General features: G+C 53.5%; 3 protein-coding genes across 3 annotated transcripts; 2 read left to right on the top strand and 1 right to left on the bottom strand.

The window, feature by feature from the left end:
* The first annotated feature begins 1,885 nt into the window (after positions 1-1,885).
* LTBP2 (latent transforming growth factor beta binding protein 2) lies at positions 1,886-75,840 on the top strand. Its single transcript, XM_037395434.1, has 35 exons — positions 1,886-2,598; positions 10,809-10,879; positions 16,667-16,910; positions 35,863-36,044; positions 37,323-37,493; positions 39,085-39,285; positions 39,640-39,908; positions 41,588-41,690; positions 50,510-50,584; positions 54,527-54,649; positions 55,053-55,217; positions 56,052-56,282; positions 56,854-56,876; positions 58,327-58,366; positions 58,740-58,832; positions 59,895-60,020; positions 60,204-60,332; positions 60,661-60,780; positions 61,713-61,832; positions 62,041-62,163; positions 62,362-62,487; positions 64,929-65,051; positions 65,363-65,488; positions 65,594-65,716; positions 65,950-66,081; positions 67,252-67,377; positions 68,164-68,307; positions 68,561-68,752; positions 68,876-68,956; positions 69,588-69,716; positions 69,957-70,097; positions 70,341-70,508; positions 71,038-71,313; positions 71,544-71,693; positions 74,944-75,840. The coding sequence occupies exons 1-35, from the start codon at positions 2,153-2,155 to the stop codon at positions 75,108-75,110; spliced, it is 5,259 nt and encodes a 1,752-aa protein (XP_037251331.1). The 5' UTR covers positions 1,886-2,152; the 3' UTR covers positions 75,111-75,840.
* A 689-nt stretch (positions 75,841-76,529) lies between these two features.
* On the bottom strand, positions 76,530-78,714 carry NPC2 (NPC intracellular cholesterol transporter 2). Its single transcript, XM_037395433.1, has 4 exons — positions 78,567-78,714; positions 78,376-78,483; positions 77,962-78,134; positions 76,530-77,329 (listed from the first exon to the last, which is right to left on the bottom strand). The coding sequence occupies exons 1-4, from the start codon at positions 78,643-78,645 to the stop codon at positions 77,243-77,245; spliced, it is 447 nt and encodes a 148-aa protein (XP_037251330.1). The 5' UTR covers positions 78,646-78,714; the 3' UTR covers positions 76,530-77,242.
* Positions 78,715-83,087: 4,373 nt separating this feature from the next.
* On the top strand, positions 83,088-84,866 carry ISCA2 (iron-sulfur cluster assembly 2). Its single transcript, XM_037395584.1, has 4 exons — positions 83,088-83,204; positions 83,372-83,540; positions 83,676-83,791; positions 83,969-84,866. Exons 1-4 carry the CDS (start codon positions 83,146-83,148, stop codon positions 84,141-84,143), a joined length of 519 nt encoding a protein of 172 aa, XP_037251481.1. The 5' UTR covers positions 83,088-83,145; the 3' UTR covers positions 84,144-84,866.
* Positions 84,867-116,059: the final 31,193 nt, after the last annotated feature.

Raw genomic sequence — 116,059 nt, 5'->3', positions numbered from 1 at the left:
GGGTGGGCTGGTGAGCTGGTGGCGTCCCAGGAAGTGCCAAAGCACCCGCTGGTATTTCCTCTGACATCGCTGCCCTGTAAAGCCAGCTGCCAGCGCCAAGGTCAGAACGCGAATGCACTCAGCCCTATCGCTTCTGTTGCGCTTGCTCACCTGCCAAGTTACCTCGCCTCTCTCTCTCTTGCAGGACCCCAGCCAGAGGGGATGTGATCCATCTGGAACTCCGGTCCAGAGCCAGTGTGCTTTTGGGGGACTCATTCCCTGTGCTTCTACTCCTTTCCTGGCTTCTGTGTGCCCTGGAGGGCAGGCAGCAATGCCCTCATCCCGAGGAGGTGGGATGGCTGCACTCCGAGAGGGCCTAAAAGTCAAGGGGCGATGGGAAGAAGGGAGCTGAAGCCACTGGTTTCAAGTGGGAGAGGCTTTAGGAGTGCAACTGCTGAAGGCCAGGGCGGAGGCAGGAGGTGCTGGGGGAGCTGGACATCTCTGCCACAAAGTCTTTGGGAAGCAGATGGCTTGGTGGGGGCTAGGGGAGGCAGCACCAGCAGTGGAAGAGGCTGGAGGAAAAGGAGCATCAGTGGGACTGGGTGCTGTAAGGGGCTGGGGGTGCAGTGGGCAGGGGGCAACAGCTGGTGCTGGTATGACCATTTCCCTTTTAAACCTGGTGACTAAGCTGCAGCATCTGGCTGAAGGAGCCCCTACCCCGTGGGCTGCTGAAAGACGTGAAGGGTACACCTAAAGCATCACTCAGTGCGCACGCAGAGTTCCTCATGTTCTCCTGCAGGCATCCAGACACAGCACTCAAGGTTGGGACATCAGGTGAGCTGCACCATTTGTCTGCCTGAGCTTGGCATGGGTTGGTAAGTGTTACTGGCCACAAGACCCTCTGCAGGGACACAGGCCCAGTGAGCATCTCCTTTCTGTGAGCACCTGCGTTGCCCTCTGCCTCCTTGTGTGCAGAGATGCAGTGAGAGGTCTTTACCCACCCATCAAGCTCATAGATCCTGCTGCTGTGGGCCAGAATGAGCCTACTCCAAACAGACAGAGCCTGCACTCCTCTGGGAGGACTTGCTCCCTGCCCGAGGTGGCCAAGGGCAGAAGAGAGCGGCAGAGATGTGGCAGAGGACAAGGCCAAGCTCATGTCTGTGGCTGAAATGGGATGTGTGCCCCTGCCTTCGCCCTCTTCCTACCCTTCCCTCAGCCTTTCTCAGTGCCTATAAAGTAGTCATTTGAAGTCATCCCTCAACTTCCAGGTGCCCACGCAGGGGGAGGGATGGACTTCTACTCTAAACTGGCTGGATATGTCTCCTGAAAGATCTCTCTTAGCTGAAGGGCCTGGGGCTTCTAGGTGGGTCCTTGTCTAGCCTGCACCTACACAAGGAAGAGCATAAAGCCCGGAGTTGGCTTGAGGGGATCTGAGAGCTGTGTAGTCAGGGCAGGATGGCAAATAAGGCTCTTCCCATTGCCGTGGCTTTCTCCTGTGAGATGCCATCAAGCGCAGCAAGAGGGCTAGCGGTGCTGATGCGGCTCCAGAAATCCCCGCTGCGGGGGGCAGCGGCGTATCCCCCCAGCCAGCACTCCTACTGCGGCGCCAGCCGGCGGCTCGCTGCGGGCCGAGCGCCGGGGGGGCTCCGGGGGCGCACGCCGACTGCCGGGCAGGCAGCGGCCGGGTCTCCCCGGCCAGGCAGGCAGGGGTTAAGGCTTCTCTGTTGTAGTTTGTTTCCCTTTGCCAAAGTGGGTGTTGCTGGAATGTCTCCTCTCCTAAGGAGGGGGGCCGAGCCGTGTCCTCTGGAGAGGGGGGATGTCAGCATCAAAAAGACACAAAAGGGGGAGGTTTCCAAAAATAAAACCCTCCATCCCCTCCAGGCGCTGCCAGTGCCAGAGGCAGGCGCGAAGGTGCTCGGAGCTGCCTGCGGAGCGCGGGAGCTCGCTGGCAGCCGGGCGAGCTTCCTCCTCCTCCTCCTCTCCCTCCTCCTGCGGGGGCCGCCCGGCAGCCCCGCGCCCCCGGCCCCGGTGGGCGGCGGGTCCCGGCGAGCCCCGGCGCGGGATGGGGCGCTGAGCGCGGGGCGAGAGCCGGCGGTGCCCGCGGCCCCGCACCATGCCCGCCGGGCGCTGAGCGCCCCGCGCCGCCCGTCCGCCCCCGCCGCCGGCTGACACCATGCGGGGCGCCGCCGCCAGCCTGCTCCCGCTCACCTTCGCCGTCCTCCTGGGCTTCGCCGGCTGCCGGCCGGACTCCGCGGCCAGGCTGGAGCCGGGCACCGGGGGCGCGGCGCGGCCTCGGGGCCGGGGGACTGCCCCGGCGGCGACGGGCACGGCGCAGCGCCTGTCCCCGGCGCCCGGACCCCCCCCGCCGGTACGGCCCCTCCCCGCCGCCCTCCACGTGGACCGCGGCTCCGCGGCCGCCGCGGGGAGCCCGAGCGGTGGCGAGGGCCGGCGGCAGCGTCCCGAGGGCGGGCTGCCAGCGCCCCGCGGCCAGGCGGGTGATGCCGGGCTCGGGGGGCAGAGGAGCCGGCCGGACGCCCCCCGCCAGCGGCAGGGCAACGGGCTGAAAGCCCGGGTCGTGGCCCGGGCGAAGGAGCCAAGCGGCAGAGGGAGGATGGCAGGGTAAGTGCTGCGGCCGGGGGTGGGGACTCTGCTGGGGGTGCGTGGCCTGAGCCCCGGTGGTCCCGGCGCCGGGGAGCCCCGGGTGAAGGGGCCGGCTGCCCGTCCTGAGTCCCGTGCTGCGTCTCGCTGCATCCCACCTTTCCATCCTCACGAGAGCTGCCCCACTGCCTGTGCCGGGACAGATGCAGGGGTGATGCGTGGGGGGCTTGGGCCATGCTGCCCCTCGGCTGGCTCCAGCCCCGGGCTGTGGAGGGGAGCAGGACCCCCCTCGGTGCTCGTTCCTGTGCCGCGCATCTGTCCCGCACGTGTGGTGCACGATCCGTCGGGCGCATGTGTATCCGTGTGCGGGCGCGTGTGGGTGGGTGTGATGCTACGCTGCCGGCTGCCTGTCGCATGGGGATGTGTGGCTGACAAGCGTGTTGGATGTGATGCCCTTGCGCTGACCATCAGGACTTCGGCAAGTCGGGCCGCGGTGGGGTGTCGGTCTGCTGCTCTCTGGGGCTGCCCACTGCCATCCCGGGAAGTGTGTGGGATGGGGGCTGCCAGGGTAGGGAAGCGGGTTGGCCATCGTATGCGTGTGGAGAGGCTGGAGGTGCTCGCTTGGCTCTGCAGGATGGAGCCTGGTTGCTGCCGCTCTTGCTGCAGGTACCTGGCCTCTTGGCTCCTGCCTCCCGTAATGGGCCCCTTGTAAGCACTCCGCGCGGCAGCTTCCCATGGCTTCAGCTGGCTCAGCCGGGGGAGGCTTCCTATGACTTGCCTGGCAGGGCCGCTTCCAGCTCCAGTCTCTGGCTACGGCCCTGTGGAGGTGGAGGGGAGATCATATGGCAAGGCCAGCTGCTCTGCTGCGAGGGGAGCTGCGAGCGGGACGTTTGGCGCAGTGCTGATGTACCCTTGGGCCCTGGGGGCCCCCTCCTCTGCAGTTCCCTCTCTGCTCCCCCGTGGCTGATGCCCCTCATGATGAGCTGCTCGGCCAGCTGGGAAGGGCTACCGAAGCTGTCACGCAGGCAGTTTGGCCAAACCATGCGGCAGCATGTGTCTGCTTTCTGCGTAAGCCCTGCCAGGGGGATGCCGAGGGCCAGATCTGAACATGGGCTGAAATGTCTTCTGCTAACATCAGGTGCGGAGCTTCGCTACAGTACAAAAGGCGGCTCCATCTCTGATGTTTTTCTCTCCCTTATACACTTCCTTGAAAAATTTCAAGAGATGTTCTCTGTGCCACTCTGTGTGCTTTACTTCAACAAATCCACAGAAGCACCAAACTTGCTCTACTTCCATTACGTTTGATCCCTAAAGTATTTATTGCTAATAGCTAGTCAATGGCAGGTAGGCACTGAGCAGATTTTGGCTTACCCAGTCCATTAGCCTTGGTTTGTCGGCCACCCAGAACAAGAGTCTTGGGAACAGTCAGTCCTGCTCAGTCAGGTTTGGGTTTTTTTGGGCTCAGAAAAATTTTGTAGTCGGAGTGTTGTCAGCATTGCTTTGGGGTCATGTGGCAATTCAGTTAGATTTGAGTCATCTGAGATGTAGCCTGTTTCTTTTCAATGACTACCCTGAACTGTCTCCACCAGGTTTTCAGGCTGCAGCTGCCTCTGGTGACAACAGCTGGCCCGCGCTGCTATGGGGAGCAGGCGGGCAGCCCCACGGTGCAAGCTATGCTTGAAAGAGTGCTGGACCTCTTTGCAAGTAGCCTGTTTTCATCCCTTAATCAAGGGTGTAAACGGGGATGGTTGATCCAGCACTCACACGCTGCTGACCTGTTACCAGCTAGATTTGGCTTCCTGGGGTATCAGAGGGTGCTGCTGCCTCCAACTTAGGGGAAGGAAGAGCTGTGCCTTGGTGCTGTGCTCCCCACGCAGGCTGTGCTGTGCTGTCTGCCGCTGCTCTTCCCTGGAAGATGAGGGCTGGGGATGCGGGGCTTGCTCCCATCCCCAGGAACCTGAACTCTGGAAAGCGCATATAATGGTTTGTCATCAGTAGCTTTCCATCTCCTCTGGAGTCCAAATCGGCACTTTTTAAACTTCTCTATGACCTACTGTCTTTGGAGCTTATGAGAAAGTCTAGCTGAAATAATTGTCCGTGAGTAACCACATGGCGTTACTCCTCATGGAAAGCTAACTGCTGCTGCCTCCAGCCATTTGGTGAGACTCTGTCCTTCCACCTCATCCATCTTATTACGCCCCATGCTGCACCGGACACGTTTCCATCCAGGAAATTCAGGGCCCCTAAAAAACTTCATTTCATGATGTTTCATTTTTTTGCCAGGTGGGATATTTTCTGTTCTGCTATTTACACTGAACTCTTACTACTCTCTAGTATGACAACCTTCATTTTCCCTTACTCAGGTAGCTTTGCAGGCTGCACTAAACCCTGGTGCTATTTATTTATACAGTTACTTTGGCTTAAAATCTCAACTTCTGCGTGGGTTGCTTTTCCTGATTCCCCAGTCAGAGTTCTCTGCTGGTACCTCCAGGGGCCTTTCACAGTCCTATGGTTAAAAAACCCATTTATTAGCACTATATCCTTTTCTGGATAATTATTTTCTCACTTTGTTTGATAGCGGAATACCCAAAATAGAGTTTCTTTCCTGGGGACCATTTGGATGTGTCTGCCACCCTGCTCGCAGCTGACCTTGTTGCAGGTGGGACCGCTCACACCCTTTCATGAGTGCGTCCAACTGCAAGCCGTGCAACAACCGGATTTTAGTATTTGCTCCTGGAGGTTCGTTGTGAGGTGACTCCTGACACCACAGCAAATACTGCAAAAAACGACCATTTTCTAATACTGAGTGAGGAAATCAATCCAGCCCCAAAAGCATCTCTGCTTTGCTGTGCTCTGCTTAACTTGCCTGTTTCCCCAGCCAGGAAAGATTTTCCTTGTGAGTGTGATGGGGTAGGGAGCTCCCAAGCCCTGCCGCGTGCCAGCTATGGTTTTACTCGCGTGCTGGATGCATCCCTGATTTGGGCTGTCCAGTCCTGCTGGGAGGATGCTGTAGGGATCTCCCTCCGCCTCTGTGTCTCCCAGGATGTGACCCACCTCATTCCTCTGCCCCGTGGCTGGAAGGGTGGGTCCCGGTGATCATCCTCAGGTGATGTACACAACATCAGGAAGGTGGGTAAATGGGGGAGTGGTTTGGGGAAGTCTCTGCTTCTGGTGCCTGGGTGGACAATTTTCAGGGGCGTGTGAGGCTCCCCAGGTAACAGGCTGGGAGTCCCATACTCTCTCCTTCTCCCTCCCGCTTTCTAATTATGCATTCGGCACCCCAGTTCTTTGCTTAATTGCTGTTGTAGACACCATCTGTGGCTATATAGTCCTGCTTTACCCAGGCTTCGTAGGACATAGGTTCTGGCTGCAGTGTGTGTATAGGACTTCTCAGGAGTGGAAGCAGTTAATGCTGATGTGGACTTGGCAGAAAATTTTCAGTGGTTCATCGATGCCAGCAGCCTTTTGCTAATGTTCTTCATTGGGTCTGACTGCAAATATTTCATATGTAGTTGGATGAAGTTCACTGTCCTGCAGTAGAAAGGCAGACCTGATGATCTAATGGTCCCCCTGGCCTTCTGTGAGGGTGCTGTAAGTGACCTGAATGGAGTCAGTGTATCTGGCAACACTGCCGCGTGAAGTTGGAAGATGATGCATGGGTTGCTGTTAAAATAAGTGGTGAAAAAAAAATGGTTGTACTGAATGCTTCAGAAATAGTATGTGATCATCGCTGGGGCTGTGCACATGCTGAAACTATGTGAAGCCATGATCTTACTACTGTTTTCTTGTTTTCCATCCCCCTAGTGCTTGTTACAGTTGCTTGGCTCTGGTTTTGGATAACACTTGCAGACTCGAAAATCGTGCAGATTGTTCTCATCTTGGGTACCACTTTGCACAGCGGGGGCCTGATCCTGAAGGTGGCCTCTGGCCGCTGTAACAAAGCAGGTGGTGAAGGACTGGCTTGCTGCAGCTCCTTTGCTCAGCTGCAGGTGGTACAGGCACACCCAGTCAGGGCCATGAACGGTACATCGGGATGTAGGGAGGCTTCACGGCGCTGGCTTCAGCTCTGCAAGGAGTGTCAGGGAGATGTCTGTCCCAGCAAAGGAACAGGCCAGTGAGTACTGCCTGACACCTCCTGCGCACCAAGCTCTCACGACCTGCTGGGGACTATACCTGGGCACGGATGGTGCGTGCTAGCTGTGGAGTGAGGTGCAAGATTGGTTTGCTGTTGCTTACTGCCCGTGCTGTTTGGAGACCTCAGGGCATACCTGGCACTTGAAACAGGGGCTGAGATGTGGATCCAGTGCCTCACCCTGCATTTTGTCAGAAAGGCAAACCTGAAGGCCCATGCCTGCACTAGTGAGCTATACCTTAGGGCTTTCTCTGGCACTGTGGCTATTCAGCTGGCTGAGCTGTTCAGCCCCCTTTCTCTCCAAAAGGGGAAACTGGCTGTTGGAAATGGTCTCTCTCTGCGCTGGTCTGAGCTGGGCTGGGCACTATTTTGGAAGGTGCTAAGTGGCCCATGAGCTTCATAGCAGTCCAGTGTTACAGGCAATCAAGTCCCAGCACCTGGGAACTTCCTCAGCAATGTTTGTTTCATTTCCTAGGAAAGAGGGTGTGCTAGCTGACCTGGCCCTTGGGAAGGTAAATACGTTAATTAACCCATTCCACTTGTAAGGAGACAGAGATAGGAAAGACAGACAGTTTGCCCAAGGCTTGTTCTGGCATGAGTGGCAGCGCTGGGAACAGGGCATCCCCGTGCAGCATGACATAGTGTGAGTGTTCAGTGTGACTTCAGCTTGGGAGACCTGTGTGAGGACTTGTCTTCTGCTCTGCTCTGATCTGGGGCTGTGTTGAGCTTCTTTCCACCAGGAAGAGCTGCTGACCCCTCTATGTGCCCACCCAACCTTTGGTCCCTCTGCACCCCAGGCTGCCTAGGATGAGGGCAAGGGTCCTGTTCCCCTCTCCCTGCTGCTGTGCTGCCAGTCTCGAGAGCTAGGTAAGCAGGAGGCAGCCTGGGTGCTCAGCCTTGCACAGCTGCTACTGCTTCGAAGTTACGAGCATGGCTTTGGCTTGGTGCATTATGGCACCCAGCAGGTCCCCTTGCTGGGAAGCTCTGCCTGCTGCCTTGGAAAGCCCTGTGTGATGGGAGGTGGCCACCGGCTGTCCGGTGTGTACAGGTAGCTCCCCAGCAGCCACCCCTGGGATGGTGACACCAGACCTGTAGGGACCCTGCTGCTTGTTTTGTTCTCCACAAGTGGCACTGGATGGAGAGCCCCAGGGCTGGATGTGCCCCACAGGTGGCTCACACCTGAGCTGCGTTTTTGCCTGAAGTGTTGGTGATGGCACTGCAGCAGGACAGATGCAATTGCAGGCTGCCGCTCTCTGGGGCACTGTCCCTCCGTGCTGTAAAGGTGCCATGCTCCTTAAAACTCCTGAGATTAGTTCTGAATTCTTTGTAAGGAAGTGAAAGCCACATGGTGTTTGAGACATGTAAATGTCAACTAAAGGCTTTAAGTAGAACCACATGTGCTCAGGACTGGGTCCTACGCGGCAAAGCCCCCATAGCTCTTTTCCCACTTCTGATGCTCTTGCTTACCTGAGACCCCATGCTCGGTGAGGTCCTGCTTACTGGGCTTTCATCAGGAAACAGTTGTGGTCCTTCTCTGCCTTCCACTCCTACCTACATGTTGCTCCTCCCAAGTGCTCGTGCCCAGTTCTGGGGGTCCTCCCTGCCTTCATCTCTGCCCACCCTCTCATCCAGAAGGTTATGGAAGGAAGAGACATTCCCATCCAGGCACTCCCTCTGCCCCTGCCTCTGAGGGCACCCCTGCCAAGCTGCTCCCCTCTGCCCATGCTGGGCTGTCCTCGTTCAAGAAGCATCGCCCTGGTGCTGGCATCTCCCTTCACCTGGGGGTTGGCATCTCATGCCTGGAGCTGGCAGTGACACAGAGTGACTCTGTAAATGAGAGGTTTGTGCCAAACCCAACAGGGTTTTCATGCCTTCAGGAGTGATCCTATCCAGGCTTGGGCCCCTCTCTCTTTTAGTCTCATACCTTTCTTCCCATAACCTCTGGCTTGCTGTTGGCATTGAGAGCAGCTAGCAGCATGCTCCCTCCAGCATGCATGTGAAAGATGTAGATAAAACTTGATGTTTAATCCCATGAAGAACTAATAGCGTGATTCAAGGCCAAAACAGCTTCTCTGGAGAAGGCAGTTATTTTGCCTTACAAGAAACAACCTCTGATTATGGGAGTAAGTTGAGGTGGGAAAGGGCAAGGGCTTTGCTCTTTGAACAGACTGGCTGAATATGATTTGCAAGGTGTGTTTCAGCCATGCCGAGGAAAGAATGGGAGCTGAGACAGTCTAAGCAAAGATGCTTATGCTGCTGCTTGGAGTGGAGTCCCTCAGCAGACCTTAATTACTTAAAGACCTATTCCAGCTCAGTGGTTTTCTCTCTTTACTGATCTGGACATCTTTGAAAAGTTTAAGGTCTTTGGTGGGCTCTTACGCAGTAAGTGAAGGAAAGTTTGCTTTCCTTGGGTAGTTTCTGGGGATGTATTATAGAAGAGACCCATAGATCTCTTTGGGCTGATGGACAAAAAGCTGGAAATTGCTGCTGTAGCCCAGCCAGAGCAAATGTGAGTGGATGCAAGAATTACTTTGGCTTGTTCTGTTTGCAGGAAGTCACTCTGAGGGATTTTAAGTGCTTTCTCCCTATAAAAATCTACCCAGGTTAATAAAATGTTGATCCTGAAGGCTGGATAATGCTTTAGGAATGATGTGGCTTCTCAGACCACTTCCCCTTCCCACATGGAGAGATTGTATCTCTGCAGGCAGCTTCATTCACGAACACCAGAATAATCCTTGGCAAACTTGCTACACACCATCTTTGGCTCTCCTAAAACGTGAGCCCCACAGCTTGAGCTCTGGCATTTATGGAGTCTCATCTCATGCCATGTGGATTCAGAAGTCACAAGGATGCTGGTTCAGAGCAGGATCGTCTTCTGACCCTGCTGTGCTCATGTTAAAGTCAATCCAGAAGACAAATGTGCATGTTTCCATGGTTCCTGTAAATTCTGTCAGCAGCTCTGTCTGCCTTGTCCAGCGTTAGAAATAAACCATACTCCCCACTTGGTTTCCAGAGGCTTTCCAGAGTGTTCAGGCTGCCTGTTTCTAACTTATTATCTTCTGATGACTGTACTCTCCCATCTACTTAGAAATGTGAAAGTTACATATTCCCAAAACCTTCCCTCCATGACGAGTAAAGATGCTTGGAGAGCAACCTGCAACTTGTTATTCCTTCTTGTTAGAGACATATAAATATGAGGTGTGACCAGAGGAAGGTTTAGCTTAGCTGCCTGCTTGGGCATTGCAGAGCCCCTCTTGGAGGCACAGCACTGTCTCCAATAGCTATATGTTGGCAGTGATCGCCACCTGAAAACACGTAATATGGGAGAGGTGAGGAGGACGTCATTTATGTAAAGGCAGTCAAAAAGTTGCTGCAGCAAAATGCTGGAATTAACAGCCATGGAAATTATTTGAGCATCCTGGAATTAGTGTAGCACTGTGCGTGTTGGGTAGACACAAATTTTACAGCATCGGAGAGTCCCCAGCCCTGGGGTCGCTGCACCAGAGGCAGGTAACGACTGTGGGACTGGAGTGTTCGCAAAGGGAGAGCAAGTTGGCGAGCGGCCGGTGCGGCTGCTGGCGTGCCATCCCTCCTGGGGTAGGGCTGTGCAATTAACAGCAACAGGCGGCAGCAGTTAGGTGGAGAGTGAAGCATTGTCTTCGGCCAGAGCAGCTCGGGACATTTGCGGAGGCGAGATGCTATGACCAGGGTTGGAATTGGGCCAAACTTACACCCCAATACCACAAAGTGCCATGAGATCTTTAGGAATTGCAGGCTGCCAGCTTCCAGTTGCCCTCAGGAGGAAAATGGCTCCTCTGAGTGCGGTGCCAGGAACCCAGCCTAATGACAGTTCAAAAGGGAGATACTCCCTGAGGGATCGCTCACACTGCAGCATTCACATCGTCCTTAGGGTTTTCTTTTCCAAGCACTTAAACAACTCAGCCCTTGTCCCATTGGTTTTGATCTCAGCTGCTGGTCCATCTGGAAGGAAATATCAGATGCTGCAGGAAATAATTTTACGGGTGACTCAGAGGTGCTGGCTGCAGAAAGACCTCGGCTTCCCCTTCTCTTAACCACACTGCTTTGTCTCTCTGCTTAGGCCAAATGTCTGCGGCAGACAGTGTTGCCCAGGATGGACCACGGCTCCCGGCACAAACCGCTGCATCAAACGTGAGTATGACAGTCTCAGCTGGTGCAGGTCTTGCAGTGCACCCCTAAAAAGCGCTCAAGTATTGCTGTGATCCCGCACACATCCCTTGCACCACGGCAGGAGATGGACTGTGGGGTCCCCAGGGACAGGGCTGCAGCCTCCCCATGGGGTGCTGGGCTGTGGGTCAGCAGTCGTCACCTGCTGGCAAAGTCTGAGCATGCTGAATAATTATGGCTTTACTTTATTATCATTATTAGTGTCCATCCCAAGCAGGGTCTTGTTGAGGCAGGGCATTGCAACGGCATGTTTGCGGGTGAGTTTCGAGCCCTGGGGTCTCATCGTCTTGCTTGGAGCAAAAGGCAGGTCTGTGAAAATCCCAGGAGGTGGGAACAAGCAGAATAGGGCTGTGCTCATGTGGGTGAGTGTGGCTCATGCTGAGGGGGAAATCAGGGCTGCAAGTTACGAAAGTGCTATTAAGGAAAGCAATTAACGGGCTTGGCACAGCGGCTGGGACAGGTGGGGCTGGAGCATGGTGCAGCATGTGGGATGTGTACAATGGCAGGGGGCTGTGGGGAGCTCCTGCAGTGCAGAAACTGCGCGGCCAGGGCCCTCCTGCCTGCCCACGGAGGGGTTAATAAGGGATCTGCTCCTTCAGACAGCTTTGCGACAGCCCTGGGGACTGAGATCATTTTGGGCTCCCTGACACAGCACTGGAAAGGAAGGGGTTTGGGCAGGCACCAGTGTGACACACGCCAAGGGCAGCTGCACTGTCATCTCCATCCCCAAGTGCTCCAAAACCACAGCCCTGTCCTTAAAACCATACCTGCCTTTAAACATCGGGGTTACACCGCCCAGCCCACCCGTGGGCATTCTGGGGGCGGCTGCTTGCCCCGTGCACCTGCCCGGTCGCAGCCCGGGATGCTCGGAGGGCAGGGAGCGCGCAGGCTATCCGGGTGGGAATGCCCTGCCCAGAATAGCCGAGAGCATCTGCCTTCACTCGAGTGGCAGCAGCTGCCCAGATGTTCAGCGGGGAAAGAGGCTCAGCTTTGTTTGCTGCAGGATCTCCCAGTGCTTTGGCCGTGCTGGGATAATTGCATTAGCGATCGCTGTTCGGGAGCAAGGGGCCAAGGGCTGACTCACCTCCCTTCGCCCGCTCCCCCCCGCCGACAGAAGCCAAACGGTAGAGAGCATGCTGTGCTGCCAGACAGCGTTCGTAAACAGCGCGGGGCCAGCCATGGCAGCATCTTTCTCTCATTAGGGGTTTTCATAGGAGTGGTAGATCTGGGCTCGCAGCCGCGCAGGCTGCCTAGCCGTGGCTCAGGTGCTGGGCTTTGCTCCCAAGAGTTCGTTAAAAGGACGCTGTCAACATGGTCAGGCCTGACAGTGTCCCCCCGACAGGGGATGGTAAATCTCCTGCAGGACTTAGACGGAGGCTGGGGACGTGTAGCCATGGTTTCATACCCAGCTACCTCCCTTGCCTGGCTTTTCTGCTGGAGTTGAAGCTGCTGCAGACGTTTGGCTGTTTAAAGCTGCCAAGGCAAGCTGGCCCATCCCAGTTAGTTTCAGCACCATAACGCTGTTTAGTGCCTGATCCCATGGTCTTTGATATGAGGCGTATCAGGGCAGTTAGTGGGGTAGAAATGCAGCCAGAGGGAGCCTTTTAGCATGATGAAGCAGGGAAGAAGCTGGCATTTGGATCTCGAGCAGGACCTTGGTTTTCATGGATTTGAGCCTGGGTACAGGAGAGAGGCCAAATTGTTGCTGTAATCTACTTCCCATCACCTACCGAGCGTGGTGATTTCTTCCATCCATGCTTTTCCAGGACTGTCCTCTTGCAACATCTCTGCATATGACTGAAATCAAGCCATGGACAGGTGTCTCTAGCCTTTTCGTCTGTTCCAGCTTCTAGGACTTAAGTGCAGTGAGGACCTGGGGAGTTTTCAGAGAGTCAGTGACTGGGAAGATGAAAAGAAGAAATCCGTCTATTTGGGACAATGACGTTTCCTGGGAAAATGGGAGTGAGCTAAGGGAGTTTAGGAGGAAGACCTTGCCTGCTTGCAGTGGGCTTGGCTTCTACCCACATGCTACCTGGTCATCACACCAAACTGCGTACAGGGGATCCTGTGGGGCTCTGGAGGTCTTCCCACAGGAGGGGACATTAGGGATAAGGAGCTACATCTGAACTTGGGCCCAGAAGTGCATCCAACCTCCTGCGTGTTTACCTTCATCCTGGGGTGGCAGGCCTTTATGTCCTGGGTTTGGTGGAGAAGAAATACGTATACACAGGCTGGCCAGAAGCCCCCTTGCACTGCCCATATTTCGGGGGCTGCAAGGGGCTGCAGTGTGATAACTTAGCTTATATATATATATATATATATATATATATATATATATATATAAAATATATAACTGCCTATTGGCTCATCATCCTTCCCCTCTGCTTAAGAGCAAGGGAATCCTCTTGCTCAGCCTCCTGATGTTAGTTTGTCAACCTCCACTTTCACCAGCATTATTCACTACGGTTCTTTGCTGCTTCCCAAGATAGCAGCCTGGGCTGGGCTGGTAATGCAGGGTGAGCTTTTTTTCTGACATGGATATTTTAAAGTTTAAAAGAAACACTTTTAATCAGCATGTTGGGAAGGGCTAAATAAATTCATGCACTTTCTAATCTCATACAGATGGTCTTGCGGTTAAGATACTGGATGAAGGCACAGGGATTCCAGGATGAGTCGCTGACTCTGCTGTGGTCTCACAGTGTGGCTTCAGACAGTCACATTAGCACCTGGGGCTTTTCCACATCTGCAAAATGGAGATGACATTCACATGCTCTCTCCTTTTGTCTTTCCTCTGTGCATTGACTGTAGGGTTTTTTGAGTCCAGACTGTTTTCTATTGAAGTTCTGCTTTCCTTCTCTGTTATTCCCGCATTGCTGTTGATCTCCCTGCCTGTTAGCCTGCACGGATCTCTCACTTGTGTTTAATTATCCATCCCTTTTGGGTGTGCTAACACAGTCAAAGCTTTAAGTTAGAACTGAGATTACATATCGCTCCGCACCAATAAACAAACTTTTCCATGAGAAAGTGGAGTAAATCACCCCAGTGGTACAAGTCCTTCAGCATCTTCCCAGTTTTCCTGTCAATACCTAGCTGGATGGACAGGTTCCCCCTCATTTAAACGGAACTGAGCAGGAGCTGCTTACACTGAAGATCTACATCACTGCCCTAGACCAAGAGCACATGCAGGGCAGCGGGGACACAGTAACTGGATGTCACCATGCAGTGTCATTGCTCAGTCCTGGGCTGGATGAGCCTGCAAAGTGATGGGAGGCTGGACTTGGTGGCCTTCCCCTCTGACAGCCCTGCCTGCCTGGGCTAGGTGAGTGGTCACAGTCATGCCACCGTCATCCCTGCAGCATGACCTTGCAGGGAAGACTCGCCTCATGCACTGAAGACTAGACAGTACCAAACGTGATCTGTGAGGGCACTGCCAGATGCTTTTGAACAAACTAGCATTGCTACTAACTACTTCATATAGTGTTCCATATCTTATCCTTTTATGAAGAGTTTTGAGATGACCCTTTTTGCTTTCCCTAAACCCAAGCTCCTGGAGCAGGTGATTACATGAGACTATAGTTGGAAGAAGACAGTGGCTGTCTTCCTAACAGAAACTGTTCATAACCCCCACAGCTGGGAAGTGATGTCTCAGAGTAGCCCCTGGGCTCAGAAAGCAAAAAGAAAGGTTCCAAATGTATATATATATATTTAACCATCTTGTTTCTTCTGGTAACGCTATGGTTTTTGGGGGTCTGACTTGTGCTTTCACACACTTGGCACTGGCAGTACTTCCACGAACGATCTGCTCTCCCCACATCGCATAGCTGGACTAGGTGAAAACCAGTGACTTTTTAAAGCTCTTTCAAGCTCTTCCTGAAACTGCAAAGGCAACTGGGAGGGGGATTAATCCTAGAGCTGGAATACTTCAGCTAGAGCTGTTCCCCACCCATCCTGCATGGAGGGACCAGAAGACTAATCCCATTCCCTTCCTCTTCTCTGTATCAGCTGCCTTAGGGGCTTTTTAGAATGCCTGGTCACTTATCGCTGCTTTCCTGCTGAAGAGCACAGTCTAACATGACTACAAACATAGCTGGTGGGTGAGGCTGTGAGAACTGCTGTGGTCCCAGGTCTCAGCATCATGGCTCTGCAGTATTTCAGCACGTGAAGCGGTTGTTTTCAATGGCAGCCTTCCTGGTCTGGTGGTGTGTGTTAAAACAGGCATTTATTAAGAGATAACGGTAGGGACTGGCAGTCTATTTAAATCACAGCTGAGTTTTGTATTATAAATCACATCAACTTTTGGAGTGCCAGACTTCCCAGAGACGGTTAATTCCTGCCTGACTAGGACCCTGTCTCTGTTCCAGGGTCTGCAGTGGTGGCTGATTTATTTTACTGGGGGATTTCATCAAAACCTCTGGCTTTAACCTATACAGCCATACGTGACTTGGGTTTTCCCTTTACTTGAGATCTCCCTCTCTTCCTGAGTGTTAACATGGTAATAAAGGTCAAATGAAGCATCCCAACCAACATATCCCTGATCTAGTTAGGAAAAGGCTGATGGCAGTCCAGTTTTGGGGTGAGGGAAGGGTTGTGCGGGCTATGCTGCTGTGGAAGGACCTCAGAGTCTGCACAAGGACTTCTTGTCCTGCTTGGTGACAGCAGGATGACGTGTTGATGGCACTCGAGGAGAAAACTCTCTGTATGTTTGTTGCCCAGAAGCAGCGTTTCTCACAGGCGTGCTTGGATCTCATGGGGACGGAGAGCCCAGCCAGAGAGGGAAGGATGTGCTTGTGAAAGCCCAGCAGCTGTATGCAAAGGTGGTGGGATGTTAGATGCTCTGCAGCCTCCCTGGGGCAGTCCTGGGGAATGGGCCCTCAGCAGGAGCGGTGGCTGCATGTTTCAACCCATCCACAGGGTTCCCACGTGGCTGGAGGTTAATGTCCACCTTGTGTTGTACAATGAGGTTTCATTACCTTTCAGCCAGCTGGCCCTTTCCTGCTTTGAAGGACGACACTGTTTTCTGGTGCCTTTTCAATTACTCTTGCTCAGAACAACAAGCCTGGTCCTACCAGAGCGAGCTGTGGTTTCCTGGCTCTCGCTGGCTGGGTTATAAACCCAATTTGGCATCTGTTGACTTGGGAAGTGTTAGGGTCCGGCATATAATTAATAGCACTTTCCTCCTAGGGTGCAAACTGAAGCTGATGTGCTGTAATTAGGAACACACACAGGCTCAGAGGGTGATTTGGGCATAAAGTTAATGAACTGTAAGTCCCCATAGCTGCACCCATCACTGCAGAGGAATTTGAGAGCAGAGACTCCAAAATCATCTGTAGAGGGAGAGCTGGAAAGCTCTGCAGGGGACAGACAGGGGGGGGACCATGCAAATCAGACCCCAAAATGGACTAAAGGTAACAGGCAATCCTTTGCTTTGGGATTGAGGTCCTATTCAAGCCCAGAGCGCTATGGGCAGTGCTGGAGGCCATATGCTCTCTGCAGACCATGCTGCTCATTTCTGAGCTTTCTGAAGTGAGTGTTGTTGGGGAAGAGCTCTGCAGCGGGGAGAAGTGGGAACAGAAACAAGTCTCTGGTGGTCACCTTGCATTAGGGACCCGCAGCAGCAGTAACACCGAGACTTTGAAGGTCACCTGTCTGCAGAGAGGAGATGGGACCGCTCCAGTTGTGCTGCCCCAGCTGGGTGCCACCACCATGGGACTAAGCTTCGTGTCCACTAACCACCTTTCTGTGTCTCCACAGCTGTTTGTGACCCACCGTGCCAGAACAAGGGCTCCTGCAGCCGCCCCCAGGTCTGTACCTGTCGCTCGGGCTTCCAGGGTTCCCGGTGTGAAGAAGTCGTTCCCGAGCAGGAGTACCACCCGCCTGGTGCTACTGCTGCCTTCCAGACCCCAACAAGCTCCCTGCGGAGGAGGACCAGCATGGCAGGGCGGGATGCCTCCCTGCGAGGGGCTCAGGTGCCTGTCCTGCGGCACGTCCCAGCTGTGTAAGTCAAACCTGGTTCCCGACAGGATGCTCCCCCAAACCCACAGGCAGCTAATGCCATGCTCAGTCAGGCCACAGCCTCTGCTTCATGAGACCAGGCGCCTTGGCTCCCGGTGGAGGCTTCTCCCTGGGCTCTGGGAGCTTGTAAGCGGGTCAGGTCCTGCTGTCCCTCCAAGGGACTCAGTTTGTCCCCAGCACTGTGCCATGGTCCCTAGGCACATGCAGGAACAGGACAACCTAGTGATGGTCCTGTGGGGAAGGAGGACTGGGAAGCTCAGCAGTTTGCCCTTGTCCAGCTGTTGAACAGCCTTTGTGGTAGCAGCAGGGTGGATGGAGGAGCGGGTGTTAAACTTCTTTCCCAAGAAGATGTGTTTAGTGCAGTATGTCCATGTAGTACCCACAGAAGAGTACATAGATCTGAGGTGTGCTATTAAGTGCTGGTATGAGCAAAGCGATGATACTCAGAGATGTCTGCTGGCAGACTCTAGTTGTTACTGAGCCATTTGTTCCATATTTTTGTGTCACCTTGCTGTGGTATTGGCCATTTTAGTACCCAGCCAGGTGCCTGCTTATTGGGTACGGAAGCAAAGATGCAGCTGTTGGAGCTCACAGAGGCTCCGTGAGTACATGTTAAACTCAGGGTGACAGCTGTGGCATCATCTGGTCCTTTTGGATGAGGAAAAGCTTATGGCTTCAGCCAACCTGCCTCAGGTCGGTGCTGAGGTGCTCTTGTACTCAAGGTGCAACTCCTCCACACTTTGTGTTTTGCAAAGCCCCACCGGGGTTTTTCTGCTGAAGGAGGTGGTGAAGGTGGGAAGGGTGGCTTTCCCGGGCAAGCACCGCTACTGTGCTGGCAGCTTGATGGGGATAGAGATGAGAATGATGCTTGCTGCTTTACAACAACCTACACATGTTATTTTTCTTAAAAATCACCTCTGCTTTCCTGTAAAGGTCCATGGATGCAGGAGCGAAGTGGCAGGCTGCACCACCCCTAAAAGTCCATGTCTTTCTTGCTGCTACTCACTCAGTTGCTGGGCCAGGTAGACTGGCTTTGTTGGTAGGCACCACAGCAGACAATTTGCATGTGGCTTCCAGCAGAAGTCCCTCAGTCATAGTCAGTAAGTCATTACAGGGGAAAAAAAAATGTTAGGTGTCTAACCAGGAGGTAACTTCAGTTTCTTCTTTTCTCCTCAGAGCTGTTTTGAATTTTTCTGACAGCATCACTTTGAACTGCCTGAGAGGGCAGTTCAGCCTTTGTTTTTCTGTACTCCTGCAAGTTGCTTTTAACGTGCCTGTTGCACCTAAAGTAGCTGTTGCCTTTCTGCCTCTTCTGAAGCAGAGGCAATGCATGGGCTGGAGACATTTCTAGACACTTACTCTCAGCCATCTACAATTTTGGAGGGGTTCAGATGACTGACGAGGAATTGACTGACACGAAGCAGTTCACTGAAGCCAGCATATCTTGATGCCCAAATGAAAGACTATCTGATGGGAACCAAATTCAGGCAAGGCAGAGGTGATGCTGGCAGGGAGAGGTGGCTGAGCCTCTGTCATTGCTGCCCGGAGAGAGGCTTGGTGCCTGAGCGAACATGCAGCCCTTGCATGTGCCTGCAATCCTGGTCATTGCTGACGAGTTTCCCTGCAGCAATGCCACCTCTCTGTGTGGAGGGACTGGAGGGAGGGAGAGCAGTGCCCTTGGAGATACAGCACCTGTTGAAGGCTTTCCCAGTAAGGAACATGACCTCAGGCTCTGCACAGAGGACAGGGGGCTGTGCAGGCACTGGCAGAGCATTCCTGTCCAGAGAGTCAGACACAGCGTCTAGCGATCGCTGAGCTGGGATTGCTGAATGCCCAGCTGCCTGCTGTACCTTAAACCCTCTGGCACTGTCCCAGGGAAATAGGACTCCATTAAGGACCATGCCGTGCCCTTCCTCCTTCTCTCCCCATGGAGGCCATAGGATGTCACCTTATCCCATGTTTCAATGAGAGCATTTGATGTTTGTCCTTTGCAATAGCTGCAGGTAGAACCCTGGGACGTGTCGACCCCTGACTGCCTTCTGGAGCCATCCTCAGATTTGCCGAGACCGCTGTGCATGTCTCCAGGAGTGAGCTTTCACTGCCCCTCTGGGTGCTGTGCTGCGGGGTGCTGCCTTTCCTGCCCAGGCAATGCTTTGCAGGCAGGTCTGGGGCTGCCTGCACCCTGGCACTGGTCTGCATTGAAATGCCTCACTTTAGCCCCTGGACATTTTCCCGTACAATTCAGTTGCTTGGGTTTTGCCCACGGACCATATAACATATGGCGTGCAACTGGCATGACCTAAAAGTCTTGCTGCTGTTGGATGGGTTGTTTCCAAAATACTGTTGAGTGGCCGCTTCAGCCTGCCAACTTCTGGGCTAGCTGTGGAGCCTGCTGGAGTGAGCATCCTCAGCCGGAGGTGTGCTCTTGCTGCCTTTGCACCTGGGCGTGCCTTCCCGCTGCTTCCCTTGCACTGGTGTTAGTCTTCGTTTGGCCCCCCGGGTAAGTTGGCTCGGTTTAATAAACCAGCAAAAAAATTAACACAGCAAAATGAAGGATAATTTTTTTACCCTTCACTTCAGTGGGCTAAATTGGCTTTTTGAAAGGTGGTGAGGACCAGGAAAATTGGCTGGAATCACAAGGCTCGTGGTGGAGGGAAGGAAAGGAGTGGGCTCCCTTTTGGGGGGAAGCCTCTTATTAGGTTGGTCATTTGTCTAATTAAGCCATACGCTCAGACTTGTCTGAACTTGGAGCCTGACTCTTGCAGTTACAACATCATCTCTTTCTGTGCTACCGCTAAAGTACTCTCTGTGCTTCTGCATCGGGCTTTCTCTGTACAGCTGGGCTGTAGCAGCAAAAGCAAGGAGCAGATTTGTCTTCCCAGAGCTACGTAGGTCTTGCTTATACTTGCAAGTATGAGGATCTGTTTAGGCAATGCAACCTCAGGGTCACCTTCACTGGAGTTCAGTTTGCTGCCAAATCTGAGAGGAACACCTTGGGCTTTCCAGTCCTTGGTCTTCTCCTGGATAAGGATGGGTTGTGCTGGTGAGACACTGACTTTTTCTAGTCAGCCCACCACGATCTCACAGCGGCTGGCTTGCTTGTCTGATTTGTCAGTAAGGAAGAGGTAGAAGAAATTCTTGGTGGCTCGGTGGACAGAGGACATTGGGTGGTTCCAGGTCAGTGGTTGTGAGAAGACTATGAGATCCAGGACAAACAACCAGTCCCTGATTTCCCTGCACATTCGCATTGCTAACAAGGAGGAGTTGCACAAGAGCGGGAGCTTATAGACCTCTAAACCTCATCTTGCTGTGCCAAGACAGGAAATCAGTTCTCACATGAGTGAATTTGCTTTCTCCTTTTGTTTACTTGTGTGTATATTGGCTTTATTTGTGTTTGTTTGTACGGAGGTAGCAATCAGGAGCTCTGAAGTCATGCACTACAACAGTGCTGTATTAGATGCCGTATAAACATGCAACAAAACCCATGAATCCTCCCTGGAGATCTGCTCTCTAAGCAGAGATGCCTTTGGTCTCAAAGTGTTTTGAACTGAGTCTTCACAGAGAGTTAGGAGAGCAGCCTCCCAGGTTATTCAGGAATTGCCCGGACCAAAATATCCCCCACTTGCCTGAGTGATGGGTCTGCTTTAGAATTATTTATCTGCAGCTAGATGGACTTACTTATAATGACTGCCCTTTCACCATGGAGAGTAGCCTGGTCTGGGGGTAGGAAGTCTTTAGAAGTCTGGAGGAGCCTATAAAGCCTTGGTGAAGGGCATGACCAGGCAGCTGCCTGTTTTCATGGCCCCATCTCTGGTACATATGCTCAGGCTCTCCAGAGCTCACGCCTGGAAACAGAAGCAGCGATGCCTTCTGTGGTTTCCCTGCCAGGAGAGCCCGGGAAGAGCAACTGTGACAGCAGGAGATAAGTTACTGTCTTCTGCCCTCTGCCTTGGTGAGAAGTAGCAGCTTCTTGACCAAGGGTTGTACCAGTCATACACAATTGGTTGTACGGGCTGATTTGTATTTGCAGCTGGTGGATGTGAAGGTTAGCAAATGGAAATGTGGGCATTCCCAGTGTAGCTGTCATAGATGCTTTTCCAGGCATGCAGGCAGTCCTGGGAAGATGTGGACGTGGACATCAGCCTGAGTGTAGTGCTAGGCACAGATATCTGTAGTGCTGCAATGTTACACGTAGTCATCAATGGCTCTGTTTGGAGAGGTACTGGGGAAGAATTACTGCATCCTTGGCTTGCCTATATGGTGCACACTATCTCTTCTTCCTGGGACTAAAGAAAAAAACTTGCCCAGCCTTACCTGAGCTCAGCACTTTCCCAGGGGTAGACATGGCTAGGAGAAGGGCAGCTCCAGGTTTACTTTGCTGACACCAGAGCTGGTGACGCTCCAGCCCTCATCCCTTCAAATACAGGCTGAGCAATGAGTACCACTTCCCGAGCCCCTTCAGCAGGCCATGGCGCAGCAGAGGTTTCAACTCGGGTGTCTGAGGGAGCCTGCGGGGACTTGTTAGCTGCTGCAGAAGCCGGGAGGCCCTCATGCTGTGCTGCTTGGAACAGGGAGTGCTCTGGAGAGCAGAATCCTGGGGGTGTTAGAGGCCCTCCCAGCATGGACTAGCTGCAAATCCTCCCTCTTCTTGATCTCAGCCTGAATCTCTGCCCGGAGAAGCAAAGCCCCGACAACGGATGATTGTGCGGGTGGAGCTGCACCTCAGCCCAGAAGCCGAGCTAAATGAAAACAGCTTTGTTTTCCTAAGGCTGGAGTATCAGCAGAATTCCTGTTTATTTAGCAGGGAGTGGAAAGGGCTTGCACCCCTGCCCTTCACCGTCAGGATGGACAGCCTCTGACCCCAGGCAGCATGTGAGGAGGGTTCTGCTGCTGCCACCTGAGCAGGTCCCTCCTGCAGGAGTGCCAGGCATAAACCTGCAACCAGCGTCTATGCAAGGGAGCCGTGCTGCCCAGATGGGATGTGTGCACTGGATGGGGGCAGCCTGGGGAGCAAGGCATCCTTCCTCTTCACAGAAAAGAAGAGATGACTGGGACCTGCAAAGCATTTTCCCAGCATCCCAGGCAAGGGAAAAGGACATAGCTGTGGTATAAGGTGCTGAGACACTGTGAAGGCAGCTTAATGTGGCTAAGCTCTTGAGGGCAGGGAGCTTCCTCTGAGAGGGCTCTGTTTAGGCGGGGCAGTTGCTGGGAGTTGCCTGGTGTTTTCGGGATGGAAAAGGAAGAAGGCTGAGTTGTGACATGCCCACCCCACTGACTCCTATCTCAGAGCCTCCTCTCCAGCACCCTGGAGGAAACATCTCCTCCCTTCCTGATGAGAGGAAGGGCTATATGCAGCCCTCAAGGAGTTGTGGCAAGCACTCCTGGCCTGGGGACACTGGGAACCTCATGCCAGCAGGGAGGTTCTGCCAAAATCGCTATTCTCTCTCCTGGAAGCAAAGGATGAGGAACAGCAGAAAGCAAGCAGAAGGCAGGATCTTGGGTGTGCAGCAGAGGTTGCTGGATGAAGTATATTTCTTCCCTTTTGAATATTGGCTGAAACCAGCTCCTGTTCTGATGTCAGCCAAGTATCTAGCATGGTCCTTTGCAGAGGAGAGCAGGGCCCATGGCTGGATGTAAACCTCTCCACCCTCGGGTGGCCATACAAAACATGGTGTTGAGAACTGTGGCTTAGCAAAATCAGCTTGATTAGCTTGTTGTCATTGAGGACTAGCAGATAAAATGAAAGTTCATTGCAAGATCACTTGCTTTTTAAAGATGCTGCTCCAAACAGAGACAGATTTGTCTGAATTGTTAAAGCAGGATCTGGGGCCTCTTGTCTTGCCAGCTTTGAACTTTCCACATTTATGAGAAAAAGGGGAGCTTTCTTACTGGCTTACTTGGGTTGCTGCCAAATGTCCGGGACTGTTTGCCCACAATATATGTAGTACTAGAGGGAGGTCTATACTAGCCACATACTTCCTGAACACACCTCTGTACACTTCTGCTGGCTTTACATTTATGAGGGGTACAATTTATTGATACCCAAACAGCAGAGAAACTAAAAGCTGACCCTGGCTGAGAAGCTCCCCTCGTGTAGGTGCATCCTCATGGCACGGGCTGTGCCAGGTTTCCTACTTTGCTTGGGATGGGTCCAGCCCAGGAGATCCATAGTGTGTGATGTTGAATTCCTTGGGTAAAACACTGGTACCAGCCTTGCCTTCTGCCACTGCGGTATCTATATGCCCATTACTTGAATGACATATTTTCCTAGTGCGGATAAGCCCTAACTGCAGCTTTCTACCTTTGACAATATATTTTTCACAGGATGGCCAAGCGTTTACATTCCTTGATCCAGAGCGAACTTTGAGTAGATATCCAACACCTTGTTAAAAAATTGAAACTAAAAAGCTGGTGCCAGTCTGTGTGAGAATATGTGAGAAGAAATTCCACTCAGGGCAATGAGATCGCCATAAGCTCTAGACCTCGGCCCCCCTCCTGCTTTGACATAGTTGAAAGCCCTTGGCAAGCTGGCTGGGAAGCCTAAAGGAAACACTCAAGCTACCCAAGAGGAGCATAAATGTAATTTTTCTTATATAAAAATACTTCTATTTTTAAATTACATGATACACCTTCTCTAGCCTGGCACCAGCTACAGTTGCTCTACTTTCTAGTGTTTTAAAGCTGTCAGCACCATTCTGGTTTATGTGTTTTATGTATTTACTTTCTAGGGGGTTGCGTACGCTTCAGAGCAGCAGGAGGATAGCTGGCTTTTCAGGCTCCTTTTAAAACTCCAAATATGGGCTTTATATTAGGCCTGTTCATCTGCACCTCCTTGGGAGCCATTCCTATAGCTTAATTCAGGCTCTAGGCTTTGCGAGAAAACGGTCAAATGCACTTTTCCTTCTAACTGAAAGAAAAGTCCTGCTACTGTCAGCTTAGCTTGAGAGTACATGCAAGAGAGCAGGGTGCAGAGCAAATGCATTGTATGTGTGGTGGGTGAGGTAGTACAGAAAATCCAGTTTATAGCCTATTTTATATACTATACATATAGCATTTGGGACCTTTATGACAATACCATTTATAAAGCAGTTGTATAAAAAAGAAAGATGTTAGAAGAGCGCTAACACCACACGATCAAATGCTGGAGAGCTTTTCCCCAATGCCTGAATTAGGATTGTCGTCCAGCTTGCTTTTAGCTCCCTTGTGCACATGAATTACGCTGCACTTTCCCATACCTGACTGTGTGCTGCCTTATTTGGTTTAAGCTGGTACTTAAGCAAAATCAAAGCTGTTCTCTTTGGTTTCAAGTGCTTTCCACAAATCACCAAGTGCTGGCAGGACACAAGGGATGAATTGAAGTTGATCTGGTACAAGGAGCGGTTGAAATGCAGGTGTAGAATTCTCCATGTAAAATATGCTCGCTTTCTTCTTTAGTCAGAAGCATCCTGAGAAATGCTTCCCTGAGCGCTTGGTGCTGGATGGGATTGGTATCCAGTTCTCCGCACCACCTCATTATTGTCTCACTTGCGTGGGGACTCTCTTCGGGGACATACAGAACCTAAACATATAGGCAGGCATTAAGAAGAGATTCAGACTGGAAAAATATTATCTGTTACAGCTGAAGGAAAAAAATTCTCCATGGGAGGAAGAAATATGGAAGAAGGAGAGGCTGAGATTTTGCAGAGTAGGATTGAACAGCAAATTAGGCAGCAGAGAGTAATGCGTTGCGGCTGCATGCTGGAGGCCGGTGGTGCTTAGGACTTTGGAGGCAAAAGCCCTGAGTCTCATGGGTTTTTTTCCTGTGTACCCTGGGGTCCTGCACTGAGTCAAGGTATTCTTTGTCGCTAGAAAAGATCTTGACAAATTGGAAGGAATTCTGAGAACTACAAAAGGAGGGAGGGAGGGAGCTGAGGGGAATGGTTAACAGACCCACATCTGCAAAACTGAGGCAAACGCTGGCCTTGGAGGATGGGGAGCATACTTGGAGGCTGAGGCTATCTAGAGGGGGCAGGTAGGGTGTATTAGGTTGCCTGTGGCCTTGGCAGGGTGGCCATGCTAACTTTTCAGCTACGAGGCTTTCTGCGACAGCGAAGTGCCAAACTTTTCCAGGGATGTAATGACAGGTTGATAACGACACTGGAGCTTTGCCTTCTCCATCGCTTTGGAGCTGTGCTGCTGAGGAGCTGGAGCCCCAGCACTGCCAAGGCAGGCGCAGCCCTTCTGCCTGCTCCAGATCCCTTCCCACTGGGGATGCCATAAAGCCTGCTCCTTCCTGCTGGTCCTTGGTGTGGCTACTGAAGGCCACGAGGGAGAGGTGTGAGAGCAGATTTGTGGTCACGGTACTCTGGAAGCACTGGCTTTGCTACCAGGCATCATGCACACGTGGCCAGGAGCACTCCTGGTCCCCAGCCAGGCTCTGACTGGTGAGCAACTGGAGAGATGGAGCCAGTGCAGAACAGTACAGAATAAAAATCACCAGGATGGTCGTTCCCCGTTCCCTGGCAGGGCTAAGACTTCAAGAGTGGGCGGCAAAGTGTCACATCCCAGCACAGCTCTCATGGCTGGAGGGCTTCAGGTGAGGGAATCCTATGTGTGGCTGGGGATGGAGAGATGTGAGGGGACCTAACTACATTGAGCTAATAGATCCGAAGGCCAGGGTGTCCTGATGGCTGTTCAACCATTGTTTTAGCTTAAAATATGTCTCAGATCCGCAGCGTTCCCAGGGTGAGTGGGAGGCTTCCCAGCACCTCCTGCTGCAGGTGGAAAACCTCCGCTTCTCCAGATGAGAGGACTACACACATCTCTTCTCCACCCTGTTGCTCTCATGCCCTCTGTGTGTGTGTGCAGCCACCAGCTCTTCACCCCCCTCACACGCCTGCGATGAGAGGCTTTGCCTGCCCTCTCCATGTCCCGTGTAACGCAGGGGGCAGGCAGCTGGCTCCCCTTGCTCCCCGGGGTACGTGTGGGCATGAGGATGAATAGGATAAAGTGTTTCTTAGGGCTTTGAAGCTGGCAGCCCAGTGGAGGGGGTGAGTGTTTCTAGTCGACAAGATGGAAATGAAACTCAAGTGCTTGTTTGCTCCCTGCTGTAGGGGGGAGGCGAGTGACCTCCCCGCAGCTGGCGGGCGGCTTTTCTCTGGCTGATGTCTCTGCAGCAGGTTTCATTAGATGGAGCCTGGTCCTCAGCTCGCAGCTGTTGTGTCTTGTGGAGACAGAGGGCCTTTTGGGCTGGAGACCTCAGTGTGCTTGTGGGCACAAGGGCAGGTTGATTTGTTGCCCTCTCCTCTTGCATGCCTCTGCTCTAAACACAGCTCCCTCCCTTGCCAGGCAGGACCCTGCTGCTCACTGTGCTGGAGAGCACAGGGAGGAGCAGAGGGGCAGCGAGGGCATTGCTGTGGCCAGTGCTGGTGGCTGAATCCTCTGTGGGGTGGTCACGTCGCACAGCAGACAACTCAACTCTCCAACTGTGCCAGCATCTTACGCCCAGTTTTGTAATGGTGCAAAAGCTGTGGCTGTGGGGTGATGCCTGCAGTAAGATGGTGCCACTGATGGAGACCTTCATCTGATGGCAGTTGTTAGGACAATCCTGGATGGGTCTCTTCTCACCATGGTGTGAGAGCGGCTATGCGACTGCCTCTGGCAGCAGTGCTGTGCCTGTTGATCACGGTGCCGAACACCAGCTGCTGCAGGCAGGCAGGGGAGCCAACTGGAGCAGCTTTCTCGCTGTTTCAGCCCGAAGGAGTGTGCGGCTGAGCTGAGGAGAGCAGGGCTGCACAGCCGCCCGTCTCGCCTGCCACTCACCGCACACGCCGCGGGCCAGCCTGGGTGGTTCTGCCAGAGGGGTGGTAGCTCGCCTGGCCTCCCTCCCTGCTTTAGTCTATGGAGTGTGCAAGGTTTGGCCCAGACGTGGCATTTGTAATCAAGTAGCCTGGCCTGGTTCCTCTGCTGGCTCCACTTGAAACTCAAGAGTGGTTGCAGGCTGCATTTTGATTTTTCTGGGAGGCATTGGCCCGCACTTCAGCTCCGGAGACGGGAAGATTGCAAACAGCTCTTCATCGTGCTTGGTATTTGGAAATCACAGTTCTGGTGATTTTATGGGTCAGCGCTAAGGTCTGATGGATCCAACCAGGGGTGCGATCTGCCACTCCTAGTGACTGCCTGGTGCCGTGCCCTTGCTCAGGGCATGTTCCTGCAGCCTTGCTGGGCCAGGCAGATGCTGTTCCCATGCTTGGAGAGCTGGACTTCTTCCAGGGAGTCAGTTGCTCACTCCCTAATACATGAGAGCAAAGAAAAGCACTCACAAAGTGGTGGGTGGCATGTGTGGCACGTGTGGCAGGGGAAGGGCATTTAATGTCAGCAGAGAGCAGTGTGGAGATGTGTGAGCAGCCACTTTGGCTAAGGAGAAAATTAGACCCCCAGAGACTGGTTAAAAAGAACCTGTTAGCTGTCTGTGTGCTTAGAGAGGTTCACTTATGTGGTGTCTGGCAACTCCTGAGCAGATAAAAATAGAATTCACAACCCATCTCCTTCTCCCTATGTGTTCTCATGCACTACATGGTGGGCTGGGAGCTGGCTCGGGTGGCCCTAGAGCACTGGCACTGCTCTGGGGGCCAGAGGAAGGAAGATGCCAGGGTGACGGTGGTGGAAAGACTGAACTTGGTAGCATGGGACAGACACCTGGTGACTTCACTGTCTCACAGACTTGCACATCTGTTGCTGCGATTTGTAGTGAGAGATCCAGAGAGATATCAGCCAGCTACTGGCACATATATCAAGCAGAGCAGGGAACTGGAGTTGCCACTGCAAGGTGGCACAAGAGACAGCCCAGAACGAGAGCCATGTGGGCTCTGGGGGAGCCCCTTGCTAGCCATGGTGAGGGATAGTGGTGGCATCCAGCTGCTGGAATGACATGGCTCCTGGGCTCGTGCCAGCAGCATTGAGTGTGCATGTGGGGCAGGGAGTCTGACATGTGTTCCTGCCTGTGCAAGCCCCGCTTTAACAGTGCTCTTTGTGCCCAAGGCAAAGGGTGTTGTCATTGGCATGTCTGTCCACAGGAGCTCTGGAGGCATCCCAGGGGAGGGAGGATTTCCATGACTTCCTGCTTGCCTGATGACCTGACTGTGTGTGAGTTGTGCCTGTGGCACTACAAGGTGTCAGGTGAACATTCCAGGGGACACCTTGGCAACTGAGATCTGTTGTGGTAAGCAGTAGGGTTGCCACTGGCTTGCATGTCCCCGTGAGGGTCCATACGCCTGTGTCTGGTGTCCCATCTGGTATGAGATCTGGTTGCAGGTAACTGTGAATCGGGCACGAAGGTGCCTGGATGGTCATTGCTGTGGCCTTCATGGTACACAGGTCCTGCGTGGCTCAGCCAGGAAGGTCTCCTGCCTGGGCGAGGCTGGTGGCAGCTTCTCCTGGGCAGGAGACCTTCCTTTGCCTTCCACCAAACCCTGGGGAACAGGGGGCATCGGATGCCGGTGTCTCCCTCACTTGTATGGGGGGTACCGGGGCTGAAGGCAGCCGCAGGAGAGATGGTGGGAAGCCTGAAGCGGGCAGGTTTCAGAGCTATCTCTGCTGCTCCTGGGGAGGATAATAAACTGAGCCAGGATTTATGGACATAATGTGGGTGGGCTTGAAGTCAGGTGTCTTGTATGGTGTGGTTTCCCTGCTCCTCCCTGAGCCCTAACAGAGCTGTCTTCCTTGTCAGCATGTTTGTGAGCTAATTGATAATAAACTTGAGTGGTCTCTAAGCAATGCCTCTCCTGTGCTCTGGGGCCTGCAGGCTGAGCCATGAATCCCATCTGCCTGCTGGGGAACCTGTTTGGAGTCCAAGAAATGGGAAGTTTCTGGTCTGTGGTCAATTTGCTGCTTTCCAAGGCTGGCTGCTTCTCTCTCCCCCTGTAGACACAGACGCTGGTGTTGAGGCTGCCCATTCTTCTGCGATGCTTTAGTGGAAAATCAGCAACTGCCGAGCATTACAAAGGGGGAAGTGAATCACTGATTTTGGTCCCTGTGGCCCCAAGCAGGGAGGGCGTCTAGCCAAAGGGACAGGCGGATGGACAAGACAGACACCGAGTATATTGTTCGACATTTTAAAACCAGAGGAGAACTCGCCTGTTGTCCTGGCAGGTTATCAGGGGCTGAGCATGACTCAGCCCCCGTCCTGGCTGAGCCCTCTCGCCTTGGAGCCGTGTGTGCAGGCTGCGGGCTGGAGGAGCTGGGGTGGGCTTACCAGTGCCACAGCGGTTTGCCTCCGGGGGACCCTGGTCCCAGCCCCGCAGGCACATGCTGCCTCGCTGGGTGGTTAGAGGCAGCAGCTGCATCCCAGGCAGCAGGCTGGTTGTGTCTGGAGAGATGGAGCTTGCTAAGCTCCAGCCCTGGGGTGGGCATTTCTGGACCCTGGGAAGATGGTTTCTTCTCTGAGGTCTGCTTATCTGCAGCTTTGCTTCAGCTAGTGCTGCCCCACTCCATTGTTGCCCTCCTGGGAATTGCTGTATGGTCTCTGACATCTCTCCCTGGTGCTTAGCAAGGTGTGGGTTTGTTTCCAGCTGGGAGGGTGACTTTCCAATCCCCATCTGGCCAGTCCTTGCCTTGTCTGGGGTTAGCACCCCTCCCCGCTGACTGCCCCGTCCAGGATTCACGTTCTCCGCAGCGCCTCGGGCCGTCCACCCCGCCATGGTCAGTCAGGCTTTGGCTGGGGAGAGGGCGAGGCAGGCTGGATGAAAAACCAGTAATACCCCTGTGGCACTTGGCTCTGCGTTTCCTTTACGCAAACGCGGAAAAAACACCATTTCCCAGCTCACGAGCGATCTGGCCAAAGTCAACAGTTGGATGCAGAGCAGCCGATAGAAACTAAATCCAGGAAAGACTGAGGTGTTGCTGCTGGGGAGAGGGAAGTGCTTTGAAGACTTTGCCACCTTTGCCTCCAGTCCCAGGGAGGACGGCTGGCCTCAGGTCACTAAGAGAAGCCACAGCTGTGTACCCACCTGGATTCCCTGTGGTTTTTGCTTACCCAGAGAACCACAGTCACCAAAAGAGTTCAGAGGTTTGAAAAATGCTTTCCATATACAGTGGGTTAGAAAAACTGTATTGTCTTCCGGAGCCTGTGGTCTCAGTGACTTTGTTATTGTGATTCTGTGTACTTAGTCTTGAAATGGCAGGCTTTTTTTAAAAAATGGATGATTCAGAAAACAGTGGTCCTCATGTTGACCTGTGTGGTTGCCAGGAGCCTGCTAGCTCGGTCTTCTGCTTGCTGTCCTCAGTGGGGTGAGAGATACCTCTCATCTCCTCTGGGCAGGGAACAGGCATCTTGCAAGTTCATCTGGGGGAATACAACATTTTTGTAACTGTCTCAGTGGTGCCCAGTGACAGGACAAGGGGCAACGGGCACAAACTGCAGCACAGGTGGCTCCACCTGAATATGAGGAAAACTTCCTTGCTTTGAGGGTGACCAAGCCCTGGGACAGGCTGCCCAGAGAGGCTGTGGGGTCTCCTCTGGAGATGTTCAAAACCCACCTGGATGTGACTCTGTGCAGCCTGCTCTGGGTACACCTGCTTTAGCAGCGGGTTAGACTAGATGATCTCCAGAATTCCCTTCCGATCCTGACCGTTCCGTGATTCTGTGTTTCCTCTAGCCTGCTGTCCCTAAAGCAAATACAGTGCAGAGTGCAACTGATAACAAAACCTATTTAAAACAGAACCTTTATACACAGACAAAGGTGCAGTGGCAGGTGTGCAGATCCCTTGCTGGATGTCATACAGGTGTTATTTGGATCCTGCAGGAATGTGTAGCACTAGAATGTAAGGAACCAGGTCTCCCTCAGTTCTCCTAACTTCTGGCATGTGTCCTCAGGAGCTTATGGGGAGTCCAGGTCCTTGACCTGCATCTCAGAAGAGAGCAGCTACGAGTGCTTTATTGAGTAGTTTTGAACGGCTGCAGGTGTGGGTCAGCCTGCTTGCACAGCTGCCTTCCAGCCCAAATCTTTTTAAATTTTAATTAATGCCTAATACCTATAGGAGTGAAACTTTCCACATGCTGGTGACTGAGGTCTCTCAGCCAGTGACCTTTCAGCTGTCAGCCCGCTAGAGATCAGCAGGAGCACACACATTCATGCACCTGGAAGGAGATCACTGCTCCCTCTACCTTCCCTCCTTGACCTGTGTTTTCCCCTGGACCGCTGCTGCTGTTAGCTGGACACCACAGAGGTGGGTGCCCCAGGACAGCTCAGAAGGAGAGGTGTCCTAGGAGTCTGCACACTGTTTCTGCCCCACAGGCTGTGCCTGACACGGAGAAAGCTGTCAGCAGCTCTGACAGATGAAGAGCAGGGAAACCAGCTGCTTGGCAGGCGGTCGCCCGTAAAGGAAGAGACCACTGCCTCTTTGCAGAGATCTGTGCTGGCCATGTGCCTGGCTGGAAGAGTGGAAGTGAGTAATACCATGCTGAGGGAGGCTGTAAGACTGAATGAATGTGAAGCCCTGGGACTATTAAGTGTCTCAGAACATAGTGCTTGAGGTGTCAACCTCCTCTGCCTCCTCCCCGAGCAGGTGGAGGCATGGAGAGTGGTAGCACAAGCTTCCCACTCTGCTGGTTTGGAGCTGCCCCGTCTGTTTCCCATCCTCGCTGTTACCCCTAGGACAGCCACACCAGTCAGAGAACTTGTGCTAATGCGGATCCCTGGGAACTGGACAAGCTCCAGACAAATATAAAGATCCACCAAATGGTATGGGATTGCTAATGCCTTCTGGCCAGGTCTGTACTGATGTGGTGCGCTCAGGTTCGTTTCCCAAGACCCTTCAAGCAAGCCAGTCCCCATATGCCCGGCGTGGACTGACTGTGAAGGTTTGGAGAGGAAAAGCTCTGGTTTGCATTCCCTGACCATAAGCCAGCTGCTTGGCGTGACTTGGAGATGGATTGGGACTGACAAACTGAGATGGAAAGATGCCTTTTGCCATTGATTTCTGTGGCCCGGGGTTGGATGGTGTTACTCAACACAGTCCACAAATCCCAGAGCTCATCCGCCTAGAATAGAACCAAATAAACAAATTAATTCAAAGCAAATCTGCTTCCCCCTGCTGTGACACACACTAGAAAGCTTTGCCAACAGGATCCCAGTAGGATGGCTTTTCCTCAAGTGTTGCAATCTATGGAGTAATGTTCTTCCTCCATTTTTCCTTTGGGAAGTTGGCACTGCCCCTCATAGCAAGCACACATAATCCACTTTTCTTTGTAACTGAAATGCTAATGATTGTTTTATTTAAAGCTGTTTATATGTTGGGTTTTTTTGAAACAAAATCTGATGATCCTGGGAATGACAGGAGTTGTCCCTAAAGCCAAAGGGTGGAATTCCTTCAGGCAGGCAATGGGTAGCATCCAGCCGAGCCCTGATACTTGCATGTAGCATGCTGCCATCCTCAAGGATAGATACGATGTACTTTCAAGCACAAGAGCTGCTATTTCCCTGTCTTATGCCACCAGTCACTTCCACCCAGTGACTCTTCAGAACTCGGGGCTGAAGTTGCCCTCAAGTGACCAGCACTAGGACAGTGAGCATTGCTGGACTGGGGAACTCTCACTTTTTTCCCTTGGGGTGCTTCCATCTATGCAGTAAAAGGCCTTGGAACCCCAGCCACGTTGGGGTCTGTCAGCAGGCATCAAAGAACAAATGTGCCTGAGCTTCCAGGGTTTCATAGCTCTCACCTAGCCTCCCTAGAGCTCCACACGGCTTTTCCTTTGTCACTAACAAAACCAGCAGTAGCGCACCAGGCAACAAAGCAGTAGGCAACAGGCACCAGAAGTTCCTTCACTGGCAGCAGGGCTGAATTAGTAGCTCAGAAATGTGTGAGCAGGTCATGCCTGACCCCCATGGCCATCAGGGGCAGGTGGTACTCCTGCAGAATCTCAGGAGACCTTCTGAAAGAGGCTGGCAGGGACTGAGGTAGGACTGAAACAAAGTTCACTTTTCTGCAATTATTCTGGTTAGCTTTGCAGATTACTGAAAAACAAGCAATGTTTGCTGCCCTCATCTCAGTTTAGAGCTTGATTTTAACAAGACAACAAACACTTTTATCAGCAGGCATCTGTGCTCTTTGGCCAATCCCACTTGCTCAGTCTCCATCCCTGAATGACCAGACTCCAAACAGCATACGAACCTCCAGCCTGCCAAGCTGGGTGTCTGCCCAGCAGCAGGGGTTACCTGTGCTGCTGCTTCTCAGAACTCCCACTCGTGCCCCCTCCCAGCAGCTCAGCCCTCATTTTCAGGGTTTTCCTTCATTAGAAACAATTAGGTAATGCATGTCCAGACCGGGGACCTCTGTCTCTGAAATAAAACTGTTCATTCTTGGATTCCTACAGCTCAAGGCCAGAAATGATCAATAGATCAATACATAACCTGAAATTGCCTTCAGGACAGCACAGATTATGCATCTTTATCTAGTTATATTTGCCCTGTTCCAGTGATGTCTCATCGCCCAGCAGTATGCTTTCCTCTCCTGAAGCAATGATATGGGGAGCTGGGGAATCCACTGCTGGGGTGTTTTTTGCAGAAGGAAAACAGCTACGGTGCTGCATGTGGGTGTGAATTCTAGTAGGGAATCATTTGGCTTTGGTTTGCAGATGTTGTTATATGACTTGCCTTTCTCGGTTAGATTACAAGGCTCTTTACACCCAGCATTTTGTTCCTGTGGAGAAACCTGTGCCCTGTAATCAGAGCACCTCTTCATCTTCTTTTTGCTAAATTGAAGAGATGGAATACTTTAGGTTTCTTGCAGAAAGGCATTTTCACCAACCCTCAAATTACTTTTGTCATGTTTTTTCCCATATCCTCTCCGGTTTTTCAACAACCCTTAGAAGATGTGACATACTTAGTTCAGATCAGCACTAGATGTGATATTTTAGCATATATACACCCTGCTGAGATGAGGATGTGTAGGGAGGCAAAAATACCTCCCTGTTCCTGCAGTGTTTCACTGCCCTTATATCAGGGCATTGAATTGACAGTTCATATTTAATAGCTTGTCATTACCCCCCAAAATCGTTTCAGAATTGCTGTTTGCCAGGATTGCCTCCTTCTATCTGCAGCTGCTGCCTGCATTCCTTCTTCCTTGAAGTGCAATTCTGCATTTGGCTCTATTAAAATCCCATATTGCTTGGATGGATTTGCCCTCCGCAGTGATCCAAACTTCTCTGTGCGATTGCTCTGTTCTCATCACGATACACCACATTGCAAATTTTTGTGTCAGCAGCACACATTATCAATGTCGTTTGTATGTTTATTTCAAAATGAAAATATTTATTTCCAGATGAAATCCTTGAATCTTGCCAGGCCTCGTACAGATCACCCTGGAACCCATCTAACTCCCTCCCCGGTGACAACTGCTTCTTGTGTTCTGTCACACAGCCAGTTTGTTATTCATTTCACATGTGCCTGATTGACATCGTACTGCCCTGTTTATTTTTTTATCGGAATAGCATGTCTCTCAGCCTGCCGGTGTGCATGCATGTATGTAATTCTATTGAATTATGAAAATGGACTCCTTTGACAAGTGGTTCTCCATAGACCCCACTGACTAGACCTCACTTCTGTGTGCCTTTCCTTTAGTTCCCAATTAATTGACCCGTGTGTCATCTTTTCCATTCTGTTGTTCAGAGCTGATTTTGGGCTCACTGGCTTACAGCTACCTTGTGTGTTGTGCTTGACCTCTTTGAATACCGGCACAGCATTAGATCCCTTTCCATCTCCCCAAATTTTACTGTTATTCCAAGCTATCCAAGCCAGGAATGTCAGTGAGCCAGAGCTGCTGTAGCCAACTCTCGTTGGATCATCCAATCTTGTTGGGTTTAGAAATCTGTGTTCCCTGTAGACACTGTAACACCTCCGCTGTGCCCACTGTGACAGGGAAGTTTATAAAAACCATAAAATGGGATGGACCTCTCTGGGCACTTTGGTGGGACAGGGCTAGCCTCTTTGCCCCAGCCATTCCGTCAGAGATGGAAGTGTTGGATAGGGTATGCAGAAGACCTGTTGGTGTAGTTTGGTTTCAGAGGCATCCAACGCTGGGACTTTCAAAGAAACTCAAGGGGTGTACAGGCAGCCAACCTATTTTGGCCCATGGTGTAGTAAAGCCTTTTTCCTTGAGTGAGGAAGACATTTGCTGGTAAGTGCAAAGCATCTTCTTGGAGGTTTAGTGCTGCCAGTCAGTGAAAGGGAATGGGAGCAAGTGCAATGGAGCACAATGTGCTCTTCTGATGGTTTGATTCAAAGAGCTCTGCCTAGCAGTCTACATGGCTTTATGAAAGAGTGTAAGAAGTGTGATCCTGTGAGCTGTTTTCCCCAGAAAACACCAAAAGCCATAAAAGCAGTTACTGCAGAAAATTGTACTCTGCACTTACAGGGCTGAGTTCTTCGTCATTCTCTCATTTGTGACTCTCATGGGCCAAGTTTTGTTTATTTGCTTGGCCTGACTTCTCTTCTGAGTGCCTCACTGGTTCTTCAGTGTTCATTTGGGACTGGGAAGGCAGGCCCTGAGAAAGATCCCACCGCAAGAACAAGTGTATTTGGAGCTGCTTGTGTTTGCTGGAGAAGGGATGTGGTGGGGCAAGGAGCAGCCCTTGAGCGTGATGGGCAGGTGGAGGTTCTTCAAGGCAGCCCGAGTGTCCCTGTGGTGGGGCAGCCTGATGTGTCAGTACAGGGAGGGTATCTTGGTGAGTACTATGCTCTGCCAGGTTCAGGGCATGGGGCATGGTCCTTAGAGTGAAATGGTGCCATTGTGATGACCGTAAGCAGGTGAGGAGTGGGACCCTGCTCAGGCAGGCAGAGGGCTGTGTCCAGCTGGTGGCTCAGGCAGTGAAGGCTGATGCAGGGTATCCTGGTGGATAGGCACTGTGGGTCAGCACAGTTACTTGTGAGGAGTATCAGTTCATTTTTTCTCTTCCACAGGACTCAGAGCAGAATTGGCTCTCCTGTCTCCCCCCAGCACACAGGGCTGTCACGGACTGTCCGGCGCTACCCAGCCAGCAATGGCCAACTCACCTCTAATGCACTTCCCAGCGGGAATGGACATGAGCAGAGCAGCTCTGGGCCACACATGGTTTCTCAGGAGCATACCTTGTCTGCAAGGGGTAAGACCTCCAGGGCTGTTTTGGGGCTTCTTCTTGGGGTGCCATGGCAAAGGGCAATGATGTGACTGGGGATCTTCAAAAAACCCTGGACTCCCAGGACTGTGCCACTGGGTGGGATGGAAAGGGCGGGTCAGCGTGGGCATTGCTGGGGTTAGTGAAGAAAGAGACCCTACCGAAGGAGGACAGATCAGTGGAGCAAAATGCTGGCAGCAGGGGAGAGGATCTAGAGGGATGTGGCAGATGCCTCCCAGAGGTGTTGAACATCACCCCAGCATGCTGCCCTGAAGGAGGATTGCCTCAGTCTGTAGGGACAGTGTTTCCCAGCTTCCTTCTCGGTCTGAGCAGCCCTCGAGGTCAGATTGTGCAACCAGTGTCTAGTTGTTCCCTTTGGCTGCTCCCTTGGCGCCTTCTGACATGAGCGGGGATCAGGCCAGGCTGCTGGGACATGCAGTTGCTGATCCTCAGTGCCTCCCCAGCTAGGACAGATGCAAGTTGTCTTCTGCAGCTTGGCTCCCCCTGAAGCTGCGAGTCCCCAAGGAGGCACCATGTGGCATCTCAGCCCTTATGAGTAGGGCTTTGAGCCTGACTGAAGCTGTAATCTCAAAGTGGGGGTTGAAATGAGGAGAAGAGAGGCTGAGCACAGCAAGGGGGCTGTCTTGGTGGGCCGGGGTGGAAGGCTTTGGTGTCGAGCCAGCTGGTTCATGGTTACACAATAGTTCTACCTGTTGTCCATTTTCCACAAGCCCCCAAGAGCTCTGAGTGTGATTTCCCCCCGTATCTAATGTGAGGGTGGTGGGGGACCAGCAGGGGACTGCAGGTAACTGTAGGAGGTCAGGGGGTGCTTGTAGGGAGACACTGGTTTTCTCAAGCCCTGATGTCCTCTTTGATGGATACCAGCGTGTCTGTTCTTGTGGAAAGCCTTCCAGTGGTTTAAGGGCAGCCAGTCTCCCGGCTACTGATGTGGCTGGAGAAGAAATATTGTCTAAAGCAGAAAAACGCCCTTTATACTGGAGTTAGTGTGTGTTCACAGCGAGTTATGCCACTCTGACTGGGCAGGCAGAGCACGCTGCTTGCTGTTTTTCATGTGTTGACAAACCTTTACCAATGCTGGTGCAGAGGACAGGCTGGAGCAAGCAAGGGGCAAGGAGAGGCACTACCCCGGGGAGGGACACGGACCCCTCCTTGTTCTGGGAATGCTTCAGAGCTTGACCTGTGAATTACTGGCCCCCTGGCCTGGAGATGCTGCTTCCACTTTGCACTATCCTTGTTTTTTTATAGGGGCCAACCTGACAGAGAAGATTAGGAAGATAAAAATTGTCTTCACACCCACCATCTGCAAACAGACGTGCCGGAGCGGACGCTGCTACAACAGCTGCGAGAAAGGAGACACCACCACTCTCTACAGCCAAGGGGGGCATGACCACGATCCCAAGTCCGGCTTCCGCATCTGTGAGCACCCTGAGGCCCCCAGCCCACCTTCCCGCCTGCTCCCTCACTCTCCTCCTTCTGCCTTTCCTGCCTTTACAGACTGATGGCTTGGGCTCCTGTAGGGATGGGAGGAGATGGCCTCTCTCAGTGCCTTGGAAGACATCTCCTGGGGTCTTTGGGGCTTACTCCATCTCTGTCTCTGGGGGAGGAAGACAGACCGTGCCTCATTGCTCTTTCCTGGGCAAGCAACTTCTGTTTCCATCCCACCCCAGGTAGAGGGGACGCGTGTGTTTGAGTCAGGCCTGCGGCCAAGCCTCACCACCCCCTCCTTCTCAGAGCCAGCTCACTGCTTTCATTGGCATCCAGTCTTGGGGCTGACTTTCATCACCTAATTTCCTCCTGTTCTCTTCTTTCACTCACGTGGCAGCCAGGAGAGCTGGCTGCAGGTTGCACGCTGTTCTTATAAACAGGGCTGCTGAAACCTCTGCTCTCCTTTCAGAGCTTCTGGGATTGCTCCTCAGGTCACTGGGATACCGAGCTTTGGGTTGGGCACGTCCTCTTGGAGCCGGTTGGTGGGAGCAGCCTGCAGGACCTGGTGGGACTTGTCCTCTGAAAGCCTCTGTAACTCTCAAATTCTTCTAATGCTGAGAGAGTGCAAAGTCCGGCTATTGTGGACACTGACTGATGGAGGGTTCATGGGAATTTCTGCCTAGATCCCAGTCCAAAGATGCATCTCCTGCCCCCAAAACTGGTTGCTGGACTTGAGCAAATGAACTTGGAGCAGAGTGGGAGCTCATCCCCTGGTATGAACCTAACAAGCCATCCAGGGATGTGCAGCAACAGCGTCTCATCTCACACTGAAATGAGTCAGGATGATCTGTCAGGGAATCCCGTGCCTTGCCCAACTGTTGCTTACACTGAGAGACGCTCTGGGTTGCTCCAAGCATCTGATGAGGCCAGAAAAGACGTGACTTCGGTTTCATCTGTGGATGCTTTTTCAGAGCCTGGGCAGATGAATTGCTCCTGGTTCTTTTGTCCCACTCCACACTTCTCCCACTTGAGCTGCTGGCAGGGCCAAGGCTGGCCAGGAGACAGGCTCTGAGGACGTGGCTCTCTGCCCGTTCTCTCCTTCTGCCTCTCCCATCCCCGCTGAGTTCCCTTCTGGGCTGGGAGTACAAACCCTGCCAAGCGGGGAGGGGGCGATGCAGAAGAGAAGGAATTGTGCTGACTCAGCCACATGCAGCTGCCATAGCTCCCGCCCCACTCTGAGGGATCCTGCTGTGCCAGCAACACCACCTTGGCCCTGGGGGGCTGCCCTGCAGGGCCTGGGACCCCCAGGCTGGCTGTGGCCCCAGAGCCCACGGGAGGGCTCATCATCTTCAACCCATGACTCCGGTCCTGAGCAGAGCTTGGGGAAAATGGTGGTGCACAGCAGGGACCTCAGGCTGCCTCCAGGCTGCAAGTGCTGACCGTAGCCCAGTGCTGGGCCTGGTCCTTGGGCCACGCGGCTACTGCTGGCCCAGATCCAGGTGCCTGGGCTCCCACGGCCGCCCCTTTGGCTAGAGCCAGCGTCTCAGCTTCTCTGCTAAGCAAACCTCTCTTTGCCTTGCAGACTTCTGCCAGATCCCCTGCCTGAACGGTGGGCGCTGCGTGGGCCGGGATGAGTGCTGGTGCCCCTCCAACTCCACAGGGAAGTTTTGCCACCTGCCGGCTCCCTCTCTGGAAAAGAAGCAAGGAGGGAGAGCCCCCAAGACCCCGGCCAGCAGCTCCATGAAGCACTCCACCTACACCCTGCCCTTGTCCAACCAGCTGGGTGAGCGTGGCCGGCAGCTCCCGACCCCACATTTTCCTCCTGCTTGGGTGCTCCTCAGATCTTCATTAAGAGACCCGAGGAGGCCACTACATCCTTATGCTTGCCTTTTCAGGCCAGGTGGTTAGAAAAGTGGTTCCTCTGGTTTCTGAAGGGCTCAGGTTGCTGGGGAAAGTTTTTGATGGGTTTGTCCTGGTTCTGGACTAAGTATTTTCCCTTAGATGCAGTTTTCCTCTAGATTTGCTCCTGGAGTTAGTCTACCCCTCCTCCCTTGTGACTTTGTGGATGACAACGATGCTCCTCGGGTGCCAAATTGCTGCCAGATTGTCACAACTGTGGTATAAATTAATCTTTCAGCTTCCCTAAACCCTTCCCTGGTGAATGTCCATATCAACCACCCTCCAGAAGCCACCGTGCAGATTCACCAGGTGGCCAGGGTACGGGGTGATGCAGAGGTGTCGGAGGAGAACAGCGTGGAGGCGGTCCTGGTGCCTCAGCTGGCCGCCGTGCCCTGGTACACCTATGCCAATGGGAATGGCAACAGCATCGCCACAGAGGGTGGCCAGCAGCAGCAGCGAGCCCCAGGGTTGCTGGGGAGGTGCTTTCGGGAGGCTCTCCATGGGCAGGTAAGGGGTCACCTGTGTGTAGATACCTTTCTTCTTCTGGGGTACACATGCAGTGGCTTATGGGCCAGGGAGTGTGGCCTTTCATTGTGTGAAGCTGTTCAGCATCAGCATGGGCATGGGCATCACCCAGGTGCCATGGGCATCACCCAAGTGCCATGGGCATGGGCATCACCCAGGCGCCATGGGCATCACTCAGGTGCCACGGGCATGGACATCACCCAGGTGCCGTGGGCACGGGCAGCAGTGTGTTAGTACTTGGGGGAAAAATCCCTTTTTTTGGCCCAACAGGGAGACCTCGCTGCCTTGCCCTGACCAGGCTGTGCCCTGGGGCAGTGCAGCTCAGACTTGATGGCTTTCACACACAGTCTCATTTGAAAAGGGTGCCCTATTTATAGCAACATTTACAGCCACGCTCTGCGATTATTGTAGGAAGCGTATAAAACATAGGAAAATTCCTTTCCCTCTCAGACGATAAATGAAAGTCTGATTTCCATGGAACGACGCCTTCCTGGGCAGCTCGGTTGGGGCTTGGGAAGCAAACGCACGTGAGGGGCTTTCTCATTCCTGTCCCACAGTCATCGTAATTTCTTATTTTGTCTTTCCCCATATGTTTCTCTTGCGTCACTGGAAAAGCATTGGAGGTTTTTGGCACCCACTGGAACACCTGTGAGCTCCCTTGGAGCAGCTTGTGCTGAGCGAGAACCCCTGGCTGGGCAGCCTGGGACTGAGTCCCCTCCCCACCGCTCCCCAGCCCTTTCTGGGGGGCTGATCCCGGTTCCCATCCCGTCCTTCAGTCACTCCCATCCAAGCCGTTTCTAGCGGGATAAGTTCTCAGCTATTCCCTAGTGCAAAAATAAATGAGATCAACCCCTGGGGCTGGAAAAACCCCGCTTCTATGTGGGGAGACAGCATCCTTTGACCCTGGGAAGGGATGATGATGCACGGAGATGCTCGTGGATGCCCAGACAGGCTGTGGGAGATGCTTTGGTAGGGGCGAAGTGGGTAGCAGGGGGTACCCTTGGTGTGCTTGCACCTCACACAGCTGGGGTGATGCCGTGCCCGGGAAAGCGAGGAGCCCGGCGGGGAGCACTTGCCTCTCCTCGCTCAGCCGCCGCCGAGCCGATCGGTATGTGAGCGCTGGGCAGGCGGCCACGCGCGCCTGGACTGGGGCCAGCTCCGGCCTGTGGGCTGCAGCAGCTCCGCTCTAATGGGGAAGCCTGTAATCCAGAGGGCCTTGCCAGGGGGGGCGAGGGGGCCGGGAAAGAGAGACTCATTAAGCAGAGGAAAGTGCCTGACCGCAAGCTCCCCGCCGGGCTGGAGTGGTGCACCCATTTTGCTGGCTAATCAGCCAGCCACGGGGCTGATCCCAGGGCTTTGCTGGGTGATATCATCTCTGGTTCATCTCCTGCTCTGTTTGATGTCCCCTTCCCCCTCCGAGGGGTGCAGTCGAGGGAGCCTCATGTTTTTCTGTCTGCACAACTGTTTACTGTCTTAATCTGCGTCTCTGGTCCCACCACATCCCAGTGGGGAGCTGTGCCAAGGGGGCCGTGCCAGCCTCTGACCCCAAACCATCATCCCCAGTGCTGGCTCTGCCACAGCCGTGCCAGCTGGCCGCAGTGCCGGCCATGCATCCCCTCCCCATGCCACAGAAGCCTCACCCTCTGCTCCTCTCTCCACAGTGCACCAACCCCCTGCCAGGGCTGACCAAGCTGGAGGACTGCTGCGGCAGCGTGGGGCTCTTCTGGGGTGCAGACCACTGCCTGGCCTGCCCGCCCCGGCCAGGTGAGTACCGCCACTGCCCAGCATGGCGTGAGGGATGGCCCGCACACTTGGCAAGCCAAAGTGTGGCTGAGGAGACATGGAGCATAGCAGCCGACCCCCTGCTGTGTGACTCTCCTTTGCCCAAAGCCCCTGTGGACAGGTCATGCAGCCCTGCTGCAGCCCATGCACCGACAAGCAGCATCCTGCTTTGGTGCTGGGTGCAGGCTCAGCGCTTTCTGCCTAAGCTGCCACTGTGAAACCCCAGTGCGGCCGGTGGCTCCCAGCGTGCTAGCCCCACTTGCAGGGAAAAGTGGTAAAAGAGAGCCGTGGTTTTAGGAGGTGCAGTCCTAGAGCGGTGGCGGAGGCTGCAGACTCGGCCCTATAGAGTTACGGGCTTGCTCTGGGCCCGACACGGGCTTGGCAGGGTCTCTGGAAATAACACTACATCAAACAATTGGCAGGAGTGCACCCGGGGTCCGTTCCAGGGGCACGGGCGTCCAGCTCCGTTTCTGCTGTGCTTGGGAGCTGCACAGACTGATCCAGCAGGAGACGGGGATTCCTCGGCCGCTTTGCTCGGGGTGCTCTGTGATGGGCACTGCCCCTTGCACTGCGGCCCCATGCCGTGTTGTGGTGGAGAGGCTGTGCTGAGGGCCTCCTGGCTGGGGGGAGGCAGCCTCGCAGTCACGGTGGCTCTGGCAGCTGGTGCTGGCCGAGTCTGGTGCAGGGCAAGGTGCCCATGTCCAACACAACGCGGGCAGGGGGCTGCTCACCTCTCTGCTGCCTGCCTGCCCCCTTTTGTCACTGCCTGGCTGCTCGTTCACTTGCTTTTAGACCCCATGGTCCAGGAGATTTTGACCCCTGAGGAGAGTGGAGATGTCCAAGGCGGCAGGTTTTGTGCAAGAAGTGTGGTGTCGGTGCCTTCTAGCTCTGCCCAGAGGCTGCCCCGCTTGCTCCCACACATGTTCCCAAGAGCTGTTTGCATCTCGTTATCCTCCCTCAATTCAGTTCCTCCTCAGCCAGGGGTAAGGCTGGCTGGAGCCAAATTCCTCACAATCACAGACGAGGTTGTCAGCATCCTGGAACCCAGCGCAGATCTGGGGAGCTTTGATTGCTGTCATTTTCCTGCTCTGCATGGCTCTGCTGTGGCCCCAGGCCACACTGCTCCTTGCTTGCCCTTATCCACATGCCAGCCCCAAGGGAGCCTTGGGCACATGTGGTATGGGGGTGACCATGGGGTCTCCAGGTTCAGCACAAACAAGGAAATGCCCCACACAGGTCTCAGCCCCCGCCTGTTCATCCCCAACCTTTGCATCCCCAGTCATGGCTTTTTCTTCCCCACCCTGCAGCAGTCTCCCTGTTTCTCACCTTGTCTCTGTGCTCCCCCCACTAGGAAGCAGGGGGGCTGCTTAACACTTTGGTTAGGCTACAGATGGCTGCAAAACCTCTGCACCTCCTTTCTCTTTCTCTGTACCAGGATGCTAGGTATCACTCAGTGGCTAGAGCTGCAGCAGTCATTTGCTCTGCTGGACTTAGATCTTCAGGCTTCACAATGTGTCTCTATCACAGGCTTCCAAGACATGAAAATAAGCATTAAATACTCCCGTGTGGTCCTTGCAATCAGCCAGCCAGTAGAGCATATGCACTTAAGAAATGCCTCCTAGCTGCCAGCAGGTCCCATTTCCACAGCTCAGCATGTCCTGTGTCCCAGCAGCAGCTGAAACTCAAGTGAGGTTGTCACTGCTGGTCTTCATTGAGTGGACATATGCTTGTCTGGCTTTTTTTCAGATTAATTCCATGGAGATATGAAAAACGTATCCCCATGGATCTTCTGTCTTCCTGTGCCACAAGAAAATCCCATTCTCAGTCCCTCTGGCTTTGGGCAATAAAGGTCCCCCTTGGAGACCAAATGGCTCTTGTTGATTTTGGCAGGAATTCAGGCTAGTTGAAGGGGCCGTTTTCATTCTCTTTAATCGTGTACAAGTATCTTCCTCCTTTGGCTATCTCTGATTGACTGCCCTGTAACCAGCCCCACATGCTGGAGACCACACAGTGCAAGTGAAAGGAGCTGTAAAGCAGACACTTGATGGAGGCAGCCTAAGAGAGCCCGGCTGTTGCGGAGTAAGAAGCCCAGATGGCTGGCATGCTTTCCTCTGGCACGCTGTTTTCACGCACTAAAGATCTCACCCCAGAATAGAGTAAGGGAAACAGTCCTTTCTCCATGATCTTACTGCTCTAATGGAGCCATTGAGCACTGTGACCCCTCATCACCCTGTGCCACCTCTGCCAGGGCTTCCAGGTCCATGCCTGTCCAATGTGAAGGCATCCCTCCACGTTGTTCCTGCCTGTAGACCACATCCCACACTCACATTCCTTCTGTCTCCTGGTCTTGCTGGCTTGTGTTGCGCTCACTTAGAGTCACTGGGCTGTAGTTCAGTGAACTGGTGTCTCGTGCACAGAGATAACATGTCCAGTGGATGTTTCCAGCTTTCTTCTTGGCACTGTGGTCTTCGGAGACAACTTCTCCTTGCACTCGTGTGTCCCGGGGAGGCATGCACCCGAGTAGACTTGACAGTGCTGGGAGTTTAATTCCAGCAACCAGAGACAGAAATGGCAGAAGCTAGTTCAGTGTAAACACTTACAAATGTACAGAAGTGCAGCCAGGCAAGAGCTAGACAAATGGAGAACTTGTTTGGATTGACTGTCTGCCCGAGACACTGATTGTTAGTAGAGTCTGGATATGTCCGGATGTCTCCATCGACTGCAGCTTTCATGTTTGGGACGTGTTTGTGTGCGGAAAGACATCAGAGAAGAAGAAGAATCGGAGGCAGGCATCTGTCCGAGAAAACCTGCCATGACCAATCCCTGCTACTATTTGTGTTTTGCCCAGCGTCAGAAAAGCCAAGGCACTCGAATGCTTTCTCTGCATCCTGAGACCATGTTAAAAGCTGAGTTCAGAATTAAGGTAAGGTGGGTGTTGACCTGGCCAGGACTCTCTGTAGTGGGTGTTACATTAGTCTCAGAGGCTTCCTTAGGCTCTGCTCAGGCTTTTGGCTGTCTGGTTTGCTGCTGGGAGGGTGTATATTGTTAAGCCCCTTCAGAGAACCGGGCATGGATATGGGTGTTTGAGCAGGGTACAGCAGAAGTCATTGGGAGTTTGCTGATGCTGATGTGAGAGCTGAAGATGGGACGCTACGATATGTCAGAGACAGCTCCGGAAGAAGGGGAGAGCTGAGACCTTGCTCTGTGAGCTGTTGGGATGAAGGCTGTCACCAAATCACGGAGAGATGACCCAGAGACAGGGCCCTGGACAGTGGCAGGACACCTGTATGCTGTTGTGTGGCTGCAGTCCTTCAGCTCCAGACAGAGACGGCTGGTTGAAATGTGCTGCACTGCAAGATAGGATAAATCAGGTGGAGACATCCAATGACCCTCCTGCACCTTTAGTACTCCGAGAATGCAGTGGAGCACTTACTGAGAGGCTAGAACAGAGAGGTAGGAGCATATGGGAGCTGGAAGGTAAAACCTGGAGAAGACTGATAGTGGGAAAAGGCAATTGGAGGCTGAGGAAGCAGCTGAAGTAAAGACACTTGGACATGGCTGGGAGGAAGCTCAAGGACCGGCAGGGTATTTGAGCAGTGATGGCGAGGCAGCTGTGCAGAAGGAATGTCCTGTCCTGTGGCAAGCTCAGGATGTGCAACTAGTAGCAGGCATACTGCTGAGCAGAGCTACTCCTGCTTACCTGCCAGATCAGATACTATTTGGGGTATACAGTGGTCTGTGAAGAGGAACATGCTGGAGTAAGTTCAAGAGATAGTCTGTGGAAACTAAACCCAACAAGACCCAAGCTGCAGGTCGACACAGACCCCAGGGCAAGTGTGGATTTGGACACTGGTTTCCCTGAAGCCTTGGTCCCCCTGAGGCCCATGGGGATAAAGGAAACTGGTAGCAGAGAGTTTGCCCAGAGGAGGTCATAGCCCTCCTCCTCCACCTCCTCCCTGTCCCTGAGATCACACACCATCTGCGACCAGCAGTGCTCCAGGAGAAGCCCATACTGGTGATGGACACCACCTCCAGTACTGCCCAGGAGCTACAAGTTTCACCTTACTATGTGGGTTTGGGGAAATTTCTGGGTGCAGCAGCAAACCTGCATCTTCCAGGCCCTGGTTTGTCAGTGCCCCCTGTCCCTTATTTCAGGCTGCAGTCAGCCTGAGCGTGGGCTGGGCTGCACACCCACCGTCTGTGCTCGCTGCAGATCTTCCTGGGCTGCTTTCTCTCATCCTGCCTATGGGTTTTAACTGCATTAAGAAACAAGTCTTTGAAGGCTATTGTTTTGTTTTTATTCCCACTCCCCGTGTTTTTTCAAGTTTTTTGTCCTAGAGAAAAGTCTGAATTTCACTGGAAAGTTGGATCTCGTAATGTCTGGCTTGGCGGCCGCAGCACTCCCCAAACAGACCTCCCACCGTGAGAGGGGTGGCAGCTCACCCATGGAGCCCTCGTCATCAGAAACACCGAGCGGCTCCTCAAGCCGTGCGCTGTGCCTGCAGGCATCGGAACAGCCACAGGAAGCCCCTTGAAAATCAACCCCCTGGTCTGCTCTTGTTGCGATTGAATTAGGGAGGATACAGGGGAAAAAAAACCCTGGAAATATGGGAAGGAGGTTATGGAGGGGGCTGGTTCTGCTGCCACTACACCATGTGCCACAGGGAGTCAGTCCAGGACGGTAAAGAAGGGCTGGAGGTGGGGAAAGTAACTGAAACCTCTGCAAGGTTGTGGCAGTACCACAGAGAGCAATGCTTGACTTGGGGAAGTGCTGCATTTTCAGGACCTCCTTGTTCTGTAGAGTGCTTGTTTTGCCCATCATTCATGTGCAGCGCTGCGGTCTAGGCACGCAGCAGCACAGTGTTGCAAAAGTGAGGGTTTTTTTAGGTGCGGTGGTATCTTGTCCCAGCTGGAAGCCACTGTGGGACAGAATGAGGTTCCCTCTGTCAAAATGACCCCAAGGGCCGACAGTAATTACCAGAGTCTTTTTCCTTCGAGCACCTTTTTCGCCTTGAAGCAGAGGGCTTAGTTTCATATGGCACATCAGCACGGGTGCATGCCCTCCCCACCCTGGCTACCACAGCCTTTGTTGGGGCACTGGAGAAAGGCTTGCTGGAACCTGCCTGCCACATACCACCCAGAGGAGAGGAGAGCAGTCATGAAAGATCTGGACTGAAGCATTTGTGTCCTTTCCCTCTTGTCTGTTCTGCCTGGGAACAGCTTATCCCCACAGCCCTGCCTACTTCTTGGTGTGGCATGTCCAATGTGTTTTGTCTCTGGAGGCTGCTGTGGGGTCTGAGCTGTTCTGGTTTTCTTCCAGCAAGTTCGGCAGCTGAGGTCCTCTCTGCAGTGGAGGCTGATCATACTAAACAGGCTGAGGTTTGACTGGGTCCACCACCCCCACCACTACAGATGCCACGAGACCAGGCACTCTGCCTCCTTTCACCTCCCACGTGCTGGCAAACCCAGGGCAAGCAGAGGCAGAGCAGCCACCCACCTGAATGCACGCTTTGTGCCCACTGCGGGCATGGGGAGATGCCTGGGGTCCAGCCAGGGTGGAGGTTCTACTGTGGAGCTCATCCAAAGCCTCCAGAAATGTCTGTGAGTCCTGAAAGTGGCAAAGGAGTTCAGCAAAGGTGTCTCAGAGGGATAACGGCCTTTGCGTGACAAATGGAAAGAGCTGAAAGAAACAGGCTAGCTTTCGGCAGCCAAGCATTTCCTCACTTCTCATCTGACTGCAGCCTTGCCTCTTCCCCTTTTAACAGTGATATTGGCTGGCCTAATGCAATGTATTATCTTATCCTACAAACCTTGGCTCGCCCTTGTGTTCAGGCCCTTGTGGCTACCACCACTAGAAGTCTTTTCTTTTCACTTCACCATCAGCCTGAGCTTCTTCATCTCATCTTCAGACAGTTTTTGGGGAGCCAGGACCCTTGGGTAAAGCCCCTTCTCCTAGGAAGTGATGGAAAACTAGTGTAGCTGCTTAAAGATCATCCTGCTAGGCTGCAAAATCCTTCTGCCTGATCTCTGTGCATTCATTATCCTTTTGATTCTGCTGTGCTCAAGTATTGCTCTGGCTGGGGCAGAGGTGCTGGTGGGAGTCCTGGGCCATGTGCTTTGTGCTCACCTTTCCGGGGCTGTGATCTTAGTGCTCCTTTCTGTGAGCCCCATCCCAGTGGGGACCCCTGGTGCCTGAGGAGCTTGCGGAAAGCAGCACTGGGGATGGGATGAAGCAGAACTGGAGGGAGCAATGAGGAGAGCCGAGGGGGGCTGCTAGTGTGCAGATACCTGGTGAGCACACTGCTTCGGCACAGCACCCTTGGGGCTGAAGTGCCCAGGAGGCGAGGCTCTGAAATCACACCCTTGAATCAGGAGCCAGAGCTTCCTGCCTTCAGCAAGCCTGAAATCCTTCTGCCTGACACGTGTAGCTCAGCTGCTCTATCCCCAGCTGCAGGCTCTGGGAGAACCCCTTCCTGGAGAGACTGTGGACAGACAGACAGACCCAGGAGGCTGGGACCCCTCTGGCTGTGGATGCTGACAGATTTCTGCCCTCTTCGATCATCAGATTGGCTTTTTCCCTTTGCTAGTTTCCAGAGGAATAGCCTCCAAAGCTGGTCTCCCACTCCTACCAGCTGCATGGGAGAGGGGTGGATGCTGATCTCCTTTGCAGGAAAGTCAGGTGTCCTAGCCTGGCTTTTCAAGGGGTTTGGCCATCTTTGCTGTAGTTCAGCAATATCAGAGCTCATGGAAGGAAATGGTCCTCTCCTCAAGTAACCAAGTACAAAGCTGAGAGTTAATAGCTTACATCCTCCTGCAGCCACATGCTGTCTTCCCTCGAGGCCAGGTCCTGGCAAAAAGAGAGCAGCCTCCATCCAGGACTTCAGACACCGTCTTGGTTCCCCTTGGTACAGAGAGATCTGCTCACGTTACATTACAGTTATTCTTTCCAGGAAGCACGTGTTTCTTTGCAAAATGCAGGCGTTTGTCTGCAGCCTCACGAGTGATTTGCTGCAGTAAGGAGCTGCAGGTTTCTGCAGGCTGGAGTCATGTGAGTGCTGACGTGGCACGAGACCTGCTTACTCACCCCCCATCACTGGTATTTTCTGCTCTGCCCTCTCCTCGGCAGCATCTGGCAGAGGGATGCTCCAGGATCTGTTTCTCCACAAAGGCTTTTCACAGAGGGAGTGGGGCTCTGACACATATCGTCGCTGTTTGATCTCTGGCACGCTTGGCTCCCCATCGGAGGGCTCACACATAATGATGTTGCTTCATTTGAGAGTCTGTTACCATATCGTGCTGAGACTGAAGACGCTTCCAAGCACAGCTAATGCCTGTCGGCAGCCCCGAGCCCACAGACCACGGTCTAAGAAGACCTGGAATCCCACTGGGGCACTAAGCCTGAAGCCCATGAGCCAGAGGTTTTTCTTCCTTCCCAGAAGGCTGGAAATGTACCCAGCAATTCCCAGTATCACCAGCAACACCCTTACCCCTAACACGCAGATACTTGTAAGCACTTTCTGCTTACAATTCATAACCGAACTGTTGAAGACGGTGAACAGATTTTTTTTGTCTCAGTCATTCATCCAGCCACTAAGGATCTCTCTGCACCTGGAAAACCTTGTAGCTTCATTTAATGTACCTGGGGAAGTCAAGCTTTCTGTTCTCCTCCCTGGTACAGGCTGGTGAACAACTTGTTCTCCTGTCTTTTATTTCCCAAGTGCCTTTATCCTAGGAGGCTGGTCTCTTGCCTTTCAAGACGTGTCTTAGAATGGCTTTAAACTGCTTTATGGAGTCCAAGTGTCCAGGACAAAGAGTAACAGACACGCCTGTTTTCTATCCCCAGCGTGCTGTTTGAGTTCTTAACCTCTGCAGACTCTTTCTGACCATCTCCTGCCACAAGGATGGTCTCAGTTTGTCCCTGGTTCTCGAACGCTGCAATGCATTGGGAATCTGCCAGATCCCCAGTGTGGCTATTGCCATGGAGGGCTTTCCATGTATGACACCAGGGTGTGAGCTACTGATGCCAGGCAGGAGGAATTCAAGTGGTGGGAATACAGCTGGACAGTCACTTCGCTGATACATGCACTTCTCGTTCCCAAGTGTACAGTCCAGAAAATAAAAAAGAAACCCCACCCTGGGAAAATCCCATCCCTAGGCAAAGCATCCTTCTTTCTACCCCACCCCACGCTTACTCACTTCCCAGCCTGTCACCTCCTGGATTCCTTTTCCCTTGCTCCAAAATACGATGCCTAGATTTGACCTCCTTGGAATTTATGGGTGCCATTATACTTGCTTTTAAAAAAATTGAAGAGGTTTAATTGTGCAGGTTATAGGGCATTTTGAAACCCACAAAACTATTTTAAGCACCAATTTGAAATTCTCTTTGATGAGAGTGATCAGGGCAGGAAATCACATGCAGTAAAAAAGAGGGGAACATGATAAACAGGCCCTGGGCTGTTATTGCAGCATCTTGTCAAGGACCTCTGTCATTCCTTTCACTCTGATCCCCCTTGTCACATGCCACTTGGCTATCCAAGCTGGCCTGGGAGCAGGTGACATAGCGATAGACATGAAGTGCAGGCAGCACCTCTGGGTCATCATGTTGGTACCTGCCAAGCAGCAGAAGACACTGCTTGGGAAATGTGGCTGCTCCCACCTTTCCCTCTTCCCTGGGAGTCATTGGAGACCCATCCAAGGGAGACCTGGCGACCCTTTCCCCTCTGCAAGAAGGGCAGAGACAAGATAGGATGCTGGTGGCTTGTTCTACTGCTGATGTCCTGCACTCTTTTCTTTCTTCCCAGCACACCCTGTGATTGAGAACGGGCAGGTGGAGTGTCCCCAGGGATATAAGAAGCTGAACCGGAGCCACTGCCAAGGTAAGGATGCTGCTTTCATATCTCTCTCTCCCTCCCACATCCACTCTCAGAGCTGTAGTTATCTACACAGGCGAAGTACAATTATCCTGCTCCCTGACATAGATCTGCAAAGAACACACCTTATAAAAATCTCTGTGTTTTCACCAAGAATGAAAAAAAACCAGGTAACATGGACTACATGACTCAGCTCATAAGCATAGTCATCAGATGGTTGCATCAGCACAAGAAAACTCACCTGTGTAGCCCTACTGACCCAGTCAGGACATGTGCTGCTGCTCTGCTAAGTGTCAGCGCAAAAACACTTCTCCCATAGTCCGAAGCAACAGAAATTCTGTTGCCTGAAAACATTTGGGAAGGTTGTCAGCTTGTTCAGTTACAAGTGGGAAGGTGCCATAAGAGTGATTCCTTCTGTTCTGAGTGTGCCACTTGTCTGTGCTGACAGGCTGCCCTGTCTGCCCCACGCTACTGGGGTCTATCCATTGCTTACTCCCTCAGTCCCTCAGCTCCATATGAGGAAGGTACCAGCTCTCCACTTTTCTCTCCGGTTCATGTTTATTTGCCATGTCTTGGACCCACAGTGCTTGTGTTTTTCCGTGCTCTGGCTGAAGTGGAATTTTATGGTTCCCTCCTCATGATTCATGATAAGCTGAGAGGTGTCATCTCGAAGATGCAGCAGGGAGCCTGGGCCCCGTCCACGCAAATCCAGGGCTGGCAATCCAGTGACTCATCTCTTTTAGCTGGGACTTTCCACCATGCTTACTTAATTAATGATTCAACCTCCCCACACTGTCCTGAGGGAGAACTTTCAACAATGCAATGGCTTCTATTCTCCTTGGTGCTCAGATCTCATCCCTTAAGTGGCCACAGACAGCGCTATGGGTATGAGGAGCTACCCCGAGATATCGAATAGGAGTCAGAGGAGCAGAGCAGCTGGAGGGACTCATGTCAGCAAGCAGAGACCTGCAGTGCTTGCTCTGGATTTGTGTCCCCTCTGGAGCAGGGAGAGGCTCAGAAGAGCAGAGGGAGATGGCAACATGGAATTGGCTAGGAAGATGTTTTTGCACAGGAAAAAGCACGAACCGGAGAATTGTGCTTCTGCGTGCTCCTTCTTAAGCTGGGCTGGAGAAGTGCTGTTCTGCAGACGTTCTGCTGCCTCAGGGTGCTTTTCCCAGCTCTGCTGTCACAGCGGGATGTGTGTCAGGAAGCCCAGCACCTCACTTCAGGGTCCAGAGTGAGAAATTTGGCTGATAGACTGTGGGAGAGGCTACATGAGGTCTTCTCTTGCCAGCCCAGGTAGGAGGGGAGCCAAGGGGCTGGAGCAGGGCTGATGGTTCCTGAGGCCATTGGCTGTAGGAAAAGAACTGAGCTGGAAAGGAGCTGAGCTCTGGCTTTGCAGGCTGTTGTCAAAGCATGGATGAGTGATGGGAGGAGGGCCCTGGCAGAAGCCCACTTTCCTCTCTTCTGTATGGACAGAAGGGGTTGTCTGCTGCCTTGCAGCAGGGGAATAAATGGCTCATCTCTGCAAGATGTACTTTTCTTTCCTTGCTGCATCCCATTGACGAGGAACAAGGCTGCAATGAGTCAGAGCAGACTGGCAGATCCAGCTACGGAACCTCCCGGTACTGCTGGGACCAGCAGGAAAGATGGCACTGGAAGTGATAAAGCGGTTGCTAGACATGAGGCAAAGGTTGTCTTGGAGGCTTAGTGGCAGGGAGGTGTGCGTGCACAGTGGTCACTGCGCAGGACACACACAAGGCAGCTGGGTGTCCATATATCCTTGGTCTCTATTGCTGGCTCGGGTCCTTTCTGCTCACCAAACACCAGGGAAAACCAGCCTGCAGCTTTCCACCACAGGCTGCCTGACCCAGCACGTCTGTTTCTGAGGAGCACCGGCAGGCTTGTGTGGGGTGGGAAAAAGCAGCTGAGACAGCGTATGGATCTTGGTTTGTGGTCCCTGAGGCTTTTTCTTGTGGGCTAGCCCCATCCCTGGCATGCTGCAGGGGGTAGGAGCACGTGGCCCCAAGCACACCTGCCTGCTTCTGTTCCCCATGGGGATTTCCACTGCGGGGGGCTCCTCTGCTGCCAGTGAATAGAAGGGGTTGGACTGAGGCTGGGACATAGCCCTGTTTTAAATTAAGCTCATAAAACACAGCCCTTGGTGCTTGTTTGTTTTGTGTTTTCGTTACTCTAATCCCTTCAATCCCTTTGCTTATGCGAAGGCCAAACAATTCCTCCAGTTGGTGTGTTGGAATGACACAGTGCTCTGACCATGCCGGGGAGTGACAGCGATGAGCCCCGAGGCTCCTCCAGAGAGCCCAGACCTCTGAGGGGGGTTCCCAGCACATTTCGGGGTGGCCACTGGCTGCTCTCATGAACTCTGACCTGTGCTTGGTACGGAGCAGGAAACATTGCGCAGCCAAATCCTGTTCCTCCCCAGCTTGCTGCACATCCCAATAGCGTTGGTACTTTCAACTGGCTGAACATCATGACCTGGTCTTGATGGCTTCTGTGTGCCTCAACCATCTATCTGTGGGGCAGCTGGTGGGGTGAGCAGGGGGAGTTTATGAGCACAGGACTAGGGAGGACCTCTCGGGTCACGAAGCCTGAACTCCAGCTGTCATAGCTGGCTCTATGACACCACCAAGCATTGATGCTTCAGCTCTGAAGAATAAGATACTGCTGGGAAAGCCCTTCCTGAGCCTAGCTGCTCTCAGTCAGGCTCTTCGAGTATCTCCATTCTTCCAATTGTCTCAGAAGCCTGCCTCTTCACTCCTTCCATCTTGAGACAGTCTCTAGAGCACCACTGGGTGCTGTCAGGGCACCTGAGGTCTTACTAGGGCCTCATACGCTAGCATTGGGATTGACTTGTGTCTTTGGAAAGTGTCTGGCATGTGCTGCCTAGCATCGTGTTGGCATTTCTTGGTCTTGGCAGCTTGCAGCTGTCCTGTGAGCAGTGAGTGTGCCCAGTGCCTCTCACTGCCTGTTCCCACCTCTTGTAGTATACGTTTCTGTGATTCGTCCCAGGGTGGTACTGAGGTTCATCCCTCTCCTGCCACTCTGTGCTTCCATCCAGCTCTTCCTGCACTGCTGGTGCCTCCTGACACTGCACATTCATCAGCACACTGACCTTTCTAGGCCAGGCTCTTTAGTGAAGATACAAAGCTACATCAATCCATGAGGAGGGCTTCCTCCTCGCTCACCACCAGGAAAGCTCCCCCTATGAACTTTTGCCAGTTTCTGTCTTCTCCAGCTTAGCTCATTGTTCCTACGTGGTGCTGTAGGAAAGGCTTTACCACAGGCCAGACGGGTGAGCCTGGCAGTGTTTCCCTGGGATAAGCCCAGCTCGCTTCCTGAAGGCTGTATCTGATGCGTGCTCCGTCAGGGGCAGAGCAGAGCCTGAGGCAGGGCTTGAGCTTGGCAACTTCCCGCTTGCTCAACCTGTTGCTAGAAGATGACACTAAAGCGGTGAGCCACAGCCTGGCCCACCATCCCTCCACCTCCAGGAGCATCCGTCACCGCCCTCCCTGCAAGCTGGCACTGAGTGTCTCAGCAAGGATCCTCCATGGATGACAGCCCCATAGAAGAAGTACCAGGGACTGGGTGAAAGGACAGGACCTGCAAACAACAACCGTGATGGCTGTAAGAGTGATGCTGTCGGGGTGGCTCATCATAGGGGCCACATCTGTTTTCCATGAGGATCACAAAGCAGAGCAGTCATTCACAAGCCATCCCTGCAGCTGCAGCAATCAAGCTCTGCATCACAGATGTGAAACTGCTGTCACTGCGGAGGTCCCCACCACACTGCTTGGTGCGGAAGCTGCTTTGAACACCAGCCTGGCTGAGACCACCTTGGTCTGCAGCACCTGCATGGGAGGCACTAGGTAGGGGGCTCAGATCACCCTCAGCTTCCTCACATCTCACCAGGCTCTCTCCTGTCCACAGATATCAATGAGTGCTTGATGCAGGGCCTGTGCAAAGATGCCGAGTGTGTGAACACCCGTGGCAGCTTCCGCTGCACCTGCAAGCCTGGCACCATGCTGGACCCGTCCCGTAGCCATTGCATCTGTAAGTGCTCCAGGGAACCCCTCAGTTTGGGAAGGGGCCTGAGCAGGACCCCACGTGCTGTCCCACGCTTGTGTGCAGGATGGGTCCCCTTCTTCTCCATGGACATCTCATGGCCACTGCGGAGCTGGAGGGGATGTGCCTGTGGAGCAGCATCAGAGGATGCAGCCTCCTGGGTTGCAAGAGCTCCCACAGGAGATGGATTGGCTTGGGGCTGGCTCTGCTGGGGGCATGGCCTGATGGCTGGAGCCCAGGGGTGTTCTGGGGAGAGGATGGGGCAGCCCTCGGGACAGGACAGGGGTCACAGACAGAAAAAGGCCAGATGGGGAGAGACCAAGTGTCCCCATTCCCTCTTTGGAGAGGATGGAACTTGGCCTCCAGCACTGACCCTGCTGTTGTGTTTCAGCGGACAAAGCGGTGTCAATGGAGCAGGGGCTGTGTTACCGCTCAGCAGCTGGAGGCGTGTGCTCCTTCCCCCTCTCCCACCACATCACCCAGCAGATCTGCTGCTGCAGCCGTGTCGGCAAGGGCTGGGGGAAGAACTGCGAGGAGTGTCCCCTGCCCGGCTCAGGTGAGATGTGCCCACTTCAGCTTCGCCTGATCTGGTTGGACTGGGGTTTGGGCTTGTCGGAACTTGCTGTCAAGCAGATGGATGCAGGATGATCCAGAGCTGAGCAGTGCAAATGCTGGCCTGTGAGATGGGTATAGCAGCCCAGGAAGCAGACCTGGGTAATACTGGGAAGACAGAGAAATCCCTGATGGAAATCACTCTATACCAGAGGGAAAGCACAGCCATGTCTGTGCCTGGCTTCGCTTGACAACCCTTTTGTCTCTCATACGCTTTCTGCTGGGATGAAAGCCAGGTGAGGATGTTTGGCATATCTCAGCATGAGGTAGCATGGAAGGGAAAGCACTGAAATCCTCAGGGCTGGGAAAAATCTTCAGATGGTTTGTGCAGAGCATCTTGAGTGATGTGTAAAGCACTCAGTGCTGAGGTACCAGGGATTTGGTTTATCTGCTGCCTCGCTCAGCTCGGACCTTCCTGCGGCATGATCTCTTCCTAGCAGTACTGACCCAGGGGAGAGATTTAGTTTGTCGCGTGTGGGAGTACCATCCAGTGCCTGCTAAAACCCACCCTGCCCTGTAAGCAGATTCCTTCTGCTCAAAGCATCCACCCACTGCAGCCCAGATGTGTTTCTATAAGATTTAACCCTTAGAAATTTCCAGAAAATGATAGGATGGGTGAAACTGATATCTGCATTCGCATACATGCCTGTCCATCTTCACTCCTTTCTTCCACTTGTTCCACCATCACATCTGGGTGCGGTAAGCCAGGTGACACCTGCACCAGTCTCTTCCTTCCAACCTCTGCCCTCTAAAGCTTTGATTTGATTTTCCCTTGCAGAAGCTTTCAAGGAGATTTGCCCAGCAGGACATGGCTACACCTACTCCAGCTCTGATATCCGCCTGTCGATGAGGAAGGCAGAGGCAGAAGAGCTGCCCTTCAGCTTGGAAGAGCACGGGGAGAGCAGCAACTGGTCATTGGACTGGGCAGCAAGGAGACAGCAACTGCAGGACAGCCTGCGTGGGAGCATCCTGGAAGCATTCCCCCACCCTGGCATCTCAGCAGGAGAGGGTAGTGTGGGGTCTACTGCTTCAGGACGCTCCATCTGGGCCCCTAGCAAGGGTGGGCAAATTTCCAGGTCCTGCCATGCCCCCATGGATGGACTTCTGGTTGATAAGGGCTTTCTGCATCTGTATGAATACACAAGGTGTTCTTCAGCCCTACTCTTGTTCCTGGGGCATGAGACACCACGTCTTCAAGCCTTTGGAGAAGAATTTGAGTGTTTCAGGCTCCTGCAACCGCGTCCTTGCAGTTGGTGCTGGCTGGCCAGGCTGCTGCCACTGGGACCTCAGGTCTGCGTGGCAGCCCTGGCACTGCAGACCTTGGGCTTTTGGCCAGCCCAGCTGGAGGGAAGTGTGACCAACTGCTTGTGCCAGCACCTGCTGGAGCAGAAGCTCCTGGGGTCTGTGCAGTGCCAGGAAAGGAATCTGGGCGCGTTGGCTTTGGGAACAAGCTCTTGTGAAGGAGCGTGAGGGACTGAGCAGCAGTGTCTTAGAGGTGGGGTGAAGTTAGGGCAGCCAAGGTTTGAGGAGGATGCCTACCTGCCTTGTCTCTACTCACCATGCACTGTTTTACTTTCCAGATGACATTTCTCCTGCTGCGCAGGTGAGTAAGGTTTGTCTTGTGACACCTGGGTGCATCCATGGTGGGAAGTGGGATGTCATACAAATAGGTGATGGGAGGTGTGAAATGTGGTCAGAGAGAGCACTGAAGGGACAAAGTAGCTCCAGTTGGAGGGAACAGCATACAAACTGCAAACCCTATCAGCCTGGTTGAGTTGCCATGGCTGAAGGACTGTGCCATGTGCCCACTCAGTCCATGCTAAGAGGCCATGAGCTCAAACCAACAAGAGCTGAGGGCTCTGCTGCACTAGTTCATGGTCAGAGTTGTCTCCAGCTGGTGTTCACCGGGGCTGGGGTAGCACCTGAGGCTGAGGGTGCAGCTGGCTGAGGAGTGGGTGCTCACTCCCTGCTCTCAGCCTGGCCTGGCTGTAGGGCTGATGGGCAGCAGGGGAAGGGGAACTGCTGCAGTCAGCTTGGGGAGTGCTCCTCTCACAGAGCCCGGGGTTGTGATCAAGCCGAGCTTACAGGCAGGTCTCCCCATGCTGGTGTGGTTGCAGCAGAAACTCTAGTGGAGCAGTCAGGGTGGGTGTCTCCGACACTGGCTGTGTGAATGCACCCTGTCTGATGGGAGCAGCCTGGGGGCTGATGTTCTGCCAGGCTTTCCAAGGACTGGGTTTCTTTATTATGAATCTCACCTGAAAAATGTGTCTCTTGATCCCTGCTGTCAGTAGAGGTTTGGCTATACCTCACCTGAGCATCTCTGTGCCCCCTTGCTATAGTAGCCCAGCCCTCAGAATGTACTTGCAGCCCCTCTGAGAGAGGGGCAGCAATGCCATCATCACTGCTTCATAGACGTGAAGTGACTTGGCCAAGCGCACTTGAGAAATCTCAAGACGGGGCAGAAATTTGAACCAAAGCTTCCAAATTTGAAGCAGAGCTAGTCTGGGACTCATGTTGCTCAACTGCCTGTTTTCTTCATCCACTGAGGAAAGATCCTTGGAGCAGAGACCCAAGTTGTGATCCAACATCTCCTTTGGCAGCCATAGGTTTGCCAGGAGGGGATGCTGAGAAAGAGCATCTAGCACCAAGCACCCTTCTAGTAGGTAGCACTCTTGAGTCAGGTCAAAGTGGTGGCTGCCCTCAGCCCTCCAAAGCTGCCAGTGACTGGGGCAGGATTTACTGTGCCCTTCCTGGCCACCTTGTGGAGATGCCTCCTGCCCAGTAGCCGTGCCCTGGGTCTCACCTGCACGGTGTGCTGGCATGGCCCCTCTGCGGGCAGCCCCCCGGGCACAGCCAGGAGCTGTGTTTTGCTCAGGATGATGTGGTCAGGACAGAGTGGCCCTACCAAATGTACCCAGCCGTGGCAGCTTCTGCTCCCAGGACAGTGCCTTGGGGAGCAAGAGGAGCCAGGAGGTGGGTGGGAAAATGTCTCGGGGATGCTGCATCCCAGCTACATGCACATGGATAGAGGCAGTCCTGTTTCTGTCCCTCAGGGCGCTGCTGATACCACCGCAGAGCCTGCCACGCGCAGAGGTGAGCGCCTGGCTGGCGGGAGGGCAGGGACATCATGGGGAAGAGGAGGGGGCAGTGAGGATGGAGGAGGCAGCCCTAGCGCTGGGCAGGACGGGCTCCTGGCTGGGCTGGCTGTGGGGTGGCACGGGGGACACCCCACCATGCTGGGGTGGCTGATGTGGGGCTGTAGGGATGCGGGGAGGTGGTGGATCTCCAGAAAGGTGGAGGAGGCTGTGTTGAATCACAAGATGAGGTTGCTGCAGCCACCCTGTGGCCCCTTCCCATGTGCTTTCTCAGGGCTGCGGTTGTGGGGACACCCAGCGTAGGTAAACTCTGGGCAGGCACCTCTAGCTGAGATCATGGGCTGGATCTCATCTCTCTTCTTCCTTAACAGAGGAAGAGCAGTCCTGGCATGGTCCTCCCCAGTCTGGCCCCACCACCACCTGGGATGCTGCTGCTCCAACAGAGATGCCAGCACAGAGCTCAGGTGTGTCTCCACCGCTCTCAGGGATTTCTCTCCTCTCTCTGCCTGGCACTATGGGGATATTACGCCCTAAGCTCTTTCCAGGGGCTCTCCCCCTTCCCCAGCCCGCTTGTCTTCCCACATGCCCCCACTGATTTTCCAAATACAAGTCCCCACCCCACCGCCCTGGGGTGTTATCCCAGCCTGGTCCTGGCTGCTGCCAGCCAGGGAAAGTCGCCTGGCCGTGGGGAGGCACGAGGGCGATCCCACACGCGGGGAGCAGTGTTTGGCTTTCCGGGTCCTTCCCTGCCTGCAGCTTACTTGCCCAGCAGCAGTGGCTGCCAGGCGAGGGGGATCACGCGCCCGCTCCGGTGGCTTTGGCCCCGTTTTCCCCCGCAGCGGAGCTGACTCATCGGGAAGGGGGAGCGCAAGGGGAGGCATGTGGCTCCCAGGGCGGCTTGTTTACTGTGCTGGAAACAAGGGCCCTGTTGTTCCAGGGTTGCTTAAGTGTCTGGGAGCGTGGCCCCTGCCCTCCGCCGGGGGCTGGAGCACCTTGGGGAGCAGGCCTGGCCGAGGTACCTTGCTAAGGAATGTCTCTTCCTCAATAGTCTTTTGTTTGGGGTTGGGCTGACCCCCCCCACCTCTGGCCAGCTCAGTGCCGAGGGGTGTGCAGTGCCCTGCTGCCTACCCCCTGCTGCCTGCACCCCACTTAGCAGGGCGGTGGGTGGTGGACCCCTGCTGTCACCCTAAAAGGAGCCCCCTCACAGGTGCCTGGCTCTACTGCCAGCCCCACACCTTGGAGGAGGCTTCCTTACCACCCTTTTGTGGGGCTGGGGCTCAGCTGAGCCATGCAGGGGACAGGGGCTTCCCAGCTAGGCTCAGGCTGGAGGAGGTGGCAGGGTCTGCCGGGTCCTCCCTGCAGCCCTATGGGTGCAGGCTGCCTGAAGACGTGGAGGAGCAGGCTCAGCATTGCTCTCCAGGAAGGGAAAAGCAGCCTCCCTGGCATGGTGCTGGGGACGGAGGGCAGACACTAGACCCCGTGCACCGTTTTGGTGCTGCCCCCAAACCCATGCTCTCTCCTCCCAGGGGTCAGCGGCTGCGCCTCTTCACCCCTCTCCTGCGGAGCCGGCACTTGCGTGCTCACCCCAGAAGGATACAGCTGCTTGTGCCACTCCGGCTACACGTTGAACCCCAGCCGACTTCACTGCATCGGTAGTTGGCATCTCCTCTGCCTTCCGGGCCTCAGTGGACCATTTGGTCCTTCAGGCTCCTGGGAGAAGGTTCTCTGGCAGCTCTGCTGAGCCCCTGCCCACCTGCTGCACCACGGGGCTGGCAGGGGGCTGGCAGGCAGCTGCGGGTGGTGACTGCCTGTCTTCCTTCCTTGCCTGGGCACAGATGACGATGAGTGCCTGAAAGATCCTTGTGCTGGAAAAGGTCGCTGCATCAACAACGTGGGCTCATATTTATGCCTCTGCTACTCTGGGTACATCCTGGCTGTCTCAGAGGGCAAGCAGAGCTGTGAGGGTAAGTGGTGTCCACCTGGCACAGGGCTGTCACCTCCCCAGGGTCTCCCCAGCGTCTTGCCCTCTCATGCACGTGCACACACACGTGTGCTCATGCACACAGTGCACATGCACCTGCACACACACACATACACCTGTACACCCTCCTTCCCTGCAGACCTGCCCATGGACAGCCTGATCTATGGGGATCACCCCCTCTTGCTCACTGAGGGGCAGAACCTTGCCCATGGTGAGCTGGGCAGGAGCCCGTGATGCCAGCCCTGATCACTGCTTCACAGCATGATGCTGGAGGGGGAAGACTTCCAGACTGTCTCTCTATTTGTTGCCAGATCGAGATGAATGTGAGCAGCCTTCTACCTGCCGAGGACAGCAGTGCATCAACACCCCTGGCTCCTACCGCTGCGAGTGCAAGGAAGGCTTTGCCATGGGCCCCAGAGGACAGTGTGAAGGTGAAGCTTGCTGCTCCCTCTTCCCCTGCCCCTCCAGCACACCCTGTGCAGGGCTGAACACCTTTCCTCACTGCTCCATGTCTCCTCCTGGAAGGGAGGAAGGACCCCCACGGTTGTCTGCCCTGTGCCCTCCCTGAGGATGACATGTCCTCTCCTCTGCCTGCAGGAGGGACAACCTTTCCTGGGCAGAGAGAGGGGAGTTCTCCCAAGACCCTCTCCCACCTTCCCAGGGAGATGTCCCATGACCGTGACAGCTTCCCATTCTGGGAGGAGATGCCCGTCCATTTTCACGCTGCCTTGACTGTATCCCCAGCCCCTCATGCTGGCAAGTGGACCGCAGGGACAGCAGGCTGCAGAGACCCAGGCCACCTGCCCCCAGAGCATCCCATTCACATGGCATGACCTGGGCCATCCAACCTTGTGAACTTACAATGTGCCCGATCAAAGATCCCCCTTTCTCAGTAGCTCATCCCCAGCAGAGAGTGGGAAACTATTTTAGGAAGCAGTATGGAAACAGGGCATGCACAGAATGCTGCTCCCCCCCATGGCCTCCGGAAAGCACTTGCCTTAAGGACTTCCTGAGCTGGAGGCTGCATCCTAATCATAGTTATGAAAGTCCCTGATGAAACAGCCCTGCAGAGATCTTCTCTGATCCCTGTCTCTGTCTATGCACATTCCTGGCCTTGGCAAGATCCTGCAGCAGTGAGTTTCGCTGCCGGATTGTGTCAGCCCTTAGATGTGGGTGTAGGATCCTAACTGATAAGTGGAACTATAAGAAGTGTTGCCCAAGCCCTGGCAAACTCGTCTTACCTTCTCTTGGTCATTGCTGTCCCCTGGAGGGGGAGATTCTGAGGATCCAGCTGGAGGAGACATCCTGAAGAAGGCTGCACTCTTCACGTTTGGGAGCCTGAAAGGAGTGTGTTTCTTGGCAGATGTCAACGAGTGTGTGGATCCCAGCCCTTGCCGCAGCGGGAAGTGTGTCAATACGCTGGGATCCTACAAGTGTGTCAGCTGTGGAGATGGCTACCGGCCCAGGAATGGGAGATGTATTGGTGAGGAGCTTGGGCTGTCCCTGGGAAGCACCCTCACTCCTCGTGGCAGTGCTCCCTGCAAGCCTCAAAAGGAGCAGGGGCACAGGCAGCGCCCCTCTCCCGCAGGCAGCCAGCCTGCATGGCCAGGGCACAGCACCCTGGGGCGTGGGTGGCAGGGATGGCCTTGAGCACCCTCCTGTGCCATGTTGCCCTTTGCTGTGTCACACAGATGTTGACGAATGCCTTGTGGAGGGGACTTGTGCTCATGGACGGTGTGTCAACCTGGATGGCTCCTTCCGCTGCTCCTGCCACCGGGGCTACGAGGTGGCACCTGACGGAAAGAGTTGCCAAGGTACAGGGGAGCTGTGGGTCCAGACCATCTGCGGTGTCACACACCCAGTCCAGAGGTTTCCCTAAGCTCTTCCTGAGCGCTTGGCTCGGCCTGAGTCCTGGTCACCATGTTGGCTGGTTCTCTCAACACACCTGCCCCCCTTCATGGTTACTCCACATCCTTCCCATTCATCCCGCTCTGCCTTGTGTGCTTATGCAGACATCAATGAGTGCACGGCCCAGGCTGCGTGTCCCTCTGGACTCTGCCTCAACACCGAAGGCTCCTACTCCTGCATGGCTTGTGATGCTGGCTACACCGTCTCCAGGGATGGCAGCACGTGTGAAGGTATCCCTTTCCCAGGGACAGAGGAGCGGGTGCTGGAGGGAATGAGGGAAGAGACATTTCTGGGTTATTGGTGGGGCCTGGGGACTTCTTTGGCATCAGAATCCTTCTCCAGCTCTTTAGCTCTGTGATCAGCAGAGAGCATGGGGGGCTGCAAGCAGATGCCACCTAGAGCATCAGGGAAGTGATCTTCCTCATGCAGAAAAGGGACGGGGGGGAAGGACTCATTGACGAGACTCCAGGACTAATGATGACCTGGGGAATGCTGACAAAGGCCAGAAGAATACAGGAGGCCTGGAAACATGGGGAGAGAGGAGCTGTGTGTGGTTCAGTTCAGAACTGTGTGCCCCAAATGTAGGTCCTCAACAGAGGGAGAAACCTTGAGTCCACAGCCAGTGGAAAGACTGTAGGCACCCAGGTTTCATCATTTTTCCCCAACCTCTAAGGTGACTAGGACATGTTTAAAAAGGAAAGCTTAGTTCAAGGGCTCTGCTGTGCCAGGTATGCACGGCAGAGAGTTAACACCAGCGTCGATCTGCGTCGGTTGCGTTGCTGAGACACGAGAGTGTTCTGTCCCAGCCTGACAGCCCAACTGCCCCAGTGCAGGCAGGGGAACTCCCTCCCTGGTGGCTGTCCCCAGGAGACATCCCAGGCTTGAGATGGCTGGATGCAAATTCTCTGTTTGGGGTAAGGGGAGACAGCAGAGCTGGCAAAGATATTTGTTTAAAGATTGGCTGTGTGCTGTGAATTTCTCTCTGGAGCACTGCAGGGCTCTGCAGCCTGCATATAGCTGGCAAACAGAAGAACTTGCCTTTGATGTGACTCTCAGAAGACCCCCCTGCATGGGGGCCTCCAACGGGGGAGGAGAGGGAGGTCTTCCTCCCTCTATTCTCCTCTGTTTTGGTGACTGAGAAAGCCAGTGTGAAATGAGCTTATTTTCCATCTGATTTTTGGATGCAGGGAAAGAACCATGGTTTGATCCTTTCCATCTCCCTCCCCCCTTCCCAGGGATTCACATGAGCCCTTCCTCAGCCACCTTGGCCAAGCTGTGTCACAAGGGCACCTTATCAGGGTTTGATACTGTTTGGGTCACACTGACCCGACGGCAGGATGGCACGTTGTTCCCTGCCTTGGCTGATGGCCTTGTCTGTGGATCTGGGTTTCATATTTTAAAAAAAAGGATAAGGGTTTCGTGATAGTTTTGTGATAAATAAACTAGGTTATGGTTCATCTCCAGAGGGATTCAAGAATATTGCTACTTGCAACCCTTTGAGACTGAACAGTTTGGAATCCTGCCCTGAGGCATGAGGGGGGCAATGCTTGTTGATGCCTATAGCTTGCTCAGTCCGCAGGAACCGTCATTCTCAGGGCTTTAGCTCCTGGCAGGGGAGCAGAGCAGAACCTTCTCCACTAGGATGTCCTCTGCTGCCTGCACACCAGCCCATCCTTCTGATTAGCAGCGTCCTCCAATGTTTCCTCCTATTTCATGGGCCTGCAGGCAACAGCCGTCTGCTGGCATCCTGCAGCCCTCTTTTAGAGGGAAGGTACCCCTCTCTCATCTGCTGTGAGCAAAATCCTTGGAGTTCCAGCAGGCTCTGGCCAGGGCCTGGGGGCAGTTGGGTGGGAGAGAGATTGTGGGGAGCTCTGCAGCTGGGTAAGAGCTGATGTAGACCCCCAGCCAGCTTTGCCAGGAGAAGGACATCGTAGGCAAGTCTGGCATATAGGAAAGCAGAGCTGCAGAAGGTACGGCTGGTGCTGGGTTACTTTCCTGATGTTTGCTCTTGTGCAGTTGGCTGAAGAGAGGGTTTGTCAGCAACCGTCTCTGCACTGGCCTCTTGGTGGTTGCAGTACCCAGTGCAGAGCTCTGCTGGAGGTAGACACTGGAGTCAGCAGTACCCCTGCGTTCACAGAATCACAGAACGGTTGAGGTTGGCAGGGACCTCTGGAGATCATCTTGTCCAACACCCCTGCCCAAGCAGGGCCACCTAGAGCTGGTTGCCCAGGACCATGTCCAGATGGCTTTTGAATATCTCCAAGGAGGGAGACTTCACAACCTCTTTTGGGCAACCTGTGCCAGTGCTCAGTCACCCTCACAGTAAAAATGCGATTCCTGATGTTCAGATGGGACCGCCTGTGTTTCAGTTTGTGCCCATTGCCTCTGGTCCTGTCACTGGGCACCACTGACACGGTGCTGGGATCCAGTTTATCCTGGTCCCTATGATGGAGGGGAGTGAAGGGCCTAGGCTGACTCCTCACACCCCAGTAGCTGAGAGTCTCTGCCCCCATCTCACTGTGACAGGATGGTCTGGGAGGGCAGCTCAAACCCACCTTGCAGGCCAACAGCTGGGTGATGGCTTTTCTGGGTGGGGATGTTCTCTGATGGTGGGGGTCTTCTCCGGTAGCGGTAAGAGCCTCACTCTGTGCTGTGCCCTTCTGCTTGGCAGATATGGATGAGTGTGAGGACCCTGCTGTTCAATGCCTAGGGGGAGAGTGCAGGAACACCCTGGGCTCCTACAAGTGCCACTGCCAGGCTGGCTTCGAGCTTATCAACGGCACCATGTGCCAAGGTACGAACCCCGTCCCTGCAGCCCTGTGGGTCCAGGACGTACAGCCTCCCTATGGATCCCCCTTTTTTCTTAGCATGGAGGATGCCACTGCCATTGCAGGCGATCACCATGCATGGCATAGCCATAAGGCTGTAGCCAAACGCAGGATCACCGTGGACAGGGAAGATCTCTGTCTCCATGGCGAGAAAAACAGGGTCCAGGAGCCCTGTGAGGGCTGCTTGTAAGAGACTGGAGAGAGGGAATCCCTGTGGCTTTGGTGAAGGATGTCTCCCAGGGCTGGGTGCATGGCCCTGACTCTGCTCCTTCTGCAGATGTGAATGAGTGCCTTAACAGCGAGGTCTGCAGCCCAAATGGTGAGTGTCTCAACAGTCATGGATCCTACTTCTGCATTTGTGCTCCTGGCTTCTCCAACGCAGCTGGTGGAGTCAGCTGCCAAGGTGAGCTGGAAGACGGCGGGGATATACCTTGGGTCCTGCCCTCTGTCCCTCTGTTCCCTCCTCTGCTGTGAGATCCAGGTTGACGATTTTGGCCTTATTTTGCAGATGTGGATGAATGCACAGACAAGTCCCGGTGCTCGCAAGGCCAGTGCCTGAACACAGAAGGCTCCTATCGGTGTCTGTGTGAAAATGGGTTCAAACACTCCCAGGAAACTGATGACTGCGTGGGTGAGAGCTCATCATTGGGGAGATCAGCCCCCCGGGATCTGGGGGGATGGATGCGGCCAGGACAGGGGGGAGGGCATTTCTGCTCCCAGCACCCAAAGTTGCTAGTGACTTGTAAGGAGCACTAGCAATGGCTCAGGCTCAGGGCCTCTGCCCAGCTGAACTTGACCCAGCTGCTACAGTGAGCATCAGTTGCTACACTGCCGATCTTCATTCCCTTGCCCTCCTCCCTGCAGATGTGGATGAGTGTAAAGAATATGGGGATGCTATCTGTGGCACGTGGCGGTGCCAGAACAGCCTGGGCTCCTACCGCTGTATCATGGGCTGCCAGCCCGGCTTCCACTGGACACCCTTGGGTGACTGCATTGGTGAGTACAGCCCCGGGTGTCCCTGCCCCTCCTCCTGGCAGGGACAGGGTGGCTGTGGGATGTCTCTGCCAGGGATGGGGGGGAGAAGGAGGAGGAGGAGGAAATGTGCGGCTGGTGGAGAGGCAGATAATGCTGAGAGTTTGTTTTCTTGGCTGAGTTACTTGCTTGTGTCTAGACTTCTCTCTTCCTGGCATCTGGAACAGACACCACATTGTGCTGCTTTCTGCTTGTGAAGAGTCCTCAGCAGGTTACAGCTATTCCAAGCTTGGAGCTGGACCACAGCTCCCTGTAAGCTGTGCTTGCTGGGGCTGCTGCCTGTGCCAGTCACCTGCCTGGCAGGGCTGGGTGAGCAGAAAGGCTGCTGGTAGCACTGTGTGCTAGGCTGGGGAGTCCGGGTTTGGAGTTCAGGCTCCAGCAAAGAAGAAAGATTAAAGGGGTGTCTGCAGTTTTTGAGGCTCCCCCAGCTCAGGGAAGGCTGCAGGAGCGAGGAGCTGCTGCCAGCTACTGGGCTCTAGCCTGCGTCAGGACTCAGACTTAGCATATGGAGTTGCTCCTGGCCTGTGGACTGGGGGCATGCAGCTGCTCCAGGGAAATCCCTCCTGTGCAGCAGTAGGAGGGGAATGGGATGCAGCCAGCAGGGCTGTAAACTTGCCCTCTGTAGGCAGAGGACCCACTTGTGACTGTCCAACCCCACTGGGCTGGGCCAAAGCACGGATTACTCCCTGGCACTATAGCAGCTGGAGAAGGACCAGGTCAGTAAGAACAGGGCAGGAGGGTATCACCCAAGATCTGTCTGCACGTGCCCCACACACTTCAGTTACACTCTTGTATCCCCTGCCAATGTAAGCCTGTAGCCTCTGTGTCCCTTTACACCTCTGCAGGGTCCTATGCTACTCTCAGTCACCCCTGCCAGCCACCTCCCTTGCTTCCCATCCATTTCCCATTCCCACCCTGCTCCTGTCCACCCACATGGCCTCTTTGCAGCTCTGGATGTTGAAGGACCACACTCATAGCAGGGGAGCGAGTGGGGCAGCCAGACCCAGTCTCTCACATCAAGGGAATGCCTGCCCCATCCCCAGGTGTTGGCATCAGAGCAGAAAGGCCTGGGCAGGTGAGGTCAATTGGGAGAGGTGGGGTCTGGGGCAATTCCTGCTCTCCGTTCTGCTGCAGACATAGATGAGTGCGCCAACGAGACGTTGTGTGGGAGCCATGGCTTTTGCGAGAACTCAGACGGCTCCTTCCGCTGCCTCTGCGACCGTGGCTATGAGAGCTCGCCCTCCGGGCACTACTGTGTTGGTGAGTCTCCTGTGATCACTCTACCAGTCAGTGTGGGAGAGCTATCGGTGGATGCCAGGCTGGTGTCCCTGCTGCGTGATGCCTCCTGGAGCATGGATGGGGACTGCATTCATGCATGGAGAATCCCAGACATGAACAGGGCAGCTCATGGAGGCAAACCCCCTCCCCTTAGCACAGAAGGTCCTTAGGACTGCAAAGGAGCAGGACTTTACGAAAAAGTGAGCGGCTCCCAGTGAATATGGAGCCCTTCTCTGTGCAGGTGGAAAGGAGGTGCTTGGGGGCTGGAGGCATTGAAGGTGCTAGAGAGGTACTGCAATGGGTGCCTGGAGAGAGCAGGCAGGGTGTAATGTAAGGAAAAACGTATTCACTGCGAAGACAGGCAGGCAGTGGAACAGATGGATGCCCAAGATGGCTGTGCAGTTGCCATCCTTGGAGGTTTTAAAGACCAAATAGGACAAAGCCCTGAGCAGCCTGGTGGGATTCCATACCTGACCCTGCTTTGAGCAGGAAGTTGGACCAGAGACCTCCAGTGGTCCTCCAGACCTGGATGATCCTGTGATCCAGTGACTCACTGCAAGCTGGAGTTCAGGCTCCTTGTATCCACTGAGAGCAGGGCAGGAGGCTCTTGCCAGACTTGTGTTGAGCCATGGTGTGAACACAGCTCTCTGCTTGTCCTTAGCAGCTTCCATCTCCCCGCTGAAGGGTGATCCCATGCTGCAGACCACGCGCAGGCTACCCATGTGGAGGCAAGGCTCCTGCTGCCCACCACTGCCCCTTGCTTTGCAGATGTGAATGAGTGCGAGCTGATGGTCGCCGTGTGTGGGACTGCGCTTTGCGAGAACGTGGAGGGATCCTTCCTGTGCCTCTGCCCCAGCGACCACGAGGAGTATGACACAGAGGCAGGACGGTGCCAGCCACGAGCAGCCATGGGTGAGTAGGTAGCTAGGACCAAAGCATGGGTGGCAGCCAGAGCAGGAGTGAGATAAAACTGAGGGGCTGCCAGGGCTGCATGAGCCCACGCAGGCACGGGCAACTTTCATCTGGGGAGAGCTGAGGAGCCTGAAAGTGGGCAGCTGGGAAGGCCATGCTGCCGGTGATGGGTGTGCTCTGGGACCTCCCAGGCATGGGATGCTGTGTTGGGGTGCCAGCAACCCCATTCCACCCCTGCTCTGCTGTCTTCTAGAGGGCTCCGAGACACGCGCAGCCCACCTCTCTGACAGCGCAGAGCGCAAGCAATGTTACTACCACATCAGCGATGTTCGCCTGTGTGACAGTGTCCTGGCCAAGAACATCACCAAGGAGGAATGCTGCTGTACTGTGGGGGCAGCCTGGGGTGACAACTGTGAGACTTACCCCTGCCCCATCCCAGGCACAGGTAGGACTGCGGCCCCCACCACACCAGGCAAGGCCAGTGCTCTGCCCACGAGCTCCGCCTTGGCTGCACTAACAAGCTGTTTCTTTTGTTCCCATCTCACCTTGGCATTTGCCTCCTGGCCAGTGGAGTACCAGGAGATCTGTCCTCTTGGGAAGGGCTATATTCCCCAGGAAGACCCACTCTCAGGAAAAGTCTCTTTCACAGGTACTAGCACCATTTTCTCTCATTTCTTCCAGGGGCAAGAGGGAGGGAGCTGTGCAAAGTCCTGCGTGGAGAAGCATCCACAGAAATATCTCCCCAGGGCTGCGGTTGTGGGATGCTAACATCCTGCAGCTGCTTTCCTCCATCCAGAGAAATCCCAGATTGCCAGTATCACCAAGCTGGAAGTTCCCTTCCTCCAGTCCTGCCTTACTACTAGCAGTGATTCTTTTTTGGTGCACATCTCCCACGCCCATTTTGAACCAGGGATGGGGTCTGTCCAGTAAGACACAACCCTCCTAGTTAATGACAGGATCTCCCAGTGGCCAGCTGGCTCCGTCTTCCGCACTTCACCTCCAGGGGGTTGTGTTGTTGACCTTCCAGAAGCACACATGAATTTCTTATTTGTGAAAATATCTGTTCCCCGTCATTCCCCCTCTTGCTCTGCCTGTGGGTGCTTCCTGCTCTGCTCCCAGGCTTAGGACTGGTGAGAGAGGCACGGGGCTCGGTCAGGGACCTGCCAGTGATCCAGGCCAAGGTGCCGTGCTGGCTTTCTGCAGGAACAGCACCCAGCCCACCTTGCTTCCATGGCTCTGCTCCCTGAGATGCTCTCTCCCTCCATCCATCCCTCTTTCAGACATGGACGAGTGTGAGATATTTGGCTCTGAGTTCTGCCGCAATGGACAGTGTTTGAACACAGTGCCGGGCTACAAGTGCTTCTGCCGTACAGGCTACTACTATGACTCCAGCAAGCTTGAGTGTGTTGGTAAGATGGCCTCAAAGACCAGCACCCCACTGTGAATGGAGGGACAGCTGTGCTCCTGCACCCAGAGGTGTCCCTGCTGCCCACGCTACAGGGCTAGGTCTAGGCAACAGGCTTCCTGGGACCCTCCTGGGGAATGAGAGAGGAGGTGGCAGGAGCACCCAAGGGTGTTTGGGCAGGGAAAGGGTCACGTTGTGCACATCTGCCAGCCTGAAACGTTGCTCTGTCCTTGTGCATGGGCAGACCAGGACGAGTGCCAGAATGAAGTGTACTGCATCAACGGCGAGTGTCTGAACACGGATGGCTCCTACCACTGCTTCTGCAGCCTCCCGCTCGTGCTGGATGCCACCGGCAACCGGTGTGTGAACCTCTCCAGCAGGGCAGGTGAGCCTGAGCCCCCGCCACAGCACACCTGAGCCCTGCACATCCTGCCCCGTGGCGGGGTCCCCTGGGAGGGAGCAGTGGGTGAGGGCTTTGTGTCAGGCTGGGGTGTGCCAGCACCAGCACAGTGTGCCGCCAGGGCAGGGGACACAGGAGCTGGGCTGCACAGCTGTCCCTGTCAGAACAAGGTGGGGCAGCACTCTTCAGGATGATTTTCCTGATATCCTTTGCTTGTGTCTCTCACAGATGCCTTGGAGGAGTACGAAATCCACCTGGACGTCTGCTGGCAGACTGTAGCTGACTACATCTGCCAAGACCTGCTGCACGGCGAGCAGACCACGTACACCGAGTGCTGCTGCCGGCTCGGCGAAGCCTGGGGCCAGAACTGCGCGCTCTGCCCACACAGGTCCTCCGGTGAGCAGCGTGGCGTGGGCAAGCATCCCCTGGCAGGAGTGGGAACGGGCCGGGCTGAGCTGCTGCTGACCATGTTGTGCAGGGTTGGCTGCGTACAGCTGCAGCGAGGGCTCCTCGTGTTGTCTGCATTGCTGAAACCAGCCCAAGGAGTGGGTGAACCCCAACCTCTCCAGGGCTGAGCTGCACCAGTGGGTAGGATGCACCTGAAACTGGTTCGCAATGAGTCCAAGGTGTTTGAGGGGAACCGTTGCTCTGTGCATCCCACTGCTCCTGATTAGCTTAGGGGAGGTGAGGCGGTGGCAGCCCAGGGTTGGAGCACACTGGGAACTGGAGTTCTGGCAGCTCAAGGACTTGCTGGTCTTCTCAAAGACGAGGTCCTGTCAGCAAACTATAGAGCTGCAGCTTTGGGGGCATTGAACACAGGCCTGGCTCTGCTGGCCCAGTGTGGATTCACGCTCTCCAGCAGCAGCAGACCTACGTCTCTCAAGCCAGGCTGCTCTGACCCTTCCTTTTCTCTCACCGCTTGCAGCTGATTTTGCTTTCCTGTGTAATGGGGCCGGTGAAGACAGTGAGAGAGGAGCTGAGCTCCGAGAAAGACCTAGGTATGAGTATGGACCGGGCTTGGAAGACCCCCACTATGGCCTTCCCAGCCCAGATATAGGCCCCTACTACAACTACCTGGAGTCTGAGTATGGAAACCCTGATGCTGGTTTCCCTCGGAGGGAACCCAGCGGCGAGTTTCGTGGCAGCCCTCTCCACCATGGCCCAGGACGGTCCCCCCCCCGCTACCTGCCCAGCCAAACTGGTGAGTACTGGGAGACACAGAGAGGTGCCTTCCCACCCAGCCTGTGTCCATGGGGACTGCCTGGCAGCTCCCACCCTGGCCAGGGTGCTCTGGGCTCAGAGCAAGCTCTTCTCTTGGCTGCTCTGAGTCTGTCCTGGCCCTGCCAGCACCATCGCGCCGCGTGCCCGATGTCCCCTCAGCGGCGGGGTGCAGAGTCGCCCTCCTCTGACACCACCTTGGCCGCCCCACAGGCCTCTACGAGGGCTTCGAGGGGCTGCAGGCTGAGGAGTGCGGGATCCTCAACGGCTGCGAGAACGGGCGCTGCGTGCGCGTCCGGGAGGGCTACACCTGTGACTGCTTCGACGGCTTCCAGCTGGACATGACCCGCATGGCCTGCGTGGGTGAGTGGGGCGGTGCGGGATGCCGGGAGCGGTGCGGGATGCCGGGAGCGGTGCGGGATGCCCGGGGCGGTGCGGGATGCCGGGGGCCCCGCTGCCCTTGGCGGCTGCTGCTCTCTGGCGGTGCCGGCCGGCACAGCTGCCGGGGAGTCCTCGCTCTCCCCGGTGCTTCCTTCCCATAGAGCTGCGAGGAGCTTCCAGGAGGTTCGCTTTCTTCGGGCAGCTTAGATCAGGGCATCTCTGGGCATCTCGGATCGCTCCCTTCTTGGCATAACACCATGAACATCACCAGCTACCGCTACTCTATCCCTGATTAATTTCCTCTACATTCACCACTGCCCTGGTGAAATTCCTCACTTTCCACCCTGCCCTATGAGACACGGTCTCTAAAGCTTCACTCTGCAATTCCCCTACATCCCTGTGCCATGTCTCCATCCTTTTTGCAGTGCAGCTCCCCAAGCCAGCTGAGGCCCAGGCCCCGGGCACTCAACAAAGCAGATGAAGACCCTCTTTTTCCTTAGGCATGGCACTTATTCCAGCTGCCAGCACGCTTACTACACAACACAATCATGCAGCTTCTTCATGCAGAACCCATGGTCTCTGCCTCTCCAGATGCTGCTGGGCAGAATGACTGCCTGAGCTGGTAGTCCCCCTTCTGCATCTGTGCGCTGTGTTTCCCTTTCCTTGGCCACAGTGTTGTGCATTTACTTCCAGCGAATTTTGTCTGGTTGATTTTGGCCCACTCCTCTGCTTGAACAGAATGAGCCTGAACTCTGCAAAGTGCTTGCAGCCTGGCATCACACATGTACATTTCGTAAGCACAGGGATTCTTCCTTCATCCACCTTAATGACAACATTTGGATCAAGTAGGAGTCAGGACAGACCTTTGCAGGCTATGCTTTAAATGGCTTTTATTGTAACACCCAGGTATTACTAATTATCTTTGGAGTGCGGCTTTGCCGCCTGTTGTGCAATCGCCACAGTTTCATCTAGACTGTATTCTGTCAGTCTCCTTGAGTGTGTCATGTGAGAGCATGTTGAAATCCTCACAGTGGCCAAGGCACATCATATCCACCACTGCTCCTTTATCTGACAGACCAGTTATCAGGTCAGCGAAGGGAACCAGAATGGCTTAACGTAATCAGGCCTTAACAGATCTGCACCAGCTATTTAATGACCCTGATGTACTTTGGAAGGTTATGACCTAATCACACACCAACCTGGTCTGCTTAAGGGAATGGGGGTAAGCAGTCTGTAATTCTGGATTTTCCCTTCTCTGTTTTTGAAGATAGTTACCAGATTTACCCTTTCTGGGGTCTCTGAAACATCCTTTATCCTCCATCTTGGATAGAACTGCCAACAGTTCAGGGACTGCAGGAGCATTAAACAAGCATTAAACAATGAGTTGCAGCAAGCCTTTAGCAATATGAATGTAACTGCTTTATCTATCCAATTGCTGAACCTCCCCATCACAGTACGGCCTTTCCTCATTTAAACACTTCAAACATGGTCTGTGTGACCATGAGCATTTTTATGATGGCTGGAACAAAGCCTGCCCTGCTCCAGCCAGCTTGGCTGGCTTTTCTTTCTTCCACCGATAAGGACAAGACCGACATTCCCCATTGTTTCCTGCTAACATATTTATGGAGCCTTTGCTTGTTGCCTTTTGTGTCCTGAACTAGCTAGCACTCATTCTACGCTGGAGTCTGGCTCCGTTTTTTTTTTCCCTTCAGTTCTCCTGCTTGGTGCTTAGGCATCCCCATGTGTTTATCTTGCTGACTTCAGGCCTTTGGAACACTCCTGCGGCTGTGGCAGTGCTTCCCCTCTTGCCTCCATGTTGGGACAGCTTGTCCTTGTCCCACAGGATGTGCTGCCTGCCCCCACCACTGCGGGACCGGGCAGTCTCCAGGGCTTGGTGCACGCCGCTAGTGCTACTCTGCTGCTTCGGGCTTTTGGGTGCCTCTGGACTAAAGTAGCCTTGTTTTACTTCTCCAGACCAGCCTGCTTTTCAGGCTGTGGAGCACCATCTCCCTTGATGTGCTCCCTAACATCTCCTTGGGCTTCTGAGCAAGCCCATCCCGTCCATGGCAATGTTCTGGCCCTGAGGTTTAGCCCAAGTCCGCAGTGCCCATTAAACTATTGCTTTGCCTGTGTACAAAGGCTGCCTTGTTCCTCAAGCTCTCCCATCTCTCGTTTCCCCTCTCCGTCTTCCTCCCGTGACTGCTGTGCTTCCTCCCATCTCACCTGGAGGTTTTGCTTTCAGCCTCCTTCACTGGGTTTGCAGTTCCCTTTCTTTGCCAGATGCCCTCCCAGCCCCATGTGCTAGGGGTAACCTGAGGTCCCCGAAGTGGCAGAACCCTTTAGTCCTCCCAAGGTCTATTGGCCACGGCCGAGGCCTTCATGCTCTCTCAGGAGGTTGGCTGAACCCACCGGCTGCTCCCCACTCCCCGATGATTTGTGGGAGTGAGGCTGGAGCTAGTGGTCAGAGGGCTTAGACCTGCCTTGGCAGGTGAAGATTTGGGATTTGGGCTCTGGAGGTCCTGTGAGTGCAGGCAAGGGCTCTGGGGTGCGCAGGGATGCGCTGCCCAGCTGGTGGCCCCACTACAGGTTGGGGTAGCCCAGTACATTTAGTACATTCAGCAGAGCAGACCTGTCTCAGTGGGGAAGCTGCTGTGGGGCTCACGTGCACTCTCTAGCCCAGCCGCAAGCCAGCCCAGTGAGCTCTTTGGCACAGTTTGCAGGTTAATAAAACAAACCCGTGTTTGCACAGCACAAGGTTCCTCTGTTCTGGTCCTGAAGGTGATAATCAGCCTCTCAGGGCCGCCATCATCTGCCTCCTCGGCCTTGTCGGATCGGGAAAGGGTATTTTCCAAGGCTGGAGGCGGCCTTTCTCCCAGATCTTACACTAGCACAACTTATTAGCAGAATGCTGCTAACCCAGGGGTATCACCAGCTGCAGAGCTGGGGGGGGCCTTGTCTGGTGTGCATTGCTGGGCAGAGGCGGGGGGGTCCTGTGCTGGGGGATTGCAAGTGTCAGGGATGTCACCCTTGAGGCCTGAGGAGGCTCTGCGGATGTGCTGAGGGGCATGGGAGACTGGTGGGGATCATGGTGAGCATCCTGGAGGTGCTGGGGTGGGGAGCATGAGGCACCTGGGGGGGAGGGCTGGGGGGTGGCAGGGGCACAAGGAGATGTTGGCTATGGGCTGGGACCGCTCACTGTGCCACCAGCTCACCCCAGTCCTCTTCCTTGCAGACATCAATGAGTGTGAGGAGGTGGGCAACCCTGAGCCCCTGTGCCAGGGTGGCACCTGCGAGAACACAGAAGGCTCCTACCGCTGCCACTGCTCACCGGGCTACGTGGCCCTGGCCCAGCCCCACCACTGCGTGCCCCAGACAGCCCAGAGTCCAGCAGCAGCGTAGCTCTAGGGGAGCAGGGGTGAGGGTGCTCTGCTCTGGCACACAGCTCTGGCCCCCAGGACCTGGGCACACAGAGACAGGCCCCCCGGGGCTGTGGGTGCTTTGAGGCTCTTTGCTCCTTCCCCTCCCAAACACACAACTTCCCCGCCACCTCTCTCCACAGGCCAGGGCTGAGCTCCCAGGCTCTGCACCCCATCCACCCTGCCAGCCCCTGCTCCTGCCGCAGCAGAGCCCACCCTGGCCCCCATCGCATCGCCCCATGCCACGGAGGCTCACAGGACCCCTTCTCCTGCCACACAGCCCCTGCCTCCCCCCTCGCCCTGCCAAAAAAGGGGGTTCATCTCTCTGCCACTGCTGCACTGACCTAGCAATAAGCCTCACCCACACTGCGGGTGCTGGCCCCGCTCCTCATGAAGCATCCAGCCCCCAGGCCAGAGCTGTGAGGGGGGTTCAACCCCAGCTTTCTAAAGCTGCTGCCTAACCTTGGGGGTGGGGGAGCCGCCGGAGGGGTCGCAGGGTCAGCTGTCCCTGCAGCCAGCCCAGGCACCCCCCCTTAGCCCCGCACTTTGCCTTTGGCTGGGCAGGGGGAGGAGGGGGCACCGTCCAGCTTCCTTTCTGTAAAGTTGTTGGTGACTTTTTTTTTTTTTTTTTTTTTTTAACCAAGTCTGCTGGAAACTTCTCTCATGTTGTTAAATAAAACATTTATTTTGGGCCCCTGTGGCTCAAGACACTGGGGCTGGTCAGAACTGTGCTTGTCTTGCCCCTGCCAAGGGATACCAGAGCCACATCCTCCCTGTGGGTCCAGACTGGCAAGGCCACCCCTCTCTCCTAAGCCAATTCTTACCCCTCTCATACTGGCACACAGCCTCCTCCTGCTCCTGAGCCAGAGCAGAGACTCTTGCCAGGCTGAACGCTTGCTTATCTCCCCAGCCCAGTGCCAGCCACAGGAGCCAACTCCAGCCCCCACAGCCATCACAGCGGTTGTGGCTGCTCACACCCTGCCTCTTCACACAAGGGGGCTGCAGGTGAAGCGTGAGAGCATGTAGGTTTCTGCAGTTGGCAAAAGCCCCCGGGCAGGTTTGGAAGCTGCTTTTCCAGCCTCAGAGCCCTTGATAGAAAGGGCTTTACCTATGCTGCAGCAAGCCACGTGCTACACCACCACCTCCTCAGCAAGCCTTTGCGCAACTTCAGGCTAGCACAGGACCAGCAAGGCAGGAGCACAGCCAGACATTGTCAGCGGGACACCCTGGCAGCCAGTAGCAGAGATGTCTGCCTGCACACCAGTCACCCACGCTCAGGCCAGCATACCACCTCCATCCCTGCCTTCAGCTGAGAAATAAGACCAGCCCAACCCCAACTAGAAGAAGCCCGGCCACTCTGCTTTTCCTCCTGCTCCTCTGCACTCACTGAAGACAACACAGGAAGATTTTGTCTAGCCTTTATTAAAAGGAAAGTTATAAAAAGAGGTTCAGGAGCTCCCAGCAGCTCTGAGTTAGTAGTAGTGCAAACCATTGGTTAAAGTAAGAATCATCCCTGCAAAGATGTCGAATGCCATTTGGCTTTGCATCCACAAAAAAGAAGTTTTCCCAGCTGCAGCCCTACCAGCTCACACACGGGCCCAGGACAGAGCAGGCTGCCATGCCAGCTCAGGGAAAGTCTCCTGCCCTCTCCTTCAGCTGCATGGATGGGAAACGCAGGTCCCACGGGCATCCCGGTCATGACGGAGCAGAAGTGCAGGAGGGTGGATGCCGCCGGCATTCTAGAAGAGGCACTGAAGGGTTACCAAATAGCAGCTCAGACACTAGCCAGGTTCATCGAAGAAAAAATCCTTTCTGAGGACAGACAGCTCCATTTCAAACAACTGAAGTGCCTCTGCAGAGCAGCTGGAGGATGATGCGCAGTCACTCCTGCAGCAGACACTGCTCCCCCTTGAGCCGCTGTGATAACACCCCAGGGGGCTCTAAACGGGGTAAAAGCCCTCTGCCTGCAGCTGACCTTGCAGGAACACAGTACTGGCTGCTCAGAGGCTGCAGAGCTCTGAAGGAAGCAGTAAGAAATGCTTATTATATAAAAGAATTTGGCCTGCGTTTTCTTCTGGCTTTCCCCTCCCCAAGCCCTGCTAATGGCAGGGCTCCTCAGCTGGTGATCTGTACTGGTATCTTCCAGCAGAACAACATCTGGTCCTGGTCATCCACCAGCTCCCACTTCACAATCAGCTTAATCTGAAAGAGAGAGAAGAGCAGAAGGAAATGAGAGTGTTCAAGAAACATTAAGGCAAGGACGTGGGGAGGAGGGTTACCACTTGTGTGGAGCACAGAGGTCCTGGGAGCTCTGCACAAAGAAGACAGAGCTGGGGCACTGCCCCCCCTGCAGTAGGGAGGGCCACGTTCACGTGGTGATACTCCAGCAGTATCTTATGTGGACAGAGGTTCAGTTGTGTGACACAGAAGACCTCCACGCACTGCACTCAGATCCCCACTCTCCAAGTAAGCAGAGAGTGGAAACACCCTGCAGACTCCCAGCTGTACTCTGGAGCTCAGCACCCCTAGTTTGGGAGCGTCTGGCTGCATGCAGCAGGCTCTGCAGGGGAGCATAGTACAGGAGGACACTTGGGCAACTGAAGCCACTTCTCAGCAGCTCAAGGCAGGCTGCTTCCTCTGCTGGGTCTGTCCTGAAGTGGGAACTTGAAACAAGAGTCATGCTTATGGCAGAAGTGCCACCAGATAGTCTAAGGAATCTTCTAACCCCTTCCTCACCACCACAGGACAAGATGCCCTTCCCTAAAGGCAGGTGGTGGGACTGCCCCTGGAAGGGTGACAGCTCTGAGGAGTAGACCAGCTGCTTGCTTACTTACACTGGGGTACTCGCTCTTCACGGGGAGTTTGTTCAGGTAGCTGTAGGAATGGCCCTTCTGAATGGGGCACTGGATCCCAGACTTGCATCCATCAGGCTCAGGAATGGGAAAGGGTATATCCACATGCAGCATCTCGCCGTACACCCTCGCTTTGCTGCCCTGGCTCTCGATCTCTGCAGAACACGGGGAAGTACGAGTGTGGCATGGGATCAGCAAACACACTTCTACCTTGCACCCCTCCCCTCCACATACCCTGGGGGCTGCAAGAACACACATCGAAGGGACGCCCGTCCTCCCTGGCCACTTCTTGCCACCCAGACACCTCTCCAGCCACCCCTCCCCGCTCCTCTCCAGGCAGCGGGCTAGAGAGGCGACCACCCGCCCCGGCCCCCGCGCTGGGGAAGCGATGCTTACTGCTGGCGAAGGTGACGTTGATGCTGTAGGATGTCCCTTTGTGGAGCAGGCAGGGCTGCGTGGGGCAGGGGCTCACGTTCACCTCTTGGATGCTGCCGTCTTTGGAACCTGCAAGGCAGAACCGGGCTTACCGGGCTTTCTCCGCCTGCGGACACCCCCCACAGGTCCCGGGGCCGGCCGGCGCCACTCACCGCAGTCGACGAAGCGAAGGGGCTCGGCCAGGGCGGCGGCGGCCAGCGCCAGGAGCAGGGCGAGCGGGGACAGCACCATGGCGGCGGCGGCAGCGGCGGCGGCTCCGGTTGCTGCGCGGTGTCACATGAGCGCGGCCGCCCCGCCCCGCCCGCCGGTCAGCGGCACCTCCCCGGGGCGGCACCGGCACCTCCCGCTGGCTGCCGCGGGGCCCGGCCCTCCTCCCGGGGCGGCACCGGCACCTCCCGCTGGCTGCCGCGGGGCCCGGCCCTCCTCCCGGGGCGGCACCGGCGGCTGCCGCGGGGCCCGGCCCTCCTCCCGGGGCGGCACCGGCACCTCCCGCTGGCTGCCGCGGGGCCCGGCCCTCCTCCCGGGGCGGCACCGGCACCTCCCGCTGGCTGCCGCGGGGCCCGGCCGCCCGCCCCGGGGCGGAGCGCAGCGCAGCGGCGGCTGGGGGCAGAGCAGCAGCCGGGCTTAACTCCGGGAGGGGGGTGGGGGTCGCGCTGGGTTCCAGCGCTTGGGCGGGCGGGGACCCCCCAGCAGCGCTGTGCCCGGCGTTCGGCGCTCGCCTCCAGCCAGCGCCGTGGGCAGGGGGGTCCCACTGCAGCTACTGGGGGGGCCGAGGGGAACAGAAATCAAGAGGCTGGCGGAGCAGAGCAGCCTGCGGCCATAGGCGATACTTAGCGCGTACCCCGTGTTCCGCACTCCAAAGCTGGCTGCATAACCCGGGGTTACATCCACTACGTGCCTGGGGTGGCTGCTGCCTTGCACAGAGCACGTACCCCTCGGTCCCGCCTGCCAAACCTGTGGAACGCCACAGGCTCCCAGCTTTGCGCTGTAAAGCGCTGGACCCAAGCAGCTTTTCACCAGTTGCACATGGCAGCAAGCGTCATGACCTTAGCAGGGTCATGTCACGAGCAGCCAGAGGCACATGAGTGCTGATGCGGTAGGGACGTGGCAAAGCTGGCACAGCTTCCCGGCCTCGGCCCCCTGTCCCGGTAAGGTGGCTGCCTACGCAGTGTCAGCTGCCCTGCCAAGTGACTCAGGGTCAACCCCCCCACGCCTGGCTCCGGCTCTCCTCGAAGGCTGTCGCACCAGAAGCCACCGAAGCGTTAGCAGGACTAGCTCTCGTGCATCCCTGCCGAGCGGTTTAGCTCGGAAGAAGAGGGATCCCCTCCTCCCCCCTCGAAAACGGAGCAAGTCTTCCTTTTTTTCTTTTCTTTTAAGATTCTGAATAAGCATTCAAGACCAGCTTGCAGCAGCTCTATCAAAAAAAAACCCCAACAAACAACAAACCCCAAAAGACCCTGCTGGGGCTAAGCCGCATATTTAAAGCCCATCTAGCACACTTCATAACCAATCCAGATAGTGTCTTTTCCTTGCACGTGGGAACTCGTGCCCTTAGAAGGGCTTTCCTTCTCCCTATCCTTCACATCTTACAGAGCTAACAAAGCCACCTATCTGACCGCCGGGAATAGAAGCGCAGTCAGGTCAGAGCAACACCATAAACTACCGTCACACATTCACAGGATAAGCAGTGTCATGCTTGGGAGCAAATTCCACAACGCATTAAATCGGGATGCCTCCCTGTGAAACGGCTCATCAGATATCTTTGTTTCACAGATGCTTTTGTACGGTGGCAGCAGCTAAATACACACAAGTCTACATGTATTTCAAAGGGTTTGAACTAAAAATCATTGAATCTAGGATCAGAATTAACGTGTCTGTACCCCCCAAGAACTGGATTAATGAAAAGCCTAATAAGTATAAGTCTGTAAAACTACAGTCAAGGCCTTTACACAAAAAAGCAGCAGAAACCTTCTGCCCAAGGCTTTTAGCTGATATCACACATTACCATCATGCCAGTTTTGCAATAACAGCTTTAAAGCTTAGATTACCCAGGGCAGCACAAGCATCGTAGGCCAAACAGACCTTGCTTTTAGGCACATGCCCCCTTTGACATCTGATACAAGATGTGGGCCTCCAGGTCACCTTGGATCCCAACATTTCACCAAAATACTTCAGAAAGACTCAGTTTAGTCTGGCCTCCTTATTTTGCAGATAGAACTCCTCCCAGATTACCAACATCATGGGGAGCTTGTGCTGCGGTGCAGAAACCCTGGGAGAAAAGGCTAAGGAAGCCAACAGATAAGTTCTTTCCAGCAAGACTAATACTCAAGTTCTTCATTTCAGTAATCCAACCAACTCCATTACATGAGGTAAAAGTCTCAGGTTCTGCTTCATAGGTTAGCTACACCTGATGAATCCAAATCCCTCTAACAGCACTGCACTTGCGACACGGTAAACAGATGCACCTGCAGGCACTACAGCAGCTGTGAATACAGAAGTCAGGTTCTCAAGAAAATCCACATACAGAGACTAATCGATTTTACTGTTCTTTCAGCCAGAACATGCTGCTCTTGCTACAGATCATCAGAATTCACATTGAAATGCATCACAAAGCCACTCTCGCATTCAACACCATGCCAGAGGTTTTATTATCACCAGTTTCTGAAGCACTACAACAAGCTCAATTTTTCACCAAAACAGATGCAAGATGATTTAAGCGCACACATTGCAGAGGAGAATAAAGCAAAATAGCTAGAGAATTCAGCTCACAGACAAATCTCTTCAATACAGTAATGTGCTTAAAGAGAGCTAGAGGAACTCCCCAGACCCAGATATTGCAGACCAGAATAAGATGGGGAAAACGGAACATAACAAAACCTAGAAACAGATTACGTCAGGCTGTCAGGGACAACCAACAAAATCCCAGCAAAGGGAAGAAGAAAACCTAGACCGTGACTCTGGATGAGAGAAAAACACCACTACATCACATAGCTGGCAGAAGGAAAAAACAGCCAGCGTTAAGAAAGAGGAGCAAAGAAATAGCTGTTCTCCTTAGGTACACTCACCTCTCCTAGCTGCTCAAAAAATTTGCCTGCACCACTTGAGTCACTCAGTGTAGTGGATTATTAATTAGATGAAATTAAGTCTGAGAGGCCAGCTGGCCTCTTTCTCATTCTTTCAATCTGCAGCGACCATCTGAGCAACATGTGAAGTGCCTTGAGGGTACTTGTCACACTTCTGACACTTAACACTGGTAAAAATGAAGGCAGTTAGAAAGGAAGAGTGTCTGTTTTTTGGGGCTGATATCCGTTCTCCAAAAAGCGTTCACAGTGAATGCAGCCACAACATGGAGAAATACAGGGGGATCAGTCTAATACACCTGCAGCAGAGAGAAGGAAAGCTGGCACGATACAGAAAGCAGGCGTGATCCTCTGCCTTTTCTCCCAGAAGTTCTTGATTCACTTCTCCAAAGTTGGCTGCTTTTGGGATGCCACGTTGATAGTAACTGGAGAAACACCCCAGTATGTTTTTTTAAAACATTGTGTTCTGATGCACCTGATGAGGATTCAAGTGTTGCAGGTACCTGCATTAACACCAGCCCTCCCGGGATCTGCCTATGATACCTTCCTGGCTTTAATCTAACAGTGCTAGAGTTAACCCAAGAGCAAGCAAAAGTAAACAGCTCAAACCAGTCTTCATCTACATGTGAGGGTGGGACAAATAAGCAAAAGCACGTGGCTGCAAAAGCATTGCCTTGCTTGGAGCAGGACAGTGAGAAAGCAGACTGTCCCAGGGTCTCCTGATGTTAATTCACCTCCTCCTGCTGGGATGACCGGTTTTCCTTCACCATCCCACTGTGTGACTCTCCTCAAGCCTGGCCAGGGGTAAGAAATGGGATTCCTCCCCCAGAAACACATGAGGAAGGAGGAGATAAAGACTCTTTTAACCGGGGATGCACCTGTGAGCAACCAGCCAGACCACTGTCACATGCTGGGTGAGGAGGAAGAGGTGAAACCACTGAGGGAAACGTGTCTCAGGCGGCTGTCGGGAATGTATGGGGGGGCCACGGGCCTGCTGGTGCCGTGGGGCCCTGCTGTGGTGGGGAGGCGAGAAGATGGCGGGAGGCTGAGGATGCACCTGCAGCACCGGGGCCATTAAGCACCCACCTAAAGGAAAACCAGCCTGTGCGGGGATTTCCGAGCTGCCCCCAGCCTGGTGAAGGAGAGCGCACCAGAAAAGCCAAGGTCAGGGAAAAGCCCTAAAGTCCCAAGCACCGTGGTTTCGCCTCTGCTTGCCTAACACCCCTACAACTGCACCTTGATCCCTCTCAGAGTCTCTGGGATAAACAATCCTCACAGCTAATTCCAGGACAAACACACGCGGCTGGAGGGCGCTGTGTTATTTGTTTTATTAATCTTTATTCTTTTATTGCCATTTACTTCCCTCTGTGAGCATCGCCGCTCAGGAAAGCAAACACTCCCAAGGACGAACAGCGGATTCGGTGGCTTCACCGAGCCAGAAGCCGAGCCGTGCCCGCAGAGGAACGCTGCCGGCGGTACCACCCCGGCCCGGGCGGGGCGGGCAGCGCGTTGCCTGGCAACCCCCCCCCTCCCCCGCCCCGCTCAGCACTTCCGCCTCGGCGGGCGCCATGACGGCCCTCGCCGGAAGCGGCGGCGGCGGACAGCCAATGGGCGGCCGGGGCGGGGCGCTGAAGCGGGCGTCGAGGGCAATATGGCGGCGCCGGGGGCGCTAGGGCGCCGGTGGCTGCTAGCGCTGGGAGGCCGGACGAGGTACCGCTCCGGGGTGGTAGTGGGCCCGCTTGGTCCCCTTGGCCCCTCGGAGGGGCTGTCGAGCGGCAGGGGGTGGCAGCCTTGCGCAGGGTCGCGCCGGCTGTTACCGGTGGTGTGGCGGGGCTCCCTCTGAGGCTTCCCCCTTTCCTCCCTTCTCCCTGAGGCAGCTGGTGTCCTGCTCCGCTGTGCCGAAGGCGAGAGCTACCGAGGTCCCCGCCGGCTCCTGCGTGTGCAGTTGGCCGCCCGCTGCGGTGGGCGTCATCCTTCTCCCAGCCGGGCCCGACGGAGAGTGACCCCAGCGAGGGGCAGGTCTTCCTCAGTGAGAGCTGTGTGAAGGTAGGGACCCCAGGAGGCAGCTCGGGTGCCTCTGGGAGGGATTTCCAAACTGCCTGACTTGCCCTGGGTATGTAGGCAAGGCATTTGAGAGTTTGCCCATTTGTTCAGCAGGTCTTTTAATCCCCTTTTTTGCAGCGGCTGCTGGAGATCATAGAAGGCTCAGAGTTTCTCAGGCTGCAGGTGGAAGGAGGTGGCTGCTCTGGATTCCAGTACAAGTTTTCCTTAGACACAGTTATCAATCCTGATGATAGGTAAGGACAAAGGTGTGTAGTACTGATCAGGTGTGACTGTTCTTTGCAAAGATGACAGGAAGGGTGTGCGTGATGTGATAGTATCTTGCATTGAAGGGAAGAAGCTTGTGAGGTAAGGAAAGTGCTCTGTTGGGTCTGCAGCACAGCTAATGGTTAAATATGCTGCTTTTTCTGCAGGGTCTTTGAACAAGGTGGTGCGCGTGTGGTCGTGGATGTGGACAGCTTGGCCTTTGTGAAGGGTTCTATGGTGGACTACAGCCAGGAGCTGATTCGCAGCTCCTTCCAGGTGGTGAGCAACCCCCAGGCAGAGAAGGGTTGCTCATGTGGGACTTCCTTCTCCGTCAAATTCTGACTGGACTTCCCATGGATGGACACTGTCTGCAGATGCTTCTTGGTAGTCTTCAGAGGGTTTTTGCTTGTTCTTTTCCCAGCTACATCCTCTTGTCTGCCTTACCCTATAACACAGCTGTCACGTGACTCCAGCTGTGTGTGTGTCTGCACTGAGCCTAACTCCAAGACTTGTTGGCATTCCCATCAGAAACATGAAGTAGCTGTGAGCACACATGGGAGCATCTTCAGCGCTTTGTGAACTACTGGCCAGGTTGTGCTGACTCACCAACCCTGTCCTGAGTGTGGAACCACTTAACTGGTTGTCTCTGCAAGAGTTTGCTGTATATATGTGTGTGTTTATTGAAAGTTCTTACTAAAAGTCTTTGATTGTTATTGCTTGTGCATTCCCATGTGGGTAGAATCTGGGTTCTTTCAGGCTGCCATTTCTTATTCCTTGTCTTCCAGGTAAATGGGACTTGGAGTGTTTCTCCCATATACCTTCCAGTGTTGCTGGCTCTCTGCTCCCCAGCTCAGTGGGCTTTTCTTGAGACTTCACTGTTCTCTTACCTAGCAGGCTTCTCTTGGTCCCAGGAACCTGCAGTATTTTTGCTGTTAGTCCTTGGGATGAAAGCTTTTACTTGTTCAGAGTAAGTGAAGCTAAAAAATTGAGGTAGAAGAATTAGTAGTTTGTCTTTTACATTTAAAAAAAAAATAAAAGCTTGTGTATCTATATATAAATAAAAGACACAGCCCTCCATCCCCCAGTGCTATTTTAGGCTGTTCCTAAACCTGACTTGGAATCGCAGGTCATACAAACCCTTGGACTTTGTGGTGTCTGCTGCTTTCCCAGCGGGAAGGGAAGTTCAGGTTACGCAGGCAGAGAAGGATCTGGAGTATTAGTTAAGGGTGGTCGTCAAATCCTTTTGTCTTAGTTGTCTGATTTTCTGTTTTCCATAACTTCCTTCACCATTTAATCCCTGTCTAACTTGTGGTTAGTTTGATGAAAGAATAAGATAGCTCCTTTCCTTTCTGAAACTGCCATGGAATAGGACATCTAGAAGTTTCCAGAAAAATATCCTTTTGATTAGTTGTTTCCTGTAGTTTTTTATCTGCCACTAGATGTCTTTTAAATCAAAATGACTCACCTGCTTCTGGGTGAAAGGAGAGATGGGGAAGCTATTTTTGTTCCCTCTTGTATTTTAATCTGATCATAACCAAATTGTCTAAGACAGTCTTTCACGTGAGTGTGTGGATACTGCATGACTCTGGTCTCAAGGAAACTGCTTATGGCAAACCATGAGCCTCTTAACACTCCATGCTACAGGCATTTCTGTTCTTAAGCTTCCCAGGTGCCTTTCTAATCAGCAGCGACTACGTACAGCACTGATTTGCCTGTTGATTTCCAGCACTTAGAGTTGATAGCTAGTTTCACTTTCATCTGTAGATGTTATGGGAGTTCATATGTGATCTGCTCTGACTTTGCCACATGGGGGAAAATCGATGGGATTTGGAGCAGCAGCTCTTTTGATTTAGCCCTTTCCATTTCTGTTTCCTGCAGTCAACAAGTTCTACCTAGTTATGTCGCTGTTGAAGGGAGCTGAATGGAGGACTGTCCTGTTTTGTAAAAGGGGGTAAAAGTATGTGATTAAAAGACTTGTCTAAACCCCTGCAGGATGTTTTGGCCCTGCCCTTACGCTCCCAGATCCTGAAGGTGATGTCAGCCAGAACTGTGTAAAAGTGTAAGGCCTAAAAGTTTTGTAGGTAGAAGACATTAGATAAACTTGATTTCTTTCAGCTGGGGTAACTGAGCAATGAAAGTTGGTGGGAGGAATTGCTTTCTGAATCGGGAATTGCAGATCCACTTCACAGTCTGACCTTGGTCAAGTCTCTTGGGATCTTTTACAGGAAATAAAAGTGCAGCAGTAGTGGTGGGGCGGTAGCAAGCTAGCAGCTACCAAGGTGGTTTTTTTTCCACCCTCAACTAAAGCCTGCCTTGAGCCCCTGTAAGCATGCAGCCTTTGTCTTGGCTTACTGTTCTTACTAAATGTAAACGTGCCATGCCTGTTCAACCTAGCCAGGTTCCACCTGCCTTCACTCACTCAGCATTGATGAAGTAAATCAAGCAAGTGCTGTCCATGTGGAGCGCCACCTTTTTCGGAATATGTATGTCTCTCTCCCAGGGCCTGTATCTATCTATGGGATGTGGCTGGTTGTGGCAGTACTGCTCTAACTGCACTAGGTGGACCCCTTACTCCTTGGGAGTTGCTGCGCTGGACACAAGTCTCTATCTGGGGTGAAGTTGGATCTGCTTTATATAGGACCTAGGCAAGAGCAAAAGTTTCTTGGCAGCTGCCTGTTTTGGAGGCAGGCTGGCGCTGAGTTCTGGTATTGCAGCAGTGTGGTCTCTAGATCAGAGAAAGTGCTGGAAGCTGGAGAGGTTCCAGCTACACATGTTGCTCTTGGCCTCCTGGTCCTGTTTCCTGGGAGCAGCTGTAATCCACTGGCCAAAGCTACTAGTCTTCCAGTTCCCAGTAGGGAATGGGTGCAAAGAGATGTCTGTCCTTTAACAGTCCTCCTGATTCTTAAAAAAAAAAAAAGAAATCCTGTCAGCATATTAGATATTGAAAACTGTCCATGTTAGGAAGTCAGCAAAGGGGGTCGTGTAGCAGAGGGGGTTGAAGGCTGACGTTGGTGAATTTTGGCTGTGTAGGCAGAAAAGGCTAGATCCTGACTCATATGGAAGAAAAGGGGAAAAAAACCTGTCAAGGTTTGTACGCTGAATAGCCTTAGGGGGCAAAGATGGCATCACACTGTAAACTGTGGGGCAAGACCAGTGATGCTTAGAGAAGGGTGCAGAGGACTAGCCAGGGGATTCGGTTCTGCCTGGGCTGCAAGGGGACTGTAGTGTGGGGGAGAGGTAGGAGCCCTTATACCGAGCCACCAGGAAAAAGCAGGAGTACAGAGCTGGAGGTGCTGCTTTTGCTTCATGGCAAATGAGAAACTGCAGTGGAAAATCTTTCTCTGCTCCCACATGAAGAAGGAGGATTCTCTCAGTTCACCCACCTGACAAGGAATGAATGATCAAAAAAGATATTTATGGAAACTTACGTTAAGATGAAACTTCAAGGGAAAAGGGCACAATCATCAGTGTCACTGACAGGCGGGTAGAAGAGGATGGAATAGAAATCCTCACTTTGGTGAGGGCATGTTGGGGCTCTGCAGGGACCTGTTAGTAGACGACCAGCGCATCCTCAGCCTGTGACTCTGGCTCTGTTCGTAAAATTAGGTATCTGCCATCACCTGTTAACTGTGGGTCCCTCTTCCAAGCTTCAAGCCAGGCAGTGGTAGAGAAATGGCAGATTTTTGTCATGCCCCTTTTCTTATGGCTTAGGAATATGCATGAGAATGCTGTGCTCACCTTGGTGGGCTTCTGTGTGGTATTACTCACTACAAAGAGCGGTTGGGATGAGCGGCTCCTATGAGACCGAGGGCCAGCCTAGGTTGGATGTTTGAGGAACAACTGGCCCTCTCACCCCCAAATCTTCATCTTCAAAATTTCACTAAGCTCAGTTCCTCTCCCTTGTGAAATCCCGCATCTGTACAGGTGTTGGGTCAGTCAGGAAGACAGCTAGGGGTGAGGAGCCAGTACCCCCAGATGACACCTGGGGGTTGGGCTTCTGCTTCCCCTACACAGTAGTGTTATTTGCTGCTGCTTTGGGGCTTGCCTGAATCCAGCACCTGAGGGAGGAACCACTGAGCAGCAGAGAGGGCAATAACAGGAAGGCAGAAGTGCACACAAGGCGGCTTCTCTTGCCTGTGTGCCACACCGTAAAGGCAAATGCTTTTGTATCAAGGCTGTTCTTCAGCCTTGCAAGTGTTTTGAACATCTGCTGGCAGCCAGATGTAAAAGAACAGAGTGGTATAAACCCCACTGTTCACACTGGTAGCTGGGCCTGCCTGGAGGAGTTTACCGAATTCGGAGCAATTGTATTTTGTACTGAATACAGAGCATGCTGTATTTCAAGGGTGAGCTGCTAGTGGGGACCGAACCACTCATGGTCTCCACTAGCAAATGCAGCAGTTGGGTTCGTTAACAGAGAATGTGATAGGATGTGCATCATTTTGGTGCTTTGTTCTCTTTGCCTGTTTTCATGCCCAGCCAAAGCTTTCACCATGCTCCTCTGGAACAGGCCATAGCTGCCAGAGACACTGGCAGCAGAGAAAGGTATAACCCTGCATAATGGTGTGTTTAATACGACTGTCAGCCAACCTGGAAAAAGAACCATGATTCAAGGAGACTGAATATTGATGAGAATAAACTGCAGCCACCTGTATTGTATCAAACTCTTCCATTTGGGTAATCTTTTTATGACTTTTTTTTTAGAGGATGAATCCTTGAATCAAGCGCCGTAGGGGCTAGGTATAGGATTAATGGTGCAGTTTGGATCTTGCTGGGTTCTGAAGAATATGTTAGCTCTGCATGGTTTCCAGGATTAAGCTGCAACTGGCTTTGATCTGTGCAGATACCTGCCCAGGAAACAGCTCAGTAGATCATGGACTTGGGGTGGGTTTAGCATCCAGCTGTGGACAGAAATGCCATGGTGAGGCAGCTGAAGCTGTTCATGACAGCAAGATGGGCCATTACTCCAAGGCTGTGATTCCTCGCCCTGTGGGGAGCAGTTTGTGTGCAGTGCTTCCTGCCTCTGGCCTTCCCAGCACTTGTATGGCTCTTAATATTTCCTGCTTGGGCAATAAGAGTTTATGGCCCTAGTCTTTGTGGTTGATTAGAGCCCAAGTTTGTGCCCCTGTTTTAATCAGTGCTCATTTACCTTTGGCATCCTTCAGAGGAACAGAATGGTATGTCTTTCAGTTGCCATGGAAACAGCGAGACTAAATGCACATTTCCATGGCAACCTGCCATTATCTTCAGCTCTATCTGTGGGTCTCATTTTCTGACCATGGGGGTGGGGTGGTGAAAATGGAACTTCATCTCTTAAAAAAAAAAAAAAGGGAAAAGAAAGATACTACCACCACCATCATCACCACCCCCTTTCCTCCTCTGGCTCAGGCTTGGGGCTGAGAGGCCCATGACTACTGCCACCATCCCATGCGCTGGGGCTCCGAGGTACTGTCTTCAGCTCCTTCTCTCCTTTACCCTTCTAAAAATAGAGATGTTCAGAACAATTTGATGAAAATGTTCCAGCACTTCTCTGAGCTCTTTGTTTCCTCAGCTAATGCTCCCAGAAAAGGCCCTTGAAGTTAATTGAACTTTCCAGTGGGTTCCAAAGGTCAACGTGCCTGAGCTCCTTTTGGTTTGAAGGGCTAAGGGTTAATTATGGAGTCTAAGACTCTGAGGAGAAGTTTTTGTTTGCTGGGACTGGAGGCACCAGGGCACATCATATTAACCTCAGGAGTGAGGGACCTGCTTGCAAGGGGGGCAGTACAGACTGTTCCAGGTCACACCCCTCAGAGAGTTGGGGGTCATAGGCGATGCTTATTTGGTTTGTGTGCATCTTGGGGAGATGCAGGGCAGAGAAACCAGGTGTTTGCTGTGTGATGGGTCTTGCAGCCCCCCAGCCAGAAGTGGTCTTGGCCACTGCTAGCATCTCTGCCTCCCCCAGCCACTAAGTCAAGAAACTGACAGAATCTGTACTTTGAGCAATTGCACACAGCTGTTCCTTAAGCCTGTGTTCATTATTCTTTTTCTAGCTGGCTTGACCTTTAGCTAATTCCTCTTATTCATGGTCTAATCTTGGTTACTGAGGAAAAAAGCTTGCGTCTTGAACTGTTCTAGCCTGATGCAATAAAGTCATCTGTGGAGAGGATGTGGTAGAGCTCTCCCTCCACATCTGCCCCACCAGCCTTTTTCAGGTGCTGAAGCAGAAGGTGATAAAGCTCTGGCTGCTCAGGAGTGAGCATGGAGGCAGATGGGGTCCGCAGAACAGGTGAGGCAGTTGCTGCTCAAGCACAACTCTTTTCCTTGCTGTAGGCTCCCACAGTGCTGATTGCACGTGACGAAGAGCTGCCACAGTCAGCCTGGGTTTGTATTGTCTCGTCAAGGAGAGACCAAAGATCAGAGAGCCCTGTACATTGCTGAACTTGCAGGATTTCACCCTGGAAGAATTACTGCCTGGACATACTGCCAGCGTTTGGTTGGGAGCTACTGCTTGGAAGGTTCTGAGACGTGGGGATTGCTAGCAAACTCAGTCGTAGCCCTGCTGCCATGGCTCACAGAGCTGCACAGCCAGAGTGGTGTTAAGCTCTTCCCCTCTTGTCCGTAGCAGCTGAGCAGGCACTGACCGAGGGAGCCACACGGCCTCTTGTTCAGCTTCTCCTTGGCATACAGTGTCCGTTCTTCTCACCAGCATCCTGCACAGTGTCCAGGCGAGGGTGGCCGTAATCTGGCCGGTGCATCTGGTGGGCTGCATGGCAGTCTTCCCTTCGCCTCCCTGCATACCCACGCATGCCTGCCTCAAACTTCAGACCGGGAAGATTCACGTTAAATATAGAAACTTTTGAGGGAAGAGCTAATAGCATTTGGAAAAGAGAATTCAGTAGCTGCCTTTGGTGACAAAGAAATAATGGGGCGATGCTATTGTTAGCAGAACTTTATCTACCAGCTCCTGCAAAAGCTTAATGGGGAGCAGGGAAGCAGTGGGACTGTGTGGCAGATCCCTTGGCCTCTTAATAAAATGCTTCCCCCTGCTGCCACTGTCCTACGTTCCCAGATAACAGGCACAGGACAGAAATAGGACTGCTATGGTGAAAGAAGTTACTTAATCCTCTTTGGGCTAAGTAAAATATATCAGCAAAGAGCCAATTCACAGGGCAGAGCTGAATTACACAGGAGAAAATTGTGTCTGCAAATCAAATGGAGCTCCAGCACTGTGAGAGAGCAAAGACAAAACAGGCTGGCATGGGAGAAGGGGGAATAGCCCAGAGAGATGCTCGGGGAGGGAAGGCAACAGGAGGTATTTGCTGAGCCTCCCCCAGCTCCACTGCAGCAGCACGAGTTTGTGAGTGGATACGGCTGTCAGAAGGTGGGAGGGTGCTTACAGCTGTCCAGGTATTGTTAAGAGGCAGAAGAATCTGGTGAGACCTGGGAACCTCTGAGAAGACAAGAACTGGTGAAGGGGGTGGGGTATAGCTGATGTAGAAAAGAGCAAACAGGATGGAGGAACAAAGAGTAGGCAGCTAGACCAAGGGGAGGCAGGAGCTGAGCTGAGTACGTGCCTGTGCCTGCTGGGTGGCCGCCCACCCGAGATTCCGCCGTGGGGTTGCCAGATCCACAAAGACACTGACCTGCTCTGCTTTGTGCTGGCTGAACCTTGGGTGGCAACAGCCTGCGAGGAAGGATCCTCAGCAAACTGGAAGTGCCAAAGCTTCAGAGATAAAACCAGACCTGCCACAGGACTGGGAAGTTACCTGCTTTTCAAGGGCTGGGCCCTGCTGGTGTGGAGAAAAGGGAGCAGGTCTGAAAAGCAAGGGTGTGCAGGGAGCCCTGGTCAGTTGTTGGACACACAGGCTAGTTCTCCAAATGAGTAAACGCTCATGTTGTAAAGAGTTGAGTAACAGACCTCTGCTGCTTGAGGATGCCCTCTTCTACAACGCGCTGGGCATTGCGGGTTCGTGTCCTCTTGATCCATGCTGGATGTGATCATTTTACAGGGTAGATGAGAGCACTAGAAGTGTCAGGTTAGGAGGACTTCCTAAAAACTGGGGTAAGCTTGAGTGGGGGGAAAGGGATGTCCTAGATCGCTTGGGGCTGGCCCAGAGATGAAGTTGTTCAGCAAAAGGACAGCTTATTGAAAGAGTTGTTTTTCTCAAGACAAAATGAGGGCACACCTTGTACAGCGTATGCTATGCTGGACACAGAGGTCTCAGTCACAGCCTGAGCTCCTCACCTAATGCTCAGGTGTGAAGGGCTCAATAGACATGACCCTGCAAGCTTCTTCTGGCCCAGGGGAACCTGATCGCTTCCTCCCAGGGATGCTGATTTGTGTCCCTTCCTTTGGAGTCTGTGCTTCCTTTGCCCCCTCCCCTCCTGCTCATGTTTTCCAGATGCATTTGATTTATACATACTCGTTCCCTTCCTCACAGGAATGAGTTTGGTGCGTGTCAGTTGTGTGAAAGAAAAATTGATAGAGCAGGCTGCCGAGCAAAGCAGCTGGGATCTTTCTTAGGAGAGCTGCAGTCGTTAATTATAGGAGTCTAACTAAACCCTGGCTCAGGCAAGAAGCATTTTCTAGATCTCCTTCCTTTCTTTTGTACCTTCCTGCACAGGTTGTCACTTCAAAGGCAGGATTCGGGGACAAGTCAAAACGACACCCACCTTTTTGAATAAAAATGGGATGCCGAGTGCCAGGGAGCAGTTCCCGTTCTGGCTCCCTCCTCTCCCAAACTGATGTGAGGGGCACTGCACCTCTCCCCAGCGAGGGCTGCAGACAGCACTTGTCTGTCCCTCGGGCTTTCTCCTGCTTCTTCCCTGCCTCGGGCGGCGCAGTGAGTCAGCTCCTGCCTTACTAAAGCCTCTCCTGGGTTTGATCTGAGCACCAGCTTCCTCTCCCTGGCTCAGGTCTGTGCATCCTGGCCGGTACCTTGGCATGGCAGGTTCCCCAGGGGTCCATTTTATTAAAGTCACTGCAGAGCTGGGTATTTCAGTCCCGAGCAGCTTCACATGTGCATCGCAGACAGAGCCAGCAGCACTGGAAAGGATTTTCTCTGTATGAGTTTACCCCCGGCAAAAGACAGTGGGAGAAGAGAGGGAGGAAACACAGCCTGGATGTCCTTAAAAGCCTGATACTGCCTGTGCATGTGCCCCTCTGATATGTTTCTGGCTGATGATCCCAATACAGGCCGTGCTACTGCCCTGTTTCGGAGACTGCCTACACAGATAACCTCGTCTTAACATCACCGACTTGCTCACAACCTTTGCTCGTGTCACCTCATGATCTGTAATACTGAGATAAGAGTGCTTGCCACAGCAGGAGGCTGCCTGCATTAACAGCTAAAAGATACTAAGAGGAAAGAGGGCTACGAACATGCTTAGGGTAGATAAAGCCGATTTGGTCTCTTTACAGAAGAAAGTTGTTATGTGTTTTCCTCAAAGTTTCACAGGGCTGCCAGGAGATGTGTGCCTAGCCAAGGGAGGTACTGTCATCAGAAGCTGATTTTGGTGCCCCAGATGGATGCTCGTGGCCTTATGCTGGGGCTTGGGCAGGGAGAGAAAGGAAGGGGGGCACTGGCTTGCTAATTAAGAGACTTTCTGCTGCTTTTCTGCTACTCAGAGGGGGAGGCAGGACCTGTGCCTGATGTGAGCCTCTCGCCTGTGCTGGGGCCTTTCTTAAAAGCTGCTAAACCTTAAAAAAAAAAAAAAAAAAAAAAAAGAAAGAAAAAAAAATCTGCAAACACTTTGATAGTCCTCACAGGAAAGTGAAACAGAAGAGCCTTTGAGCTGCACGTATAAGAAAAACCTCTGTACATTGCTGTGGGAAGAAAGGCTGGCAGAGCTGAAATTTGGCAACTGTCCCCAGCTGGTGAGGGAGGTGCTTTTCTGCTGTGAGCTCCTGCCATGACTGATGCAGAGACAGAGAGTAAAAGCGCAGGATCCTCTGTAGGCAACAATTAGCACCTCAAAACCATCAGGGTGCCAGTGGGATGGGGAGGGTGAGCCAGTGATTGTCCTCTGCCTCCATACAGGGGCTTGGTCCTGGGCTCACCCTGGCAGAGGCGCCCAGCCTCTCCATGTCACACCTCCTTCTGCAGGACACCTTCCTGCTGCGGGGGCCTCCTGGCCAGGCAGCATCTCCCTGCTGCGCATTCCCATGGGTTTCCATAGCAATCGGTGGTGTCAGCTGCACGAGGAAGCCAATGGAGGGAAATGAAGGTTTCTCCCTATCCTGGGCCAGCGTGGGGTGAGATGAGAAAGGAGCATCCTGATGGAGGTAACAGCACTTGGGCTGCCCCAGTTTACTCCTGCCAGGCCAGGGCATGAAGATGCAATGGGAGTGTGTAGACCCCAGGGAACTTGCAGGGCAGGTTTTGGGGGACTGCATGCACCCCAGAGCCAGCCCCACACACCCTCTGCCCTGCCAGGGGGCTACCGATACCAAATGAATGCCATCCTTTTCTTTTTTTGTGGATTTTGTGTCCTTTCCTTTTGCAGCCTCCATCTCTTTCCCCCCCCAGCCCGCTCTGTTTTTCCCCCTTCAGTGCATTGTCAGTCAATGAAGTCAGAAATTAATCTTTGGATTTCATGGAAAATACGTTGCGGAGCTGGAGAGGCTCAGGCAGCCTTGAAAACAGCATTTTTATTCCCAGGATGGGGGAACGGGGCACTGGAGTAAAACTCCAGGGAGGGAGAGAGAGGCAATGGAGGGGAGTATGGGTATCAAAGGCCGTTCCCAGCAGGAATAGAAGAGTCCTGGGAGAGCTCCCTGTACCCTCGGCACCACGGGAAAAGTGGATTTCATCATCTGCTAACCATTCCTCTCCTGCCCCAGACAGGAGGAAGGGGGAGACCTGCCCATTGGAAGCAAAGGGAAAACTTGGGGGAGACTTTCAGAAAATAAAATAAAAATGTCAATCCAAACCCCAAACATTTTGTACTATTGAGCATTTTAAAAAAAAAAATTGAAACATAGGTCAGCTTTGAGATGGAACTGTCATGTTGAAAGAAAGCCAAGCTACTTCATTTAGAAAATGTCTAAACAAAATGTTTTGACATTTTCAGGAAAAAATTGTCCTATACATTTTCAGACAAAACTTGCTAACATGTGATTGAAAAGATTGGCATCCTGAAAACTATATTTTGAGGCAAGCTTGGCACATGCCAAATACGTTTCATCGCACTCCTGGGCACAGTCCAGGCACCCAAAGTGCAGCGGTGCCAGGCAGAGCCCGGAGAGCTGCCCAGGGATCGGAGCTGCCCAGGGAACGGAGCTGCCCAGGGATGGAGCTGCCCAGGGATGGAGCTGCCCAGGGATGGAGCTGCCCAGGGATCAGAGCTGCCCAGGGACGGAGCTTCCCAGGGATGGAGCTGCCCAAGGATGGAGCTGCCCAGGGATGGAGCTGCCCAGGGATGGAGCTGCCCAGGGATGGAGCTGCCCAGGGATGGAGCTGCCCAAGGATGGAGCTGCCCAGGGAACGGAGCTGCCCAGGGAACGGAGCTGCCCAGGGAACGGAGCTGCCAAGGGAACGGAGCTGCCCAGGGATGGAGCTGCCCAGGAATGGAGCTGCCCAGGGATGGAACTGCCCAGGGAACGGAACTGCCCAGGAATGGAGCTGCCCAGGGATGGAACTGCCCAGGGAACGGAACTGTCCAGGGATGGAGCTGCCCAGGGATGGAGCTGCCCAGGGATGGAACTGCCCAGGGAACGGAGCTGCCCAGGGATGGAGCTGCCCAGGGAACGGAGCTGCCCAGGGATGGAGCTGCCCAGGGAATGGAGCTGCCCAGGGATGGAGCTGCCCGGGGAACGGAGCTGCCCAGGAATGGAGCTGCCCAGGGATGGAGCTGCCCAGGGATGGAACTGCCCAGGGATGGAGCTGCCCAGGGATGGAACTGCCCAGGAATGCTCAGTGCAGGCTGGGCAGGTCCTGGCTGAGCCCAGGGCAGCTGCCTGTGGCTGCCTGAGGGTTTTGCCTGTCCTGGCTCCTGCCAGCACCTCTCTGCCTGCGGTGGGAAGGATGCCACAGGTATCCATGGGTTGAAGTGCCTGCTCCTGCCTTTGGTTCAAGCCCCAGCTCTGCCTCAGGGATGAAAACTGGGCCCCTGATAATTTTTAGGATATGACAGCGGGGAAGGGAACTATAAATAAACCAGAGTCATTCTTCCATGGCTCGTGCAGCGTGGGAAAGAGAAACACAAAGGTTTCTGGCATAATCGTGTTCCTGAAAGGGGATTCTTGAAGAGCCTGAGTGCCTGATTTCCTGATCGGAGAGGAGCAAGCACAGAATACTGCGTCCCTGCCTGGCCTGTTGAGAAGTGAACACGCTTTTCAGCAGTGAGATTAGATGTCAAGAGGAAATTGCCATTTACAGTGCAGCACACCACTGTACGCTGAGACCTCTGTGCCCGGCACCAGCTGCGGCACAGCTCTGGCCACCTACACCCCTGTCCCCAATTCCCACCCCGGGCTCCTGGCAGGTTAGAGAGGCTGAGGGCACATGTCATGGGGAGCTCACAACTGCCCACACCAGGCAGGGCTGGGCTTGTTTCAAGCTTAGTAAAGCAGACCTTTACAAGGTATGTCCTTGAGGTGGGAGGATGACCAAAGCTTGTGCCAGGCAGGACCCTCTGCATCATTTAATGGTTTAAACAGCTTAACGCTTGCCCATCTCAATAACCTGTTCTGGCATACTGGAAGACCTGAGAGTATCTGACCTATTTCCATGAATTCAGCATTTTTCTGTCTTCACCAGTTCAGCTCCAGCAGCCCAGAGAAGGGAGGGAGGGGCTTGGCAGAGGAAGGGTAAGGAGCATGCATCTGCAAAGGTAAGGGAGAAAAAAGCAAGCAGCAGATGTGACTCAAGCTGCCTGCAAATCCCCAGAGGGACCGGCGGACTGCTGAAAGCAGCTTTTCTGAAGCAGCTCACTCCTGGGAATGCATCGTCTCGCTGCAACAGGCTGCACACCAGTGCTCCCAAAACAGTGGCTTCGGGAAGGCAGTGGGAGCATGACGCGTGCCTTGAGGACCTCTCAGCCCTGACAGCTGCCAGGAACTTTTTCTTCAAGTCAAAGCAGGCTTCAGGGTGAACATCCTTCCCTTCTGGGGAGCTGAAATGTCCCCCAGGGCCTGGCTGCTCCAAACCAAGCCATATGTAGCAGCAAGATAGTGATAAAACTTAACTCCAGGGCACAGGTCTCTGTAGTTATTCTTGCTTTCATAGAAAATAGCCCAGAAATAAAGCCGGCTCCTGCCCACAGCCTGGGCCAAGACTCCTTGCAGCAGGTGGCAGCTGTGTAACCTGGAGCAGAGGGATGGAGAGGCAAGAGCAGCTGCGCTCACTGCCTGCCCGGCTCCTAGCACCGCTGCCTGCAAAGCCTTTTGGAAAAAAACGCTGTTTGTTCTGACATTTAGAATAGATTAAAAATCGTTACAGGCTCTTCTGGAACGTTTTAGAAGGTGAAGCTATTGATTTAAAAACTCAACATCAGTATTGTAAGAGAGGTGAAATCTCCCTGGCTTCCTCTGGTGAACATCAGCGCCTGGTCCTGGCTGATGGCAGGAGGATGTTTATCACCGTGCCAACCCTCCACCCCCGGTTCATCTCTGCCCCGAGCCTTGCACAGGGTTGTGTGAGGGGGCACTCAACTCCCCAAAAGCCTTTCGGTATGTGGAGGATGCTCAGTCTCTTCCATTTTGTGGATCCATCAAGGACTGGTGCTGGTTTTAGGCATTTCACGTGCCCAGAAACAGCACCACGTGAACCTGCTTGCTGCTTTTTGCCACCTGCTGCTGACTGTGCTGCCGATGCTCCTGGATCACAAGAACAGGCCACCTTACCTTAGCCAGACCGCTGCCCTTTCCTTCACCAGCATTGCCCACGATGCAGGATGCAGCCCTGCCAATGCCCCCCAGTTGCACAGTCCCAGCTTACTCTCTGACAGGCTGGAAACCAGTTTTATTTTGAAAATATTGAAAAATATGTGAAAAATATTTTTATTTGAAGCTTGCAGAAGCATGCCTGTAGATACTGGGCCCCAAGGAGGGGTGTCAAATGCCATAAGCTTAGGAATGAAGTTGTGAGGGCTGACGGCACTGCCTGCATGCCAAGTGTTCATGCCATCAGGGAACCAGTGGCCTGGTCCTCGGTGCCCCACATGGCTCCTCCTCCCCTGTCCCCTGGCTTTTGGCACACTGAAAACCCTGTGTTCAAGGAGCAGCTTCACACTCGCTGTTATTTATATCTCCTCCTGACTTCACCGCCCCAGCTTCAGGTGCCATTTCCCTCAGCACAGCGTAGCATCCAGCTCTGGCTCATCGTGCTGATGGCAATTAGTAACTTCACTGTTTTCCATTTAAACACAGGCAAAGGTCCTCCTCTAAGTGTCTCCTCTTCATACCTGCACACTGCTCCAGCTTTGGTTGCAGAGTTTGAGAACTGCCCACATTTTCCCCGTTTGAGCTTTGCTCTGTTGGCTGCCAGGACTGCTGGGACCTCATCTTTCCCCACCAGCCAACCTCTCTGGGGGCTGAGAGACACCCAGCCTACCCTGAGGAGTACGTGAACTCACTGGGTACCTCTGACTGCTGCTGATGACAGAGGTGCTCAGGTGCTCAAGAACATGTTGTGCCTGCTGTGACATGAGTTTGTGTCCTGACCCATCTGCAAGAGCTGGCTGTGCTGTGACACAGCCCGTTTCACATGGCCCTGTGGCAGCCAGACAGCCAGAATGCAGGGGGACTGGTGGGGACGTTGGTCCTGAGGGATTTAGGCAGTACCTCTAGCGAAGACCTTTTGTTGTGCCGAGATGAGGCACCAAAGACATCACAGCAGTGCTACACCTGACACAGGGTGACAGCCAAGCTGTTGCCAGCTTAAACAGACCCATGTGCCATGGTGGCTTCAGCTTGACTCTGATTTCCCTTAGCAGTCTGGGTGTTTTGCATTTGTGACGAAGGAGCAGAGGCAGAGAGGTGCCAGGTACTGCCAGCGCAGGCAGCAAGGGCTCAGGACCCCCTGCCCTCCGGGTGCTGAGTGGGAGGATGAGCATCTCACACCGTCCCAAGTCCCCTGGCTGTGCTCACTGCCAGATGCCGGCCAGCTGTGCTTGTGCACTGCAAGGGGCTCTCTGGGGGCACAACACCTTCCCGGCTGAGCCCCCAGCCTGCTGGGAGCCAGCAGTTCCCCCCTGCAGTGACAGGAATGAAGGGAACCACGGCAGCGCTCAGCCCCTCAAACATCTTCCCCCTGTCAGCAGAACTGAAATGAAATTGTCTCTGCTGCTGGCTCCGGAGCGAGCGCCTATCTCTTGGCCCCTAATCAGGGCAGATATGAAATTTCTTATCTAAGTAAAATGGTGCTGCACTTCAATCCATCCAATTATTTTTTCCAATAAGTGTGAGGGGTCTGGCAGGGCCGGCTGTGGGAACTCAGACAGTCAGCAGCATGCTGGCAGTGGGGGGGACCTTCACCCTGGTGGGCACCTCAGCCCAGCACCCCACAGAGGACCAGTCAAAATCATGTGAAAACACGTGTTCTCCCAGCCAGCATGACCCAGAAAGGGGCCTGGGGTGGGATGCTCTGGGGGTCAGGCTGGCAGGCAGGATCTTTGCAGCTTGCTGTCCCCCAGGGCCATGTCCAGAAATGCCACCCACATGGCCGCGGACTGGTCCCCCCTCTTTGGCCCAGAGTGGGGGCACTGTAGGCTGTGGGCACTCTGTTCCACACTCACAAAGCTGAGATTATAGGTTCTCCATCAAACATCAGTCTGTCCAGAGGACACCCATCCACCTCTGAGGGGGTGCCTGTGCTCAGCCCCAGAGCCTGGGGACCACCTGTAGCAAGCACTTAGCCGAGACTCTGGGAGCCAACCCAACAGAGACAGCAAAAGCCAACAGCAATGAAGCAGATTTTCCATCCTGGGTCAGAACTGAGCTTGATGCCTGGATCACCCACCTCCAGCACTTCTTCATTCCCAGCAAGGCAGCTCTCCACCTCCCCTCTTCCTCATCCCTTAGAAGTCAGCAATGGTGTGGGTAAGTGTGAGGGAGGATCAGAAAAGCTGGCCTGGCCGAATGCGGCGTTGATGTGTGGGTATCTGGAAGCTCCAGGTGGGGATGGGCGCACAGAGGCAAGGGAAGTGGCAGAGGAAGAGGAAGAAAGATGGGATCAGAAGGTGGGAGAAGGGACACAGGAGTCCTGCAGAACGGAGGAAAGGGAGATGAGCCGGAGGAAGAGCTTTTGAAGGAGAAGTGACAGGGCAAGGCAGCAGAAGAGTGATAAAAATGAGACAAACAGAGTCCTCCCAGAAGAGTCCTCCCTGCACCATCCTGCTTGCAGCCATGCTGAGGAGCAGCCCTGGCATCAACTTACCGGGTGCTGCGATGGCTGCAGCCCCTCACTGTTAGCCCTCTAACTGTCCCTGCACCCCAAGGCACAGGCCGGGAGGGGGGAAGGCCTCCTTTCCTTGGCACTCCTCTGCGGGCTGGGCAAGCTCCTTGGAGGGGTACCCAGAGCCTGGCCTCCTACAGCAGTGGGGCTAAATACAGGGTTGGGGACAGCAACATCAGCCACCAGGGACGTGGGTGCTCCTTAGGTGCTCAGCGCAGCCCCAGCCTGGTTTTGCTTCCCTTCCCCTCACCCCCCGTTGCTCACTCACTGCCACACTTCCCCGGCATCCCCCTGTTCCCCCAAATCCCCTGCACCACTCCCTCAGCCAGGGCTCCCCCGTCCCAATGGCTCTGACAAAGTCACTCCTGGGCCCTGGGCCCCAGCTCCTCTAGCCCTTACCGGGTCACCTCCCAGGGCCGGTGTGCCGTGCAGCGCCCTGCACATCCCAGGCAGCAGGCAAAGGGGACCAGTCCTCCCTGCAGTCTCCTGGATCCTTCCCAGCACCTTGCTGGACCAAAACAGTTCAAACAGCAACTGCAGCCCCCGTGCTGGGCTGGGGGAGCAGGCAGCAGCCTCAGCTTGTGCTGGTAAACTCTGTGTTTCCAAGGAGGTGATGGTGGAGACTGCAGCAGGCTGGAAACCAGGGACAACCCCTGTGACAGCAGCTCCTACAGTGAGCACCTTCGCAGACCACCACCCCAGCAGCAGCAGAAGGATGTTCAGAAGAAGAGACATGAATGGCCCCTGCTAGCTCTGCTCCCCTTCCCAAGCCATCGGACTCTCTGTCACCTTCACCACATCCACGTAGTTGCCTGAGAAGATGAGCAGCCAAAACACCGGAACGTAGAAGCTGAGCCTCAGCTTCATGAGATGACAGCTAAATTTTTAATGATGACACTAGAAAGTGCAAAATAATTCAATGCAATTCAGCAGTTAACATGCATATAGTCACCGGTTAATTGGGAAACCGTTTACAGGCAGGAATTTGCAAACTTTATCTGTTTTTTATTAGCAGGGGCAGAAAGAGAAGCCTGTTCATTTCAGGCATCTCTATCTAAGTGATAGAAAAGGCGGCTGACCCTTTTTTTTCTCTAATTTTCTGAATCCTTGACTTGGAGTGAAACATGGAGTCTTTCCTTTCTGACTGAAATTGTATGAAAAATTCTGGGGTAAACCCCAGCATCTTTACCCTCTGAAATAGGCAGGAGGGTAGGAACCCGGACCAGTGGCTCTGGCAGGATGTTCAGCACTACCCTTGAGCCAGCCCCCACAGGGAAACCTCAATTTAATACCTGTTGCACCCGAGGACCAGGAGAGCGAGCAGCAGCAGACCACCCTGAAAAGGCAGCCTGATTCCTGGGAAAAGCACAGCTGGGCGATACAGACTTTCTCTGTGGTGACGCTGGTTCCCACCATTTTCTAAAAGGTTTTCTCTATTTAAATGTTAGCTGCAAAGTGGATTTGCTCTTGAATCCCCTGAATGAGCAGCAGGGAAATTAATACAATAAAAATGTAGCTATGCAGAGCAGTTCTCCGCTGACCTCTCAGCCTTCCTCTGATGGTAGGCTTTGAGTCTGAGTGGGATTAATTGGGTTTCCTTCCCCATTAAAGGGGTCAGCTCCTGCTCACCCCCTGCCCGCCTGTGGCAGAGCTGAGCTTACGCCGTGTCCTGCCTGACGCTGCCAACACTCCTGGATGGAAACAATGGGCTGCAGAATATCTGATTTGGGGGAACAGGCAACTCGTCATTTTCTGTGATGAAATTTCAGCCAGGGTGCTCATTCAGACCCAGGGCTATGCATCATCCCTCGTCTTTTAATACTTCTGGACACTTCACCAAAGCACCTCACAGGGATGAAGAATTTTGTGGGAGTAGGGAATGAGGTGCTGAAACGTGTCTTTAATATCCGGCCATGGCTGCCTGAGTCATGAGAGGGGCTTCAGCAATTTTTTCTCCCCTCTTTTTTGTTTTTCATTACTTTGCAACACATTATTAAAGCAAAACCACCCATGAACGAAAGGGAGTGATTCAATACCTTGAAACCTTAGGCCAGTTCCCCTGGTGGAAGAGCACTTTAAGTGCTAAGGAAATATCCCATGCACTGGCTTCATTTCAGGCAGAACCCCCATACATACATTATCAAAAGTAACCAAACAGCTATGAACTGGCTTGGCCTATGGAAAACAGACAAAATGATAGAGAGAGCCCCTTCCCCTGGGAGACCAACCCCTAAAAAGAGCTAAAACAGCTGCATGCTTCCAAAGCGGCTCTTTTTCGCACACAGTGCTTGCTGGTAAAGGTCCTCCTGACATGACATTTCAAACAATTGCATTTTAGACCAGCCCGGCTGAAGAGTACACAAGGGAGGCATCACTCCAGGTTTCGCTCTAAATAATGCATGTGGGTTACTTTGCAAAATAACTGCAGATGACCTCCCGTTTGTCAGCCTGGCAGCACCGCGTGTGTGATGGCCCCTCAGCTGCTGCTGGTGGGGCCATCCTCATCCAAAGGAATCGAGGCCAGTGTAAGAGCGTCCGCATCGTCAGGGAAAATGGCGTGCCAAGAATTGTTGTCCTAAATTAAAAAAAAGGTTTAAAAAGAAAGATTTAGCTTTAATAAAAAAAAAAAAAAAAAAAAAAGGATGTGACCTCTGGCTAGTAGCCACTTCGAGGTACTGCCCAGATTAGGGAGCCCATGGATCTGATGCTCCATGCCCAGTCCTCTCCTGCTGTGCTTAGAGGTGATGCAAGCCAAATACATGGCTTTCCAAAAAATAGGGTGCAGACACGTGGTGGACAGACACCCCACACTGACTACCTTTACCCCTCACCAAGCAAAAAAGTCTTTGGTGAAGCGGCCAGGGCTTCCTCCCGCCTGCGGCAGTGCCCAGCAGCCAGCTCGGAGATGCTCACCCTCCAGCAGCGATGCTTCAGAGCTGGGACTCTGTCCTGTGCTGGGTGGCGGGGGAGGGGGGATGATTCCTGATTCCCCCCAAGCTCCGTTTTCATGAGCAGGAGCTGCACTCCTCCTGCTGCTTACAGGCAAACAGGGGTTTGGGGAAACACTAACCACTGGCTTGTCACTTTGACAGCAATGTTTTCTTGATGGCCCGTCAACTGCTGATAACAGCAGTGTCCTCACGCTTAGGAGCACAAGTCCCAGCATAATAAATCCCACGCTCTTGTCTAAGGGCGAGTGGCGGAGAGAGACGAAATTGGGTCATTGCTGCTGCAGATTTATCGGCAAAGTTGGGGGTGCATTCAGCAGAAAGCTGGTGGCTTGTGAAGACCCTAATCCCACTACTTTGACGGGCCTCACAAACAGTTTCATGGCACTGATGAGCTGCTGGGCTGGGGCAGCGAGGTGTGCAAACCTCTGACGGCAAAGAGCAGAGAGGAAACAACAAACATCAGTGTCCTCTAATGGAAGTGCACAGGAGGGACTGTTGCTCCCGTTACCAGGTTGGGTGGTCAAAAAGCACTGGGTTTGGTGCCGACCATGCCAGAAAGCATGGAAAGCAGATCCAGGTAATGCTTCTGCATGCCTCAAGGAAATAGTCTCAGGAAAGGATGGATCCTGCACTGGCAGTAAAGGCAGAATAGGGAAAGCAGGGGAAGAGTGCACAGAGCCAGCGGGGAATTGGTGCAGCAAAGAGCAACCTGGTCATATACATTTTCACAGCATTGGGAGCTTCCCAAGGATTCAGGATAATTCTGCTTTTGGAAAGGCAATGATCAGAAGTGGCTTTCCGAGTCTGTTGTGTCCTACCTGATGAACCCCTTCGCCTATTAAGGCTGTTTCACCAGTGTACAAGGGAAATCAGTGAGTGAGAAGGTGCCCATGGATACAGAACTTAATTTTCTGAAAATGGCTGAGGTTGGATTTTCAGGACTGAGAGACAATTAGTCCAACCGGCCCTGGAGCTCCACCACCAATCCTAATCAAGTCGTCTGTTGCCACTGCAGAACCCAGATGCAAAAATCTCTGAGCTAGTGTGCCCTACTTTAATCCACCCCCAGCTTCAGACACCCCTCTTTCTACTACACTGGTCCACCCCAGGCTGGAAAGGGTTAAATAAAAAAGTTTTATATGACAGACATGTCCTTTTCTACTTGCCAAAGCATGTTTCAGAGGAACCCAGAGACCTCACAGTCTCTGATAGTCTATACGGACTTTGAATCTTATGGGCTCTGATCTATAATAAGGGCTCTGAATCAGAGAGCCATTCCCGCTGTGTATGGAGGCTATTTCTGCTCCTTATAATTGTTTCCTGTGCCCCATGATGTCCATCACTGAGTTCACATCAAAATTTGTTTTGATAGTCAGAAGCCAGCCAGGGAAAAATGCAGCATCCCAGGAAGAGAAGTGGGGCTGAATAGCTCTAGCTTTGGGTGTCCCACCTTGAAGGCAAAGAATGGGTTGGATTATAGCTTCATACACTCTGCATGCTTGTACCAAAGGAAAAAAAAAAAAAAAAAGATGGTGTAAGAGCTGGAGAGACTTTGGAGAGACTGTAAATCCAGGAGAATAACCCTTCTTTTCTATATTGGCGCTCTCTACTTCTCTGCAAGTGGCCAGGATTTCAGCAGCACAGAGCTGTGCTGAGCCTAGGAATGAGAGCCCAGGGAGCCAGCAGCATGAGCCTGTGCTGTGGTGGTGTTGTCCTTGATGTTTAAAGCTTTGAGCAAAAGTCTGGAAAAGTACAAATGTGTTAATAAACCACTAGAGCCTGTCAGATATGAAATAAGGATCCTGAAAGCCTGGGTGCAGCCAGATCCCATGTGAAGAGCTGTAGCTTTTGGTTTCACAAGCACAAGTATCAATTTATCAACTTTTTATAGAGAATTTGATCCGTGTGAATGAAGGCACTGAGCCTCCAAGCTCCAGTTTGCTCTCCTTCCAGAAATGCAAGTTGTTTCGGAATACACTCTCTTTTCACAGGGATTCCTGAAATTAAAAAAAAAAAAAGGCTTGGAAGTCTTCCACTCTTTCATTCCTCCCCACCAAGACCAGGACAAGGCTGACCAAGATTATACCACATGGTACAGCCAGCAACAACCTGCTTTTTTGAGTTGGCCCATTAAACCATGGCAGTGTCCATCCTTGACAGGGTCACCTCACGCCTGGGCCACTGCCATGAAGATGACCTGCCATATGCATGTCACACTGCACCTTTGCAGAGATCTGTGTGTGCTTTCCAGAGAAGCAAGAAACCAGAGGACTGGTCTATGTGCTCCTGAGAGCCAACACAACAGTGACCACTTGCTTTGTGGGTCTCAGTGGTGGCCAGATGCTCCGCGGTGTTGCAGGGGGAGTGGCGGGGAGACATTGAAATGAGGAGTGGGTGGTGACCTCCTGGACCAGCTCAAGAAGTTTCCTTTCCATCCACTGAAGGCGCTCGCTGGGAAGTGTGTCTGACTCAGCCAAAAAGACCTCAGTTTGTAGCACCCAACTTGGAAACTGTTATGAAGATGAATGGTACACGTCACATCAAATCAGCACCTTAGCAGCTAGTAGCGGCTTAGCAGAAAGATTTGTTCAAACAATGAAGCAAGCCCTGTGTTCTTCAGAAGGAAGAGCATCTGTTCGTGAACGCTCGACTAATTTCTCATTATCTTATCGAAACAGCTTATACCACTGGAAACGCATCTCCAGCACGGCTAATGTTCAGCCAACAGTCGGCTACCTGCTTTGATTTACTGAGATCATCAAGAATGACACATGCGATTTAGGCACAGACGCAGGTATTTCAAGAGGAGAGACAGATAAAAAACATTTGAAAAGGAGAGACAAGTAGAAAGCACTCCTTTAAAGTGAGGACAAACAGAATGAGCCGGAGCAGAGCTGGTGGCTCTGTAGGGCCTGACCTGGAGCCATGGAAAAGTGAGATACTGGGATGAGTTTGTCCAGGGGCTGCTTGGATCAACTTCCAATAAACCTACCTGCTCCCTGGGGTCTGGGTAAGGTGAAGGTGGGTGTTTCTGTGTGGGGCTATGTGGGCTATGCCTGTCTCTCATGGCCTTTGCCATGCCATGATCATACCCATCACCATGTTCACCTGCTCCGTCAGCTTCCCAGCCATCAGGCTTCTCCCCCCAGCCTCCCCTGGTGTACTGGTCCAGGCTCTGCCTGCCCTCCCCACTAGTCTCCCCTGCCACCTCCACAGCAGGTTGGAGGCAGAGGAATGTCAAACTTTGGGCTGAATTTTACATTGCAGACTCCAGATCTGCAGTGAAAAGGTTTGCTACCGCTCCCAGCGGGAGACTCAAGCTCAACTATGGCTGGTCCCTGGGGCCAGACCCCTTCAGTGATATTTTCCTTCAAAGCATGAAGGGGGGGGACTCTGCTTGTGTCCCTCTTACTCATGACAGAGCCCAGTGATTTGTTTCAGCTTCTCCATCTGTGTCACAGAGATAAAGCGATTTGCCTATCACTGCAGAGCACTTGGTGATGGCTGGGTGGAAAGCACTCCGAGAGCCAGCCCTCACCTTGCTCCAGCTGTAACATCACGGCTCCCAGAAGGAGCTTAGCTGGGGGAGCTGGCCCTTTCTGCCATCCTTCATCACTTTTGCATCTGCTGACACGACGCGGATGCTCCCCGGGCAGGCTGGTGCTCCGCTGCTCTGGCTGCAGGAGAGCTGGAAAAGTGAAATATGCCTGGGGTGTGCGGGGAGGGGGGAAGGGGCAGGGAGGGAACTGGCGCCTGCTATTTCCACATCTTGGGTCTTTCATCATCATTACAGTTGTAAATGACAGTACACAATTTACTGAGAGATAGGAGTAAGGAGGAAGCAGAGGGGAGAGGCTGGAAGAAGAAAGCGAGAAGAGGTAGAGAGCAAGAAGTAAAAGAAACATGGGCGCAGCTGAGGGAAATACAACAAACACAAGGAAGAACAGTGCTAGAGTTTGGGAACGACAGAGGGTCAAGGGAGGGGTGGAGAGAAGCAGGCTCCGGCAGGGCAACAGGGGAGACAGGCGAATGGTTCTCTGGGAATTTGCTCGAAGAGGCAGAAGCTGGCTGCTTCCCTGGTGCTCAGGAGTACTGATGGATTATTGATCAAGGGAACCTAACATATTTCATCCAGCAATATTTTATGGCTGGGAAACCAGCTGACGTTTGGGAGGAGAGGGAGCGGCGGCTGTTGGCAGCCTGCTTCTGGCTTCAGGCGGCAGTGGTGCTCGTAGGGTTAAATCTGGGTTGCAGAATAGAGAGAGGGAAGAGGGATTTAGCAGTCATCCAGCCTGATGGGACAGCTTTTAGAAATAAAAATAAAGGAATTAACAGATGCAGAGAAACACAAGGGATAGAAAAATAATTTGTCTAACATGTGGCAGAGCTGGGCTTCTCACAGAGGTCTAGAAACCACCTAAAGCTGCAGCCTGTGAAAAATGCACTCATACTTATTTGATGAAGAATTTCTTTTTTTTATTTATACAAACCTTATGAAGACACATATGAAATCACAGCATCCGCAAATACAGGCAGAGAATCTCAGATGCCTGCACTGAAATGAAAGTGACCTGACAGACAGACCCAAAGCACTTGATTAACATTTTGAGAAAATACTTTGGTATCTGGGGTTCAGCTCCCTGATTGAGGTGCTTCATTAGCTATTCGGCCAAGTGTCTCTAATCCCATGATGGGATCCCAGCCCTTGGACCGGAGAAGTGCCCGGCTCTCCTGCTGCAGCACGATACGGTCCTCACAGAGTTCACCTGGCCAGCTTCTTCCATTTCATTTCTCTCTCTTCCAGCCTCTGAGCCATTTCATCTCTTCAGCAACCCTCAGGATTTTTATCCCAGCCGCTAATGTCAGGTCTGGGAGCGCTGGCTCTCCCTGCCAGCTACCTGCTTGCTGCCAGACGGGGCTGGTCTCCTGGCAGGTAATGGCAAACCCTTGGGCAACTTCTCGGGGTGTTTTCTCCATGGCTCGGTGAGTGTGGGTTTTGAAGCCCAAAGCACCGTCAGATGCCAGATGCCAAGTCACAAGCAGCCTGTGGGGCTTTGCACAAGTGTGCAATGAAGCGCAGGCTGCGGCAGGGATGGAGGGTCTCGTTGGGTGAAGCACAGAACCAGGTCTGGTTTTCTTCAGGAATATGGTGGCCTCTGGGTGACTTGGGGCACCTCGGGGACCCTCCTGCTGCACAAGCAGAGCTGCACATGGCTGCTTAGTGCGCTGTCTGAAGCCAGGCAGCACGCTGGAGGAGGGTGGGCAGCAGCCACCCAGGATGGCTACCATGTTTGCCTACCACCCTCATCCTCCTTTCACACAGGCTGGATCCAGCCTCCGGGATGCTTCTAGCCTGGAGGGGTCTTGGGAAGCCGAGCACGAGCCAGATGCTGCAGTATCCCAGTGTCAGGGTTACATCTGGGATCCTTGGGAGGGATACCTGTGGCAGCCCCCACAGCTGGTAAGGAGCTGGGGTAGCTCTCACATGCGTAGAATGTTTTCTCTTTTGCACCCCCAGCCTCTGAAAGCAGGGAAGGGTGGGTGGTCACCACTGGACCCCTGGCTGAGTGGAGCTGTTGGTCTTCTACCCCGGCGCAGGACAGCCAGTCGTCACTCCCTGCTGATGGCTGTGCTCCTCTGAGGCTTTTCTGGGGAGGGCCTTTGGGGGACAGCAGATGGACATGAAACAGGCTGGGATGGTGAAGATGAGCCCTGTGGGGTCATGGGGACCAGGCTGCCCTGTGACCGCAGCGCAGCTGTGGGCTGAGCTGCTGGGGATGGCAGGAGGGGGAAGCACCCACAGGCAGGAGTGAGCCCCTGTCTGCGTGGGTACGTGAAGGATGCTGAAGGAAGGAGAGAGGGTGAAGCAGGGGGAAGGGTGTTAGCTGGGCACTTTGGAGCAGCGTAGCTCCATGCTGCCTCCTTTGCCTCCCCCTCTTTGCCTCAGCACTGGGACCCTTGGAAAAGTCAAGGTGCTACCAAAGAGAAGTCATGCGGAGCTGGAGGGGGCCCCGCCAGCTCCACAGCCTTTCACATCCTGGGAGCTCATGTTCCCAGTGGGCTCCAGCACCAGGTTATCCCACTCCTTGGACCTGTCCTTAAATTGGTGACATTCCTCAGCCTCTACAATGAGGCACTTCTCCTGACTGGGTACCTTCACGCTTGCTTTTTATACAACTCTTAATTAATTTCAGGGTTTGCCCCTTGTAGAGCCTGGATTAAACAGAATTTTAATGAACATTAAAGAGTAATACATTTAATTGAAAGATAGCCTCCGTCTGAGGTGAAATCTTGGCTCCACAGGAGTCAGTGAGAAGCTTGCCAATAACTCGCTTGAGCCAGGATTGTACCCATTAGTGTTCAGGGCAATTTCAGGGCTCTAGCTTTTTTACAGGTTTAAAAAGAAAATGCCACAATTTGTTGTAATAACTCAGCTCCCTTTAATGAGCAAATTAAAGGAAGTCGGTGCAGAGCAGGAGGGAAAAATGGGATTGTGAGAATGCTAAAAACCTACCGTACCAGCAGGGTGACATTCTCCCCGTGATGTTCCTTTCCCTGCGACCCAAGCTTTGAAGCCTGTGTGGGCACCTTCATTCCACCTCCATCCCTCGCCCTGCACACCCAGCCCATGTCCAGCACTTACCAATCTGTTGTGCCTGGCTTTTCTAGGGTCTGGCTTGCTCTGCTGCACGGCCAACTCTCACTCTAACCCAGTTGCTGGTCAAAGTCATGTCCTGACAGCCCCTGCCCTGCAGCCCCCAACCGTGCTCTTCTATCTCTGCCTCCTTCAGCCTATGCCAAATGGCACCTGCTTCTGTCACCATGATGTGACATCAATGGCTTTCCCTCTGTTGGCTACTTCTTGAATCAGGTTTAAACTTCTCATCTTCACCTCCCGGACTTTATCCTTCCTCCCTCTTCTGTTTAGCTCCTGATTGCCCTTCCTGACCACTTTAGCTCTGAGCTCTCCTGAAGGCACTCCTCCTGCAGCTGGCCTGGTGCCGTTGTGTGCAGCATCCCAGACTTGCACCCCACATTTCCCTCCTTCCTGTCCATGCAATACCTGCTGCCAGCATACTGCCTGTCACTGGCATCTTGGTGCGTTAGAAAATGGTCTTTACTGAAGTCCCTATCTCAGCCAGGTGAGTGACAAGGATAATGCCAGACCTTCTTGCTCTATAGCAGCACTGCTGAAGCAGCAGAGTAGGCTAAGGTGAGGACAGAGGTTTGACAAGATTTGGCAGGCAGCTCCTGTGTGGATGGTGGACAGGACTTTAGGACATCCACAATAAACATTGGTGAAGGCTTTAAGGTCTAGTGAGGCCAAGTCAGTCAATCCAGTGCTTTAAATGCAGCAGAAGTGACAACGATATGATCATTGCAGCTCCAGCCAGCAAGCCAGCACGCTGCTGCTTCCAGAACAACCTGCAAGGCACGACGGAGAAGCCCCGTGGAGAAGGAATTACAGTAATTGAACCAAATGGCCATGCGGGTGTTTACTGCTCTCACAAGGTCATCGATGGGTGCAGTAAATCAGGGTAAAGCCTGTGCAAATTGCACAACCAGGGGAAAACAAACAGAATGCTCTTTGGTACCCCACCTCCCTGGGTTCCAGGGCTGGCAGAGCTGCTGCAGGACCCCCATGCTTTGAAAGCACGCCGGTGTGGTGTGATAACTAGCTGTGAAGACCCTGGTCAGAGTGAATTTTCAAAGCTGGCCCATCACCCTGCAGCAGAAGCTTGTTTTTAAAAATATTTGACCTTTGGATAGCTGAGAAATGTTGCAGTTGGGAACAACATCCAGCCACATGTCCTGGACATGTCGTTATGAGACTGGGGTACCTCAATCCAGAAGCTACATGGTCATTTTGGTCTTCAGGCCTTACCTGCTCAGGTCCAGAGCTGTGGCCCTGAGCCCACAGGGCTGCCTGTGAGGGTCCCTCCCGGTCGGTGCAGGGAGGTGGAGGAAAAGGGCAGACAGGCAGGCAGGCCCCTTCAGGCCAGCCGTGATGCTATTTGTGCTGATGGATTTAACATGCTGTGTTAGAAATGCATCAATGGCTTTTGGAGAGCCAGAGGGGTTTGTAAAACATTTTTATTTTATATTCTTACCTTTTAAAAATGTGCTTCTGAGTTTGCATCTTTAACCGTCTCACAGATAACAGTATCTTGTCAATTGATTATGGCACAGTCCCTCCAAACTATTACCATTTATGTCATAGCCTGGCACACTCAACACTTTGAAATACTTTCCTGTTTATAAATGATCTTTAGTCTGAGGTTGAGGCAGTTATTGGTACAGCTAAATCTATAACCCTGAAAACGGACCCAAATAAAAAATAAGCAGCTGCACAGACTTCATGCACAGTTGGCTGTTACAGCTGAGCATCCACAAGAAAACAAATATATTGGCTACTTCTCCTTAGATTAAAGCTCCCCACTACAGCCTGCTTGCTTGTGAAAGTACCTCGGAGCTGGTCTGAGCCAGCGTGGTACCAAAATGGTTGCAGATGCTGTCCTTGTCACAGGTCCAGCTTGGGAGTTGTCCTGGGGTTACAGAAGCGAAGCTGAATGGGCAATTTATACCACCACTGTCTCCCTCTGAACCCTGCTGCTATTGTATTTTTGCCTCTAACTCCAGGCAATCTCACCTCCCAAGGTTTGTAAGGCTCTTGCTCCTGTTAATCTAGCCCCTACAAGGTATTTCAGCAGCTGATGTGAATGATTATTGGCCTACCATGGATTTCAGATGGTGCATCAGTACCACCCATGGTAGCGCTTGCACTTCAGCAGGGAGAGCACTGTCCTTGTCCTGCTGCAACGATCGAGAGGGAGCTTCTGTTTTAAGCACTTTTCTTTTGGTAGTTCATCCTTTCCCATACAAATACTACCCTTTGGGATGCATTTTCTCTTGCTTCCTTCGGCCCGTAGGTGGTATGTTTTGTAAAGGTTGATAAAAATCTGGCTGGCTGGTGTGTATTATTCAGATTGGAGGGGGGTAAAGTGATTTTAGCACACAGATATCCTCCAGATTGTGGGGTTTTTTCTCTTCCTGCAGTTCGATACAGTAACTCCAGCATATCCCTTGGCTACTCTGCTCGCACCCAAGGTCCAGCGTTGTCGTTGTGCTGGAGGAAAATTTGGTTATGAAGAGTGGTTTTAAGCTGATGGCACAAGCTTTAGCAGGGCCCAGAGCCTGGAGGAGTCATTGCCCTGAGAACATGAGACTCCATGGATGTCCATAGGAAGTTGCTCTTTTGCTATAGGCACTTCTGCTGCTGCTCTGCACCAGGGCTTCCCACCCGTCCCATGGACCAAGCTCTCCAGAGCCTTATCGCAAGGCAGGTCTGAGCAGGAGGGCTGTCTCCCAGCCATGCAGAAGTGTTTGCACAACGTCTTGTGGTACCCAGCCTGCTCATTGCAATCCTCCACGGAGGGCTCCAGCCCGGAATGGGTGCAGTAGCTCTACCAGCACTGAAACAGGGCAACCATGGCCAACAAGTGACATTACATGTGCCTCAAAGCCCGTGGTGGTCCTCTGGGAAGCCGACTTATGCTACCACCAAAACACAGCTGTGGCATAGGAGCCTGTGCATCCCTGGCTCGTATCCCAGAGCTGCATCTCTCCCATTTTTCCCTATGACAGGTTGCTCCTGGTGGTGTCCTCACCTTCACCTCCTCTTTTCTGGCAATTTCCTCTCACCACTCATCAATTTTTGATGTAATCTGAGCATTTTGTCATCAGAGCAGAGGCAATATTCCACAAGCACTGCCTTGGCTGGGCTCACCGCACTCCAGACCCACCCCAGCAGAAGGAAACCAAACCCCAAAATTGCCTCACTGAGCTCACAGGGCAGCAGCAAGGCTTTGATGCTAGAGGAGGCTGGCCTGGCTGGGGGAGGTGGCATCATCCCAGAGCCTTGCCACCTCCCCTGGCCAGGTACAATGGCCTGAGCCCACAAAAGCTGCAGCTGCTGCCCTCAAAAAGCTGAGGTTGTCCTCAATTAGCTGCCACTAATTCATTCCCTGACTCCCCCTGCATTTCTCCCTCCCTGACCCATCCATCCTTGTATTGCATCTCTTGCCCACCATTACCCCTCCACCTCTGTCACCCCAAATTCTTCCAGCTTCCAGCCCCGTTTCGCAGGGCGAGGGGTCACTGCTAGCTCCGGCTCCTGGCAAGCACGGGCAAACCAAGAGGCTTGGTGGGACACAGGCTGCTGTGGTTGATGCCGCTGGGGTGGCTTGGGCTGCAGGAGGTGACATCCGTGGCTTGCTAGAGGGGATTTACTCAGATCAAAAGATTTGTTGGGAGGAGGGTGCTGAGGGGGCCATAGGGTTATTGACAAGGAAACCAAGGTCCTTCTGTGGAGAGACAAAAAATGGAAATTTTGACCTTGTATGAAGATCAGAAATGGGCTGCAGAGCCCTGCTTGACATTAATGAGCCAAGAGCAGAAGAAAGGCCTCTCTGGAGGTGCCTGCCCTCAATTTATCCATTTTCTTCCTATTAAAACCATGGCGCTCCCTGGGGACGGCAGCTCCAAAGACCATCTCATTTTGTCATTTGAATGAAGTGTTTGATCTGAGAATTATTATTATTATTATTATTATTATTTAATATTTGATGGCTGATAATGGCACTCAGCCAGAGCATACGGACAAGATGAGTCCCCAGCCCAAGGCTTTAGGACCACAATTCCAGCTTCCAGTTAGTCACAGGACACCAGAATGCTGCTCTTAATGAAAAGCGATGTGACGCATATGTGGTATGAGTCATTATAATGTTAACTACTGTTACTTCAAGCCCAGACATCGCCAGGATCGCTTTCCTCCCTGAAGATGATTCATGTGCCTCTTGCATGACAGTTCAGTCATTTTTTTGCTTATTCAAGTGAATTTCAATATTTTTTAAGTGTTTAGGGGGCAAAGTCCTTCTGCTTGCTGAGCTGAATTTCCTTAAAATGTCCACAACCTGCTTCCCAGAGGCTTGATACCAGGAAGGAGGAAAAAAGGAGAAGCCCCAAGATCTGCAGGTCTGTGCACGGGGGTTTGTGATGGGAGTGAAGATCTGCTCCCCACCCCAGCGGTGAAGCACCCCATGCACCCAGCTGCCCGAGAGACAAGCACGAGCTCTTGGGAGAGGGCAGGGGGATGCTGGAGGGTCTGCAGGAGACTGCGGGATCCTGCAGACAGGGATGCAGTCCACCCCTGCCCCTCCTCAGAGCCAGCAAGGGCCTGGGCACAAACAGGGAAGGTCGCTGTTGTTTTCACGCAGCTGCACCTCGGTATGTTCTCCCAAACCCTACCGCCTGCCTTTCGCTGGGGCTTCGGCAGCCTTGGAGAGGTTCGTTTCCAGAGACTTTGCCTCCTGCCAATAGCTGAGCCAGGAGGTCCCCAGGGATCAGTCTGCCAGCCTCTACAGAGGCTTTATTCAGCCATCAGTCAGCATAGGACCTGCATTCCAGCAGGTGACTGCCACCGCAGGTAGTTGCTGGGGTTGGACTTAAACCCCCCGCAGTTGCAGCGCAGCACAGAGGAGCCCGAGAGCCCCCAGCAGCTTTGGCTGCCCCTGTGGGCACAGGCTGGGGCACAGCCTCACTCAACACGGGCCTTTTTTGGCAGAGCAGGACTCTGAAAAATGACAGAACGGGGAAAAAAAAGTAGATGAACCTTTGAGGAAGCGAAGCATCACAGATCAGGCCCTTGTGGGATTACAGGACTGAATCCTGTTGGCTCAAAGGCAGCTGTGGGACATGAGGAGTTCGCTCACCGTTATCTCCTCTCAAAACATGGCTCGGTCCTGCTATTTTCTCCTTGCCCTCCAAGGCTCAGGGGACCAGTGGCTGCAGCCTGTACCAGCAGCAGACCAGCCCTGGTAGCAGGAAGGCTGAATCATGTCCGTCAGCCATTGACCTCACTTCCATCCTGACCGGAGCTGGGCAAGGTTTGCCAGACCAGCACGTGTCACAGACTTCTGTTCTTGGGAAGAGCTGTCTCAGAGTGAAGCCTTCAGTTTATGCCCTAAATCCAACATAATAGGATGTAGAAGTGCACAGACAGGTCTCAAACACTCTTCCCTGGCCCAGACACATCCACACTTTTTACAGCTGAAGCTCACTGAGCTTTTTTGGTATCAGCCACAGGAGAACAGGTTTGGGGTTGTGTGGCTTTTCCCCTTGATTTTCTTCATAACTCAGAGTTTCACTTTTAATGGCAATCTCAGCTCTGCCGTTCAATGACACCATCTGCATGGTTGCAGAACCACAGTGCAGCAGGCTGGAAGGACCGTACCAAGGTCAGCCATGGCAGACAGGTAGTCCCACCAGCTCAGCTTTGTTTTTTTAAAAAGACTGTTATCTTTCATGGCTGGATTCACCATAAGGCTCTGGCTGCGGGTGAAAGCAGACAAAGCATATGGACCAGCTATTCTGGGTTTAGAGCTTGCTTTGCTTTGCCAGAGCGATGCAAAGCAGCTAGACAGCACACAGGGTTCCCTTCCTCATTCCACTCATCCTCCAGATGTCCGCTACATCTCCTACATAACGTGCACACACCCGTGCCGTACACACCACCTCCTTCTCCCTCCTTGCCCCCCTTCACATCCTTGCACATCCTGCACTGCTCCCCTGCCCTCCCAGCCTACACCTTGGCTGGCTCTGGTCCAGGAGCACCAACTCCATTTAAGATTCATGGAGGTCTCTTGCCCTCACAAGGACTTGCCCTTTTCCATAATGATCTCCATGTCCTGGCGTCCCAAGTGGGACAGGCATCCAAGCGACTGTCCAGGAGGATGGGAGTGTTTCCTAGAGGAGCTGGAGATGCTGCCACATACCTCAGGCATCCAACAAGGCTCCCTAGCCGAACCGAGGAAAAGGGCCCACTGGGTGGCTATTCACAGCATGTCAATCGAGAGCTTAATTACCGCAGAAT

The sequence above is a fragment of the Falco rusticolus genome, chromosome 7, assembly GCF_015220075.1.
Source record: "Falco rusticolus isolate bFalRus1 chromosome 7, bFalRus1.pri, whole genome shotgun sequence".
Taxonomy (NCBI): domain Eukaryota; kingdom Metazoa; phylum Chordata; class Aves; order Falconiformes; family Falconidae; genus Falco; species Falco rusticolus.
This window is presented reverse-complemented; position numbering and strand designations above follow the sequence as displayed.

Coding starts and splice junctions, on each gene's coding strand:
- LTBP2 (XM_037395434.1), top strand. CDS start 2,153: ATGCGGGGCGCCGCCGCCAGCCTGCTCCCGCTCACCTTCGCCGTCCTC. Junction 39,286..39,639: donor GCCCTTGTCCAACCAGCTGG/GTGAGCGTGGCC, acceptor TTAATCTTTCAG/CTTCCCTAAACCCTTCCCTG. Junction 56,283..56,853: donor TGGCATCTCAGCAGGAGAGG/GTAGTGTGGGGT, acceptor TTTACTTTCCAG/ATGACATTTCTCCTGCTGCG.
- NPC2 (XM_037395433.1), bottom strand. CDS start 78,645: ATGGTGCTGTCCCCGCTCGCCCTGCTCCTGGCGCTGGCCGCCGCCGCC. Junction 78,484..78,566: donor CCTTCGCTTCGTCGACTGCG/GTGAGTGGCGCC, acceptor TCTGCCTTGCAG/GTTCCAAAGACGGCAGCATC. Junction 78,135..78,375: donor CAACGTCACCTTCGCCAGCA/GTAAGCATCGCT, acceptor CGTGTTCTGCAG/AGATCGAGAGCCAGGGCAGC.
- ISCA2 (XM_037395584.1), top strand. CDS start 83,146: ATGGCGGCGCCGGGGGCGCTAGGGCGCCGGTGGCTGCTAGCGCTGGGA. Junction 83,541..83,675: donor TCAGTGAGAGCTGTGTGAAG/GTAGGGACCCCA, acceptor CCTTTTTTGCAG/CGGCTGCTGGAGATCATAGA. Junction 83,792..83,968: donor GTTATCAATCCTGATGATAG/GTAAGGACAAAG, acceptor CTTTTTCTGCAG/GGTCTTTGAACAAGGTGGTG.